General features: G+C 47.7%; 2 protein-coding genes across 6 annotated transcripts in view; both read right to left on the reverse strand.

Moving 5' to 3' along the window:
- Positions 1 to 39686: 39686 nt before the first annotated feature.
- On the reverse strand, positions 39687 to 109906 carry nadk2 (NAD kinase 2, mitochondrial). 5 transcript variants are annotated; one of them, XM_078560115.1, is made up of 12 exons: positions 109619 to 109906; positions 108642 to 108730; positions 100881 to 100969; positions 99829 to 99910; positions 96345 to 96428; positions 93729 to 93859; positions 91608 to 91695; positions 86155 to 86250; positions 61913 to 61968; positions 53223 to 53276; positions 43242 to 43365; positions 39687 to 40552 (listed from the first exon to the last, which is right to left on the reverse strand). In XM_078560115.1, the coding sequence occupies exons 1-12, from the start codon at positions 109808 to 109810 to the stop codon at positions 40414 to 40416; spliced, it is 1224 nt and encodes a 407-aa protein (XP_078416241.1). In that variant the 5' UTR covers positions 109811 to 109906; the 3' UTR covers positions 39687 to 40413. The 5 variants fall into 5 exon arrangements, with proteins under 5 accessions (XP_078416241.1, XP_078416232.1, XP_078416252.1 ...); XM_078560106.1 differs by having other exon boundaries at positions 86155 to 86298; XM_078560126.1 differs by lacking the exon at positions 86155 to 86250.
- Positions 109907 to 122982: 13076 nt separating this feature from the next.
- Positions 122983 to 129255, reverse strand: part of LOC144691737 (receptor-type tyrosine-protein phosphatase mu-like) — a 106656-nt gene continuing 100383 nt past the window's right edge. Inside the window, exons 9-10 of the mRNA XM_078560150.1 lie at positions 128638 to 128773; positions 122983 to 124355 (exon numbers count right to left, since the gene is read on the reverse strand). Of these exons, the coding sequence (XP_078416276.1) occupies positions 124266 to 124355; positions 128638 to 128773 (226 nt within the window). The 3' untranslated portion in view covers positions 122983 to 124265. The remainder of the gene's footprint in view (positions 124356 to 128637; positions 128774 to 129255) is intronic.

The raw sequence follows: 129255 nt of genomic DNA on the forward strand, positions 1-129255 counted from the left end.
GATTGAATTTTTTGAGGTAACCAGGAGTGTTGATGAGGGCAATGCATTTGATGTGGTCTACATAGACGTTAGCAAGGCTTTTAATAAGGTCCCTCATGACAGACTGGTCAAGAAAGTAAGAGCCCATGAGATCCAAGGCAAAGTGGCACATTGGATCCAAAATTGGCTGAGAGGCAGGGAACAGAGGGTAGGTTCCTGGAAAGTACTGAAGATCAGAGGGACCTTGGTGCATATCCATAGATCCCTGAAGTTAGCAGGGCAGGTAGATAAGGTGGTTAAGAAGGCATATGGGATACTTGCCTTTATTAGCCAAGGCATAGAATACAAGAGCAGAGAGGCTATGCTGGAACTGTATAAAACGCTGGTGAGGCCACAGCTGGAGTACTGCGTGCAGTTCTGGTCACCACATTATAGGAAGGATGTGATTGTACTGGAGAGGGTGTAGAGGAGATTCACCAGGATGCTGCCTGGGCTGGAGGGTCTGAGCTATGAGGGAAGATTGGATAGGCTGGGGCTGTTTTCCTTGGAGCAGCGAAGGTTGAGAGGGACCTGATAGAGATGTATAAGATTATGAGAGGCATAGATAGGGTGGATAGGAAGGTACTTTTTCCATTAGTAGAGGGGTCAATAACCAGGGGGCATAGATTTAAGGTAAGAGGTAGAAGGCTAAGTGGGGAGTTGAGGAGAGGTTTTTTCACCCAGAGGGTGGTGGGAGTCTGGAACTCACAGCCTGAAAGGGTGATTGAGTCAGAAACTCCCTTAACATTTAAGAAGTAGTTAGATATTCACTTGCGTTGCCAAAGCCTCCAGGGATATGGGCCAAGAGCTGAAAATGGGATTAGTGTAGTCAGGTCTTTGTTGACATGATGGGCCAAATGGCCTCCTTCTGTGCTGTAAACGCCTATGAGTCTATTGATAGTATGGCTGAGGGATTCAGAAAATCCTTCCAATCTCATTGTAGCATATTTTCCTGTGAAACGGCTCCTTTAAGAAATAACTGGAGCCTTGGCTTACTTTCTGAAACTGATATTCCCTCTTGAGATTCCACAGAACTGTCCAATCACACGCTCGTCTTCTGCAACTTCTGCAACTGCCTTAAATGGTTAAGATTTTGTTTTAGCCGAGTCAATGCTCCAAACTCCAGATGTGTGTTTGGAATAGAGGTTGTCAGAACAGAGCAGTGAGGGTGTCCTGCAAAGCAGGAGGGTGGACAGTGGGGTTTCATATCAAGAAGCCTGTGAAACATTTACTGAACTATCTCCCACCTTTCATACCACATACCATGGATGTGCTAAAACTATTTCTAAAAGGAGTCCCAACTCTGGCACCCAGCTCACAACACAAGATTGCTCAAGAACAATACATGCCCAGAACCACAAGCTAACCCTTAACATGCCCAGTCAGAGCCATAGAGCTATACAGCACAGAAACAGGCCCTTCGGCCCATCATGTCTGTGCTGGCCATCGAGCCCCTATCTATTCTAATCCCATTTTCCAGCACTTGGCCCGTAGCCCTGTATGCTATAGCATTTCAGGTGCTCATCTAAATACTTCTTAAATGTTGTGAGGGTTCCCGTCTCTACCACCCCCTCAGGCAGAGTGTTCCAGATTCCAACCACACCCTGGGTGGAAACATTTATCCTCAAATCCCCTCTAAACCTTCTGCCCCTTACCTTAAATCTCTACCCCCTGGTTATCGACACCTCCGCTAAGAGGAAAACTTTCTTCCCATCTACCCTATCCTGTCTACCCTATCTATGCCCATCATAATTTTGTTTACATCAATCAGGTCCCCCCTCAGCCTTCTCTGCTCTAAGTCAGTGCCTGTTAAAGTAAACTTATAGCTTTCTCTCTCTTTTTGTACTTTTCACCCCTGTCCTGAGGGGAGTGAGCACTGACAGTCCAGCAACACTTCTCTCAAGCAGTTCTCACTCAGATGAGCTAATAAATCTTGATGGGCTCAAAAACAGAAAACCTCAGCAGGTCTGACAGTGTCTGTGGAGAGAAAAAACAGAGTTAACATTTCGAGTCCATATGACTCTTCAGAACTAAAGAGTTATAAGGACTCGAAACATTAGCTTTGTTTCTCTCTCCACAGACACTGTCAGACCCGCTCAGTTTTCCCAGCATTTTCTGTTTTTGTTTCAGATTTCCAGCATCCGCAGTATTTTGCTTAAACCTTGATGTATCTCGATCTTGTTTGACTGCAGTAGGGAACACAACTGGGTCAAATTCTGACCTTATTCAATGTAGCAACCTGTAAAAAAATATGATCCTGACAAAGCAGGAGAAGAATCAATGCCCAGACAGTCACCTTTAAATGTCCCACAGGCATTCTGTTTGCACATCATGATGTACCTCAAGTTAAATAACCTGCCATCACTGCATCTGCCTCGAAATCATTACTTTTTTTTATTCATTCACGAGATGTGGGCTTCACTGGCTGGGCCAGCATTTATTGCCCATCCCTAGTTGCCCTTGAGAAGGTGGTGATGAGCTGCCTTCCTAAACTGCTGCAGTCCCTGTGGTGTGGGTATAATGCAGCTCGTGTCAATCATTCATCCTCTCAGGTAGATTCCATCAATCTCTTCATCTTTGCAAAAACTTTGTGATCTCTGCTCATTTACCGAGGGAGGTTCTCCTGCTGAACAGAGGAAGAACTGGAGAGAAGGAGCATCTCCCAACTTTGATGGGGCACCCAGGAAAACATGACAGACAGTCCATTCCATGGCAGAAACACAAAACAGCCCATAAGGAAGAAATAGCAGGACATTGAGAAAAGCTTAACACAATCAAACCGAGTCAACATGGTTTTGTGAAAGGGAAATCATGTTTGACAAATTTGCTTGAGTTCTTTGAGGATATAACAAACAGAGTTGATAAAGGGGAACCAGTAGATGTCGTGTATTTGGATTTCCAGAAGGTATTCAATAAGGTGCCACATAAAAGGTTATTGCACAAGATAGGAGCCCACAGTATTGGGCCTCATGTATTAGCATGGATTGAGGATTGGTTAACACACAGAAGATGGAGAGTCGGGATTAATGAGTCTTTTTCAGGTTGGAAAGATGTAACTAGTGGAGTGACAGAAAGATCAGTCCTAGGGCCTCAATTATTTATTATCTATATTAATGACTTGGAGGGAGGGGGCAGAGTGTAATGTATCCAAATTTGCTGACAATACAAAAATAGGTGGGAGGGCATGATGTGATGAGGACATAAGGAATCTGCAAGGGGATATAGACAGGTTGAGTGAGTGGACAAAAACCTGGCAGATGGAGTTTAATGTAGGAAAGTGTGAGGTCAGGCACTTTGGTAGGAAGAAACAAAAGGCAGAATATTATTTAAATGGAGAGAGACTCCAAACAAGTGCAGCACAGAGGGATCTGGGTGTTCTTGTGCATGAAACACAAAAAGTTAGCATGCAGGTGCAGCAAGTAATTAAGAAGGCAAATGGAATTTTGGCCTGTATTGCTAGGGGGTTGGAGTTTAAAAATAGGGAAGTCTTGTTACAACTGTACAGGGTGTTGGTGAGATAGCACCTGGAGTATTGTGTATAGTTTTGGTCCCCGTATTTAAGAAAGGATATAGTGACATTGGAGGCAGTTCAAAAGAGATTGACGAGGCTGAATCCTGGGATGAAGGGGCTAACTTATTGAGAACGGCTAAACAGGTCAGGCCTTTATTCATTAGAGTTTAGAAGAATGAGGGGTGATCTTATTGAAATGTACAAGGTTCTGAGGGGGTTTGACAGGGTAGATGTTGAGAAGATGTTTCCACTAGTGGGGGAATCTTGAACTCGGGGACATAGTTACAGAATAAGGGGACACTCATTTAAAACTGAGATGTGAAGGAACTTCTTCTCTCAGAGGGTAGTGAATGTCTGGAATTCTCTACCCCAGAGAGTTGTGGAGGCTAGATCACTGAAAGTATTTCAAGAGGAGGTAGATAGATTGTTGAAATATCGGGGAGTTGAGGGCGATGAGGAGTTGACACGAAAGAGGAGTTGAGGCCTGGGGCAGATGAGCCATGATCTTATTGAATGGTGGGGCAGGCTTGAGGGGCCGAATGGCCTACTCCTGCTCCCATTTCTTATGATCTTTTGAAACACAAAACCGTCCATCCAGAAAACACACAGACTGTACAGTCCATGGCAGAAACAAGCAATTTGGCTCAACAAGTCTCTGCCAGAGTTTCTCCCCCAAACAAGCCTCACATCACCTTTCTTCATCCGAATGGGCTGAATTATCTCAGAATTGCACTAAGTGTGGTAGAGGGCAAGTAAAATGGAGCCCTACCTGCCGATGAAAATGTCAGGTTTTCAAGCCGTATTTTCCCGAGCCTGCCTCATATATTCACTCCCGTGAACCACGCTGTTTCCATGGCAGACGGGCTCTCATTCACCTGCCATCACCCCACTTTTGCATCACGCCAGCCACCATCTTTAAAAGACAGCTGCCAGCAAAGCGCTCATCACCACCAGCTCACCACTGCTGTCTGGGAGACATGGCCTGCAAAGGGAAAAAGACTTCAGCCCCCCGCTTCAATGGTGGATCTCTCAAGCGACTGCTGGATGCTATGGAGGCCTCCCCAGGATGTGCTTGCCGCTGTTCTGGTCATAGGATGGATAGCAATGTCACCAACCCGGCTTGGGAGGCAGCGGTGGTCAGCGCGAACGCCCTGCAGAGGAGGACAGCCACCCAGTGCCACAAAAGGATGAATGATCTCCTCTGTTCCGCCAGGGTAAGTCTCTCTATTCATCACTCCCAACTCACGCACTCACAAATCCATCACACACCCACAGGGCCCTCACTCACTGCCAGTGTGAGGGACATCACCATTCACTCTTTCACACACACCTTCATTGTCCTCATCCCATCCATGGGACCACTCACCACCCACACAGGCCAAGCTTACTTATCATCTGGCCCGGCAGGAATCCCGATACACTCTCCCCACCTCTATCCATGCAGGACAAACTGGCTCACAACAGGAGGGAAAGGTCGTAAGCAGGTGGAGGGATGCCGGAGATCAAAGTTCTGACAGAATTCGAAAACAGAGGCATCCAGCTGGCCGGCGATGACCGGGGTCGGTCCTGTGCTGACGGTGAGGTCGACGCTGTTCTACCAAGTGAGGACGCAGCAGTGCAACGTCCATCAGACAACCATGCCGTGAGTGCTGTGTCCTCTTTCACAGGCCACTACCATGCACTCATTACCTCCCCTTGCTTGCGCAGGCACATCTGGGAAGCAGCTGACGGAGTCCATGACCCAGGGCCTCCAAGCAAGCTCCGAAAAAACCTCTGAAGAGGAATCTGAAGGCACCTTCCCTGAAGTCCCATCACAGCGCCCACTCAAACCCTCCACCTGCGGAGAGACACACACCTCGGTGGGACCCAGCTTTAGAGTAGCCTCGGGATCACAATCTGGTGAGCACATCGCACAGTCTGATCCACAGCAGGCGGAGGCAGAGACTTCCCAGGTCCCCGGCACTCGGAGGGCTGCTGGAGGCCAGAACATTACTGAGTCCGAGTCAGATGAGGAGCCTCTGGACTCGGTCATGTCACAGTTTCCGGAGCTGCAAAGACAAGCTCGGGAACATCAGGAAGGGATGTCCGCTGCACTCCTCAGATTGGAAGGCACGATGGAGGAGTCCGTCCGCCTTCAGGCTGAGGTGATAGCGCCGGCATTGCAACGCACCGAGGTCAACACTGGCCGGATGGCGGCCGCCATGGAGACCTTGGTCCAGGACATCGCTCCTGCACTGCTGCGCGGGCTTAACCCCATCGCTGATGCCAAAGTGTCAACCGTGTCAACGCGAGAGAGGCGTGGGGCAGCTCGATCTCACTCCAGCTACTCCTTCTCCTCACGGAGTCAGCCTGGGGCCCTCGGGCACCCGTAGGGAGGAGGGTCAGCAGGTGCACAGTCCGGGGCCATCCAACCAGGTGACTCTGGGAGTGACCGGCCCATCCGAATCCCCTCTTCCTGTGACCTCAGCAGCTCCAGTTCCACAGGCCGAGGAGGGTGACACTGCTACACAGCAGGACCCTGAAAGCAGGTCAGGACCCTCTAGGTCTCAGCCCTCCAGAGGACACCCGCCAAAGTCATCACAGACAGGGCGTCACAGTCAGCAGGCTGCCTCCACCTCCACTGTGGATGTCCCAGGAGCACCAAGATGTAGCAGCAGGGTTATGAAAGTTAGGTAATAGTAACTCTTTTCGAGTCAAAACAATTAACTAAATTAACAATAACAAGGGAGAAATTAAGCACAGCCCCTAAGTCAGGTCAGCTGTAAAATCAAGGAAAAACTTTAAAGGAACCTTACAAACATCAAACTAAGATGTGATTAAAGGGGTCAACAAAACACCCCAGACCCCGCGGTGCCCACCGAGCACGGAAGGCCTCGATGGTGCCGGCAGACACCGCGTGCTCCCTTTCCAGGGACATCCGGCCGCGAACGTAGCCGTGGAAGAGGGACAAACAATCGGGCGGGATTCCCCCGTCGATCGCCCGCTGCCTGGACCTGTTGATGGCCAACTTGGCCAGACCCAGGAGCAGGTTCACGAGGAGGTCCTCCTCCTTCCCGACCCCCTTCCGCACCGGGTGTCCGTAGATCAGGAGCGTGGGACTGAAGTGCAACCAAAACAGTAACAAAAGATTTTTTAAATAACTAAAAAGGGAGTGCAGCCTAAGACACCCTATATACACGTGGTCCACGGACTCCACAAGACCGCAAAAAGGGCAGGTGTCTTGGGAGTCCGTGAACCTACACATTTTACGATTATAGGGGACTGCTGCATGCAACACCCTCCAACCCAGGTCCCCGATAGAAAGTGGGAGAACACCTCCGTAGAGGGCCTCCCATCGGGGGCCTCCGCCGCTGGACGGCAACAAGGCACGCCAGGGCGTGTCCGGGCGGCGGACCAGGGCGAGAAAATGGAAGGTGTGCAGCAGCAGTCCGTACAGAAAACCCCTCCGCGCCGTGCCAAATGGCACGGAGGGCATGTCCCCGAGGCGGCTCATATTATTGCGGGGCACCGGCACCCGAGGGAGGGTTCGGGGCTTGGGGCCAATGTGGAATGCCGTCCGAACAGGGGAACGTTCAGCCGGAAGATCACCGCGCACCTGGGCCACCTCCAGACCTAAAATGACTTCGGGTCCGAGCACGACCGTTTTTAGGTCTTGGATGGCATCGGCTGCGACCTGGACACTCACTGACGCGCAACGCGCCAACTCCTGCGGGAGCATCCAGCCCAGTCCTCCGCCACCCAGCACGTCCCCGACCCTGGTCACCCCGGCAGCCACAGCCCTCCTCTCCGCCAGCCACTGAAAGGGACGGAGGGGCGGATTCCTGAGCAGCGGCTCTCTGACGATAGCCGCTACTCCTGACGGGGGAGAGCTGCGTCGCGTGGCGACCACGTTCCAGACTTTGATCAGGTCCTGGTAAAAGACGGGCAACACCTGGAAGGAGCCGAGGCCCCTCTGATCTACAAACAGGAGCTGCACGTCGTAATTCAGGCCGTGCACCTGGCGGAAGAAATACGTCGCCAGGGCACACCATCTCGGAGGAGGCTCGACGTAAAGGTATCGCTGCAGGGTCTGAAGACGGAAAGTCGCCACCTGCGTGCGTAGGCACACCAGCGCCTGACCGCCCTCCCTAAGCGGGAGACTCAGAACCTCAGCAGCGACCCAGTGCAATCTTTTGTCCCAGAAGAAGTCGACTAGCATTCTCTGGATTTTCACGACAAAGTCCGGGGGAGGGGTCAAAGTGACCAGCCGATACCACAACATGGCGGCGATCAGCTGGTTTATGACCAGAACTCGACCCCGGTAAGACAGCACTCGGAGCAGTCCTGTCCAGCGCCGCAGGCGAGCGGTGACTTTCGTCTCCAGTTCCTGCCAGTTGGCCGGCCAGGATTCCTCGGCAGGGCAGAGATGGACCCCCAGGTAGAGGATGCTGGTCCTGCTCCAGGTGAAAGGCCTGAGCTCCTCGGGTAGGGGATCCGTCTGCCACGGGCCGACCAGGAGTCCAGAACATTTCTCCCAGTTGATCCTGGCAGAAGAAGCGGCAGAGTAGACCTCCTGGCACTCGCGCATCCTCCGCAGGTCAGCCGGGTCATTAAACATTAGGAGCACGTCATCGGCGTATGCCGAAAGGACCACCCTGATGCCCGGCCCGCGCAGAACCAATCCCGACAACCTCCTCCGCAAGAGGCGCAGGAAAGGCTCCACGCAAATAGAATACAACTGGCCGGACAGGGGGCAGCCCTGACGTACCCCTCTCCCAAAGCGAAGGGGCGCCGTCAGGGACCCGTTAACCTTCACTAGACACTCCGCGGCGGTGTACAGAAGTCGGATCCGGGCGACAAAGTGCGTCCCGAAACCGAATGCTCGCAGAGTCCCGAGTAAATATTCGTGATCCACCCTGTCGAACGCCTTCTCCTGATCAAGGGACAGGAAGGCGCTCGACAGACCAGCCCTCTGGGAATGGTGGATTATGTCCCGGACCAGATGGACGTTGTCGTAGATCGAGCGGTCCGGGACGGTGTAGGACTGGTCAGGGTGGATCATGCGGTCCAGCACGGTGCCGAGCCGAGAAGACATGGCTCTGGCGAATATTTTATAGTCCGTGCTGAAGAGGGAGACCGGGCGCCAGTTTTTAAGTAGGCGGAGATCCCCCTTCTTCGGCAACAGGGCAATCACGGCCCTGCGCCACGAAAGGGGCATCTCCCCGGTAGCGATACTCTCCCCCAGGACCCCCGCGAAGTCGCCCCCCAGGACGTCCCAGAACACCCTGAAGAACTCCACGGTCAGCCCGTCAAGTCCCGGGGACTTTCCCCTGGAGAGACCATCGAGGGCGCCGGTCAGCTCCCCCAGACTTATAGGGGAGTCAAGCTTTCCGGCGCCCTCCGGGCCGACCTGCGGCAGGTCCTCCCACAAAACTCTGCAAGCATCCTCGCTGGACGGATCCGAAGAGAACAGGGCAGTGTAAAAGTTCCTGGTAATGGCCCTGATGCCCTCCGGATCCGAGACGAGGGATCCGTCGTCGGCCAGCAGCGTAAAGAGCTGCTGACGGACCCCGTGCCTTTTTTCCAGCGAGTAGAAGAAGGGGGAGCCACGGTCCAGGTCCTTGAGGAACCGGATCCGTGACCTCACGAACGCGCCCCGGGACCCGGCGAGTTGCAGGTCCCGCAACGCGCCCTTCTTCTCATCGTACACCGACCGCAGGGCCGGGTCCGCGTCGGGCCGACCGAGACGTGCCTCCAGGTCGAGCACCTCCTTCTCCAACTCCTCCACCCTGGATTTCCGCCTCTTTGTCGACCCCTTCGCGTACTCTTGACAGAAAACTCGGACGTGAGTCTTGCCCACGTCCCACCAGAGCCTCAAGGAGGGGAAGCCTCCCCGCTTCCTTCTCCAGCCGGCCCAGAAACGACGAAACGAGTCCAGGAACCGCTCGTCCTCCAGCAACAGGTTGTTAAAGTGCCAGTGCGCGGACCCCGTCCGAGCGCAAAACGGAGCGAGCTCCGCCCACACCAGACGGTGGTCCGTGCACGGCACCTGCTGCACGGAAGCCGCCGGAACGCAGGACACGTGCGCCTTCGAAACGTAAAGACGGTCGAGTCTGGACGCTCCGACTCCAGGTAACACAAAGGTGAAAACGCTGGAATCGGGATGGAGATTTCGCCAGACGTCCACCAAGTCGAAGGACCTTACCAAGTCCCGTAACTTACTCGCACCTCGCGTACGGTGCTGGGTACCGTGACGGTCCCGGGCCTCGAGGGTGCAATTAAAATCCCCCCCGAGGACGATGCACTCGCCCGCGTCGATGGAGCCGAGATGAGTGGACACTTCTTCGAAGAAGCTCGCTTGCTGCTGCAAGCCCAGGGGAGCGTACACATTCACAAAGTGAAGCACCGCGCCCCCCAGGCGCACAGTCAGGTGCAGCAACCGGCCTGGCACCGGCTCCTTGACCCCCAAGATCTCGGGCTGAAAATGCGGGGCCAACAAGATAGCCACCCCGCCTGAATTGGAGGCTAGGTGACTCATGCAGACCCCCTCTCGCCACTCCAGGAGCCATGTAGCTTCGTCTCCGGGAACGGTATGGGTTTCTTGCAGGAAGCACACCGCATACTTCCCGTCCCTGAGGACCGAGAGGTTCCGGAACCTGCGCTGTGCGTCCCTGCTGCCACGGATGTTGAGGCTGGCTATAGTTGTCTTCATTGTCAAAGAGTATATACACCGTCACCTTGTTTAAAAAGAAGGAGAGGACTTTTTAATCCTTCCCCTCCCTCAGGAGCCCAGCGAGAAACGTTTGGACCCTCCGCCGGGCGTTCCTGTCCAACTCGGGAGCCTTGAGGGCCTCGCGAGTGGACCAGAACACCAGCGGAAAAGAATGCCACCGGGCCAAGGCCAACTGGACTCTATTTAGGCGACCGCGATGACTCGCTAAAAAGTCCCGGAGTTCCCGTGGGGGGATGAGGGGAGAGTCAGTGGAGGGCACCAGGGTATCCATCGACTCGCTTGAGAACGAGTCGAGGTCATCCCCGGTGCTCACCACCGAAACTCCGTCCTCCTCCGGGTCGTCGCCTCCAGCTTCCAACCCCTCCCCCGTATTGAGTACGGGGGCTGGTCCGGAGCTGCCAGTAGGCTCCACCTCTACCTCGATCCCACCCCCAGGATCAAGGCCAGAGTGGTCCTCTCTGGTCTCCTCTAATAAGTCGGGGCCAGAGGGTGGCGGCGCTACGGACGCCCGCTCTCCTCCCGGCACCGGGTCGTCCGGGGAGCTCGAGACGAGCTCCTGACTTAAAACAACGACGCCCGGTGCTAGGTTCTGGGAGGGAGCGGGAAGGCCTTCCTCGCCACTACCACCCAATGACCCAGTTAAATTTTTAAAATTTTTTACAATATTAACCTCGCAGTCCCCCGACGGGCCAGAGGATACCTCGGGGGTATTGAGTTGTTCTAAATTGGGCACCCCCACAAGGGAGGTGCCCTCAGAGACCCCCGAGGGGCCCTGTTCAGGGGACTGCAGCAGGTTGGTGGGGGGATCAATGGGGGTAGGGGTATGTGATTCCCCCAGAGGGCAGGTTGAGGTCTTAATGAGTGGCGGAGACACCACCACCTCATCATCAGGGGAGGGGACACACCCAACCTCTTCAGATTGGGCGTCGCCCTCCCCCTCCTCTTCCTTCTCGGAGGGGTGGCGTCTCTTCCGAGGGAGGCTGGGGGCTAGGGAGACCTCCATCTCTGGGGCCTCCTCCGCCTTGTCCAGCCTACCCGGACGCCCCGCCCTCTGGGGTTTGGGGTATTCCTTTTCCCCCGGCTCGGGGACACGAGTCTCGCCCCCGCTAGCCCCGGGGACCCGTGCAGGGACGACGCCGGGCCCAGCACACGGCGCCTCGGCACTTACGGGCCCGGGAGCACACGCGGAGACGACGCAGGGGCCGGATGGTACTTCTTCCCCCGAGCCGGTGTCTACAGGGGTCTGGGGATCCTTGGGGGTTTGGGGAGTCTCGGGGACCACCCCCAGGTTACGGGTCTTCCTCCGCGCCTTCTTATGACGCGGGGGCTCTCCCCCCGCCTCACCGGCAACCGAGATGGCAGTGACTGCCGGCGACGCCTCCCCTTGCGGAGAGGTAGATGGAGTAGTGGCGGGGGGAGCAGGGGCGGTGCCAGCCGCGGCCGCTGGAGTGGTGCTGGCGGCCTTGAGGACGGGGCAGTTCTTTCGGACGTGCCCCGCCTCCTTGCAAGCATGGCACCGCATGCCCTCCGCGGTCCAGAAGACCCGGTAGGCGGTCCCCTCATAATCTATAGAAAGGGCCCCCTCCAGGCACTCCTCCTGGGCCAAGCGGACAAATACCTGGCGCCGGAAAGAGTACACGTGGCGGAGGGCCGCGTCCTTGAGGCCGAGCGGGATCGGCGCCACCCCCGACCTGACCTCCCCCAGTTTACAAAGGTGGGGGAGGAGGAGCTCATTTGGGAGAAAGGGCGGGACGTTGGAAATCAAAAGCCTCTGGGCGGTGGCCTCAAGAGGGTCCACCGCCAGAAAGGTCCCGCCCACAGTGAGCCCCTTTTGTAGGGCGAGGTGCACCGCCCGCTCAGACCTCAAGAAAAATATGGCCTTCCCATACATTTTAGAGGCCGCAACTATGGCCGAGGGGCCGACGACCCCAGCCATAGCCCTAACGCAGGCCTCTATAGTCATTTCAGGGTGAGCGTAGCTCTTTACCCCTAGGGCCCTCGTTAGGAGGCGGAACGGTGACAGGGCTGCGGGAGCAGCAGGAGCTGCAGAAGCAGCCACCCCCGCATAGGTCTTTTTCGAAGGCCCTGGCACCGGTGACAACACCCCCTCCACATTAGCCCCCGAGGGCCCGGCCACAGGTGATGGAAAAGTGGCCTTTGGGCCAGAGCCACACCCACCCTGGGAAGTATTGGCCATTGTACTGATGGTGTTTTTTTTTAAATATATCTATATTTTTTTTTTTCTTAATAAAGCTCCTTCCTGGGGGGAAAGGGGGAGAGAGGTTGGAATAACCTCCCCCTTTTAATGCAGGAGAGGAGAGGAGGGAGAGAGGCAGAGGACAGGGAGGCACAGGAGGGAAAGGGGGGAAAACTCTAGGTGGGTGTCTCCTGGTCTGAAAAAAGATGGATGGTGGGTGGGGGCTTGTTGGCCTTCTGGTAGGGGGAGGTGATGGCTTCGGCCAATATAGGCCACCGGAAAAAGGCTGGGTTGTGTTGGGGGGGGGGTGGGGGGTGGGGGGTGGGGGGTGGGGGGTGGCAGCAAAGATGGTTTATAACCACACACACACACACACACACCCTCCCTCCTCCCTCCCCAAGCCCTCCGGATGGTCTTCTATCCTCCCCCTACAGTACACAGTTCTCTATAGCCCCCACCTGAAAGATAAAGCACAAAGTCCAAACACCCACCTAGGATGTTGTGAATCCCAAAGTCAGGCCTCCTGGCCTTCCTGTCCTGCAGCAACCAAACAAAAGAAAGTTGTTCTTTTCTTTTTCTTCCTCTCTCTCCTCTCTGGCCCCCCAGGAACAGCAGCAGCAGCAGCAGGAACAGCAGCAGCAGCAGGAACAGCAGCAGCAGGAACAGCAGCAGCAGCAGCAGGAACAGCAGCAGGAACAGCAGCAGCAGCAGGAACAGCAGCAGCAGCAGCAGGAACAGCAGCAGCAGCAGCAGGAACAGCAGCAGCAGCAGCAGGAACAGCAGCAGCAGCAGCAGGAACAGCAGCAGCAGCAGCAGGAACAGCAGCAGCAGCAGCAGGAACAGCAGCAGCAGCAGCAGGAACAGCAGCAGCAGCAGCAGGAACAGCAGCAGCAGCAGGAACAGCAGCAGCAGGAACAGCAGCAGCAGCAGCAGGAACAGCAGCAGGAACAGCAGCAGCAGCAGGAACAGCAGCAGCAGCAGCAGGAACAGCAGCAGCAGCAGCAGGAACAGCAGCAGCAGCAGCAGGAACAGCAGCAGCAGCAGCAGGAACAGCAGCAGCAGCAGCAGGAACAGCAGCAGCAGCAGCAGGAACAGCAGCAGCAGCAGCAGGAACAGCAGCAGCAGCAGCAGGAACAGCAGCAGCAGCAGCAGGAACAGCAGCAGCAGCAGCAGGAACAGCAGCAGCAGCAGCAGGAACAGCAGCAGCAGCAGCAGGAACAGCAGCAGCAGCAGCAGGAACAGCAGCAGCAGCAGCAGGAACAGCAGCAGCAGCAGCAGGAACAGCAGCAGCAGCAGGAACAGCAGCAGCAGCAGGAACAGCAGCAGCAGCAGCAGCAGGAACAGCAACAGCAGCAGCAGCAGGAACAGCAGCAGCAGCAGCAGGAACAGCAGCAGCAGCAGCAGGAACAGCAGCAGCAGGAACAGCAGCAGCAGCAGGAACACCTCCTCTCTCCTCTGGCTCCAGCTCCAAACTGAGCAACAACGAGCTCAACGAGATCGTTAAGATGTCATTGCACAGCCTGGGCACGGGTGTTGATCACTTGTACAGACTGTTCACTATTGTCAATAAACTCCCAACAATGTCTCCCTGTCTGTGGCTCCTTGTTCTGATGAGCAGTGTTCTTGTCACTCAGATGTGAAACCTTTCTGCACAGGATAAAGGGAGATGTCTCAGTCCAGGGCCTCTTCCCTGTGTCTGTGCGGCCTTCAGACCACAGTGATGGTCTAGCCTCACACTCCCTGGAAATATTACTGATGTCTGCACCTCGACGGTGCTGGTCATTGCTGCCAGGATGTAGTGGGCAGGTGCCACAGAGTTCCCTCATACTCTCTGTGTGCTCTCAGCACCATTAAGGTGGGGCTGGCCCCCATCACACCAGCATCTGTGACCAGTGATGCTGTGCACCAGCTTCTGAAGGGCTGAGGTGCTGAAGGTGGACACAGCATCAGATGCATCTAAAATTTCATGGCTGCGTCTCTGAGATGGCCCTGATCATGGAGCGTAAGGGAGCTACCCTCGGCCAGACAGGAGTCAGACATTCTCAGAGGCTATGTGAAGATCTATGGAGTGCCCTCACTGCATGTTATCATCATCTTCCTGTGATCAAGCAACTATTAGGGCCTCCACTGCATCTCCATGACAGGAGCATTCTCACAGAGGGTATTGGCACTGCGATAAGTCAGAATGGAGCCAAACATTCATAATTGCGATGTGAGGATCTACGAGGACACTTCACTGCATGTCGTCATCGACCTCCACAATTCTGGCAGCTATGAGGGCCTCCCGAGTGCGCCTGCCTCGTCTAACTAGTGCAAGAGCCTTGTTCCCATCGTCATCACCACCGAGGACCCCCCCACCCTCATCCCCATCAGCGTCCTCCTCATCAGAGGAGACCTCCAGCTCCTCCATCTCCTCCTCAGCCAGCTCCTCTCCCTGTTGCAGCGCCAGGTTGTAAAGGGTGCAGCAGACAACGATGATGTATGATACCCTCTGTGGACTGTATTGCAGGGCCCCACCAGACTGGTCCAGGCACCGGAACGGCATCTTCAGCATCCCGATGGTCTGTTCCACCAAGCTGTGAGATGCTGTATGAGCCTCATTATAGCGTCACTCAGCTGCAGTCTAAGGCCGCCGTACGGGTGTCATCAGCCACGGCCTCTGTGGGTAGCCCTTGTCCCCAAGGAGCCAACCCTGCTGCCTCTGTGGACCCTGGAAGACTGCAGGGATCTGCGAGTGACTCAGGATGTAGGCGTCGTGCACACACCCTGGAAGCCGTGCACATACCTGTAGGATGCGTTTCTGGTGGTCACACACCAGCTGCATGTTCAGTGAGTGGAAGCCCTTGCGTTTGATGAAGTCCACTGAGTGTAGCGATGGAGACCTGAGTGCCACATGAGTGCAGTCTATCATACCCTGCACCTGTGGGAATCCCGAGATCAGGGCGAATCCAATGATCCTGGCTGTCCTGGTCCCGGGCAAAATGCACAAAGTTGTTGCCATGGAGACATCTGTGACCTCATGGATGCATTTGTGGATGGGGGATTGTGAAACCTCACAGAGGTCACCTAAACAGAGCCACTGGCATAGAAATTGAGTGCCACGGTCACTTTCACAGCCACTGCCAGTAGATGCCCTCCATGTCCCCTTGGCGCCAAGCCCTGCTGTAAGCGGTAGATGTAAGCCACCAAGTCCCTAGACATGTGCAGTCGTTGGCGACACTGGTCTCAGTCATCTGCAGGATTGGCAGGCGGCGTCTATGGACCCTGGGTGTCATCAGGCGCTGACCAGTCACGACGCGCTGTCGCTTCTGAGCAGCATGTGCGGGAGCCCCTGCTGCCCCTTCTTCATGAGGTTGCTGCTCTTGCCTTTGTGCACCAGGTGCCTCAATCGCTTTCTCCTATGGTCTCTGTAGGCCATCAGGCCTACAGTTACGTCACCAGGATCCATGATCCTGACGTGGTCCTCCTGCAGCATGAAAGAGAAAGAGACGTGGTTATCATGGCCGTACTTATCACCTTTCCTGGCCCTGTGTGACCACCTCTTAATGCTTCCCGGAGAGTTCTGGTCACCTCTCGGATGGCCAGAGCTGAGTGCGCTGCATGGCTGCCCTGTCATTCTGCGACATGGAGGACACTGGTCCAAACCAGGATGCTGAGATCACAAGGGGCTGTGAGCACCTCCGGCAGTGACTGCTACATGGCCAGGGTTGGCGAGGAGATTGTACAACGTGTGCAGTCCAACTGCTCCATGGTCCAATCAAATGATGGCGGACTTGAAGTCTGTGCTGGGCGGGGCGGGCAGGGTGGGGGTAAGTTATGGAGCGCTTGGTGGCCCTTTGGTGCCTCCACGTTGCTTGCATGGGCGGGCAGACCATGAGCCTGACCCTAATCATATCACTGTGGCTGCGCCTGATCTGTCTCAGTTACAGAGGTTTATACAGGTATCCCGAATGTGTGGCCACTTCCCTCACTTACCCTGTCCCCTGCCCACCTGTGCGTGGGATGCAGCACCAGTGCAGCACTTGACTCCACCACCCCTCAACTGTCGCCTCCAAGGTTGGCCCGCACTTACCCCTGGACAGCCCCCGCCCCTCAGCAGTCACCTGCAGGGCCAGGCGTCAGTTTCCCCTGCTCCCCGGTGCCCCTGAGGCCTGTAAACAACAGGAAAGCCATGGAGAACGCTGCTGCTCACTCACCGCAGTTCCCCCAAAGTGAAGGCTGCCAAGTGCACGTCGCCTGCGTGCTGTTGTGAAACACGTCAACGTGCTTTCCCACCGATGTGGGCAGATGATACGGCAGGGTTCCAAGAACCTAGTGGGATGGTCTTTTAATTATGTGCTAATGTATTACAATTAGCTCCACGCTGACTGATGGCGAGAAACGTGGCCTACCATCGGCGGACTGAGCGGAAGATTGCGACCTGCCTTCATGCAATTGTGAAATGGGTCCTGCCATATTTGCTACGCACGCCACCTATCATGCCTGCTACCAGTGGGCTCAGATAATTCTGCCCATAATCCTTACGCCCTGATTTAATTACTCAGTGTAGTAATTGTAACTTTATGGAATGTAGTGACTATAGCTTTAAGGCTTATTGTGTTGTATAATATCACGTGACAGTGTGAACGAATCAGCTCTTAGCATGGGGAACATTACATTGGGAGTTCTTCTCCTAGTTTTGGAGCTTGATGGAAGCCTGTAACTGCTGCTGCAGCCTGTAAATAAAGCTCGATGTTTCTACTGTGAAATCTGTCTGGAAAATCAAGTCCATTATAAACTGGTGATGAGGATAAATTGGGTCTGGTGTTGTCCCTCACCCAGTGACTGTGAGTATCTTCTTTAAACAGAAGAAAAGGAAGATATACTCACCAGACATGCCACATTTTGGCAGCACTGACCCCTTGGAACCATCCACATATCCAGGCAAACAAAATATCGGGGGAGGAAAAGAGGAGAGTAATTCTCCTAAGCATTTACGGCAGTAAAACCTATAGTTTAATCTAAAGTTTGACGGCCCTGAACACCCCCAATTCGATGACCTACGTTGAATTGGTAGACATCATTAAGGGACACTTTCAAGCCAAACCCTCAGTCACCATGCAGAGGTTTAAGTATAATTCAGAGATCATTGCTACATATGTGGCGAAATTGAAACAACTGATTTTTTTAATCATTCGTTTACAGGATGTGGGCGTCGCTGGCTGGGCCAGCATTTATTGCCCATCCCTAATTGCCCTTGAGAAGGTGGTGGTGAGCTGCCTTCTTGAACCGCTGCAGTCCATGTGATGTAGGTACACCCACAGTGCTGTTAGGGAGGGAGTTCCAGGATTTTGACCCAGCGACAGTGAAGGAACGGCGATATATTTCCAAGTCAGGATGGTGAGTGACTTGGAGGGGAACTTCCAGGTGGTGGTGTTCCCATCTGTCTGCTGCCCTCGTCCTTCTAGACTGTAGTGGCTGTGGGTTTGGAAGGTGCTATCAAAGGAGTCTTGGTGAATTCCTGCAGTGCATCTTGTCAATGGTACACACTGCTGTAACTGTGCGTCGGTGGTGGAGGGAGTGAATGTTTGTGGATGTGGTGTCAATCAAGCGGCTGCTTTGTCCTGGATGGTGTCAAGCTTCTTGAGTGTTGTGGGAGTTGCACTCATCCAGGCAAGTGGGGAGTATTCCATCACAATCCTGACTTGTGCCTTGTAGATGGTGGACAGGCTTTCGGGAGTCAGGAGGTGAGTTACTCATCGCACAATTCCCACCCTCTGACCTGCTCTTGTAGCCACAGTATTTATATGGCTAGTCCAGTTCAGTTTCTGGTCAATGGTATCCCCCAGGATGTTGATAGTGGGGGATTCAGTGATGGTAATGCCATTGAACATCAAGGGGCAATGATTGGATTCTCTCTTGTTGGAGGTGGTCATTGCCTGACACTTGTGTGGCGTGAATGTTACTTACCACTTGTCAGCCCAAGCCTGGGTTTTGTCCTGGTCTTGCTGCATTTGGACATGGACTGCTTCAGTATCTGAGGAGTCGCGAATGGAGCGGAACATTGTGCAATCACCAGCGAACATCTCCACTTCTGACCTTATGATGGAAGGAAGATCATTGATGAAGCAGCTGAAGATTGTTGGGCTGAGGACACTACCCTGAGGAACTCCTGCAGTGGTGTCCTGGAGCTGAGATGACTGACCTCCAACAACCACAACCATCTTCCTTTGTGCTAGGTATGACTCCAACCAGTGGAGAGTTTTCCCCCTGATTCCCATTGACTCCAGTTCTGCTAGGGCTCCTTGATGCCTCACTTGGTCAAATGCTGCCTTGATGTCAAGGGCAGTCACTCTCACTTCACCTTGGGAGTTCAGCTCTTTTGTCCATGGTTGAACCAAGGCTGTAATGAGGTCAGGAGCTGAGTGGCCCTGGCGGAACCCAAACTGGGCGTCAGTGAGCAGGTTATTGCTAAGCAAGTGCCGCTTGATAGCACTGTTGATGGCCCCTTCCATTACTTTACTGATGGAGAGTAGACTGATGGGGTGGTAATTGGCCGGGTTGGATTTGTCCTGCTTTTTGTGTACAGGACATACCTGGGCAATTTTCCGCATAGCCGGGTAGATGCCAGTGTTGTAGCTGTACTGGAACAGCTTGGCTAGGGGCACGGCAAGTTCTGGAGCACAAGTCTTCAGTACTATTGCCGGAATATTGTCAGGGCCCACAGCCTTTGCAGTATCCAGTGCCTTCAGCCGTTTCTTGATATCACGTGGAGTGAATTGAATTGGCTGAAGACTGGCATCTGTGATGATGGGGACCTCTGGAGTGCTCCTGAAACTTGCCGTTTTAAAGAGGTGGAGTGCTATGTTTGCCATGAAAGAGAACATTGACGCATTGTAAAGGAAGATTGAGACAGACTCCCAGGCAGCAAACTAAACTGATCAAAGTGCATAATGCAGAAGAAGCAGAAACCACCAATTCTGATGTTTACTCCCTATTTAACGTAGAGATCGGGAAGACAGAGCCGATCACTGTTACTCTGCAGTCCTTGGACTCTCCACGCTCTTTCAGAAGTACCTTGTCTTGTTCCTTTTCCAACTCAAACTCTTCCTGCTTCCTTTTCCAAGCTCACTGGCCAATCAAGGTTAATTTCCCTCAACCAATTACGACCTAGAAGGCTTGGAGGTAAATGGAAAATCTTTAATGATGGAAGTGGCCACTGGTACCTCTGTAGTGAGAGGGCACACCTTCGAATATTTAAACAATGGTACTCAACAATTGAATTTGGATCAGACTTCAGCCAAATTGAAAATTTATACTGGCAAAGCTGTCCACTGTACCTGTTTATTATCGGTACCAAACACCACAGCTCCCAGTGATGGTGGTAGAAGTCGAAGGACCAAGCCTTCTGGAGAGTCCAAGGACTGTAACTGGATGAAAAAGGAGTGTGTAGTCATTCAACCACCTAAAGAAGTGAAGACTCTGTCTTAAACAATGACATGGAAGAACAGAAGAAACTCGAAGAGATTCTGCTGAATCACAGAACTCAAGGTGAATTCTGAGGCAGTGATATTGTCACTGGGCTTGTAATCCAGAGACCCAGGGAAATGCTCTGGGAACCTGGGTTCAAATCCTGCCCTGGCCAATGGTGAAATTTAAATTCAATAAAAATCTGGAATTTGAAACCATTGTCGATTGTTGTAAAAACCCATCTGGTTCACTAATGTCCTTTAGTGAAGGAAATCTGCCATCCTTACCTGGTCTGGCCTACATGTGATTCCAGACCCTCAGCAATGTGGTTGACTCGTAAATAACCTCTGAACAAGGGCAATTAGGGATGGGCCTATGATGCCCACACCCCATGAATATTTAAAAACAAATGAAGTGAGTGAGCTTTGCGAAGGAAAAGGAAAACCTGTTGAAAGACCTTCACACACAATAAGGATCCCTCAGGTCAAAGATTGTGCCTCTGGAAAATTACAAAGAGAAGCAGAATGAATTTCACATCTCTCTGAACAAACTGAGGAACCAGTTGGCAGAGAAGATGCAGCAATGTTCAAACCTCCAGGGGGAAGCCAAAAGATACAAGATGGAGACAGATGAGCTGAAGAATCGGCTGAGTGAAACAAAAGAGGTTTTAGAAGGAAAAGTCCTGGAACTTTCCAAAATGCAAGTGGGTGATGAAGTCATGGGAGCTCAAGCCCTGAACAGAACCAAGTTGTGATTTCACCTGAGAGAAGACCATGAAGTCAAAATGAAGGACGAGACTAAACTCTGTGGTGGACAGAAGAAGACAAGATGGAAGATGGTTAAGAAAAGACAATGAACAAAGCTCCCATTCTACTGCAGGTCAACACCTTCAGGGTTACTTCTGAAGCGACGCATTTGAACGAGATTAACTCTGGTACTTCCCAATTTGGAGGGGAAGGTGGAGAAAAGTCAAGGGAACTAAAAAGTGACTCCTGATTTGCATAGTCATGGGAAAGGATTTACTGTCGGTGAAGCAGTGTACATTCGAAACTCCAATAGTGGATTGAGTTGGTGACCTGGTGTAAAGTTTCTGTGACCGGAACCTTGCCGGACCATGTGGAAGTGGGGGGCCGGATCACCCACTAACACGTGGATCATTTCAGCAGACCGGAGATCCCCCAACAAAATGATGTTCCACCTGTAACCATTGTGGGACCCGTGGTCCCTGTTGAAATTGTTCAACCAAGGATAGACATACCAGATGTCTCTGTTGGGAGTAGATAACACTGAACTGCCTGTGTCTAAAGCGGTACCTGATGTTGCTGCAGTCCCAGATAATGTAGATCCTGTAAGAGATTGGAAAGTTATGGAGCCACAGCGTTACACCTGGATCAGGAAACCACCTGAAAGACTGAAATTATAATTCCATATCCTGTGTAGATATTTGTAATGTCATGAAGGTAGATGTTCTTATAAATACAAACGGCACATAAAATTAAAAGGGGTAGAAATGTAGTGACTGTGGCTTTAAGACTTATTGTGCTGTATAGTATCATGTGACAGTGTGAACAAATCAGCTCTAAGCGTGGGGAACCTTAGAGTGGGAGCTTTTCTAGTTGTGGAGCTTGATGGAAGCCTGTAACTGCTGCTACAGTCTATAAATAAAGTTCCATGTTTGTAATGAGAAACCTGTCTGGAAAATCAAGTCCATTACACTCAGTTTCCCCTCAAAGGCACCTCCGCTATTCATCTCAATCACCACAGCTTGCTCCACATTCTCACCACGCTCTTCGGAAAGAAGTTTCTCCTGAATTCCTTATGGGATTTATTAGTGATTTCTAGGTTTAGAGACTCCGCAATATCAGTGTTGAACCCATTCAGAATTTTACATTAGATCATCTCTAAGTCTACTCTTTTCAAGAGAAAAGATTTCCAGACTTTTAAGTCTTCCCAGTACCTTCTCAGTTCTGCTACCATCGTTGGAAGTCTTTTCCCTCAAATAAAAGGTGTGGCTATGGGTACCCGCATGGGCCCCAGTTATGCCTGTCTCTTTATGGGGTATGTGGAACATTCCTTGTTCCAGTCCTACTCCGGCCCCCTCCCACAACTCTTTCTCCGGTACATCGATGATTACTTCGGTGCTGCTTCATGCTCTCGTCGGGACCTGGAAAAATGTATTAATTTTGCTTCCAATTTCCACCCCTCCAACACCTTCACATGATCCACCTCTGACACTTCCCTTCCCTTCCTTGACCTCTCTGTCTCAATTTCTGGTGATAGACTGTCCACTAATATTCATTACAAGTCTACCGACTCCCACAGCTACCTCGACTACAGCTCCTCACACCCCGCTTCTTGTAAAGACTCCATCCCATTCTCTCAGTTCCTTCGCCTCCATCGCATCTGTTCTGATGACGCTACCTTCAAAAACAGTTCCTCTGACATGTCCTCCTTCTTCCTTAACTGAGCTTTTCCACCCACCCAGTTGACAGGGCCCTCAACCGTGTCCGACCCATCTCCCGCGCATCTGCCCTCACACCTTCCTCTCCCTTTCAGAACCATGATAGGGTCCCCCTTGTCCTCACTTTTCACCCCACCAGCCTCCGCATTCAAAGCATCATCCTCCGCCATTTCCGCCAACTCCAGCATGATGCTACCACCAAACACATCTTCCCTTCAACCCCCGGCAGCATTCCGCAGTGATCGTTCCCTCCAGGACACCCTGGTCCACTCCTCTATCACCCCCTACTCCTCAACCCCCACCTAAGGCACCTTCCCATGCCCACGCAGAAGGTGTAACACCTGCCCCTTTACCTCCTCCCTCCTCACCGTCCAAGGGCCCAAACACTCTTGCACTTCCTTCAATTTAATCTACTGCATTCGCTGCTCCCAATGCGGTCTCCTCTACATTGGAGAGACCAAACGCAGACTGGGTGACCGCTTTGCAGAACACTTCGGTCTGTCCGCAAGCATTACCCAAACCTCCCTGTCGCTTGCCATTTTAACACTCCACCCTGTTCTCATGCCCACATGTCCGTCCATGGCCTGCTGCATTGTTCCAGTGAAGCTCAACGCAAACTGGAGGAACAGCACCTCATCTTCCGACTAGACTTTACAGCCTTCCAGACTGAATATTGAGTTCAACAACTTCAGATCATGAACTCTCTCCTCCATCCTCACCCCTTTTTATCCCCTTTTAAAATATTTATTTCATTTTTAAAAGTTTTATTTTTTATCCACATTTTTATTTTAATTTATTTTCATTTTTATTCATTGTTTTATCCCCACCTTTTATTCTATTTTCGATCTTCTTTCCCACCGCCGTCCCCTCACCCCCACCCCCACCCCACCCGGGTGTCTGTCACTGGTTCATGTTGTTCTTTCCACAGTGCTTACCCTTGTCCTGCTATTATCACATTCTGCTTTCTGATCTTAATGCCACCATCAGCACCTCCTTTAGGCAGTACCACAATCATTAACACCCCTTTGACCATGACATCTCTGGCAATCTCTCCTTTGCCTCCACCTATCACTGGCCTTCTATTCAGCTTCACCTGCTCCACCCCCCTTAAAACAGTATAAATTTCATTACATTTCCACTTCTCTTTAGCTCTGAAGAGTCACACGGACTTGAAATGTTAACTCTGTTTTTTTTCTCTCCACAGACACTGTTAGACCTGCTGAGTTTTTCCAGAATTTTCTGTTTGTGTTGGAAGGTCTTTTCTGGCTCTCGCTCCTTCGCCTCTTATAAATGTTTGTAATTTGGGGACCGGGACTGCGAACATGATGCCAGGTGTGCTCTAACTCTGCAACTCTCTTCAAAGCTCCAGTTCAAAACAGGAGGAAACCTCCCTGATAGTCTCAACATCGCAGGAACCTTTAGTCACAGCCTTTCTGATCTTGACCAAGAGAATGAATGGGTCTAAAAGCTTCAGAGTTTCTGTTGTTCCTGTTCTGGAGCAGTTGCAGGCTCTATTCATTTCTGCTTCAAGGAGTAATATCATCACATGATTCAGTAGCCCACAGACCCAGGGTGAGGCTGTGTGGGCCTCGGTTTGAATCCCATCATGTCAGGCAGTGAGTTCTAGACCCCCACAACCCTCTGGGTGAAAAACATTTTCCTCATCTCCCCCCTAATCCTTTTACCAATCACTGTAAATCTCTGCTTCAGTGACTCACTGACCTCTCTCTAAAGTAAATCGGCCCTTCCCATTCACTCTATCCTGGTCCCTCACAATTTTGTACATCTTGATCAAATCTCCCCTCAGCCTCCTCTGTTCCAAGGAGAACAATCCCAGCCTTTCAAATCTTTCCCCATAGCAGCAATTTTCCAGTCCTGACAACATCCTCGTAAATCTCCTCTGTATCCTCTCAAATGTTGCCAGGGTTAGAAAAGTGTAGCTATGAGGAGAGATTGGATAGGTTGGGGTTATTTTCCTTAGAACAAAGAAGACTGAGAGGTGACTTGATTGAGGTGGACAAAATTATGAGGGGAATAGAAAGAGTGGACAGGAGAAAATTGTTTCCCTTGATGGAGAATTCTAGAACCAGGGGACATAGATTCAAGATAAGTGGCAGAAGGTGTAGGGGGGACATGAGGAAGAACTTTTTTATGCAGAGGGTAGTGGGTGTCTGGAATTCACTGCCCAAGTTGTTGGTAGAGGCAGAAACTTTAAACTCTTTTAAAAAGTACCTGGATCTGCACCTTAAGTGCTGTAAGCTGCAGGGCTATGGACCGGGGGCAGGAAGGTGGGATTAGAAAGGGCACCTGGGTGTCCTCAGGCTGGCACCAACAAGATGGGCTGAATGGCCTCCTCCTGTGCTGTAACTTTTCTATGGTTCTATAGAATGCAATCACATCCTTCCTGTAATGTGGTGACTAGAACTGCACACAGTATTCTAGTTGTGACCTAACTAATGTTTTATACAGTTCCAGCATAACCTCCCTGCTCTTATATTCTATACCTCAGCTAATAAATGAAAGGATTCCATGCAGAAATCCACTAGAAACAGCCTTCCAGTCACAAATTCACCTGTCAACAATTACCCTTTGTTTCCTGCCACTGAACCAATACATCCCCTGGATCCCATTGGCTTTTAATAAATAAGATGGAGCACCTCTTTCCCCTTGTGCACTGAGTCTCGTGTCCAAGCCTCTCTTTCTCTGTCTCCATATTTTCTGTAATCTAAGGTAAACTCAAATTTCTAAGGATGAAAATAAGGTTTTTCACATCTTAAAATCTGATTGAAGAATGAGGTGGCTTGGATTTCTAGAACACCTTTCATGATCTCAGGACATCTGAAATGTGCTTTCAAGCCAATGAAATCCTTTTGAGATGGAATTGTTGTCATTTTGGGAATGGAGCAGCCAATTTATGCACAGAAGCTCCCATAAGCAGTAAAGCGGTAGCGAGCAGATAATCTGTTTTTACCTGTTGAGTGATGGATCAAAATCAGCCAAAACATGGTTAAAGTTCTTTCACGTGTTTTTGAATTTCTTTATTCACATTTTTTATGGAGATCGAAGACTCTTGCAAAAAGCCTACAACTTGTTACTTTTTTCCCTGAGCCATCAGCTTTTTGCACTGAAGATTAACTGGATCCAGGCTTCCAACTTCAGAATAAAAACCATTTTGAAACAAGAATCTGTTGTAAGTCCAGGGACCGGCAGTAATCTAGGATTTGTGAATGTCAGGATGGAGTCCTCCCTTCAGATCTGGACAGCTTACATACTGAACTCATTGTCTGCTGGAGCAGGAACAAGTCCTGTCTTTCTCTATGCAGAGATAAAGGGATCTTCCAGTCAGACAAACCTTAATGATAACAGTGAGCAAGGACAACACTGAGGGTGAACCTGCTATCAGCAGCTCCTAACCCAATGACATTGTGGGGATAGTACATTGATTACCAACGAGATGCTCATATAACAGTCTTGTTTGCTCTCACGCCTTTGGTTGCCTCTTGTGCCTTTTATTTTAATTTGTAAAAGTAAATACCCTTTATGATTTCCAGTTTGTGCAACCTCAGAGACAGGAGGCAAGAAGATTCCAATTGCAACCTCTCCCTTAAAGCTCCATGAGAGCGTGAATGAACAGGTAATGACCGTGTCTGTCTGACCAACTTCTGGTCTGCTTTGTTTTGTATTCCTTCCCCATGAATTGCTGGGTTTGTTTGCTTTCTCCACTATTCTCTCTCAAAAGGCAACCATTTTCTAGAGATCACAGCAACAGCTTTCTAAATGCTCACCCTCTTTCCATTCAGTGCTTCTCTCTAGAAAACTATTCAACAGCCCACATCCCTCAACTATTCACTGGCCCACATCTCCCTTCAGTTCAATAGACAGATATTTGAATGGAAGTAGCAGCCAACTGATTTGACCAGTCACTGTTGGATGTGGCTGGATTATAGAAAGCATGATTGGGTCCTGCTCACTAATCCAGGATCATTGTATTGCACCCATCATCTAAAGTTCCTCTCCCCTATCTCCTCCACTCTCACCTCTAAGTAAGAGGAGCTCATTGATTTCTTTATTACCAATTTTGAGATCAGCCAATCATCTGCCGCATCATTGCCTTCCCCGAGCCAATCAGCTGACCTTCCTCCAAGCTTTTCTAAGTTGGATCTTTCTCCAGGTTGACTCCTATCTGCCCTCATGTCCTCTCAAAGCACATCCTGGCAAATAGAGCCTCCTCCTACTCTCTCAACCTTATTCTAACGACAATATTGACCATCCAACTTCCCTCCCTCCATGTGTTGACCTCTTTCCTTCAAATCTGCCATTGCTACCCTGCCTTCTCAACAAAAACCTTTGCAAACTATTGTCACACGTCCAACCTCCCTTTCCTCTCTAAAGAATATGTTGTCACCTCCCAAATCCGTGCACATCTTTCCCGGAACTCCATGTTTGAATCCCTCCAATCAGGTTCTTATCAAAAACACAACGACTGTTCCAAAGATGTAAACCTTGTCCTTCCTGACCTGCCTTTGACACAGTTCACATCATCCACTCTTGTCCAGCTGGGTGGGACCTGCTCTCACCCGAATCCACTCTTACCTAATCATAGCCAGAAAATCACTTGCAATTCCTTCTCTTCCTGCTCCTGTATCATTACCTCTGGCATCCTCCAAGGGTCAACCCAGGCCCCTCCTATTTCTCATCTCCACGCTGCCCCTCAGCGACATCATCCAAAAACGCAGTGTTAGTTTTCATGTGCTGACACCCAGCTCTACCTCACCACCACCTCTCCCCACTCACAAGAACATAGGGTCAGGAGTGGATTATACAATTTGTCGATTCTGCTCTGCCTTGATTAGAGTTACCAATTCAGGCTGGATATATTCCAGGAGAGGTCAGCAGGAGTGACGGCTCAGGAAGCCAGCAGCGAGCGAGTGAAACAAGTTCCTCTGTTGGGGGAAATCAAGGAGGAGACATTATTCTTCCATGGGGTGTGGGTGCCACTGGCAAGGGCAGCATTTGTTGCCCATCCCTAATTGCCCTGAACTGAATGGCTTGCTCAGCCATTTCAAGGGGCAAGTAAGTCAACCACGTTGCTGTGGGTCTAGAGTCGGAGGTGTAATGGCAGACATTGAAAGGGATATTTCAGAATACACAGAACAGATACATTCCAATAAAAGAAATATTCCAGAGGGAGGGCCCACCATCCGTGGTTAACTAAAAAACTTAAAGATCGTGTCGAACATGCCCCTCTGCCTTCAGAAATCTATGGGGACACACGCCAAGGTCCCTTTGTTCCTCAGAACTTCCTAGTGTCATGCCATTCATTGAATACTTCCTTGTCAAATTACTCCTTCCAAAGTGTGTCACCACACACTTTTCAGGGTTAAATTCCACCTGCCACTTATCTGCCCATTTGACCATCCCATCTATATCTTCCTGTAGCCCAAGACACTCAACCTCACTGTTAACCACCCGGCCAATCTTTGTGTCATCCGCAAACTTTCTAATCCTACCCCCCACATAGTCATCTATGCCGTATTGGAATTTTCTTTTTGAATAGAGATTTAGTCTGTGTGTGTGTTAATTGGATTAAAGCCAGTTAGTCTGGGTGCTTTGATGTATAGTGGTCTTGAGATGTAAACAGAGGTAGAGGGTACATTTGCATTTTGTTGAATGGAGCATTCAAGAGTGGGAGTGAAATCTTGCACCTAGCTAGGAGACACCAAGCAATGTTTATATTACTAATTAAACTGACACTATGAAAGGGGCTCAAAGGGCCTGGTGATACAATGAAAATTTACATTCGAAGGGGATGCTGGGTATAACCTGAGAGGCTTTTGTGTGTGGAAGTCAGAGACATGTAGGTTCTAAGCCTGTAAGCCTACGACTGTCTGCAAAGGAACAAATTGAAAGGAACCTCATTTTGAATTCATAAGATGAAAAATGCTTTGCCTGATGTCTGGTTAAGTCTGTTGGTTATCTTTGCCTTAGTGGAGATTAATTTGGGAATTTGTTAAAAAAAGTTACGATAGTAGTAATTTGTAGCCATGTGTGTCTATTTAATTTGCTGTAAATTAATAAATGTTTCATTTAGTTTGATATAAAAACCTCTTGAGACTTGGTGGTCTTATTCCTGAATTTAGATCTGCAACTCAAAACATTCCAATCAAAAATATAGGTTATGAAAGTTGTTTAAAGTTTCCCTCTGGGATTTTAAATAACTCAGCCTTTACCAAACTGCTGTACCATAACAATTGGGGGCTTGTGCAGGATAATATTTCTAATTCCTTGATTGGTTTGGAATTGGTGAATCTTAAGGTTACGAGTACAAGAAACACTTTGAATTCAGGAGTTGGTGAGGTATTTTAGAAGTGGTGAGACTGCAAGATGGCTTTGGCAATTGCTCAGACTTGCCTGGGAGTAGAAGATATAACTCTGATTGGGTTGGAGAACATAACCAACAGTAAGTTAACAGAGTTGGTGGATAAGTTAAAATTGGGGTTACCTGCGGCGGTAGGAAATCAGATTTAGTTAAAAGTATAGCACAGTATCTACAGTTGGAAGTGAAACCTGACACTAGTGAGTCACAGCTGGAGGTTGTGAGACTTCAGTTACAAATGAAAAAACTTGAATTAGAAGCAAAGGAGAGAGACATGGCTTTTACAAGGGAATTAGAAATTGTGAAGATGGAGATGGAGGAAAGAGAAAAAGAGAGAGAGAGAGAGAGAGAGAATTCCAACTGAAAATGTTGGCAGTTAGAAAGGAGATGTCAGTATGTGAGGAAGGATTTATCTTTAGAGTAGAGCCCAGTGGGCGAAGTTTAAATTTGAACAAGCTCTTCCAAAGTTTGAGGAAAAAGATATTGAAGCATTCTTTATTCATTTGAGAAGCTAAACAGATGAAATGGCCACAGGAAAACTGGATGTTATTATTACAGTCTAAGTTGTTAGGTCGGGCGCATGAGGTATATGCTATCAGAAGAAATGTCGGTGAATTATGATGTGGTGAAAAAGGCTATTTTGAGTGCATATGAGTTGGTTCCTGAAGCAAACAGGCAGAAATTTAGGAATATAAGAAAACAGCCTGGGCAAACTTATATTGAGTTTGAAAGTGTAAAACAAAGTAATTTTGACTGGTGGATACGGGTGTTACAAATAGAAACAATGTATGCAGCTCTTAGGGAAGTAATTCTTTTGGGAGAATTTAAAGATTTAAACACTTTGGTAGTGAGAACATATGTGGAGGAACAGAGGGTTGATTCTGAGGCGAGCAGCAGAGATAGCTGATGATTATGACTTAGTTCATAGAGCTAAACCTTTTTTTTGTCACCCTCTCAAATTTGAAAAGGATAAAAAGTGGGAAGGTGAAAGGAAGGTAGGTAGTCAGGGAAGACAAGGTGTAGCTGGATGTTCCCAGGAAGTTTTTTCTCAGAATAAAAAGGAAGGTGCTGAAGGTGGAAGTGACATTAGAAAATTGGAGTGTTTTCATTGTAATAAAGTGGTGCACACGAGGTCAGTGTGTTGGAAATTGCAGGAAGAACCTGTAGGAATTGTTGGGGTACAGAAAAACTCTGGAAGTAAAAGTACTGTGGATTCTGAGGTTCAGGCACAGGAGAAACCAATGGTTTGTGTACAGGTGAAACAGGGAGAATTGGTGATAGGTGAAGAAGTGGGAATGTGTTCACAGTTTACCCAAGAGAATTCTGAGGAGCAGGTTGCAGAAATGTTTAAAGATTTTGTATGTGAAAGGAAAGTCTTTCCATGTGTACAGGGTGGAGCAGGTAAAGATGTTAAAATTTTAAGAGACACAGGGGCTAGTCAATCCTTAATGTTGTGGGATAGTGATATTTGTTATTCAGAAGGAGTGTTACAGGAGAAGGTATTAATAAGTGGGGTTCATGGAGATGCTAAATCTATTCCATTGTGGAAGGTGAATTTAAAGAGCAAATGGAAGAATGGTGAAGTTATATTTGGAGTGCTGGAAAAATTGCTCATTGCAGGGGTTCAGTTTATTCTGGGTAATGATATAGCTGGATCGCAAATGTGGGTGACGTCTGTGGTAGTTGAGTAGCCTGTCGAAGTGTTTTCAACAGAGGTTTTACAGAAGGAACATCCTGAATTGTTTCGTGATTGTGTTGTAACGAGATCAAAGGCCCATAGGGAAGAACAAAATAAACAAGATAAGCAGGCAGCTCAAAGGCAAGAAGAAGGTGTCGAAATCCAATTCGCTGGCACTGTATTTGATAACATTGTTCAGGAGGAAAGAATACAGAACAGTTCAGCTGAAATGTTTAATTGAAGGGGGTTAGTGGAGTTACGGAGAAATGATTTGCAATTAAAGCAGTTATACCAGAAAGCTTATTCAGAAACTGAAACTAAATGTATTCCAGTATGTTATTATCTTCAGAGAGATATTTTAATGAGAAATTGGAGGTTGGATGATATCTCAGCAAATGAAAGCTGGATGGAGGTGCATCAGATTGTTATCCCAGTTGGGTATAGAAATAAGATTCTGAGGATTGCTCATGAAATTCTAAAGGGGGGACATTGAGGAATTAGGAAAACACAGGAAAAGATAGAGGTTTTTTTTGGCCAGGATTGCATAGGGTTGTAGGCAAATTTTGTAGAACCTGTCATACATGTCAAATAACAGGAAAACCACAAGCAGTGATTAAGCTGACGCCTTTAATCCCAATACCAGCATTTGAAGAACCTTTTTACCAGTGTCATCATTAATTAGTCCCTAAGGCTCAAAGTGGAAATCAGTATTTATTAACAATAATGGATGTGTCTACCAGGTTTCCTTTAAGAAACATTACAGTTAAGAAGATTGTGAAGGAGTTAATTCCATTTTTTTTTTTACAAGATACGGTTTACCTAAAGAAATACAATCAGACCATGGTTCAAACTTCATGTCACAGCTCTTTAAGGAAATAATGAACAGTTTGGGGATAACACAGTTTAAGTCAACAACTTATCATTCGGAGTCACAAGGAACTTTGGAAAGATGGCATCAAACTTTAAAAACTATGATGAGAGCATACCGTCAGGATTATCCACAGGATTGTGCTACAGGAATTCCATTTTTGTTATTTGTTATTACAGACGCTCCTAATGCATCAACTGGCTTTAGCCCTTTTGAACTAGTTTGTGGTCATGAGGTAAGGGGACCACTGAAATTGATTCATGAGAAATTGGTGGGTCAAAATTCAGAAACTATTCTCCTGGATTACCTATCAAATTTTAGGGAAAGTTGAACAGAACATGTGAGTTGGCTAGGGAACATTTAAAGATCTCACAGCAAGTGACGAAAGTGAAAGCAGATAGGAAGGCTAAAACTCACTTTGTTTCTGGAGAGAAAGTGCTAGTTTTGTAACCAGTGCGAGGTGATTCATTAAATACAAGATTTAGTGGGCCTCAGAGGATTGAAAGGAAATTGAATGAAGTAAATTATTTAATAAATACTCCAGATAGAAGCAGAGGGTGTGTCATGTAAATATGCTTAAAAAGTACTTTGACAGGGAAGAGGAACAAAAAGAGGTGTTAGTGATGGTGGATGATGAGAAAGAGGTAGAAGTGCCAGACTCTGAAATTGATTTTCCTCTAGTCAAATTGGATAATGAGGGGGTGCTTGAAAATTTAAATGCAGTGTTGAGTTACCTTCCAAACAAGTGTCCAAGTGATTTGGAAAAGCTATTGCAGTCACACAAACCTATTTGTGGAAATAAGTGTTCACTAGATTGATTCCAGAGATGCGGGGCTTGTCTTATGAGGAAAGATTGAGCAGTTTAGGTCTATACTCGCTAGAGATTAGAAGGATGAGAGGAGATCTAATTGAGTTATATAAGATGCTAAACGGGATAGACAAAGTAGATGTGGAGTGGATGTTTCCCCTTGTGGGGCATTCTAGAACAAGGGGCCATAGTTTTAGGCTAAGGGGTGGTAGATTTAAATCAGAGATGAGGAGGAATTACTTTTCTCAAAGGGTCGTGAATCTGTGGAATTCACTACCTCAGAGTGCAGTGGATGCCGGGATGCTGAATAAATTTAAGGAGGAGATAGACAGATTTTTAATTAGTAATGGGTTGAAAGATTATGGAGAGAGGGCGGGAAATTGGAGTTGAGGCCGAAATGAGATCAGCCATGATCGTATTGAATGGTGGGGCAGGCTCGAGGGGCTGAATTGCCTATTCCTGCTCCTAGTTCTTATGTTCTTATAAGTTGGGAAAGATACATTTAGCTATACGTAATGTCTCAGTACAAATTTTATCTTCAATAAGGCAACATCCTTATAGATTAACTCCAGCAAAATTATCACAAGTGCAAAAAGAAATTGATTTCATGCTTCAAAATGATATCATTGAGCCTAGTTGCAGTAACTGGAGTTTGCCTATTGTACTGGTACCAAAACCAGATGGAACACAAAGTCTGTGTGTGGACCATTGAAAAGTGAATGCAGTGACAAAATCAGATTCATATCCCATACCACGGTTGGAGGATTGCATTGAGAAAGTGGGACAATCGAAATTTATCACAAAGATTGACTTGCTAAAAGGATATTGGCAGGTATCATTGTTGGAGAAAGCAAAGGAGATATCAGCTTTTGTAATGCCAAGTGGACTCTATCAGTTTAAAGACATGCCATTTGGTATGAAGAATGCACTGCGACATTTCAAAGACTGACAATCAAAGTAATTGTGGGTCTCAGCAAATGTGCTGTTTATATTGATGATCTAATAGTTTTCGGTCAGACGTGGGAGGAGCATTTACAGCATCTGGAAGAATTATTTACTCAACTACAAGAAGCTAATTTGGTGATGAACTTGGCTAAAAGTAAATTTGCAAAAGCGCAAGTTATGTATCTGGGCCATACCATTGGACATGGTAAGGTGGCTCCGAGAGATGTGAAAGTCAAGGCTATCGTGGATTTCCCAGGGCCTACAGCAAAATGAGAAGTTTTGAGATTTCTGGGCATGAGTGGGTTTTACCGGAAATTTGTACCAAATTTTAACCAAGCGGTTGCTCCACTGACTGAACTATTATAATAACAGGAAGTTTCAATGGACACTGGAGTGTCAGAAATGATTCGATAGTTTGAAAACTGTATTAACTACGACACCAGTGTTGGCAGTATCCAATTATGCCAAGCAATTCAAGTTGGCTGTTGACACAAGTGATATAGACAATAGGGCTGTACTGTTACTAGAAGATGACACTGGAGTTGGAAAACTGATAGGATATTTTTCATGGAAGCTGAATGTACAACAGGGAAGATATTCAATGACTGAAAAAGAGACAAAAGCAAAATACTGCGGATGCTGAAAATCTGGAACAAAAACGTAAAATGCTGGAAAAACTCAGGTCTAAGAGTGTCTGTGGAGAGAAAAAAAACAGAGTTAACGTTTTGAGTCCTTATGACTCTTCTGAAGAGCTAAAGAGAAGTGGAAATGTAATGAAATTTATACTGTTTTAAGGGGGGTGGAGCAGGTGAAGCTGAATAGAAGGCCAGTGATAGGTGGAGGCAAAGGAGAGATTGCCAGAGATGTCATGGTCAAAGGGGTGTTAATGATTGTGGTACTGCCTAAAGGAGGTGCTGATGGTGGCATTAAGATCAGAAAGCAGAATGTGATAATAGCAGGACAAGGGTAAGCACTGTGGAAAGAACAACATGAACCAGTGACAGACACCCAGGTGGGGTGGGGGTGGGGGAGGGGACGGTGGTGGGAAAGAAGATCGAAAATAGAATAAAAGGTGGGGATAAAACAATGAATAAAAATGAAAATAAATTAAAATAAAAAATAAGTGGATAAAAAATAAAAATGAAAATGAATATTAGAAAAAAGGGATAAAAAAGGGGGTGGGGCTGGAGGAGAGAGTTCATGGCCTGAAATTGTTGAACTCAATGTTAAGTCCAGAAGGCTGTGTTTGGGCCCTTGGACGGTGAGGAGCGGGGAAGTGAAGGGGCAGATGTTGCACCTTCTGCGGTTGCATGAGAAGGTGCCGTGGGAGGGGGTTGAGGTGTAGGGGGTGATGGAGCAGTGGACCAGGGTGTCCCAGAGGGAACGATCCCTACGGAATGCCGCCAGGGGGGGTGAAGGGAAGATGTGTTTGGTGGTGGCATCATGCTGGAGTTGGTGGAAATGGCGGAGGATGATCCTTTGAATGCGGAGGCTGGTGGGGTGATAAGTGAGGACAAGGGGGACCCTATCATGTTTCTGGGAGGGAGAGGAAGGTGTGAGGGCGGGTGCGCAGGAGATGGGCCGGACACGGTTGAGGGCCCTGTCAACCACCGTGGGTGGAAAACCTCGGTTAAGGAAGAAGGAGGACATGTCAGAGGAACTGTTTTTGAAAGTGGCATCATCAGAACAGATGCGACGGAGGCGAAGGAACTGAGTGAATGGGATGGAGTCCTAACAGGAAGCGGGGTGTGAGGAGCTGTAGTCGAGGTAGCTGTGGGAGTCAGTAGGCTTGTAATGAATATTGGTGGACAGTCTATCACCAGAAATTGAGACACAGAGGCCAAGGAAGGGAAGTGTCAGAGACGGACCGTGTGAAGGTGATGGAGGGGTGGAAATTGGAAGCAAAATTGATAAATTTTTCCAGGTCCAGACGAGAGTGTGAAGCGGCACCAAAACAGTTATCAATGTACCGGAGAAAGAGTTGTGGGAGGGGGCCTGAGTAGGACTGGAACATACCCCATAAAGGAACAGGCATAACTGGGGCCCATACAGGTACCCATAGCCACACCTTTTATTTGGAGGAAGTGAGAGGAGTTTAAGGAGAAATTGTTCAGTGAGAGAACAAGTTCAGCCAGACGGAGGAGAGTAGTGGTGGATGGGGATTGTTCGGGCCTCTGTTCGAGGAAGAAGCAGAGAACCCTCAGACCATCCTGGTGGGGGATGGAGGTGTAGAGGGATTGGATGTCCATGGTGAAGAGGAGGCGGTTGGGGCAAGGGAATTGGAAATTGTTGATATGATGTAGGGCATCAGCAGAATCGCGGATTCTGTTGGGGAGAGACTGGACAAGGGGAGAGAGAATGGAATCTAGATAGGAAGAAATGAGTTCCGTGGGGCAGGAACAGGCTGACATGATTGGTCTGCCGGGACAGTCCGGTTTGTGGATTTTGCGGAGGAGGTAGAAGCGGGCTGTCCGGATCGAAAAAGAAACTTGGAGTTTGGTGTTAGCATTGCAGCATTTTGAAATTCATGTTGCAACAATTCATCAGAAACAATTGTTCATACAAGGCCATAATCCTCTGGAACACATTGAGATAAAAGTGCAAGGCTTTTTAGGTGGAGTTTATTATTACAACCCTTTAATACATGGATTATACATATTGCTGGAAAAGAAAATCTGTTCACAGATGTGTTATTAAGAGTTTGAAGCCTAAAGGGGCATTGGACGTTTTTTAATGGACACTGAACTGGAGTGATTTCAGTTGATACAAGGACTTGTGTATATATATATTATGTCATGCATGCATCTGGTAATGTAATAAGGTAATAAATATAGGAGATAGTGTGAGATGGATTATTAAAAATGAAGCCATCTTTTAGAATTATGACGGTTTATTTTATGATAGGAAGGGGCATGTCAGGAATACATATTAATGTATATAATGTTATCAGAAATTATTTTTTAAAATAGATATTTAGTTTGTGTGTGTTAATAGGATTAAAGCCAGTTAGTCTGGGTGCTTTGATGTATAGTAGTTGAGATGTAAACAGAGGTAGAGGTACATTTGTATTTTGTTGAATAGAGCATTCAAGAGTGGGAGTGAAATCTTGCACCTAGCTAGGAGACACCAAGCAATGTTTATATTACTAATAAAATTGGTACCATGAAAGGGGTTCAAAGGGCCTGGTGATACAATGAGAATTTATATTCAAAAAGAAAGGCTGGGTATAAGAGAGAGCAATTGTGTCTGTGCAGGTAAGAGGCATGTAACATCAAAGCCTGTAAGTCTGCAACTGTCTGCAAAGGAACCAAATTGAAAGGAACCTCATTTTGAATTCGTAAGGTGAAAATGCTTTGCCTGGTGTCTGGCTAAGTCTGTTGGTTATTGGAGATTAATTTGGGAATTTGTTAGAGAGTTATGATAGTAACAATTTGTAGCCACGTGTGTGTGTTTAATGTGTTACAAATTAATAAATGTCTCATTTAGTTTAATATAAAAACCTCTCGAGAACTGGTGGTCTTATTCCTGAATTTAGAGCCACAACACAAAACTTTCCAGTTGAAAATATAGGTTATGACAATTGTTTAAAGTTTCCCTCTGGGATTTTAAATAACTAAGCCTTTAAAAAAAGCTGTGTCATAACACCAGAAATAGCTGTAAATCAGAAGTGGAAGGGAGGGAGGAACTCAGAAAAATTACAATCACCAGGAAAGTGGTATTGAGCAAATTGTTGGAGCTGCAGTTTGACAAGTCCCTAGGTCCTGATGAACTTCATTCTAAATTCTTGAAAGTAGCAGCTAGTGAGATAGCTGATGCATTGGTTGTAATTCTCCAAAGTTTGCTAGATTCTGGGAAGGTTCCATTAGATCAGAAAAATCGCAAATCAACTGCTTTATTCAAGAAGGGAGACAGAAAGCAGGAAACTACAGGCCAGTTAACTTAACATTTGTCACAGGGAAAATGTTAGAAGCTGTTATTATGATGTTATAGCAGGGCAGTCAGACAAAGTCAACATGGTTTTGTAAAAGGGAAATCATATTTAACCAATTTATTGGAGTTCTTTGAAGAAGAACATGTGCTGTGGATAAAGGGGAACTGGCGGATGTACTATACTTAGATTTCCAGAAGGCATTTGATAAGGTGACATATCAAAGGTTATTGTGGAAAATAAAAGCTCATGGTGTAGGGGGTAACATATTGACGTGGACAGATGATTGACTAGATAACAGGAAACAGAGAGTAGGTGTAAATGGGTCTTTTTCTGGTTGGCAGGATGTAATGAGTGGTGTGTCACAGGGATCAGTGCTGGGGCCTCAGCTTTTTACAATTTATACAAATGGCTTGGATGAAAGGACCAAAGGCTAAATTTGCTGATGACACAAAGATAGGTAGAAAAGTAAGTTGGGAATAGGTCATAAAGGGAAATAAATAGGTTAAGTAAGTGGGCAAAGATCTGGCAAAGGGGGTATAATGTTGGCAAATATGAAATTGTCCATTTTGGCAGGAAGAATAAAAAAGTTTATTATCTAAATGGTGAGAGATTGCAGAGCTCTGAGATTCAGAGGGATCTGGGTGTCCCAGTGTATGAATCACAAAAGGTTTGTATTCAGGTACAGTAGATAATTAGGAAAGCTAATAGAATGTTATAATTTATTGCGAGGGAAATTGAATAGAAAAGTAGGGAGGTTATGCTTCAGTTATACAGGACACTGGTGAGACCACATCTGGAGTATTGTGTACAGTACTGGTCTCCTTATTCTAAGAAAGATGTAAATGCATTGGAAGCAGTTCAGAGAAGGTTTACCAGACTAATACCGGGAATGGGCAGGTTGTCTTATGAGGAAAGATTGGACAGACTAGGCTTGTATCCACTGGAGTTTAGAGGTGAATGGAGACTTGGTCCTGAGAGATCTTGACAGGGTGGATGTGGAGAGGATGTTTCCTCTTGTGGGAGAATCTAGAACTAGGGGTCACTGCTTAAAAATAAGGGGTCGCTCATTTAAAACAGAGTTGAGGAGAAATTTTTTCACTCAGAGGGTCATGAGTCTTTGGAAGTTTCTTCCTGAAAAAGGAGGTGGAAGCAGAGTCTTTGAACATTTTTAAGGTAGAGAGAGATGGACTCTCCATAAATGACATGGGAGGGGTTAGCAGTGAAAGGGTATCAGGGGTGGGTTGGGGGTTACAATCAGATCAGCTATCTGAATGACTGGAACAGGCTCAAACCGCCCAGAAGCCCTACTCTTGCTCCTAATTTGTATAACTGTATGAGTCACGTCACCCAGACCGGGTAAGGATCCCCTAAAGGACATTAGTGGACCAGATGGATACTTACAACAATTGATGGTAGTTACATGGTTACCATTATTGAGACTAGCTTTATATTCCAGATTTATTGTCGCTGGACTATGTAATTGAGAGGCCCAGACTAACGCTCAGGGGATACAGGTTCAAATCCCACTACGGCAACTGGTGGAATTTAAATTCAGTTAATGAATCTGGAGTTAAAAGCTCATCTCAGTAATAGTGACCATGAAACTGTTCATTGTTGTAAAAACCCATCTGCTTTACTAATGTCCTTTAGGGAGGGAAAAACATTTGTTTTCAGCCTTGTTGTTCCAGAACCACCACCAGGCAGGGAAAAGCCTTCAGGAAGAGCTGCTTAATTGTAATAATGTTGAGTTAACACAGTGTGGTGGAGGTATGCACTCTTGAGAGTGCCCTCTTCACTCGTCTCTATTTGTTCTACTAGTTCATCTATCATATTCTGAATGCGAGAAGTATCTGGAACAGAGCCTTTTGTCTTCAGTCCCCGCTACAAACTTCTTTCCTTTCTACCAACTCCATCCATCTCCCTAGTGGGGCTGTACCAGACTGTGACACTGTACAGGATGACAGCCTGGTAAAATGGGCAGATACAGAGATTTAATGCAGTAATGTATGAAGTGATACTTTTCGAGGAGAGGTAATATAGGGTATAATTCTAAAGGGGGTGCAGGAACAGAGAGAACTGTGGGTGTCAGGTCCAGGGCAGGTGAAGAAAGCACACGGAATCTATGGCTTTATTAAGAGAGGAATAGAGCACAAAAGCAAGCAAGTTAAGTCAAACCTTTATAAAAATACTGCTCAGGGCTGAGCGGGAGGAGTGTGTCTGATTGTGGGCAGCAGTCTTTGAGGGGGTAGAGAGGGTTTACAGGAATGGGACCAGGGATTACAGTTTATGTGCAGAAGTTGGAGCAGCTGGTGGTGTTCTCATTAGAACACAGGTTAGGAAGAAATCTGAAGAGCAAATCAAGAGAAACGGTTTCCAACAGCTGGATAGGGTCAGTAACAAAAGGACAGATTTACAGTGATTGGCGGAAGAACAAGAGGTGACATGAGGAAACAATTTTTAAAACCTTTTTAAAGGTTGTTGTGACCTGGAATGTGCTGTCTGAACAGGTGGTGGAAACAGATTCAACAGGAACTTTCAAATGGGACTTGGTAAATAATTGAAGGAAAAAAATTTGCAGAGCTATGGGGAAAAGAGGAGAGAGTGGAATTAATTAATTACTAAAGAGCTGGCACTGGTACAATGGGCCAAATCACCACCCCCGTGCTGTATCATTCTGTGATTACAGCAGCTGAACATGTGCTTATCCTATACTCAACTGCAGAAGCACTGGAGGTTGTTTAAAAGTTTATTATTGGTTTTGACTTGGCTTCACATTTGATTGAATTGGCACAGCACTCACACACTCACACACGACATCCCATCACTCACCTCGGCGTGACACTCTTAGCTTCTCCCTCAATGTCGACTGGATCTCCTCACAGGAGAGGCCAGGGTTAAGGCCCAAGCCAATCAAACCCTCTGTCCACTCACCAATACACAAAGTGTAGATTTGAGCCCCATTAAACTGGGAGCTGACACAGCCAGCAAGCCTCAGTGCCACCCTCCGAGTGGAAGGGTCAGGATCCAGTTGGATCACATAGCACCTTGTTGCCCACACAGGGGCGTGTAGAGCAGGGTTACCCCATGAGAGGTGGGGGCGTTGGTGAGAGGGAGAGGCAGGCTGCAGGGATGGAACTCACCAGGGCAATGTCAGCCTGTGATAGGATGCATACCCTCAGACAGCTGGGAGGGCAGGGATCTGACTAAAGGACAACCTGGGCTCTAATCCACTGCAACTGTGACAAAAACTTCCAGGTAAAACCCTCTGGTAGGTCAACCCCTCCCTCCCATCACCACCCAACCCCAGATAAACCCAGCCCAAATCCATAAGGATCAAATTGAGTGCAGCTCAAAACCTCAGACATTTCTGCCACTCACACAGGAAAGGCAGTGAACGCAACTGCACACAGCCCACTGACATTCACTCAGTAGTATGGCACAATCCATAGGGAGGAAACCTCAATCCTCCAGGACAACTGTGCATAAGGCATCTTCCTCATCCACAGTCAGCGTGGCGATCGCACCATCATTGAACTCAAAGGAGGTCCCGCCATCCACCACCATACAGGCATCCCAGCACCTCGACCGGACACACATCCTACAGAGGAGTGAGAGACAGAGAGAAGAGTGAGAGGGAGATTAGGAACCCACACTGGAGCTCAGCTCAATTACAAAGCTGTATGACCCATCAGAACTTCCCATCCCAATGCTACCCACCAGACAGCCTGAGCTCCCCTCAGAGCTCTTGCCCATCAGAGTCTCCCCGTGCTCTCTGCGAAACCCTCTTGATGCTGACTTCCTGTTTTGAAGTCCAATATGTTCCACCTAGTTCCACTGTCTCTGAACACTGGCGGGAGGCCATTCTAAAGCACCTGACTGTTCCAGAGTGAAAATGGGTGAATGATGAGAACAGGTTGCATAGACCAGGTATGCACTCTCCAGTATAGGAGATAAAGGTGTGATCTAATTCTGTTGTTTAATGAGCTGATTGTATGAATAGAAAGAAACTGTTTCTCCTCAGAAAGGAATCCAGGATTAGGAGGCAAAACCTTAAAATTAGAGACAGACTGATCAGGGGCGATGTCAAGAAGTATTACATAAAGTGTTGTGGAAATTTGGAACTTTCCTCAAATGTCTGTGGATAATTGGGGGGCGGGTGGCAATCAGACTTCCAGGTTAGTCACGGCCATCAAAAGCTATTGAGCAAAGGCAGATAAATGGAGTTGGGATCCAGAACAGTCAGGATCTAAGTGAATGATAAAACAGGGTTGAGGAGCTGAAGAACCTCCTCCTATGTTCCTCAAGCTTGCTTTACCTTTCAATGAGATCATGACTGCTCTGCAAATCAGCTCAATTTACTCATCTTCGTTCCATATCCCTCGATAGGGACACTAACTATCAGGCTGAATCTATAACTTACTGAAAGTCATGTCAGTACACACTTCCTGTTCTCTCTCTCTCTTTATATTAATCCTTTCCCATTATCAGCTCTCCTGTGCACATTTAGAATGGGATTTTCCTATGTAAACTCATCACACTGTAACTGCAGAGGTTGACTACCGGATGGTGCTGTTTGCGCTTTCTTCAAATCACAAAATTCTGTCAAAATTCACAATCACCTGGCGGGGAGATTCCTACTGTGCTTGGGGAGGGTTTAAACTAAATCGGCAGGGTGGTGGGAATCAGCGAATAGAAGTAGAAAAGAGAAACAAGGTGCTTAAAGTGAGAGTGTTGGATAGGGATAGAGAAGGATTTGGTTCCATATTAGACAGGAGAGGACTAAGGACAATGAGGAACACAAAGACAGCATTAGAATGTATGTATGGAAACACACAAAGTGTGGTAAATAAAGTTGGTGACCTACAGGGGAAAATAGTCATGTGGGAATATGATGTAGCGACAATCACTGAAACATGGCTTCAAAATGGTGAGAACAGGGCACAGGGATATAAAGTATTCAGGAAAGATAGAGAAGGAAAAAAGGGAGGTGGAACAGCATTGCTGATTCGAGACATTGCAGTGTGAGAAAGAGGGGGTGTCCTAGAGGAGGCAAAGACAGAATCCATTTGGTTAGAGTTGAAAAGTAAAACAGGTCTGACCATGTCATTGTGGGTGTTCTATAGGCCTCCAAATAGTGAAAGGGAGGTAGGGGAACAAATCTGCAGGGAAATCACAGATGTGCAATAGTGATACGGGACATGTGAAATTATCCAAATATTGATAGGGTTAATGTTAGAGTAAGGGTAAGGAAGGGGAGGAACTCCTGAAAAGTGTTCAGGACTTCCTCGATTGGTGTGTTCTCAGCTCAACTAGAAAGGAGGCATTGCTGGATCTGGTGCTTGGAAATGAGGTGGGTCTCATGGGGGCTGAAGCGTTGGTGAGGGAACACTTGGCTGAGAGTGATCATTGTAACATAAGGTTTAGCTCAGTAATGAAGAGCAAGGAACAATCTAATACAGAACTTCTGGAATACGGCTAATTGCAGCAAGAGGAGAACGCATCTAGCCAGGGTGAAATGCAACTGGAGATAGGGACAGAGTGGGGGAATAGGACTAACTGGATTGTTCTGCAGAGAACCAGCATGGACTCAATGGACTGAATGGCCTCCTCAAGTACCATAATGACTCACTGACTCTAAACGTATCCAGTGATATGTTTTGTGTCGTTAATGCTTCATTTAAAATAACTGATCAGATAGTTGGCTGGTTAGGGGCTATGCGCTGGCTCGGAGATTGGGTAAGTAACCATCAGATAAGATTAGGGGTGGTTGAGAAGATTGGGGGTAGTTGAGGTGAATAGTATTGATGTATTTAAGGGAAAGCGAGATAGACACAATAGAGAAAGAAATAGAAGGGTACGGTGATCGGGTAAGGTGAAGACAGGGCGGGAGGAGGCTTGTGTGTATCATAAACACCAGCACGGAGCAGATGGGCCAAATGGACTGTTTCTGTGCTGTAAATACATTGTTATTTTACCAAAAACAGTAATATTTAAAAATGAAAACCACCTCAACATGAAACAAGTCAACAGGCACGGAAAATGTTTAACCTGGGCAAACCAGCCAGTGGGCAGATTCTGTCATTATACGGTGTGTTTACATAGGAAAATTCCATTGTGGACACAGGAATTTTCACTTGGAAAAGCCAGCACAAAAAAATGTGACAGAAACATAACAACAAATACACATTGTGCAGAAAGGAAGCGATGTGAGCAGACAGATTATTTTTTGTAAGACATTGACTGGTCAATAGGAGAGTAGTGGGCAGATCTCAATGAAGGACACACACTTGCTGGTGAAGCCTCGGTGCTGAGAGCTGGTGAAGACTCGGTTTACAATGGGCTCTCGGATACTGAAGAAGATCTTGGGCTCCTCAGGGCAGAATATAAGCGACTGGTTGTAGTGATCAGTGACTGCAGAGAGGAAAGGATGGGTTAACCTTACAATGTCATCCATGTCAGATCAAAGCACATTGCAGTTAAACACACAGTCAGGATTTAGGAGCCGGGCAATCGAGATATGGAATATAGACGCTGGACAAAGCAGTGAGAGACTGTGTTCCTAGATGTTTCTACAATACAAAGAGACTGAGGGCTGGAGGGATGTGGGACTGAGGGGGAGCCTCGACCCCCGAGGACATAATGGTGTGAGTAGGGTACAAGTGAGAAGGGTCCGCCTTGCATCTGATATTGTGTCAACTAGGGTAATAAACTGTGCTAATGCCAAAGATAAAAGGTTCTGGATTCAGGTTCAACTTCAGGGAAATGAGCACAAAACCTATACAGTCGTGAGGGAGCACCGCACTGTTAGTCAGGAGGGTCATAGGAACATATGAAATAGGAGAAGTAGGCCATTCGGCCCCTTGAGCCTGCTCCACCATTCAATAAGATCATGGCTGATCTTTTTGTTTCAAGTTCCACATTCCCATCTACTCCGATAACCTTAAATTCTTGTCAGGCAATCAATCTACCTCTGTCTTAAAAATATTTAGTGACCCCACATCCACCATCTTCTGAGGCAGAGTGTTCCAAAGTCGCACATCCCTCTGAAAAAATTTCTCCTCATTTCTGTCCTAAAGGGGCGACCCCTAATTTTAAAACAGTGCTCCCTAGTTCTGGACTCACCCACAAGAGGAAACATCCTTTCCACGTCCACCTTGTCAAGGCCGTTCAGGATCTTGTATAACTTCAATCAAATCACCCCTCACTCTTCTAAACTCCAGTGGAAACAAGCCCAGTCTCTCCAACCTTTCCTCATAAGACAACCCACTCATTCCAGGTGTCAATCTAGTAAACCTCCTCTGAACCACCTCCAATGCATTTACATCCTTCCTTAAATAAGGAGACCAAAACTGCACACAGTATTTGAAGTGCGGTCTCACCAATGCCTTGTAAAACTGAAGCAAAACACCCTTACTTTTATGTTCAATCCCTCTCGTAATAAAGGATAGCATTCCATTAGCCTTGATTACTTGTTGTACCTACATACTAACTTTTAGTGACTCAAGCATGAGAACACCTAGATCCTTCTGCACCTCGGAATTCTGCAGTCATTCTCCGTTTAAGTAATACTCTGCTTTTTTTATTCTTCCTGCCAAAGTGAACAACTTTACAATTTCTCACATTAAACTCCATTTGCCAGATTTTTGCCCACTCACTCAACCTATTTGTATCTGCAACCTTCTCTTCACAACGTATTTTCCTACCTATCTTTGTGTCATCTGCAAAGTTAGTTACCATGTCTTCACTCCCTCATCTGAATCATTGATGTAAATTGTAAAAGGTCGAGGCCCCAGCACAGATCCCTGTGGGACTCCGCTTGTCACATCCTGCCAATCTGAAAAAGACCCATTTATGCATACTCTCTGTTCTCTCCCAGCCAGCCAATCTTCTATCCAGGCTAATATGTTACCCCCTACACCACGACTTTTATTTTCTGCAATAATCTTTGATGTGGCATCTTATCAAATGTGTCATGAAAGTATAATAATTTTCATCATATTCTTCTGGTTTATGAAGTAGGTTTATGGGGGTAAGTATAGTTGGGTCTGTCTATGTGTGATTTATTTACATTTGGAGTCAAGTAGACTGCAGGTTTAAATCATTGAAAGAAGCTAGGTGGTTAACACGCTAATGAGTAAACATGGATCTGGGTTTAGCATGTAAGGTGTGAAGGGAATCTGCATTTTTAAATAAGTGAAGGGAGATTTGGATTTCAAAGGGATCCGAGTGTGTTTACAACTAGCCAGATAGGCAAGACTAAGGAATGTGTTCATTTTTCCCAAAGGTTACTGACAATATATAGTGACAACATGAAAGTTTTTATATTGTGAGGAAGATACAGTTTCAAAGACACATGGGACAATAGAATTTACACACTAAAAAGGGAGAAACATATATAAAGGAGAATTAAAGGCTGTGCCTCAGAAGGCCATGTGCGATCTAACAGGAGCGTGTGAAATAGCCTTAATGAAGTCTCCAGCATTTTTGCATAAGTCTGCTATATAATGGAGCTGAAGCTGGAGAAAAGCCATTTGGAATTCCTCTGTCCAGGGTATGGTGTTAACTTGCTGAGTTTGTCTTAAATCTAAAATCTATTTTTGGAGCATTGCCTTAAAGGGGGTGTAACTGGGGTGGGGTCAGGTTAATTAGGAATTTTAGAAGTTATTGTAGTAGTAATTGCAGTCTTGTGAATGTGATTGACATCTTTTCTTTTGCTAATAAATATTTTAATTTAATTTTTTTAAATCTCTGAAGGTCTCAGTGGACTTATTACTTCTGAAATCAGTGCACATATCTTCTCGTAATAAATACAAATTGCAAAGCCATGTGATAGCGTGACTAAGTTTCCCTTGTGGGTTTGGTCCACCTGGCACACATCATCTGCCACGTCATAACAAATGCCTTCTGGAAATCCCAAGTACAGCACATCTACAGATTCCCCTTTATCTACTGCACATGTTACTCCTTCAGCGAACTCTAATTAATTGGTTAAACATAATTTCCCTTTCACAAAACCATGCTAACTATTGAGTTTTTCTAAGTGCCCAGCTATAACCTCCTTAACACCTTCCCCATGACAGATGTCAGGCTAACTGGCCTATAGTTTCCTGTTTTCTGCCTCTCTCCTCTCTTGAATAGAGGGGTTATATTTGCTACTTCCAGTCTGATGGAACCTTTTCAAAATCTAAAGAATTTTCAAAAATGAACACCAGCGCATCTACTACCTCATTAGCGCCTCTTTTAAGACCCTAGGGTGTAGTCCATCAGGACCCGGAGACTCGCCAACCCACAGCTCCATCAATTTCCTCAGTACTGCTTCCCTAGTGACTGCAATTTCACCAATTTCCCCTCTCCCTTCCACCTCCTGATTTACAGCTATTACTGGAATGTTTTGTGTATCCTCTATAGTGAAGATAGAAGCAAAGTATTTGTTCATTTCATCCACCATTTCTATATTATCTACTATTAACTCCCACTGTCACTCTCTAGAGGACCAACACTCACTTTACTTACTCTTCTTTTTAAGTATCTGTAGAAACTCTTGATATCCGTTTTTACATTTCTAGCTAGCTTCCTCTAATACTCTAACCTTTCAGTCATTCTCTGTCTTTCTTTATATTCTGACCAATCACCAGTCCTGCCACTCAGCTTTGCGCAGTTATATGCTTTTCCCCCCCAAGTTTGATGCTTTCCCTAACTCCTTTAGTTAACCACAGATGGTGGGTGCTCCCTTTAGAATTTTTCTTTATCGTAGGAATATCACAATCTTCTGAGTAGGAATATGCTTATTCTGAGTATTCTGAAATATCCCCTTTTTAAGTGTCTGCCACTGCTTCATTCAGCCCATCCTGTCTGCACTGGCTCTCCGAATGAGCATTATGTCTTAGTGCCAATCTCCTGCCTTTTCCCCATAACCCTGCATATTATTTGAAGAAAAACAATCATCCAGTGCCCTCTTGAATGCCTCGATTGAACCTGCTTCCACCACACTTCCAGGCCGTGCATTCCAGACCCGAACCACTCGTTGTGTGGAAAAGTTTTTTCTCACATCACATTTGCTTCTTTTGCAAATCACTTAAAATCTGTGCCCTCTCGTTCTTGATCCTTTTACAAGCGGCAACAGTTTCTCCCTATCCAGCCCCCTCATGATTTTGAACATCCCTATCAAATCTCCTCTTAGCCGTCTCCTCTCCAAGGAGAACAGTCCCAACCTCTCCAATCTATCCTCATAGCTGAAGTTTCTCATCCCAAGAACCATTCTTGTAAACCTCTTCTGCACTCTCTCCAATGTGTTCACATCTTTCTTAAAGTGTGGCTCCCAGAACTGTACACAATATTCCAGTTGAGGTCTAACTAGTGACTTATATAAATTCAGCATAACCTCCCTGCTCTTGTACTCTATGCCCCTATTAATAAAGCCCAGGATACTATTTGCTTTATTAACTGCTCTCTCCACCTGTCCTACCACTTTCAATGATTTATGCACATATACACTCAGGTCCCTTTGCTCCTGGACAGTCTTTAGAGTTGTACCCCTTATTTTATATTGTCTGTCCATGTTCTTCCAACCAAAATGCATCACCCCACAATTCTCCACATGGAACTTCATTTGCCACTTATCTGCCCACTCCACCAACTTGTCTATGTCCTTTTGAAGTTCCACACCATCCTCCTCGCAGTTCACAACACTCCCAAGCTTCATATCATCCGCAAACTTTGAAATTGTTCCCTGCACACCAAGATCTAGATCATTTATATATATCAGGCTGCGTCCCTAGCCAAGCTGTTCCAATACAGCTACAACAGTGGCATCTACCCGGCTGTGTGGAAAATTGCCCAGGTTTGTCCTGTACACAAAAAGCAGGACAAATCCAACCCGGCCAATTACCGCCCCATCAGTCTACTCTTGATCATCACTAAAGTAATGGAATGGGTCATCAACAGTGCTATCAAGCGGCACTTGCTTAGCAATAACCTGCTCACTGACGCCCAGTTTGGATTCTGCCAGGGCCACTCAGCTCCTGACCTCATTACAGCCTTGGTTCAAACATGGACAAAAGAGCTGAACTCCCGAGGTGAGGTGAGAGTGACTGCCCTTGACATCAAGGCAGTATTTGACCGAGTGTGGCATCAAGGAGCCCTAGCAAAACTGGAGTCAATGGGAATCAGGGGGAAAACTCTCCACTGGTTGGAGTCATACCTAATACAAACGAAGATGGTTGAGGTTGTTGGAGGTCAGTCATCTCAGCTCCAGGACATCACTGCAGGAGTTCCTCAGGGTAGTGTCCTCGGTCCAACCATCTTCAGCTGCTTCAGCAATGACCTTCCTTCCATCATAAGGTCAGAAATGGGGATGTTCGCTGATGATTGCACAATGCTCAGCACCATTCGCAACTCCTCAGATGTTGAAGCAGTCCATGTCCAAATGCAGCAAGACCTGGACAATATCCAGGTTTAGGCTGACAAGTGGCAAGTAACATTCACGCCACACAAGTGTCAGGCAATGACCATCTCCAACAGGAGAGAATCTAACCATCGCCCCTTGATGTTCAATGGCATTACCATCACTGAATCCCCCACTATCAACAGCCTGGGGGTTACCATTGACTAGAAACTGAACTGGACTAGCCATATAAATACCGTGGTTACAAGAGCAGGTCAGAGGCTAGGAATCGTACGACGAGTAACTCACCTCCTGACTCCCCAAGGCCTGTCCACCATCTACAAGGCACAAGTCAGGAGTGTGATGGAATACTCCCCGCTTGCCTGGATGAGTGCAGCTCCCACAACACTCAAGAAGCTTGACACCATCCAGGACAAAGCAGCTGCTTGATTGGCACCACATCCACAAACATTCACTCCCTCCACCACCGACACACAGTAACAGCAGTGTGTACCATCTACAAGATGCACTGCAGGAATTCGTCAAGGCTCCTAAGACAGCACCTTCCAAACAAACGACCTCTACCATCTAGAAGGACAAGGGCAGCAGATAGATGGGAACACCACCACCTGGAAGTTCCCCTCCAGGTCACTCACCATCCTGACTTGGAAATATATCACCGTTCCTTCACTGTCGCTGAGTCAAAACCCTGGCACTCCCTCCCTAACAGCACTGTGGGTGTACCTACACCAGTTCAAGAAGGCAGCTCACCACCACCTTCTCAAGGGCAACTAGGGATGGGCAATAAATGCTGGGCCCAGCCAGCGAAGCCCACATCCCATGAATGAATAAAAAAACAAGCAAGGGTCCCAATACCGACCCCTGGGGAACTCCACTACAAACCTTCCTCCAGCCTGAAAAACATCCATTGACCATTACTCTCTGCTTCCTATTTTTCAGCTAATTTTGTATCCACGTTGCTACAATAACTTTTCTCACAAGTCTGTTGTGTGGCACTGTGTCCAATGCCTTTTGAAAGTCCATGTACACATCAACGGCATTACCCTCATCGGCCTTCTCTGTGACCTCTTCAAAATACTCCAGCAAGTTAGTTAACCATGATTTCCCCTTTAGAAATCCATGCTGGCTCTTCATAATCAACCCATATTTCCATGTGACTATTAATTCTATCCTGAATAATTTTCTCTAGAAGCCTCCCCACCAACGGAGTTAAAGTGACTGGTCTGTAATTGCTGGGCTTATCCTTACAACCTTTTTTGAACAAGGGTGTAATGTTTGCAATTCTCCAGTCCTCTGGCACCTCCCGAGTTGAGGGAAGGCTGAAAGATTATGGCCAGCGCTCCTGCAATTTCTACTCTCACTTCCTTCAATATTCTTGGATGCATCTCATCCGGTCCCAGTGCCTTGTCAACGTTAAGTACCGACAGCTTATCCAATACCTCCTCCTTATCCACTTATAGTGACTGAGTTTCCCCCTCTGTCACTACGGTCACGGTAACATCTGATTCCTTGGTAAAGGGAGATGGAAAGTATTCATTGAAGACCTCAGCCAGGCCCCCTACTCCTCCTTTTACCACCCCTTTACTATGTATATGCCTATAGAAGACTTTGGGATTCCCCTTTATGTTGACTGCCAGTCTTTTCTCATAATCCCTCTTTGCTTCTTTTACCTGTTTTCTCACCTCTCCTCTCAACTTCTGGATTCCTCTTGGTTCTCAATTGTATTTTCCACCTGACACCTGTCATAAGCGTGCTTTTTCTTCTTTATCTTAAGTTCTATTTCCTTTTTCATCCAGAGAGCTCTGGATTTCTTTGCCTTACCTCTATTGAACTTTCCCCTAGTGTAGTATCCCAGTTCACTTCAGCGAGTTACTTAAGCTTAAGATACTAGTCTTAGACCCACTCTTCTCCCTTTCAAACTGAATGTAAAATTCATTTGTGGTCGCTGCTATCTAGGGGTGCCTTCACTCTGAGGTCATTAATTCATTCAGTCACATTACACAATACCAAGTCTAATATAACCTGCTGTCTGGTTGGTTCCAGAACATGCTGCTCTAAGAAACTCTCTCGAAAGCATTCTATGAACTCCTCATCCAGGCTACTACTGCCAATCTGATTTTTCCAGTTTATATGTAGATTAAAGTCACGCATAATTATTGTTGTCCCTTTATCACAAGCACACAATATTTATTCTTGTATACCTTGTCCTACATTGTGGTCACTGTTAGGGGGCCTGTAGACCACTCCCACCAGTGACTTCTTTACCCTACTATTCCTCATCTCCACCCAAGCCGATTCTATATCTTGATCTCCTGAACCAAGGTTATCTCTAACTACTGCACCAATGCCATCCTTCATCAACAGTGCTTCCCCTCCACCTTTACCTAGCTTCCTATTCTTCTCAAATATCATATACCCCTCAATATTCAGGACCCAATCCATCTCATCCTGTAGCCACATCTCCATAATTGCAATCAGATCATATTTATTTACTTCAATATGTGCTATCAATTCATTTACTTTGTTATAACTGCTACATGCATTCAGATACAGAGTCTTTAGTTTTGCCGTTTTGTTATCTTTGTAACATCTAGTCTTGATTCTTGGTGCATTCTGAGGTTTTTTTCTCTCTGTCTCTTCCTGCTGTTCTCCAACCCTCATTTCCCATGTTACTATTTTCCTCTCTTACCTTGTCTCTACTCTTTGATATACCACAACTTTCCACATTTGATCCCTTGCTCCCACACTATTTAGTTTAATACCCTCTCCTTCCCTAGTTATGTGGCTTTGCTAGCACACTGGTCCCAGCACAGTTCGGGTGTGACCGTCCCAACAGCTCAACACCCACCTTCCCCAGGACTGGTGCCAGTGGCCCCATGAACCACAACCCACTTCTCCCACACTACTCTTTGAATGATGTATTCATTGCTCTAATTTTATGCACCCTATGCCAAATTGCACATGGTTCAGGTAATAAAAGCAGGTTCTGTTTTTTAATTTAGTGCTGAGCCGCTCATACTCTCTATGAAAACCTCTTTCCTAATTCTACCTATGTCACTGGTGCCTACACGGGTCAGTCGTGAGGAAGCGTCATGCAGTCAGTCAGCAGGGCCAGTACTGAGGGAGTGGCGCACTGTGGGAGGTCCGGTACTGAGGGAGCGGCGCACTGTGGGAGGTCCGGTACTGAGGGAGCGGCGCACTGTGGGAGGTCCGGTACTGAGGGAGTGGCGCACTGTGGGAGGTCCGGTACTGAGGGAGCTGCGCACTGTGGGAGGTCCGGTACCGAGGGAGCGGCGCACTGTGGGGGGTCCGGTACTGAGGGAGCGGTGCACTGTGGGGGGTCCGGTACTGAGGGAGCGGCGCACTGTGGGAGGTCTGGTACTGAGGGAGCGGCGCACTGTGGGAGGTCCGGTACTGAGGGAGCGGCGCACTGTGGGAGGTCTGGTACTGAGGGAGCGGCGCACTGTTGGAGGGCCATGACCTTCCTTCCATAACTAAGGTCAGAAGTGGGGATGTTCGCTGATGATTGCACAATGTTCAGCACCATTCATGACTCCTCAGATACTGAAGCAGTCCATGTCCAAATGCAGCAAGACCTGGACAATATCCAGGTTTAGGCTGACAAGTAGCAAGTAACATTCGCGCCACACAAGTGTCAGGCAATGACCATCTCCAACAAGAGAGAATCTAACCATCGCCCCTTGATGTTCAATGGCATTACCATCACTGAATCCCCCACTATCAACATTCTGGGGTTTACCATTGACCAGAAACTGAACTGGACCAGCCATATAAATACTGTGGCTACAAGAGCAGGTCAGAGGCTGGGAATCCTGTGGAGAGTAACTTACCTCCTGACTCCCCAAGGCCTGTCCACCATCTACAAGGCACAAGTCAGGAGTGTGATGGAATACTCCCCACTTGCCTGGATGAGTGCAGGTCCCACAACACTCAAGAAGCTCGACACCATCCAGGACAAAGTAGCCGCTTGATTGGCACCACATCCACAAACATTCACTCCCTCCACCACCGATACACAGTAGCAGCAGTGTGTACCATCTACAAGATGCACTGCAGGAATTCACCAAGGCTCCTTAGACAGCACCTTCCAAACCCCCGACCACTACCATCTAGAAGGACAAGGGCAGCAGACAGATGGGAACACCACCACCTGGAAGTTCCCCCCCAAGTCACTCACCATCCTGACTTGGAAATATATCACCGTTCTTTCACTGTTGCTGGGTCAAAATCCTGGAACTTCCTCCCTAACAGCACTGTGGGTGTACCTACACCACATGGACTGCAGCGGTTCAAGAAGGCAGCTCACCACCACCTTCTCAAGGGCAACTAGGGATGGGCAATAAATGCTGGTGTAGCCAGTGAAGCCCACATCCTGTGAATGAATTTTTAAAAAGTGCTGAGTGGTGCACCGTCGGAGGGCCAGTACTGAGGAAGCACCGGCCCGGTGGAGGGGAATATTGCGTAAGCGTTGCACAGTGGGAGGTGTTGCTTTTCAGAAAAGGCATTGAATCAACACCCTGCCTGTTCTCTCAGGTGGTGGTATAAGATTTTGTGACACTATTTTGAGGATGACAGTTAACCCACTTCCGGCAACATTTATCCCTCAACCAACATCACTCAAAACAGAAACTATTCACTGCCTCATTGCTGTTTTTAGGGGTTTGCAGTGTGCTCTGTCTTCTACATTACAACAGGAAGTACACCTTCATTGGCTGTAAAAACTTTGCACCTCCCGAGGGTGGGAAAGACACTATATAAATGCAAACTTTCTTTTTCCTGCTGTTGAGAGTAGATAGTTTGTTAGTGGGATACCTGCCATGGCTGCAATTCACCTCTCACTCACCTTGTTCCACAAGCTCTCGATTGATGGTCAGATCCACATTACTCTTCTGTTTAGCTAAAACACAGAAACATATGGTTAGTCCATGAAGGGAGGATCCCAGGTACAGCCCCCGCAGAACAAAACCCTTCCACTCAGAAACCCAAGCTCGAGTGTAGCCAGATCCAAACCCAGACCTCAGAACCACACCATCCTCCTCCAGCTCCTCTCCAATGTCGTCCAGCTGGGTGGCTCTGCTCTCTCCTGGTTCCATTATCTATCTAATCATAGCCAGAGAATCACTTGTAATGGCTTCTCTTCCTGCTCCCTTATTGTTACTTCTGGTGACCCCCCCCCACCAAGGATCTACCCTTGGTTCCCTCTTCCTCATCTACACGCTGCCCTTCAACGACATTATCTGAATGTAGAGCATTAGTTTTCACGTGTACACTGACGACATCCAGCTCTACATCACCACCACCTCTCTCAGTTCCTCGTCTTGCTAAATTGACAGACTGCTTATCTGACATCCAGTACTGGATGAGCAGAAATTTCTTCAAATTTCAGTCCAGGTCCAAACTCTGCTCCCTAGTTACTGACTCCATCCCTCTTCTGGGTAACAGTCTGAGATTAAACCAGTCAGTTCATAACCTTGGTGACCATTCAGCCCTGAGATGAGAATCTGACCTCACATCAGTGTCATCACTAAGGCTGCTTATTTCCACCTCTGGAACATTGTCCTGTTTAGGTCCTGGTTCAGCTCATCTGCCTCTGAAAGCCTCATGTACATAGAAACATAGGAGCAGCAACAGTCCTTCGACCTGTCGAGCCTGCTTTGCCATTCAGTATGATCATGGCTGATTCTCTGCTGTCACGCCATACTCCCGCTCTCTCCCCATAACTCCCGCTCTCTCCCCATAACTCCCGCTCTCTCCCCATAACTCCCGCTCTCTCCCCATAACTCCCGCTCTCTCCCCATAACTCCCGCTCTCTCCCCATAACTCCCGCTCTTTCCCCATAACTCCCGCTCTCTCCCCATAACTCCCGCTCTCTCCCCATAACTCCCGCTCTCTCCCCATAACTCCCGCTCTCTCCCCATAACTCCCGCTCTCTCCCCATAACTCCCGCTCTCTCCCCATACTCCCGCTCTCTCCCCATAACTCCCGCTCTCTCCCCATAACTCCCGCTCTCTCCCCATAACTCCCGCTCTCTCCCCATAACTCCCGCTCTCTCCCCATAACTCCCGCTCTCTCCCCATAACTCCCGCTCTCTCCCCATAACTCCCGCTCTCTCCCCATTACTCCCGCTCTCTCCCCATACTCCCGCTCTCTCCCCATACTCCCGCTCTCTCCCATTACCCCTTGATGCCTCGAGTCCAGAAATCTATTTCCTTCTTAAATATATTCAGTGACTTGGCCTCCACAGCTCTCTGTGGTAGAGAATTTCACTCTTTGAGTGAAGAGGTTTCTCCTCATCTCAGTCCTAAATGGCCTGCCCTGTATCCTCAGACTGTGACCCTTTGTTCTAGACCCCCAGCCAGAGGAAACATCACCCCTGCATCCAGGCCTAGTCAGTCCAATCTTTCCTCATACGACAATCCTGCCATCCCAAGAATCAGTCTGGTGAACCTTCGTTGCACTCCCTCTATGCCAAGTATATCCTTTCTTAGGTAAGGAGACCAAAACTGCACACAATACTCCGGGTATGGTCTCATCAAGGCCCTGTGCAGCTGCAGTAAGACATCCTTGCTCCTGTACTCAAGTCCTCTCACAATGAAGCCAATATACCATTTGCCTTCTTAACTGCTTGCTGCACCTGCATGCTTGCTTCCAGTGACTGGTGTACAAGGACACCCAGGTCCCTTTGTACATCAACATTTCACAATCTATCACCATTTAAATAATACTCTGCCATTCTGTTTTTCCTGCTGAAGTGGATAACTTCACACTTATCCACGTTATACAGAATCTGCCGTGTATTTGCCAACTCACTCAATCTTTCCAAATCACCTTGAAGCCTCTTAACATCCTCCTCACCGCTCACATTCCCACCAAGTTTTGTTTCATCAGCAAACTTGGAAATATTACATTTGGTTCCCTCATCCAAATCATTGATATATATTGTGAATAGCTGGGACCCAAGCACTGATCCTTGTGGTACCCCACTAGCCACCGCATGCGACTCCAAAAAAGACCCATTTATTCCTACTCTCTGTTTCCTGTCTGCTAACCAATTCTCAATCCATGCCAATATATCACCCACAATCCCATGTGCTTTAATTTTACACACTAACCTCTTATGTGGGACTTTATCAAAAGCTTTCTGAAAATCCAAATACACCACATCCACTGGTTCTCCCTTATCTATTCTACTAGTTACATTCTCGAAAAACTCCAGTAGGTTTGTCAAACATGATTTCCCTTTCATAAATCCATGTTGACTTTGTTTAATCCCATTGGTATTTTCTAAGTGTCCTGTTACCACATCCTTTATAATAGACTCTAGCATTTTCCCCACTACTGATGTTAGGCTAACTGGTCTGTAATTCGCTGTTTTCTCCCTCCTTTTTTAAATAGTGGGGTTACATTTGCCACCCTCCAATCTACCGGGACTGTTCCAGAATCTACAGAAATTTGGAAAATTACAACCAACGCATCCACCATTTCCATAGCCACCTCCTTTAGTTCCCTGGGATGTAGATTATCAGGCCTTGGGGATTTATCGGCTTTCAGTCCCATTAATTTCTCCAGCACTATTGTTTTAGTAATACTAATTTCCTTCAATTCCTCCTCCTCACTAGACTCTTGGTTCCCTAGTATTTCTGGGAAGTTATTTGTGTCTTCCTCCGTGAAGTCAGAACTAAAGCAGTTGTTTAATTACTCTACTATTTCCTTATTCTCAATTATAAAGTCTCCCGATTCAGACAGTAAGGGACCTGCATTTGTGTTCACTGGTCTTTTTCCTTTTAGATAGTTATAGCAGCTTCTACACTTTGCTGTTATGCTCCTCGCAAGTTTACTCTCATACTCTATTTTTTCCCTCTTAATCAATCTCTTGGTCCTCCTTTGTTGAATTCTAAACTACTCCCAATCCTGTGGCAATAGTGAGCTTGCACATGAACAGGGGAGAGACCTCATCCTGAGTGAGGCACAGCCAGAGTGAGTGTGGCTATTGGCAATTTGGTGCACAGTGGGAAATCGATGCAGAGGGGAAAAGGTGTTCCTTGCATTTTTTCCTTTGCTATCCAACTTCTTAAATCTTCAGAGAGTGGTCTTGCCCTGCTGCAGCAGTAGAGGCTACAAGGGAGAGGAATGACTGGTAAGTAGTGGGTAAGGTCGGGTAAGTATTTACTACTTTTATTGCTTATAGTTTAAGGTCTTTTTTGTGCTTTACAGTTTGTATCTTCTGTAGTAACGAGGATCAGGAAAGAAGGGCCCTAGAGTACTTGATCTAAAAGGTTAAATTTAAAGGGAAAAGTCATGGCAGGAGAGCTCAAAGCCGTGGTGTGCTCCTTGTGTTCCATGTGGGAAGCCGGGAACATTTCCAGTGCCCAGGGCCAGCATGTGTGCAGGAAGTGTGTCCAGCTGCAGCTCCGGGAAGCTCAGGTTTCAGAGCTGGAACGGGGGCTGGGGACACTGTGGAGCATCCGCGAGTCTGAGAGCATCGTGGATAGCACGTTTAGAGAGGTGGTCACACCGCAGCTGAAGGGCCTTGAGGAAGGAAGGGAATGGGTGACCACCAGGCAGTCCAAAAGAAACAGGCAGGTAGTTCAGGAGACCCCTGGGGTCCAGCTCGCAAATTGGTATTCCATTTTGGAGGCTGATGAGGGCACTGGTTCCTCCAGGGAGTGCAGACAGAGCCAAGCTTCTGGCACCACAAGCAGCCTGTCTGTACAGGAGGGGAGGAAGAGCAATAGTAATAGGGGATTCTATAGTCAGGGGAACAGATAGGCGCTACTGTGGCCATCAACGTGACTCCAGGATGGTACGTTGCGCCCTGTTGCCAGGGTTCGGGATGTCACTGAACTGCTGCAGGGCATCCTGAAGGGGGAGGGTGATAAGGCAGAGGTCATGGTACATGTTGGTACTAATGACATAGGGAGAAAGAGGGATGAGGTCTTGCATCAAGAATTCAGGGAGTTAGGCAGTAGACTGAAAAGCAAGACCTCTCGGGTTGTAATCTCTGGATTACTCCCAGTGCCATGTGCTAGCGAGCTCAGAAATAGGAGAATAGCACAGATGAATACGTGGCTTAAGAGTTGGTGCAGGAGGGAGAGTTTTAGATTCCTGGATCACTGGGACTATTTCTGGGGAAGGTGGGACCTGTACAAGCTGGACAGTCTACATCTGAACAAGAGCGGGACTAACATCCTTGCGGGCATGTTTGCTAGTGCTGTTGGGAGGAGTTTAAACTAATTCGGCAGGGGAAGGGGACACAGAATGTTAGCAGAATAGAGACACATCAAATACAGTGAAACAGTCAAGTCAGAGGGAGTACAGCTGCATTATGCTTCAAGGGAGTAAGGCAAGGCTGGATGGCCTCTACTTTAATGCCAGGAGTATTACAGGAAAAACGGATGAGTTAAGGGTGAGGATTCACACGTGGAATTGTGATATAGTAGCCATCACTGAGACGTGGTTGAGGGAGGGGCAGGATTGGCAGCTCAATTTTCCGGGATATAGAATCTTCAGGTGAGACAGGGGAGGGGGTAAAAGAGGCGGCGGCATTGCATTATTAGTTAAGGAGTCAGTTACTGCAGTAAGGAGAGATGATATCTTGGAGGGGGCATTGAATGAAGCTTTGTGGGTAGAACTTAGGAATAAAAAAGGGGAAGCCACATTGTTAGGTGTTTATTATATACCCCCAGATAGTCAGTGGGAAATTGAGGAGCAAGTATGTACAAATTTGCGGAGGTGTGTAAAAACAATAACAATAGGGTAATTATATTAGGTGATTTCAACTTTCCCAACATTAATTGGGATAGACATAGCGTTAAAGGCTTGGATGGAGTGGATTTCTTGAAATGTGTACAGGAGAACTTTTTAGATCAATATGTAGAGGGTCCAACAAAGGACAGCGCAGAAACAAAAATACCTGGAAAAACTCAGCAGGTCTGACAGCATCTGCGGAGAGGAACACAGTTAATGTTTCGAGTCCGTATGACTCTTCAACAGAACGGTTCTGTTGAAGAGTCATACGGACTCGAAACGTTAACTGTGTTCCTCTCCGCAGATGCTGTCAGACCTGCTGAGTTTTTCCAGGTATTTTTGTTTTTGTTTTGGATTTCCAGCATCCGCAGTTTTTTGCTTTTATCTAAGTGACGGTGCATTGCTGGACCTAATTCTGGGGAATGAAGCCGGACAGGTGGCTGAGGTGGTGGTGGGGGAGCATTTTAGTGTTAGCGACCACAACATGTTACAGTTTAATTTTGTTATGGACAAAGAAATCGACAAGTTGCAAAAAAATGTTTTGGATTGGGGGAGAGTGGATTTTAGTAAAATAAGGCAGGATCTGGCCAAGGTAGACTGGGAACAGCTACTTGTGGGGAAATCTACAGAGGAACAGTGGGGGATGTTCAAAAAGGAAATGGGGAGGGTATAGGCTCAACATGTTCCCTCTAGGGTGATAGGAAGGAGTAACAAGCCCAGAGAACCATGGATGACCAAAGATATTCAGGTCACGATGAGAAGGAAAAGAGGCTTATAGCAGGTACAAGGGGAGCAAATCAGTGGAGTACAGAAAGTGCAGGGTGGAGCTTAAGAAAGCAATTAGGAGAGCAAAGAGGGGATATGAGAAAGCTCTGGCTGGTAAAAGTAGGGAAAATTCCAAGATATTCCATAAGTATATCAATGGGAAGAGAATAACCAGGGAAAGAGTAGGGCCCAAAAGGGACCAAGGGGGCAATCTATGGGTGGAGTCAGAGGACATCGCTAGAGTGTTGAATGAATACTTCATATCCGTCTTCACCCAAGAGAATGAGGATGAAGGTATGGAACTCGGGGAGAGAGACTGCGAGGTTCCTGAGTAAATTGATATAGGGAGTGACAAGGTATTGGAAAAGTGGGCAAACCTCCAGGTCCGGATGATTTATGTCCCAGACTGCTGAGGGAGGCAAGGGAGGAGATTGCAGGGGCTCTGACCCAAATTTTTAATTCCTCTTTGGCCACAGGGGAGGTGCCAGAGGACTAGAGAACAGCTAATGTGGTTCCGCTATTTAAGAAGGGTTGTAGAGATAAGCCAGGGAACTACAGACCAGTGAGTCTCACATCAGTGGTAGGGAAACTATTGGAGAAAATTCTGAAGGAGAGAATCTATCTCCACTTGGAGAGGCAAGGTTTGATCAGGGATAGTCAGCATGGCTTTGTCAGAGGGAGGTCATGCCTAACAAATTTGATTGAATTTTTTGAGGAGGTGACCAGGTATGTAGATGAGGGTAGTGCAGTTGATGTAGTTTATATGGATTTCAGCAAAGCCTTGGACAAGGTCCCACATGGGAGACTTATAAAGAAGGCAAATGCACATGGGATACAGGGTAATTGGATAAGGTGGATTCAAGATTGGCTTAGTTGTTGGAGACAGAGGGTGATGACAGAAGGATGCTTTAGTGACTGGAAGCCAGTGTCCAGTGGCGTACCACAGGGATCTGTGCTGGGTCCCCTATTATTTGTCATTTATATAAACGACATAGATGACTATGTGGGGGGTAGGATTAGAAAGTTTGTGGATGACACAAAGATTGGCCGGGTGGTTAACAGTGAGGTCGAGTGTCCTGGGCTACAGAAAGATATAGAAGGGATGGTCAAATGGTCAGATAAGTGTCAGATGGAATTTAACCCTGAAAAGTGTGAGGTGATACACTCTGGAGGAGTAATTTGACAAGGAAGTATTCAATGAACGGCATGACACTAGGAAGTTCTGAGGAACAAAGGGACCTTGGCGTGTGTGTCCATAGATCTCTGAAGGCAGAGGGGCATGTTAGTGGGGTGGTGAAAAAGGCATATGGGACTCTTGCCTTTATCAATCGAGGCATAGATTACAAAAGTAGGGAGATCATGTTGGAGTTGTATAGAACCTTGCTGAGGCCACAGCTGGAGTACTGTGTGCAGTTCTGGTCACCACATTATAGGAAGGATGTGATTGCACTGGAGGGGGTGCAGAGGAGATTCACCAGGATGTTGCCTGGGATGAAACATTTAAGTTATGAAGAGAGGTTGGATAGACTTGGGTTGTTTTCGTTGGAGCAGAGAAGACTGAGGGGCGACCTGATCGAGGTGTACCAGTTGCAGCTGCTGCTTCAATTACCTAAGCCCAACTGCTCACCCCGTGGTGACCTTGTTAAAACCCTGCTTAAGGCTGGGAACTTTAGAATTTAAACTGTAGATTTCAGTTAAATGCTAACTTCAAACAAAATTAGATTTTTACAAAAAGATTTTTAAAAATTAGCACTGCGGATGCTGGAAATCTGAAATTAAAACAAAATGCTGGAAAAACTCAGCAGGTCTGGCAGCATCTGTGGAGAGGGAAACAGGGTTAACATTTCAAGTCTGTATGACTCTTCTTCAGAGCTAAAGAGGAGTAGAAATGTGATGAAATTTATACTGTTTAAAAGGGGTGGAGCAGGTGAAGCTGGATAGGAGGTCAGGGATAGGTGGGAGCTAAGGAGAGATTGACAAAGATGTCATGGACACAGGACAAAGGGAGTGTTAATGGTGAGGATTAAAGAAGGTGCTGATAGTGGCTAAAGGTAAAAGCAGAATGCGATAACAGCAGAACAAGGGTCAGCGCTTTGAGAAAGTGCAATGTAGCAACTGGTGGCAGATGGCCCTGTGTGGAAGGGTGGGTTAGGAAAAAGGATTAAAAAGAATAAATACATTTTTAAAAATGGATTTAAAAAAGAGGTAAAGATGGAAGAGAGAGTTCATGGTCTGAAGTTGTTGGAACTCAGTGTTAACTCTGGAAGGCTGTAAAGTGCTTTCAGAGCACTGACTCTTGTTCTGTTATTAATACATTCTGCTATCTTACCCTTTTGCCACTATCAGCACATTCTTTAGTCTTTAACACTGCCATTAATGCTTCCTTTGTCCTGTGTCCATGACATTTTTGTCAAATTTCTCCTTAGCTCCCACCTATCCCTGACCTTCTATCCAGCTTCACCTGCTCCACTCCTTTTAAACAGTATAAATTTCATCACATTTCTACTCCTCTTTAGCTCTAAAGAAGTCATACAGACTCAAAATGTTAACTCTGTTTCTCTCTCCAGATGCTGCCAGACCTGTTGAGTTTTTCTAGCATTTTCTGTTTTATTTTTTTAAATTAAGACTCCTTAGTCACCATCTTCCAGCGCCTGGTCTGCTGCCTTTCACCTATCACCCGTGTTCACTGACCTACACTGGCTCCTGTCAAATGATGTTTTCAAATCCCTCCTTGAAACAGCCCCTCTCCTTACTAGGGTCTGAAATGCACTGAGTGTGTGGTGGAGGCAGGTTCAGTCATGGCCATGAAAAGGGAATTGAGTAAACATCTGAACAGAAAACATGTGCAGGGTTACGGGGAATAAGACTAGCTGAGTTGTTTTTGAAGTCAGCAGGGGCATCATGGGCCAAATGGTCTCCTTCTGTGCTATAACCTTTCTGATCCTCTCTATAATCTCCTCCAGCCCTCCTGTATATGGAGAGGGTTTCTCAGACCAACTCACCATTCACTGTGCCACTCACCAATAGACAGAAGGTCTTCCACTTCCTGACAGGCCAATCTGTTAATATTGTAGGACCTGAGAGGAAAGAAATAAGAGTCATGTACTGCAGCACCCACAATCTATAATCACACCCCTTCTCTCCACATAACCCACAGGTACCAGCACACCCAGGTATACACTAATTCCTGCCTGTCAACGCTAAACAACTGTGAGAGTGGTCACATAGTGTAAATGTAAAAGTTGGCAATTTGGTCACTGTGTAGTCACTAATATGTGGTATTGGGTAAGTATATTTCAAACTGAAACTTAGTTAAATTTCTGAATTTAAATTAGGACTTTAAAAACTGTAATTTAAATTGCACTAACCTAGCTGGGAGGCGGGAGAGAGAGATAACACTAGAGTAACAAATAGTTAGGTGGCGTCAGGGTAAGAGGGAGTGCAGTAAGGTTTATAGGAAGGTTACAGTGGATGTATGTGAAGGAATGGAGGGTGTTCAGTAAAGTGAGGGAGCTGCAGGTACAGATAGCCAAGTGAATATGTGATACTGGCTACAACAGAGGCTCAAAAAAAAAGAGAGCAGGCCTGGGAACTAATTATTCCTGGATACAAGATATTCAAAAAAGATAAGGAAGGAAAGAAAGGAGAACATAAGAAACAGGAGTAGATGGTTCAGCTCGTCGAGTCTGCTCCACCATTCAATACAATCCAGCCTGATCCTGGGCTTTAGCTCCATTTATCCCCCATCCCCCAAATCCCTTAATTCCCCTAGAAAGCAAAAATCTGTCCATCCCAGCCTTCAATATATTCACCAATGGAGCATCCACAACCCTCTGGGGTAGAGAATTCCAAAGATTCACAACCTTTTGAGGGAAGTAATTTCTCTTCATCTCAGTCCTAAATAACCTGAACATAAACATGTACAAATTTCATGCTTTCCTATTCTTACGAACAAAGTGAATAACTTCACACTTCCCCACATTATACTTCATCAGCCACCTTGTTGTCTGCTCACTCAACCTGTTTATGTCTTTTTGCAGCCTCTTTGTGTCCTCCTCACAGCTTACATTCCTAATCTAGCTTTCTATCATCAGCAAGCTTAGATACAATACTCTCTGTCTCTTTGTCCAAGTCATTACTATAGATTATAAGTAGTTGAGGCCCCAACACTGACCCTTGTGGCACTCCACCAGTCACAGCCTGCTTGAAAATGCCCCATTTATCCCTACTCTCTGTCTCCTATCTGTTAATCAATCCTCTATCCATGCTAATAGATTACTCGCCAACTCCATGAGCCCTTAACCGCATGTTTTAACCTTTTGTGTGGCAGCTTATTGAATGCCTTTTGGAAATCCAAGCATACTACATCTACAAAAGTAGGGAGGTCATGTTGGAGTTGTATAGAACCTTGGTGATGCCACAGCTGGAGTACTGTGTCAGTTCTGGTCACCACATTATAGGAAGGATGTGATTGCACTGGAGGGGGTACAGAGGAGATTCACCAGGATGTTGCCTGGGATGAAACATTTAAGTTATGAAGAGAGGTTGGATAGACTTGGGTTGTTTTCGTTGGAGCAGAGAAGACTGAGGGGCGACCTGATCGAGGTGTACAAGATTATGAGGGGCATGGACAGGGTGGATAGGGAGCAGCTGTTCCCCTTAGTTGAAGGGTCAGTCACAAGTGGGCATAAGTTCAAGGTGAGGGGCAGGAGGTTTAGGGGGGTTGTGAGGAAAAACTTTTTTACCCAGAGGGTGGTGACGGTCTGGAATGCGCTGCCTGGGAGGGTGGTGGAGGGAAGTTGCCTCACATCCTTTAAAAAGTACCTGGATGACCACTTGGCACGTCATAACATTCAAGGCTATGGGCCAAGTGCTGGTAAATGGGATTAGGTAGGTAGGTCAGGTGTTTTGCACGTTTTGGTGCAGACTCGATGGGCCAAAGGGCCTCTTCTGCACTGTGAGATTCTGTGATACTGGTTCCCTTTTATCTGCCCTACTAGTTACATTTCTTTAATCTTTTATGGACGTTGCTGGCAAGGCCAGCATTTGTTGCCCATCCCTAATTGCTCTTGAACTGAGTGGCTTGCTTGGCCATTTCAGAGGGCAGATAAGAGTCAACCATATTGCTGTGGGTCTGGAATCACATATAGGCCAGAACAGATAAGGATGGCAAATTTCCTTCCCCAAAGGACATTAGTGAACCAGATGGGTTTTTACAACAATCAATGGTACTTGTCATGGTTACCGTTACTGAGGCTAACTTTCAATTGTGGATTTATTAATTGAATTTAAATTCCACCAGCTGCCTTGGTGGGGTCTGAACCTATGTCCCTAGAGCATTAGCCTGGGCTTCTCGATTATTAATCCAGTGACATTATCACTCTGTCACCATCTCCTACATCATCAAAAAAAAACATCAAACACTATTTCCCTTTTGTAAAACCACACTGACTTGTTATAATCATACTACGCTTTTTGAAGTGCATTGTTAAGACTTCCTTAATAATAGATTCCACACTTTTCTGAGGGTTGATGTCAGGTTAACTGGCCTGCAGTTCCCAGTTTCTCCCTCCCTCCTTTCTTAAATAGCAGTGTTACATTTGCTAACTTCCAATCCATTGGAAATGTTCTAAAATTGAGAGAGCTTTGGAAATCATACCCAGCACACCCACTATCTCTGCAACAATCTCTCTTAGAACAGAAGCAAAATACTGGAAATCTGAAAGGAAGACAGAAAATGCTGGAAAAACCCAGCAGGTCTGGCAGCATCTGTGACAAGAGAAAGAGAGTTAAGGTTTCGAGTCCGTATGACTCTTCTCCAGAACGGGGTACGCTCATTAAAAGCTCCCTGAAGGCACAGAGCTTCCTTAGGGAGCTGAAGATGTAAAAATTAAAAATAAAGATTAGCAAAATAAGGGAAACATGTCCCCATGTGACTCTGTCACATGAACCGAGACATGTTAAAAATGAGTTTAAACATTTTTTACTATTTTTAAGATTTGCTGTTGGAAACCTCATCGCGTCTGTGGATGAGGTTTCACATAAAATACAAAGGCCGCCTGGCCTATTCACCCACCCGCCAACCGTAAGGTTGGACGGGCAGGGCAAAGTTCAAATTAATTAATTGATTAATGGGCTTAATAACCCTCTTAATTGTCAGTGGGCGTGCTGCCGACTCTCGCGAGTGCCCGCCGACCAAAATATCCCACAATGACGTTGGGACGTGGCCGCTGCCAAGCTGAAAACACTGCCCCAACGCTGTCTCTCTCTCTCTCTCTCTCTCTCTCCACAGGTGCTGCATCCAAACCAGCAACTCCTACCATCTAGAAGGACAAGGGCAGCAGATAGATGGGAACACCACCACCTGGAAGTTCCTCTCCAAGTCACTCACCACACTGACTTGGAAATATATCACCGTTCCTTCACTGTCGCTGGGTCAAAATCCTGGAACTCCCTCCCTAACAGCACTGTGGGTGTACCTACACCACATGGACTGCAGCGGTTCAAGAAGGCAGCTCATCACCACCTTCTCAAGGGCAATTAGGGATGGGCAATAAATGCTGGCCCAGACAGCAAAGCCCACATCACATCAAAAAAAATTTAAAAACCCTCCATCGTGTTGTGTGGCACTACCACTGTGCTAAATGGGATAGATTTCGAACAGATCTAGCAGCTCAAGACTGGGCATCCATGAGGTGCTGTGGGCCATCATCAGCAGCAGAATTGTACTTGGACACAATCTGTAACCTCATGGCCCAGCATATCCCCCACTCTACCATAACCATCAAGCCAGGGGATCAACCCTGGTTCAATGAAGAGTGCAGGAGGGCATGCCAGGAGCAGCACCAGACATACCTAAAAATGAGGTGTCAACCTGGTGAAGCTATAACACAGGACTACTTGCGTGCCAAACAGCATAAGCAGCAAGTGATAGACAGAGCTAAGCGATCCCACAACCAACGGATCAGATCTAAGCTCTGCAGTCCTGCCACATCCAGTCGTGAACGGTGGTGGACAATTAAACAACTCACTGGAGGAGGAGGCTCCACAAATATTCCCATCCTCAATGGTGGCGGAGCCCAGCACATCAGTGCAAAAGATAAGGCTGAAGCATTTGCTACAATCTTCAGCCAGAAGTGCCGAGTGGATGATCCATCTCAGTCTCCTCTGGAGGTCCCCAGTATCACAGATGCCAGTCTTCAGCCAATCCAAAGATTTGTGCTCCAGAACTTGCCACGCCCCTAGCCAAGCTGTTCCAGTACAGCTACAACACTGGCATCTATCCGGCTATGTGGAAAATTGCCCAGGTATGTCCTATACACAAAAAGCAGGACAAATCCAACATGGCAAATTACCGCCCCATCAGTCTACTCTCCATCATCAGTAAAGTAATGGAAGGGGTCATCAACAGTGCTATCAAGCAGCATTTGCTTAGCAATAACCTGCTGACTGATGCCCAGTTTGGGTTTCGGCAGGGCCACTCAGCTCCTGACCTCATTACAGCCTTGGTTCAAACATGGACAAAAGAGCTGAACTCCCGAGGTGAGGTGAGTGTGAGTGCCCTTGACATCAAGGCTGCATTTGACCGAGTGTGGCATCAAGGAGCCCTAGTAAAACTGGAGTCAATGGGAATCAGAGGGAAAACTCTCCGCTGGCTGGAGTCATACCGAGCACAAAGGAAGATGGTTGTGGTTGTTGGAGGTCAGTCATCTCAGTTCCAGGACATCACTGCAGGAGTTCCTCAGGGTAGTGTCCTCGGCCCAACCATCTTCAGCTGCTTCATCAATGACCTTCCTTTCAGCATAAGGTCAGAAGTGGGGATGTTCATTGATGATTGCACAATGTTCAGCACCATTCGCAACTCCTCAGATACTGAAGCAATCCATGTCTAAGTGCAGCTACAGCTGGACAATATACTGGGCTGACAAGTGGCAAGTAACATCCACAACACACAAGTGCCAGGCAATGACCATCTCCAACAAGAGAGAATCTAACCATCTCCCCTTGACATTCAATGGCATTACCATCACTGAACCCCCCACTATCAATGTCCTGAGGGTTACCATTGACCAGAGACTGAACTGGACTAGCCATATAAATACTGTGGCTACAAGAGCAGGTCAGAGGCTGGGGTTCTCCAGAGAGTAACTCACCTCCTGACTCCCCAAAGCCTGTCCACTATCTACAAGGCACAAGTCAGGAGTGTGTTGGAATACTCGCCCCTTACCTGAATGAGTGCAGCTCTAACAACACTCAAGAAGCTCGATGCCATCCAGGGCAAAGCAACCCGCTTGATTGGCATCACAGCCACCACCGACACACATGTACTTAGATTTCCAGAAGGCGTTTCATAAAGTGCCACATCAAAAGTTATTGCAGAAAATAAAAGCTCATGGTATAGGGGGTGACATATTGGCACGGATAGAAGATTGGCTGACTAACGGGAAACAGAGGGTATCCATATATGGGTCTTTTTCTGGTTGGCAGGATGTAATGGGTGGTGTGCCACAGGGATCAGTGCTGGGCCTCAACTTTTTACAATTGTTATAAATAACTTGGATGAACGAACTGGAGGTATGGTTGCTAAATTTGCTGATGACACAAGGATAGATAGGAAAGTAAGTTGTGACTTGGGAATATATCACCGTTCCTTCACTGCCACTGGGTCAAAATCCTGGAACTCCCTCCCTAACAGCACTGTGGGTGTACCTACACCACATGGACTGCAGCGGTTCAAGAAGGCAGCTCACCACCACCTTCTCAAGGGCAATTAGGGATGGGCAATATTTGCTGGCCCAGCCAGCAAAGCCCACATCCCATGAAGAAATTAAAAAAAAAGAGGACATAAGGAGGCTACAAAGGGATATAGATAGGTTAAGTGAGTGGGCAAAGACCTGGCAAATGGAGTATAATGTGGGAAAGTATGAAATTGTCCATTTTGACAGGAAGAATAAAAGAGAAACATATTATCTAAATGGTGAGAGATTGCAGAGCTCTGAGGTGCAGAGGGATCTGGGTGTCCTGGTGCATGAATCACAAAAGGTTAGTATATGGCCACAGCGAGAAATTAAGAAAGCTAATAGAATGTTATCATTTATTGTGAGGGGAATTGATTACAAAAGCAAGGAGGTTATGCTTCAGTTGTACAGGGCATTAGTGAGACCGCATCTGGAGTATTGTGTACAGTATTGGTCTCCTTATTTAAGGAAGGATGTAAATGCATTGGAAGCAGTTTATAAGTTTACCAGACTAATACCTGGAAAGGGTGGGTTGTCTTATGAGGAAAGGCTGGATAGACTAGGCTTGTATCCGCTGGAGTTTAGAAGAGTAAGAGGCGACTTGATTGAAACCTTTAAGATCCTGAGGGGTCTTGACAGGATGAATGTGGAGAGGATGTTTCCTCTTGTGGGAGAATCTAAAACTAGGGGTCACTGCTTAAAAATAAGGGGTCGCTCATTTAGAACAGAGATGAGGAGAAATTTTTTCTCTCAGAGGGCTGAGTGTCTTTGGAATTCTTTTCTTCAAAAGACAGTGGAAGCAGAGTCTTTGAATATTTTTAAAGCAGAGCTAGATAGATTCTTGAGTAACAAGGGGGTGAAACATTATCGGGGTAGGGGGAAGGTACAATCAGATCAACCATGATCTTATTGAACGGCGGAGCAGGCTTGAAGGGCCGAGTGGCCTACTCCTGCTCTTAGTTCGTATGTTTGCATGTAGTGTGTACCATCTCTAAAGATGCACTGCAACAATTCACCAAGTCTCCTTTAACAGCGCCTAGCAGCAGGTGCATGGGAACACCACCACCTGCAAGTTCCCCTCCAAGCCACCATGCTGACTTGGAAATATATCACCGTTCCTTCACTGTCGCTGGGCCAAAATCCTGGAACTCCCTTCCTAACAGCACTATGGGTGTACCTACACCACATAGACTGCAGCGATTCAAGGCGATGGCTCACCACCACCTTCTCGAAGGGCAACTAGTGATGGGCAATAAAAAATATTGGCCTAGCCAGTGACACCCACATCCCATGAAAGAATAAAAAAAAGCAATCTCGGGATACCGGATTGAAACCCTGCGAGGTGGGTTGTCATTGATTCTGTCCGAATTGGAGCGACTTTTGGGGAGAATTTCAAGGCTAGATCTTCAACGGTGAAGACTAGAATCCATTGTGAGAAAGACAGAGTTGCAACGAGGTTGATTGACTCAGTGTTTACTGATGTCTAGGTGGGTTGTTGAGAAATCCGTGGACTCTGTCTTGTTTGCATATGCCATTTATTGTGCAATGTGGTGTGTTCAACCACAGTTTGCTTGTTAATTCACGTGTTGCTCATATTTACCCTGAATGCTACAGTAGAAGATAGATATTTGTAAATTGTTTTATCTTTCTGACCATGTATTGTAAAGTTTATTTCAGTTTGTTCAAAACCCATGGAATCTTGTGACTTTATTTTGGTAGCAGGTGTCTTGAATCTGCTTTAAAGAAAACGTTATTGGTCTCTAAACTGAATCTTAACAAAACCTTGCGGGGCCTGGCACAGGGTCATAACACAAATTGGGGGCTTTATGGGACAATGGCATAAATTGGGGGCTCTGGTGAGATTTCGAATTCACAGACAAGCATGGGTGCTGGGACTAGTTGAGGTTAAAGTTGATAAGATGTCCATGGTGAATTCGACTAGAGAGATGGTGGATGTATTGGTGGTTATCTTTCAACATTCTAGAGATTCTGGAAAGGTTGCTGCAGGCTGGACAGTCACAAATGTAACCCCACTATTTAAGGGAAGGAGAGAGAAAACAGAGAACGAGTTCTGTTAATTTGATGTCTGTGTTAGGGAAAATATTAGAATGTATTATAAAGGATATGATAACTAGACACTTGGAAAATAATGAGGAGTTTGGGCAGTCAACAAGCATTTATGAAAGGGGAATTGTGTTTGACGAACTTGTTGAGAGTTTTGCGAGGATGTTACCTGTAGCCTAGATAAAGGAGAACCAGTGGATGTGGTGTATTTGGATTTTCAGGAGGCTTTTGATAACAGGAGGTCAGTAAACCAAATTAGAGAATATGGGATTGGGGGTAATAACTGTTATGGATTGAGAATTGGTTAAAAGACAAAAACAGAGTAGGGATAAACGGGCCATTCTCAGGATGGCAGGCTGTGACTAGCAGGGTACCGCAAAGATCAGTGCAAGGTCCACAGCTGTTCACAATCTACATAAATTCACTCAGGCAGTGGTGAATCTTTGGAATTCTCTACCCCAGGGGCTGTGGAAGCTCAATCATTGAGCATGTTCAAGACAGAGATCGATAGATTTCTGGAGACTAATGACATCAAGGAAAGTGGGAAAGTGGCACTGAGGTAGATGATCAGCCATGATTTAACTGAGTGATGGAGCAGGCTCGATGGGCCGAATGGCCTACTCCTGCCCCATTGTTCCTAAGATTGAAAAGCAGAATAGCTTTGTCAGTGGCTACTATATTTCTGGAGGGGAACGATTTATCCCTGAGTGATTTGCAACAGATAACCAAGGCTAGCATAAGAGTTAGAGTTAAAAGTAGGGGTTAAGAATGCAGGCTTAATTGAGATAATACGACATTTGGAATGAGAAGAAAAGCCTGACACGGGTATAACACAGCTTGAATTAGCTAGAATTTAGTTGCAAATGAAGTAGCTCAAGATAGAAAAAGGAAAAGAAATTAAAAACTTGAACTTGAAAAAGAGAGTTGGGGGAGGTGGTGGTGTAGTGGTATTGTCGCTGGACTAGTAATCCAGAGACCCAGGACAATGCTCTGGGGACCAGGGTTCGAATCCCACTATGGCAGATGGTGAAATTTGAATCCAATAGAAATCTGGAATTAAAAGTCTGATGATGACCCTGAAACCTTTGCTGATTGTTGCAAAAAACCTATCTGGTTCCTTCAATTTAGGGAATGTGGCTCAGGTAGTGAAGGAAATTGTCTCTTGAATACTGCTAAAGTGACTCAGGGTGCTAGAGGTTTGAGAGATTTGGTCTTGAAGGGACATTGTTCTCTTACTCCTCCAACAAAACAAGTAAACAAATTTGGAGACAGGCTGAGAGAGATCAGTTATTGATGGTGCCTGATGATACAATTTGTGTTCCAGATGGTTTGATGAATGAAAATGTAATAGGAGGTTTTCATGGGATTTATGAACCTGTTCCCTTTTTTTATTCGTTTACGGGATGTGGGCTTCTCTGGCTGGGCCAGCTTTTATTGCCCATCCCAAATTGCCCTTGAGAAGTTGGTGGTGAGCTGCCTTCTTGAACCGCTACAATCCATGTGGTGTAGGTACACCCACAGTGCTGTTAGGAAGGGAGTTCCAGGATCTTGACCCAGTGACAGTGAAGGAACGGTGATATATTTCCAAGTCAGGATGGTGAGTGACTTGGAGTGGAAATTCCAGGTGGTGGTGTTCCCATCTATCTGCTGCCCCTGTCCTTCTAGATGGTAGAGGTCGTGGGTTTGGAAGGTGCTGTCAAAGGAGCCTTGGTGAATTCCTGCAGTGCATCTTGTAGATGGTACACACTGCTGCTACTGTGCGTCGGTGGTGGAGGGAGTGAATGTTTGTGGATGTGGTGCCAATCAAGCGGCTGCTTTGTCCTGGACTGTCAAGCTTCTTGAGTGTTGTGGGAGCTGCACTCATCCAGGCAAGTGGGGAGCATTCCATCACACTCCTGACTTGTGCCTTATGATGGTGGACAGGCTTTGGGAAATCAGAAGGTGAGTTACTCGCTGTAGGATTCCTAGCCTCTGGCCTGCTCTTGTAGCCACAGTATTTCTATGGCTGGTCCAGTTCAGTTTCTGGACAATGGTAATGTTGATAGTAGGGGACTCAGTGATGGTAATGCAATTGAACATCAAGGGGCGATGGTTAGATTCTCTCTTTTTGGAGATGGTCATTGTCTGGCACTTGTGTGACATAAATGTTACTTGCCACTTGTCAGCCCAAGCCTGGATATTGTCCAGGTTTTGCCGCATTTGGACATGGATTGCTTCAGTATCTGAGGAGTCGCGAATGGTGCTGATCATTGTGCAATCATCAGTGAACACCCCACTTCTGACCTTATGACGGAAGAAAGGTCATTGATGAAGCAGCTGAAGATGGTTGGGCCGAGGACACTGCCCTGGGGAACTCCTGCACTGATGTCCTGGAGCTGAGATGACTGACCTCCAACAACCGCATCCATCTTCCTTTGTGCTCGGTATGACTCCAACCAGCGGAGAATTTCCCCCCTGATTCCCATTGACTCCAGTTTTGCTAGGGCTCCTTGATGTCACACTCGGTCAAATGCTGCCTTGATGTCAAGGGCAGTCACTCTCACCTCACTTCGGGAGTTCAGCTCTTTTGTCCGTTTGAACCAAGGCTGTAATGAGGTCAGGAGCTGAGTGGCCCTGGCAGAACCCAAACTGAGTGTCAGTGAGCAGGTTATTACTAAGCAAGTGCCGCTTGATAGCACTGTTGATGATCCCTTCCATCACTTTCCTGATGATGGAGAGTAGGCTGATGAGGCTGATGGGTAATTGGCCGGGTTGGATTTGTCCTGCTTTTTGTGTACAGGACATACCTGGGCAATTTTTCACATAGCCGGGTAGATGCCAGTGTTGTAGCTGTACTGGAACAGCTTGGCTAGGGGCGTGGCAAGTTCTGGAGCACAAGTCTTCAGTACTATTGCTGGAATATTGTCAGGGCCCACAGCCTTTGCGGCATCCAGTGCCTTCAGCTGTTTCTTGCTATCACGTGGAGTGAACTGAATTGGCTGAAGACTGGCATCTGAATGCAGGGGATCTCTGGAGGAGGCCGAGATGGATCATCCACTTGGGACTTATGGCTGAAGATTGTTGCGAATGCTTCAGCCTTATCTTTTGCACTGCTCTGCTGGGCTCCTCCATCATTGAGGATGGGGATATTTGTGGAGCCTCCTCCTTCAGTGAGTTGTTTAATTGTCCACCACCATCCATGACTGGATGTAGCAGGACTGCAGAGCTTAGATCTGATTCTTTGGTTGTGGTATTGCTTAGCTCTGTCTATCACTTGCTGCTTATGCTGTTTGGAACGCAAGTAGTCCTGTGTTGTAGCTTTGCCAGGTTGACCCCTCATTTTGAGGTATGCCTGGGGCTGCTCCTGGTCTGCCCTCCTGCACTCTTCATTGAACCAGAGTTGATCCTCTGGCTTGATGGTAATGGGGGATATGCTGGGCTATGAGGTTACAGGTTGTGTTTGAGTACAATTCTGCTGCTGCTGATGGCCCACAGCACCTCATGAATGCCCAGTCTTGAGTTGCTAGATCTGTTTGGAATCTATCCCATTTAGTGCGGTGGTAGTGCCACACAACACTACCACCGTGCTAAATGTGTTAGGTTTTGAACAGATCTAATAAGGTCAGTTTATGAAGTGACTTAGTAAACAAAATTGTTACTATAGCCATTGTTCCTAGTTTGCATATTGAAGAGATAGATTTTATATTGGGTAATGATTTGGACAAGATAGATGCTAACGTGGTAACCGTTGTGCTGCCACAGTTGGCTGATTAAACTCCTAAAAATTACTGTGGCCAAACATGAGAAGCTTATTGCCAAAAACGAGCAATTGAAGGAAGGGCTGATCGGTGTAGAGAACCAAATTTCAAGCACAAAAGAGGAGTTTGCTCATGAAAATGAGAATTGGTGAGAATACCGGAGTGTTAGTCACAGGGAAACTTGTAGAAGCAAATTCAACAAAGATAGATCTTCAATTAGAACTTGGCGAACTCCCAGTATCAGAAATCTCTAGTAAAGCGAGAGAGCCGCTTTGGATAGGAAAAGGAATTGCTGATGAATCAGAACAGTTGTCTGAATGCAGAATTAAAAACCAAGACTGGTGAACAGTTGGTTGTGAAAAGAACAATGAAGGTCATGAACTCTGATGCAATCAGGAGGACGAAATGGATGAAATGTGCAGAATGGAAGCACAGGTCCAGACTTTAAAAGCAGATAAGGAAAATTTGAAGAAACAGATTGAGGGCCTAACGAATGAATTGGAAGAGTCCAAGGAGCAATTAGTAACCATGGAGGGAAGATTCCAAAATGAACAGAATGACCATGAGAAGTGGTTAAATTTGTATAAAGGTTCCAAAGATGATTCTGAAACAAAGGCAACTGAACTGACCAGAGCAGTTGCTGAGCTGAATGAAAAGATTAATAAACTTGGAAAAGAATTGGAAGATAAGAGAGTAAAGAAATATTTGGATAAAATTGTGAAAGAAGTGGAGTTGAAGCTTCCATATATATAAAAACAAAAAATTGTGGATGCTGGAAATCCAAAACAAAAACAGAAACAGAATTACCTGGAAAAACTCAGCAGGTCTGGCAGCATTGGCGGAGAAGAGCACAGTTGATGTTTCGAGTCCTCATGACCCTTCAACAGAAATAAGTAAAAATAGGAAAGGGGTGAAATATAAGCTGGTTTAATGGGGGGGTTTTGTTGGGACAAGCAGCCAGTAATAGATGGAGATAACCAGTGACAGCTTTTGGTTATCTCCTCCTATCACTGGCTGCTTGTCCCAACAAAACCGCCCCCCCCACTTAAACCAGCTTATATTTCACCCCTTTCCTAATTTTACTTAGTTCTGTTGAAGGGTCATGAGGACTCGAAACGTCAACTGTGCTCTTCTCCGCCGATGCTGCCATATTTGGAATGCCAGTGAGAAGAATATGAACGTGTGCAGAAGGATGTAGCATCTCTTGGATAAACTAGAAAATTAACTTCAGTAATGGGAGAAAAACTCCCTCGTGCAGATTTATTCATCTGATGTGGATCAAAACCATGAAACGACAAAATTTGTTATGAAGAAAGTGAGTGAAAAAGATAATTTTGAAGTTGGAGTCAATCAGACTTACACGGTTTCCATAGCAAACGTGAAGGGCCCATTGAGGACATGTCTCCATTAACAGAGGAGAGGAGTAAGAAAAACCCCAGCTTCATCTGTATTACAGTTGAGAAACTATGGGAAAGTCATTTGTATCATATTGCGTGACTAATCTGCACCCATATGTGAAAAGGAGAAGGCTGCCAGGGTATTGGTTTGTGGTTACACCAGAATGGTTCAAAGCCCCAGTACAAAATAGAAACGGTCAGGATGTTTCTAAAGAAAACTTCACTATCTTTGGTTGACCATGAAAAGATTACGGGAAAAAAACACAACTGTTGATGTCCTATTCAGAATTTAAAGGGTGGAGGAAAAAAGCAGGTTCTGAGTTATAATAATTTTATGATGCTTGAATCCTGCTAATCCTACATGTTACATTCACTGCCTTTTGTTTGGGTTAAGCCTTGCTACCTTTATAACACAATGTGTAAAATTGTGGAACAAAATTGAAAGTTTATCTGTAGAGTAGGTAGAGCTGAGGGCATGGGGCCAGTAGCCTGTGCAAAAAAAAGGGCGTGACCTGGAGTGGAGCGCCATTGCAGACAAGTGTCCCAGACAGACAACAGGGAGAGGGGACAGGGTTAGGCCCCAAAGTCAGTCCCAGGTACAGGGCAGGGAGAGGTCCCAGTTAAGAAGCAAGAGGAGCAGAGAAAGAGGCTTCAAGCAGAAAAAGGGCTGCGGTTGGCAAACATTAAGCGAAGAGGGCTCAAGAGAAGCCTTGGCCATCAAAGAGGGTTCAGGAGAAGCCTTGGCCATCAAAGAGGGCTCGGGAGAAGCCTTGGCCATCACAGAGGGCTCAGGAGAAGCCTTGGCCATCACAGAGGGCTCAGGAGAAGCCTTGGCCATCACAGAGGGCTCAGGAGAAGCCTTGGCCACCACAGAGGGCTCGGGGGATGCCCTGAAGATCCGAAATGATAACAGAAGGTTGGTGACTCCGTGCTTTGGGGCAAAGGTAGCCCTTTGGAGCAGTAGTGTTCTGTCCAGCGTGGCTGAAGAGCTAAATTTGTACTTTGAGTTGGTGTTGGAGTTCATACTCGGGAATCCAGGGAAACGGAATCTCGAGAAACATAGATACTAGGAGCAGGAGGAGGCCATTCGGCCCTTCGAGCCTGCTCCACCATTCATCATGACCATGGCTGATCATCCAACTCAATAGTCTGCTCCCCCTTTCTCCCCATATCCTTTGATCCCTTTCTCCCCAAGAGCTATATCTAACTCCTTCTTGAAAACATACAATGTTTTAGCCTCAATTACTTTCTGTGGTAGTGAATTCCACAGGCTCACCACTCTCTGGGTGAAGAAATTTCTCCTCATCTCAGTCCTAAATGGTCTACCCCATATCCTCAGACTGTGACCCCAGGTTCTGGACTCCCCCACCATCGGGAACATCCTTCCTGCATCTACCCTGTCTAGTCCTGTTAGAATTTTATAGGTTTCTATGAGATCCCCCCTCATTCTTCTGAACTCCAGCGAATATAATCCTAACCGACTTAATCTCTCATCATATGTCAGTCCTGCCATTCCAGGGATCAGTCTGGTAAACCTTGGCTGCGCTCCCTCTATAGCAAGAACATTCTTCCTCAGATAAAGAGACCAAAACTGCACACAATATTCCAAGTGTGGCCTCACCAATGCCCTGTATAATTGCAGCAAGACATCCCTGCTCCTGTACTCGAATCCTCTGGCTATGAAGGCCAACATACCATTTGCCTTCTTTACCGCCTGCTGCAGCTGCATGCCTACCTTCAGCGACTGGTGTACGAGGACACCCAGGTCTCATTGCACATTCCCCTCTCTCAATTTATAGACATTCAGATAATAATCTGCCTTCCTGTTTTTGCTACCAAAGAGGATAACCTCACATTTATCCACATTATACTGCATCTGCCATGCATTTGCCCACTCACTCAGCTTGTCTAATTCACACTGAAGCATCTCTGCATCCTCCTCACAGCTCACCCTCCCACCCAGCTTTGTGTCATCTGCAAATTTGGAAATAATACATTTAGTTCCCTCATCTAAATCATTAATATATATTGTGAATAGCTGAGGTCCCAGCACCGATCCCTGCGGTACCCCACTAGTCATTGCCTGCCATTCGGAAAAAGACCCATTTATTCCTACTCTTTGTTTCCTGTCTGCCAACCAGTTTTCTATCCATCTTAATACACTACCCCCAATCCCATGCGCTTTAATTTTACACGCTAATCTCTTATGTGGGACTATGTCGAAAGCCTTCTGAAAGTCCAAATAAACCACATCCACTGGCTCCCCCTCATCAACTCTACTAGTTACATCCTCGAAAAATTCCAGTAGATTTGTCAAGCATGATTTCCCTTCCGTAAATCCATGCTGACTCCGTCCAATTCTGCCACTGTTTTCCAAGTCCTCAGCTATTAAATCTTTTATAATGGACTCTAGAATTTTCCCCACTACCGATGTCAGACTGACTGGTCTATAATTCCCTGTTTTCTCTCTACCTCCCTTTTTAAATAGTGGGGTTACATTAGCTACCCTCCAATATGTAGGAATTGTTCCAGAGTCTATGGAATCTCGGAAGATGACCACCAATGCATCCACTGTTTCTAGGGTCACTTCCTTAAGTACTCTGGGATGTAGATTATCAGGCCCTGGGGATTTATCGGTCTTCAATCCCATCAATTTCCCCAACACCATTTCCCTACTAATACTGATTTCTTTCAGTTCCTCCCTCTCACTAAACCCTGTGTTCCCCAACATTTCTGGTGTGTTATTAGTGTCCTCCCTTGTGAAGACAGAACCAAAGTATGTATTTAGTTGGTCAGCCATTTCTTTGTTCCCCATTATAAATTCCCCTGTTTCTGACTGTAAGGGAACTACATCCTAGTCTCAGAATCAACTACGTCACTCTCCATCTTGATGAAGAATTCTATCATATTATGGTCGCTAATCCCCAAGGGGCCTCGCACAACTAGATTGCCAATTATTCCTTTCTCATTACACAATATCCAGTCTAGGATGGCCTGTTGTCTAGTTGGTTCCTCAATGTATTGGTCCAGAAAACCATCCCGTATACGCTCCAGGAATTCCTCTACGGTATTTTTACTAATTTGATTTGCCCAATCTTTATGCAGATTAAAGTCACCCATAATTACAGATGTTCCTTTATTGCATGTGTCTCTAATTTCCTGTTTAATGCCATTCCCAACATCACCACTACAGTTTGGAGGTCTATATACAACCCCCACTAATGTTTTTTGCCCCTTAGTGTTTCTCAGCTCTACTCATACAGATTCCACATCGTCGGAGCTAATATCTTTCCTCACTGTTGTGTTAATTTCCTCTTTAACCAGCAATGCAACTCCACCGCCTTTTCCTGTTAGTCTGTCCTTCCTAAATACTGAATACCCCTGGATGTTCAGTTCCTATCCCTGGTCACCCTGCAGCCATGTCTCTGTAATCCTGACTATATCATACCTGTTTACATCTATTTGCGCAGTTAATTCATCCACTTTATTGCAAATGCTCCTCGCGTTAAGGCACAAAGCCTTAAGGCTTGTCTTTTTAACATTACTTGTCCCGTTCCCACTATTTTTCACTGAGGCCCTGTTTGATTCTTGCCCTTGATTTCTCTGCCTATCGCTTTTCTTATTCCCCTTTCTGTCTTTTGTTCTTGTCCTTGATTCCCCCTCCTCTGACTCCATAGGTTCCCATCCCCCTGCCATTTTAGTTTAAACCTTCCCCAATCACTCTAGCAAATATTCCCCCCAAGGACATCAGTCCCGGTCCTACCCAGGTGTAACCCGTCCAGCTTGTACTGGTCCCACCTCCCCCAGAACCGGTCCCAATGTCCCAGGAATCTGAACCCCTCCCCCTCACACCATCTCTTCAGCCACGTATTCATCCAATATATCCTGCTATTTCTACTCTGACTAGCACGTGGCACTGGTAGTAATCCTGAGATCACTACCTTTGAGGTCCTACTTTTCAACTTACTTCCTAACTCCCTATATTCTGCTTTCAGGACCTCATCCCTTTTTTTACCTATGTTGTTTGTACCAATGTGTACCATGACCACTGGCTGTTCACCCTCCCCCTTCAGAATGTCCTGTAGCCGCTCTGAGACATCCTTGACCCTAGCACCAGGGAGGCAACATACCATACTGGAGTCTCGTTTGCAGCCACAGAAATGCCTATCTATTCCCCTTACAATGAATCCCCTATAACTATTGCATTCCCACACTTTTTACTCCTATCCTGTGCAGCAGAGCCAACCGTGGTGCAACGAATTTGGCTGTTGCTGCTTTCCCCGAGAGGCCATTCCCCCCAACAGTATCCAAAGCGGTATATCTGTTTTGCAGGGGAATAGCCACAGGAGATTCCTGCACTGCCTGCCTAGTCCTCTTGCTCTGCCTGGTGGTCACCCATTCCCTTCCTGCCTGTGGACGCTTAGCCTGAGGTGTGACCACCTCTCTATACGTGCTATCTACAATACTCTCCGCCCTGTGGGTGCTCCACAGTGTCTCCAGTCACCACTCCAGCTCCGAAACCCAGTCTTCCAGTAGCTGCAGCTGGAGACACTTCCCACACACCTGCTGGCCCCGGGCACTGGAAATGTTCCCAGCTTCCCACATAGAGCAGGAGGAGTAGACCAAGAGACTGAAGCTCTGCAAGGTGGGCCGTCATTGATGCTGTCTGAATTCCAGCGACTATCAGGGAGAATTCCAAGGTTAGATTTTCAAAGGTGAAGATCGGAATCCCTCATGCAGAGTTCCAACGATGTTGGCTGGCTCAGTGTTTACTGACGTCTGGGTGGCTGGCTCAGTGTTTACTGACGTCTGGGTGGCTGGCTCAGTGTTTACTGATGTCAGGGTGTCTGGCTCAGTGTTTACTGATGTCAGGGTGTCTGGCTCAGTGTTTACTGACGTCTGGGTGGCTGGCTCAGTGTTTACTGACGTCTGGGTGGCTGGCTCAGTGTTTACTGACGTCTGGGTGGCTGGCTCAGTGTTTACTGACGTCTGGGTGGCTGGCTCAGTGTTTACTGACGTCTGGGTGGCTGGCTCAGCGTTTACTGACGTCTGGCTCAGCGTTTACTGACGTCCGGCTCAGCGTTTACTGACGTCCGGCTCAGCGCTTACTGACGTCCGGCTCAGCGCTTACTGACGTCCGGCTCAGCGTTTACTGACGTCCGGCTCAGCGTTTACTGACGTCCGGCTCAGCGTTTACTGACGTCCGGCTCAGCGTTTACTGACGTCCGGCTCAGCGTTTACTGACGTCCGGCTCAGCGTTTACTGACGTCCGGCTCAGCGTTTACTGACGTCCGGCTCAGCGTTTACTGACGTCTGGCTCAGCGTTTACTGACGTCTGGGTGGCTGGCTGTGTTTACTGATGTCTGGGTAGCTGGCTCAGTGTTTACTGACGTCTGGCTCAGTGTTTACTGACGTCTGGGCGGCTGGCTGTGTTTACTGATGTCTGGGTGGCTGGCTCAGTGTTCACTGATGTCTGGGTGGGTTGTTGAGAATAGGTCTGAACCCTCTCTATCCCTCCCTTAAATGCCTACCGCTGATTTACCTTCAAGTAGCTGTTTCCAGGCCTAAAAACAAAAAGCTAAAAGCTACTGCGGATGCTGGAAATCCAAAACAAAAACAGAATTACCTGGAAAAACTCAGCAGGTCTGGCAGCATCGGCGGAGAAGAAATCAGTCAACGTTTCGAGCCTTCATGGCCCTTCGGCAGAACTGAAGCATACTATGCTTCAGTTCTGCCGAAGGGCCATGAAGGCTCGAAACGTTGACTGTTTCCAGGCCTCTCAGCCAAATAAAATTGGCCTGTCCCCAGTTTGAAACTTTTACTTTTGGTCTATCTTTTCTATAATTACTCTAAATCTAACCAAATTATAATCACTACCACTAAAATGCTCTCCCACTGATACCCCTTCCACCTGGCCAGATTCACCCTCAACTGCCCCTTGTCTTGTTGGTCTTGTTACATACTAGCTAAAAAAACTCTCGTAAAAAAAGGGAAAGAATTCTGCTCCCTCATAACATTTTGCATTGAATGTATCCCATTGAATGTTGGGGTAGTTGAAATCCCTCACTATTACTGCCCCATTGTTTTTGTAGTTCTCAGATTTGTCCACACATTTACTTCGCACTCTGACTGTTTGGGGATCTATCGTGCACTCCCAGTAATGATGCTCCTTTTCAGTTCAATGCACTATGGCCTCATTTGATGATCCTTCTCTGATCATCCTTCCTCTCAGGTGTGACTGCTTCTTTAACCAATATTTCAATCCCTCCACTCTCTTTAACTTCTGGTTCTGTCTGTAAACCCTGTAACCAGGAATGTTTAGCTGCCATTCCTATCCTTTAAACCACAGAATTATAGAATTGTTACAGTGCAGGAGGGGGCCATTGGCCCATTGTGTCTGCACCAGCTCTCCGAATGAGCAACTCACCGAGTGTCAGTCCTCCACCTTCTCCCCGTAACCCTGCACATTCTTCCATTACAAATAGCGTCATTTCTTTTTGAAGGCTTTGATTGAATCTAGCTCCATTACACACTCTGGCACTGCATTCCAGACCTTTATCATGTCGCTTTGATTGAATCTACCTCCATTACACACTCAGGCACTGCATTCCAGACCTTTATCATGTCGCTTTGATTGAATCTACCTCCATTACACACTCAGGCACTGCATTCCAGACCTTTATCATGTCACTTTGATTGAATCTAGCTCCATTACACACTCAGGCACTGCATTCCAGACCTTTATCATGTCGCTTTGATTGAATCTACCTCCATTACACACTCAGGCACTGCGTTCCAAACCTTTATCATGTCACTTTGATTGAATCTAGCTCCATTACACACTCAGGCACTGCATTCCAGACCTTTATCATGTCACTTTGATTGAATCTAGCTCCATTACACACTCAGGCACTGCATTCCAGACCTTTATCATGTCGCTTTGATTGAATCTAGCTCCATTACACACTCAGGCACTGCGTTCCAAACCTTTATCATGTCACTTTGATTGAATCTAGCTCCATTACACACTCAGGCACTGCATTCCAGACCTTTATCATGTCGCTTTGATTGAATCTAGCTCCATTACACACTCAGGCACTGCATTCCAGACCTTTATCATGTCGCTTTGATTGAATCTAGCTCCATTACACACTCAGGCACTACATTCCAGACCTTTATCATGTCGCTTTTGCTTTTTTTTGCTAACTTTGCCAACCATGTTTCTGTAGTAGCTGTAATATTGCACTTACAATGTCCAATTGTTCCCTCTGTTCACCTGCCTATTCACCAGGCTTCTTGGATTGACGTGTTCACCATTAAGCATTGGGGAAACTCCTTTGTTGTCTGTTTTCCAGCCCTTGTTTTCTCTGCTTTCCAAACTAACATAATTACTGGGAGTGTATGATCCCCAATATTAGGGAAAACAGGATAGGTGACATAGTCTGAATGCTACTTGAGGAACAGTGTGTCAAGCTGGAAGTGTGGTGAATGAGAGAGTTAAGAGGGGAACTATAAATAAAGAGAAATAAATTTAATTAGCAATAAAAATGGCAGGGTGGGTGATGTGTCGTGGCTGCAGAATGTGGGGTTTCCTGCATGTCACTGCAATCCATGGCATCTGGAGCAAGTGTCTGCAGCTTGAGGAGCTTTGGTTCAGAGTCATTGAGCAGCAGACATTGCAATGCATGGGTAGGGGGGAAGTTACTTGAACACTGAGAAGGCAGTCACACCTCTTAGGTTAGCATCATAGTGGTCAGGTGCAGGAGGGTGTGGCTAGCAGACAGGCAGCAAAAGGGATCGAGAAGGTGGGAATGGAGGAGGCTCAGCCCTTGCAATTAAACAACAAGTCTGAGGTTCTTGCAGCTTGTATGGACTTGAGGATCTGCAGTGTGGATGATCAGGCTGACCACGGCGCTATGGTGCAGAATGTGTGCTGCAGTGTGGATGAGCAGGCTGACCACGGCGCTATGGTGCAGAATGAGGGCTGCAGTGTGGATGAGCAGGCTGACCATGGCGCTTTGGTGCAGGGAGTCAGTCAAGTTACCGGAGGTGGGGGGGGTGGGTTGGGGGAGGTGGGGTAGTGGGTGATGCTGGTGGAAGTTAAAACAGATGTAGTGGTAGAAGGGGACAGTATAGTCAGGGGGATAGATACTGTTCTCTGCAGCCAAGAGCAAGAGTCCAGAAGGCTTTGATGCCCGCCCTGTGCCAGGGTTCGCCAGTACTGGGGAAAGTGGGGGCTGTACCATTGTGACTGACTTCATCTGAACCGTGCCGGAATGCGTGTACTAGCAAGTCAGACAACTAGGGAAGCAGAGAAGGCTTTAAACTAAATAGAGGGGGAAGGGATGATGTAGGGGAAGATTGAGTAAATTAACAGGAAATGACAAGGCAATAGATCAAGGTAGCAAGAAAGGTAACGATAATCAGAGAAAGGCAGAAAGGGACAATGATTGTAAACTTAAAAGTGCGCCAGCCAATAGGGCCAGAATTTACAGTAAATAAAAACTGAATTAAGGGCTCTGTATCTGAATGCCCGCAGCATTCACAATAAAACAGATGAATTATCAGCTCAAATAGAAATTCATATGTATAACCTGATAGTCGTTATAAATAAAAGCAAAATACTGCGGATGCTGGAAATCTAGAACAAAAACAAAAATACCTGGAAAAACTCAGCAGGTCTGACAGCATCTGCGGAGAGGAATACAGTTAATGTTTCAAGTCCGAATGACTCTTCATCATTATAGAGATGTAGCTACAAGGAAACCAAGACTGGGACCTGAATATCCAAAGGTACGTGACATTCAGGAAGGAAAGGAAGCTGGGAAAAGGTGGTGGGGTAGCTCTGTTAATTGAAGAGGGCATTAGTACTATACCGATAGATGACCTTAGTTCTAAAGATCAAGATGTGGAATCAGTTTGGGTAGAAGAAAGAACAGCAAAAGGCAGAAAACATTGGTGGGAGTTGTTCATAGGCTACCAAACAGCGGTGATAATGTAAATCACAGTATAAATCAGGAAATTAGACATGCATGTAACAAGGGTAATACAATAATCATGAGAGATTCAATCCACATATAGACTGGGTAAACCTAACTAATGTGCTAATTTTGTGGAGGATGAATTCTTGGAATGTATGCAAGATGGTTTATAAGATCAGCATGTTGAGGAACCAACAAGGGAATGGGCCGTTTTAGATCTAGTATTGTGCAATTAAAAAGGGCTAGATAATAATCTTGTTGTAAAGGAACCTTTAGGAAAGAGTGACCATAATATGACGCAATTTTACATTAAGTTCGAAAGTGATGTAGTTCACTCAGAAACTAGGATCTTAAATCTAAACAAAGGAAACTTTGAAGGTATGAGGGGCAAATTGGCTATGCTGGATTGGGAAACTACGTTAAAAGGTGTGACAGTTGACAGGCAACGCCTAACATTTATAGAACTAATACATAGTTTACAACAAAAATACATTTCTTTAATGTACAAAAGCCCAGCAAGGAAAGTGTTCCAACCATGGCTAACAAAGAAATCAAGGATTGTATTAGATCAAAGGAAGAGGCGTATAAAGTTGCCAAAAAACAAAACAAAATTGTAAGCCTGAGAATTGGGAGCATTTTACAATTCTACAAAGGAGGACCAAGAGAAAGACTAAGAAAGGGAAAATAGAATATGAGACTAAACTGGCGAGAAACGTATAAAAACGGACTGCAACAACTTCTAAGTATATAAAAAGGAAAAGATTAGCAAAAAACTAACGTGGGTCCATTACAGGAGGAGTCAGGAGAATTTATAATGGGGAATAAGGAAATGGCAGAGAAACTAAACAAATATTTTGTGTCTCACTGTCTTTAGAGGAAAATACTAAAATCCTCTCAGGAATAATGGAGAATCAAGGCACTAGTCTGAACAAAGAACTGCAAGATATTATTAGTTAAAAAAGTACTAGAGAAATTAATGAGGCTTAAAGTTGATAAATCCCCTGGATCTGATGATCTCCATCCCAGAGTGTTGAAAGAGGCGGCTGGGGAGATAGAAGATGTATTGATGGCCATCTTTCAAAACTCTACAAACTCTGGAATGGTTCCTGCACATTGGAAGGTGGCAAATGTAATGCCACTATTTAAGAAATGAGGGAAAGACAAAATGGAAAACTACAGAGCTGTTAGCCTGACATTAGTTGTCGGGAAAATGCTAGAGTCTATTACAAAGCACATGATAACTGGACACTTAGAAAATAATGGTAGGATTGGGCAGAGTCAGCATGGGTTTATGAAAGGGAAATCATGTTTGACGAACCTGTTGGAGTTTTTCGAGGATGTAGCCAGCAGAATAGATAAGGGAGAACCAGTGGATGTGGTGTATTTGGATTTTCAGAAAACTTTTGAGAATGTCCCACATAAGAGGTTAGTGAACAAAATTAGAGCACATGGGATTGGGGAGAATATACTGGCATGGATTGAGAACTGGTTAATGGACAGAAAACAGAGAGTAGGAATAAATGGGTCATTCTCAGGTTTACAGGCTGTGACTAGTGGGGTACTGCAGGGATCAGTGCTAGGGCCCCAGCTATTCACAATATAGATCAATGGTTTGGATGTGGGGATTAAAGGTAGTATTTCCAAGTTTGTAGATGAAACAAAACTAGGTGGGAATGTGAACTGAGAGGGTGCAAAGATGGTTCAAGGGAATTTGGAGAAGCTAAGTGAGATAGCAAAAATTCGGCAGATTGAATATAATATGGAGAAATGTGAGGTTATCCACTTTGGCAGGAAAAACAGAAATACAGAGTATTTCTTAATGGAGACAGGCTAGGAAGTGTTCATGTTCAAAGGGACCTGAGTGTCCTTGTTCATCAGTCACTGTTGGCCTTTATTACAAGAGGATTTGAGTGCAGGAGTAAAGATGTCTTGCTGCAATTGTACAGAGCCTTGGAGACACCGCTCTGGAGTATTGTGTGCAGTTTTGGTCCCCTTACCTAAGGAAAGACGTGCTTGCCATAGAGGGAGCGCAACAAAGGTTCACTAAACTAATTCCTGGGATGGAGGGATTGTCCTATGAGGAGAGATTAAATAGACTGGGCCTTTATTCTCTGGAGTTTAGAAGAATGAGAGGTGATCTCATTCAAACATACAAAATTCTCACAGGGCTCGACAGGGTAGACGCAGGGAGGATGTTTCCTCTGGCTGGGATGTCTAGAACCAGGGGGGACAGTCTCAGAATAAGGGGCAGATCATTTAGAGCTGAGATGAGGAGGAATTTCTTCACTCAGAGGGTGGTGAATCTCATTTGAAACCATCAGTGATCACTCTGCAGGTCTCCCTTACCAAGCCTTGGAGCCAGTCCCAGTACACATGTTGAGGCCAGAGTTCTTGTGCTTCTCCCAGGGTCCATCGTCAATAGAGATCTCATAATATGAGGCCCTATGAAGCGAGAATTTAAGACTTTGTTTGTGGGAATGATACCGGAGCCTGCACAAAACAGAACATATCCTAGGTCATGTGTGAGCACCCAAACCCTACTGGTCTAACACACCAGACCACATTCCCAAAACATGGAAAGGAGGTCTGGGAAGGGGAAGTGATAGACAGTAGCCCCAATGTTGGGCCACATCACACATGCTGGAGAGCTGACAGACTGAAGGCAGTTTGTCATCGGACAGCACCTCCTACCACAAGACAAGATGCTCACAGGACACATCAAACACATTGGGATATGGTCACCCTCGGCAGGACAATCCATGCCCCACCATCGGCAGGGGCAATTCCTTCCCCCCACTGGCTGGGCAACCCCAACCCTCTGACAGTGCAGCACTCCCTCAGTACTGACCCTCCGACAGTGCAGCACTCCCTCAGTACTGACCCACCGACAGTGCGGCACTCCCTCAGTACTGACCCACCGACAGTGCAGCACTCCCTCAGTATTGACCCACCGACTGTGCAGCACTCCCTCAGTACTGACCCTCTGACAGTGCAGCACTCCCTCAGTACTGACCCTCTGACAGTGCAGCACTCCCTCAGTACTGACCCTCCGACAGTGCAGCACTCCCTCAGGACTGACCCTCCAACAGTGCAGCACTCCCTCAGGACTGACCCACCGACAGTGCAGCGCTCCCTCAGTACTGACCCTCCGACAGTGCAGCACTCTCTCAGGACTGACCCTCCAACAGTGCAGCACTCCCTCAGGACTGACCCACCGACAGTGCAGCGCTCCCTCAGTACTGACCCTCTGACAGTGCGGCACTCCCTCAGCACTGTCCCTCTGACAGTGCAGCGCTCCCTCAGGACTGACCCACCGACAGTGCAGCGCTCCCTCAGTACTGACCCTCTGACAGTGCAGCACTCCCTCAGTACTGACCCTCTGACAGTGCAGCACTCCCTCAGTACTGACCCTCCGACAGTGCAGCACTCCCTCAGGACTGACCCTCCAACAGTGCAGCACTCCCTCAGGACTGACCCACCGACAGTGCAGCGCTCCCTCAGTACTGACCCTCCGACAGTGCAGCACTCTCTCAGGACTGACCCTCCAACAGTGCAGCACTCCCTCAGGACTGACCCACCGACAGTGCAGCGCTCCCTCAGTACTGACCCTCTGACAGTGCGGCACTCCCTCAGCACTGTCCCTCTGACAGTGCAGCGCTCCCTCAGGACTGACCCACCGACAGTGCAGCGCTCCCTCAGTACTGACCCTCTGACAGTGCAACACTCCCTGATTACTAACCCTCTGACAGTGCAGCACTCCCTCAGCACTGACCCTCTGACAGTGCAGCACTCCCTCAGTACTGACCCTCCGACAGTGCGGCACTCCCTCAGTACTGACCCTCCGACAGTGCAGCACTCTCTCAGTACCGACCCTACAACAGTACAGCACTCCCTCAGTACTGACCCTACGACAGTGCGGCACTCCCTCAGTACTGACCCTCCGACAGTGCAGCACTCCCTCAGCACTGACCCTCTGACAGTGCAGCACTCCCTCAGTACTGACCCTCCGACAGTGCGGCACTCCCTCAGTACTGACCCTACGACAGTACAGCACTCCCTCAGCACTGACCCTACGACAGTGCAGCACTCCCTCAGTTGGTGTAGATTAATTCACTCCCTCCACTACCGATGAACAGTGACAGCAGTGTGTGTACCATCTACAAGATGCACTGCAGCAACTCAAGGCTCCTTAGACAGCACCTTCCAAACCTGCAACCTCTACCACCTGGAATAGAGGTTCCCAAACTGTGGGTCGCAACCTCCACTGGGGTGTGAGACCAGATTGTGGGTTGACAAGGTCTGAGACAGCAATGGTTCCCCCGAAGCTCGGAATGTATACTAACAGCCGCGAGGTTCCTTTAAATGCTGGCATTTTTTTCTGTTGGTGGACAGACCTTCGAGGCCTGATTCCTGCTGCAGAAAAAGAACAACTGGTGAATAGAATCACGGAATTTTAATGGCACAGGAGGCCATTCCGCCCAACGTGTCTGCACCAACTTTCCAAATGAGCATTATGACCTAGTGTCATTGCCCTGCTTTTCTCCATACCCCTGCACATTGTTTCTATACAAATAATCATCTAATACCCTCTTGAATGCCTCGATTGAACCTGCCTCCACCACACTTCCAGGCCGTGCATTCCAGACCCGAACCACTCGCTGTTTGAAAAAGCTTTTTCTCACATAACATTTGCTTCTTTTGCAAATCACTTTAAATCTGTGCCCTCTCGTTCTTGATCCTTTTACGAGTGGGAACAGCTTCTCTCTATCTACTCTGTCCCCTCATGATTTTGAACATCTCTATCAAATCTCCTCTCAGCCTTCTCCTCTCCAAGGAGAACAGTCCCAACCTCTCCAATCCATCCTCATAGCTGAAGTTTCTCATCCATAGAACTGTAGAAAAGTTACAGCGCAGAAGGAGGCCATTAGGCCCATCTTGTCCATGCCAGCCTGAGGACACCCAGGTGCCCTTTCTAATCCCACCTTCCTGCACCCAACCCATAGACCTGCAGCTTACAGCACTTAAGGTGCAGATCCAGGTACTTTTTAAAAGAGTTTAGAGTTTCTGCCTCTACCACCAACTTGGGCAGCGAATTCCAGACACCCACTACCCTCTGTGTTAAAAAGTTCTTCCTCCTGTCCCCCCTACACCTTCTGCCACTTATCTTGAATCTATGTCCCCTGGTTCTAGAATTCTCCATCAAGGGAAACAATTTTATCCTGTTCACTCTATCTAGTCCCCTCATAATTTTGTCCACCTGGGACCATTCTCGTAAACCTCTTCTGCACTCTCTCCAATGTGTTCACATCCTTCCTATAATGTGGCACCCAGAACTGTACACAATACTCCAGCTGAGGTCTAACCAGTGTCTGATATAAATTCAGTATAACCTCCCTGCACTTGTACTCTATGCCCCTATTAATAAAGCCCAGGATACTATTTGCTTTATTAGCTGCTCTCTCCACCTGTCTTGCCACCTTTAATGATCTATGCACACATACACCCAGGTCTTTCTGCTCCTGCACCCCCTTCAAAATTTCACCCCTTATTTTATATTGTCTGTCCATGTTCTTCCTACCAAAATGCATCACCTCACATTTCTCCGCATTGAACTTCATCTGCCACCTATCTGCCCACTCCACAAACTTGTCTACGTCCTCCTGAAGTTCCACACCATCCTCCTCGCAGTTCACAACACTCCCAAACTTCATATCATCTGCAAACTCTGAAATTGTCACCTGCACACCAAGATCTAGATCATTAATATATATCAGGAAAAGCAAGGGCCCCAATACTGACCCCTGGGGAACTCCACTACAAACCTTCCTCCAGCCCGAAAAACATCTATTGACCATTTTACTATTTTCCAGCTAATTTTATATCCACGTTGCTACTGTCCCTTTTATTCCATGAGCAATAACTTTTCTCACGAGTCTGTTGTGTGGCACTGTGTCAAATGCCTTTTGAAAGTCCATCTACACCACATCAACAGCATTACCCTCATCGACCTTTTCTGTTACCTCTTCAAAAAACTCCAGCAAGTTAGTTAAACATGATTTCCTCTTTAGAAATCCATGCTGGTTTTCCTTATCAACCCATATTTTTCCATGTGACTACTAATTCTATCCCAAATAATTGTTTCTAGAATCTTGCCCACCATCGAAGTTAAACTGACTGGTCTGTAATTGCTGGGCTTATCCTTACAACCTTTTTTGAACAAGGGCGTAATGTTTGCAATTCTCCAGTCCTCTGGCACCTCCCCTGAGTCTAGGGGAGACTGAAAGATTATGGCCAGTGCCCCTACAATTTCTACTCTCACTTCCTTCAATATCCTTGGGTGCATCTCATCCAGTCCCAGTGCCTTGTCAACTTTAAGTACCGACAGTTTATTCAACACTTCCTCTTTATCAATTCTGAACCCTTCTAGTGACAGAGTTTCCTCGTCTGTCACTGGAGCCCCCTCCCCCCCATTCCCCCTCCCCAACTCCCACTCCACCCCCCCCAACTCCCACTCCCTCCCCAACTCCCACTCCATCCCCCCAACCCCCACTGCCCCCCCCATCGCCCACTCACCCCCCATCCCCCACTCCACCCCCCCCCAACCCCCACCATCGCCCACTCACCCCCCATCCCCCACTCCCCCCCCCATCTCCCACTCCCCCCCCCAACTCCCACTCCCCCCCCCCCCCAACTCCCACTCCCCACCCCCCCCAACTCCCACCCCCCCCCCAACTCCCACTCCCCTCCACAACTCCCACTCCCCCCCACAACTCCCACTCCCCCCCACAACTCCCACTCCCCCCCACAACTCCCACTCCCCCCAACTCCCCCACTCCCCCCAACTCCCCCACTCCCCCTACTCCCCCCTCTTGTCCCCCAGCTGTCTTTCTCCAGCCCTGTGCCTGGAACTCCCTTTGCCTCCCCTTTGTTTTTAAAACCACCCTGCAGTTTAAACACTTCTCAACACATTCAACCTCAATGACCCCACCCCCCCCAGCCCCCACTCGGCAGCTGAAGTTCCCACCCTGCACCCACTCCCCAAGCAAGGCTCTTCACCTCAAATTTTCACTCTGGCCTGATATGAAGTCTGGGGCATTAAAATGTGGTCACACCAGAAAAATGCTTGGGATGCAGCAACCTAGGAGGACAAGGGCAACAGCAGGAATTCACCAAGGCTCCTTAGACAGCACCTTCCAAACCCAGCACCACTACCATCTAGAAGGACAAGGGCAGCAGAAAGATGGGAACACCACCACCTGGAAGTTCCCCTCCAAGTCACTCACCATCCTGACTTGGAAATATATCGCCGTTCCTTCACTGTCACTGGGTCAAAATCCTGGAACTCCCTCCCTAACAGCACTGTGGGTGTACCTACACCACATGGACTGCAGCGGTTCAAGAAGGCATCTCACCACCACCTTCTCAAGGGGTAATTAGGGATGAGCAATAAATGCTGACCTGGTCATCAACTCAACTTTCCGCAGTGGGGCTAAGTTGTTGTATCTAGTAGCAGATTTATTGAACTCCATTTCACAATTTGCCCCGGAGGAGTTTAACTGCCAAAGCCCTTTGGACATGATGACCGATGAATGTGCTGAGCCCTCCCCCAGCCCGATGACCCCAGGATGACAAGGCCCCAGTGGAGCTTTAGCTCGTCACTGCTCCGAGAGTCGGGAAAGTGCCCTAACAGCCAGCTGCAGGAGCGGGACTGGGCCCAGGGCAGTTGGGGGATGCTGGGTGGTGGGGACTGGGGGGGGCCAGACAACAGCTCCTTACAGGAAGGAGTAGACATTACTCACCGAGAGGACAGTGATTCCCCCACAAACACCTCGTTCAACGCTCGGACAGGCAGCAGCCGGGGCTCACAGTTCATAGGACTGCCTGGGGCTGTAGGGAGAGACACAAACACTGAGCTCACCACAAACAAGAAAGCAGGCGCGAGGGGAGCACCTGCACATGGGGTTGGAGGAAGGGAGCAGGGGACAAGGAGTGGGGAGCAGGGGTAGGGGCAGTGGGGGAAGGGGGAGTGGGGGAGGGATGGAGAGGGGGGACCCAAAACAGGACTGGGCTGTGCCATGTGCTTTGTCCCTCTAACCGGGCTGTGCCGCGCTGTGCCCCCTCTAACCGGGCTGTGCCGCGCTGCGCCCCCTCTAACTGGGCTGTGCCGCGCTGCGGTGCGCCCCCTCTAACTGGGCTGTGCCGCGCTGCGCCCCCTCTAACCGGGCTGTGCCGCGCTGCGCCCCCTCTAACCGGGCTGTGCCGCGCTGCGCCCCCTCTAACCGGGCTGTGCCGCGCTGCGCCCCCTCTAACCGGGCTGTGCCGCGCTGCGCCCCCTCTAACCGGGCTGTGCCGCGCTGCGCCCCCTCTAACCGGGCTGTGCCGCGCTGCGCCCCCTCTAACCGGGCTGTGCCGCGCTGCGCCCCCTCTAACCGGGCTGTGCCGCGCTGCGCCCCCTCTAACCTGGCTGTGCCGCGCTGCGCCCCCTCTAACCGGGCTGTGCCTTGCTGTGCCCCCTCTAACCGGCCTGTGCCGCGCTGCGTCCCCTCTAACCGGCCTGTGCCACGCTGCGCCCCCACTAACCGGGCTGTGCCGCGCCGCGTCCCCTCTAACCGGGCTGTGCCGCGCCGCGCCCCCTCTAACCGGCCTGTGCCGCGCCGCGCCCCCTCTAACCGGGCTGTGCCGCGCTGCGCCCCCTCTAACCGGGCTGTGCCGCGCTGCGCCCCCTCTAACCGGGCTGTGCCATGCTGTGCCCCCTCTAACCGGGCTGTGCCGCGCTGCGTCCCCTCTAACCGGGCTGTGCCGCGCTGCGCCCCCTCTAACCGGGCTGTGCCGCGCTGCGCCCCCTCTAACCGGGCTGTGCCGCGCTGCGCCCCCTCTAACCGGGCTGTGCCGCACTGCGCCCCCTCTAACCGGGCTGTGCCGCGCTGCGCCCCCTCTAACTGGGCTGTGCCAGGCTGCGTCCCCTCTAACCGGGCTGTGCCACGCTGCGCTCCCTCTAACCGGGCTGTGCCGCGCTGCGCCCCCTCTAACCGGGCTGTGCCGCGCTGCGCCCCCTCTAACCGGGCTGTGCCGCGCTGCGCTCCCTCTAACCGGGCAGTGCCGCGCTGCGCTGCGCCCCCTCTAACCGGGCTGTGCTGCGCCCCCTCTAACCGGGCTGTGCTGCGCTGCGCCCCCTCTAACCGGGCTGTGCTGCGCTGCGCTCCCTCTAACCGGGCTGTGCCGCGCTGCGCTCCCTCTAACCGGGCTGTGCTGCGCTGCGCTCCCTCTAACCGGGCTGTGCCACGCTGCGCCCCCTCTAACCGGGCTGTGCCGCGCTGCGCTCCCTCTAACCGGGCTGTGCTGCGCCCCCTCTAACCGGGCTGTGCCGCGCTGCGCCCCCTCTAACCGGGCTGTGCCGCGCTGCGCTCCCTCTAACCGGGCTGTGCTGCGCTGCGCTCCCTCTAACCGGGCTGTGCCACGCTGCGCCCCCTCTAACCGGGCTGTGCCGCGCTGCGCTCCCTCTAACCGGGCTGTGCTGCGCCCCCTCTAACCGGGCTGTGCCGCGCTGCGCTCCCTCTAACCGGGCTGTGCTGCGCTCCCTCTAACCGGGCTGTGCTGCGCTGCGCTCCCTCTAACCGGGCTGTGCCACGCTGCGCCCCCTCTAACCGGGCTGTGCCGCGCTGCGCTCCCTCTAACCGGGCTGTGCTGCGCCCCCTCTAACCGGGCTGTGCCGCGCTGCGCCCCCTCTAACCGGGCTGTGCCGCGCTGCGCTCCCTCTAACCGGGCTGTGCTGCGCTGCGCTCCCTCTAACCGGGCTGTGCTGCGCTGCGCCCCCTCTAACCGGGCTGTGCCGCGCTGCGCTGCGCCCCCTCTAACTGGGCAGTGCCGCGCTGCGCTGCGCCCCCTCTAACCGGGCTGTGCCGCGCTGCGCTCCCTCTAACCGGGCTGTGCCGCGCTGCGATGTGCGATGATGTGCTGCTGCAGGCTCAGCTGCTGTTCGTGGAGATCCACAGGATGTGTCTTTATTCCTGCTCCTTCCAGGCAGATCCTGATCCGCTGGCGCCACTGCCACCTGTAGGAGGAATGGATCAGCCATGGGCCATGGGTTAGACCGGGAAATGAGAAACACCCATTAAGCAGCAGCTTCAACACAATAAAACATCCAAAAGGGCTTTTCAGGAATGTTAGGGCAAAATTTAACAGAGTTATTACCTAAGATATTAGATGGTCAAATACTTGGCAAAGTGGTAGACGTTAAGGAGCACCTTAGAGGAGGAAAGGCAGGCAGAGAGGTTTAGGGAAAGAGTTCCAGATCTCAGGGCCCAGGCAGCTCAGGGTTTGACCATTAATGGTGACGTGATTAAAATCAGGGCCTGAATTAAATGTGCACAAATATGTGAGAGTTGTGGAACTGAAGGAGATAGCAACGTAAAAATAGGAGTAGACCATTCAGCCTATCAGTCTCTGCTGCACCATTCAATAGGATCATGGCTGATCTTGGGTTTCAAATCCACTTTCCCACCCGGTCCCCATTTTCCTTGATTCCCTGAGACACCAAAAATCTGCCTTTCTCAGCTTTCAATGTATTCAACGATGCAGCATCCACAACCCTCTGGGGTAGAGAATTCCAAAGGGTCACAACCCTTCGAGTGAAGAAATTTCTCCTCATCTCAGTCCTAAATGACCGGCCCCTTATCCTGAAAACCTGCCCCTTGTGGGTGAGGATGGGAGTGCGGATTCAGCACATTTCATCTGGGGAGTGCAGCCAGAGCCAAGTCCATGACACCACGGGTAGCTCAGCTGTACAGGGAGAGACAAAGAAGGCTGGAAGAGCCAGAGTGATAGGTGATTCAATAGTTAGGGGAACAGATAGGTGTTTCTGTGGCTGCAGACATGAATCCAGGGTAGTGTGCTGCCTCCCTGGTGCCAGTATCAAGAATGTCAGGGTTCACATTATGCAGAAAGAGGGATGTGGTCATGCAGTCAGAAGTTGGGAGCTAAATAGGAAATAAGCAAGTAGGACCTCAAAAGTAGTAATCTCCAGATTACTCCCAGTGCCATGCGTGAGTATAGTAATCGGAGGTTACAGCAGATGAATGTGTAGCTCGAAAGATGGTGCAGGAGAGAGGGGGTTAAGATTAAGATAATTCGGGACAAAATTAATTGTCACTTGGGCAAATGCGGGTTAATTAAGGAAAGCCAGCATGGATTTGTTAAGGGCAAATCTTGATAACTAGCTTGCTGAAGTTTTCTGAAGAGGTAACAGAGAGGGTTGATGAGGGTAATGCTGTTGATGTGGTGTACATGGACTTCCTAAAGGTGTTTGAAATTGACTGAGTGACAGGAAATAGAGAGCAGTGGTGAACAGTCACTTTTCGGGCTGGGGGAAAGTTTGTAGTGGAGTTCCCTAGGGGTCAGTGTTGGGACCCTTGACTTTCCTGATATATATTAATGAACTAGGCCTTGTTGTACAGGGAACAATTGCAAAATTTGCAGACAACACAAAACTTGGAAGCATTGTGAACTGTTAGGAAGCTAGTATAGAACTTCTAAAGGGCAGAGGATTTGGTGGGGTGGGCAGGCAGGTGGTAGATGAAGTTCAATGCAGAGAAATGTGAGGTGATTCATTTTTATAGGAAGAACATGGGAGACAATATAAAATAAAGGTTCAGCTCTACAGGGGGGGCAGGAGCAGAGGGACCTGGGTGTATCTATGCATAAATCATTGAATGTGGCAGGACAGGTTGAGAGCGCGGTGAATAAAGCATACAGTATCCTGGGCTTTATTAATAGGGGCATAGAGCACAAGAGCAAGAAGGTTATGTTAATCTTGTATAAAATACTGGTTCAGCCTCAGCTGGAGAATTGTGTCCATTTCTGGGCATCACACTTTAGGACGGATGTGAAGGCATTGGAGAGAGGGCAGAAAAGATTCACGAGAATGGTTCCAGGGGTGAGGAACTTCAGTTATGAAGATAGATTGGAGAAATTGGGACTGTTTTCCTTGGAGAGGAGAAGGTTGAGAGGAGATTTGACAGAGGTTTTCAAAATTATGAGGGAGCTAGACAGAGTAGATAGAGAGAAACTATTCCCATTGATGGAAGGATCGAGAGCCAGAGGGCACAGATTTATATTAACTGGCAAAGAAGCAGACACGAGGAGAAACCTTTTCACACAGCGAGAGATTAGGATCTGGAATGTATGGCCTGAGATTGTGAGGGAGGCAGGTTCCATGGAGGCTTTGAAGAGTGAATTGAGTTATTATCTGAAAAGGAAGAATGTGCAGGGTTACAGGGACAAGGCAGGGGAGTGGCACTAGGTAAATGGCTCCTTCAGAGGGCAGTGGGACTGGAGTCACATGTAAGCCAGACCACATAAGGGCAGCAGATTGCCTCTGCCCCCAACACTGAGCTCAAGTGCGGGAGGAGGCCATGGTGCAGGACATTGGAGGGTGAGCTGTGCAGGTAAAACCCATCACAATAAAAGAGCCAGCAGCTTCCGAGAGGAAAGGGAGGGACCAACAGGGAAGTGGGGATGGGAAGGTATGGCTGCCTCACCTGAATTCGCCCCGGTGGAGTTTCTGCAGAGCTTCTGCGAAACACTGAGTGTATCTCACTGGGAGGCACAAGTGACCCTGAGACCTGCAAACAGAGGCAGAGTGAAATCAGCTGTGGGCAGAGGACCCCAGCACAGCAGCAGCTAATCCCTCAGCACAGAACTACCAGAAAGGCCATTCAGCCCCACCAATCCATGTTAGCGTTTACCCTCCCCCCCACACCAGCCAATCATTCCAATCACATTCACCCACCCCTGTTCCCAAAACCCTTCTTCACCTTTTCCCCCAATCACCTCTCCAATTGAATCTTGAAGGTTGACACAGTTTCTGCCAAAGTCATTAACCCAGGAAGTGAATTCCACATCTTCACAACTCTCTGAAGCTGTTTCCCCTGCTCTCTGTTCCAAATCTCTTCCATTTAATCTTCTATTGAGGTCCCCCAACCACTGGAAACACTCTGCTTCTATGTATGCTGTCCCATCCTTTCATCATTTTAAACATTTCTATGATTTTATCCTGTAAAAAGGTACCATTTTTTTATACCTTTCTTCATATTGGTATTTACTCATAACAGTCAGTCTCAGAGTGAGTCTGTGCTGAAACCTCTCTAAAGCCTCAATATCCTCCCAATAGTGTGGACCCAATACTGTTCACAATCTCTAACTGAGTCTTATTAAAGTTTCATAAAGGTTCATCTCAGCTTTTATACTGAAAACCCCATGAGGCAGAACCCAGAAGTCTACAGCTTTTCTTTAGTCAGCCTATTGTGCCATTGTGGCCAAGAGGGTGTCCCACAGCCACTGCTCTCCACAGCCCTGATGCTCCTCTCATTCAGAGTGCAATCCCAGCAGTTTGCTTCTTTCATCGATGATAACTCACTGCCACAATTTCTGCTGTGGGTGAAAAGGTTTCCTGCAATCCTAGAGTGGTACAGAAGGAGGCCATTCGGCCCATTGAGTCTGCTTACTTTATCAGCTGTGGCTCAGTGGGTATCACTCTAGAAACCCAAGCACAAAAAATGAAGACTGACACTCCAGTGCAGTAGTGAGGGAGTGCTACATGGTTGGAAGTGCCCTTCAATGGAAGGGACATTAAACCAAAGACCCGTCTGCCCTCTCAGGTGGATGTAAAAGATCCCATGACACTATTTTGAAGAAATTGTCCAGGTAACCCCCAATCAACATTACAAAACCAGGTTATCTGGTCATTATCACGCTGTTGTCTGTGGGAGCTTGCTGTGCTTCTGACATTACAACAATCCCAACTCTTCAAAAGTCCTTCATTGGCTGTAAAGCGCCAGGATTGGCTGGGAAAGGTGCTACATAAATGTCAGATTTTTTACTGTCCTGGCTCTTTGGTGGAGCTCTCCAATTAGTTCCACTCTTTCCCAATTGCTCTGTAATTTTCTCCTTTAAGCGCCACTATTCAATCTGCTTCTGCCATCCCTTCAGGCAGTGATTTTACATCCCATCAGCTCACTGTGCAGAAATAGGAGGGATTGGGAGAGGCAAGATAGACTCAATGGCATAATCCTAGTGTACGCAGGCACTGAGGCACCTAATGGTGTGTGTACATTGATCTTTGAAGGTGACAGGACATATTGAGAGTGGTTAGAAAAGCATATGGGGTCCTGGGCTTCATAAATAGAGGCATAGAGTACGAAAAGCAGGGAAATGTGCTGAAACTGTATAAAACTCTGGGTAGAGCCTAACTAGAATAGTGTCCAGTTCTGGTCGCCACACTTTAGGAAGGGTGTGAGGGTCCTTGTGACAGAGGAGATTCACCACAATAGTCCCAGGGTGAGACACTTTAGCCTCCAGAGTACATTGGAGAAGCTGGGATTGTTCTCCCTGAAGCAAGGGAGATTGAGGGGGATTTGATAGAGGTGACAACAGGTTTGGATAAGGTAGAGAAAGGAAAGCTGTTCCCATTGGCTGATGGTACAAGGGCTGGGAGACACAAATTTAAGGTTTTTGGGAAAGCAGGGGGGAATGTGAGGAAGAAGTTTTTTTTAATGCAGCGCAAGGTTATGACTTGGAACTCACTGCATACAAGGCTGGTGGAAGTAGAGACAATGAATGATTTCAAAATGGAATTGGATGGGCACTTGAAGGAAATAAACTAGCAGGATATCGAGTGGGAGAGGAGGGCTGACTGGATTGCTCCTTGGGGTTGGGGGTGGGGGGGAAGAAGGGGTGGTATGAACTCGATGAGCCGAATGGCCTCCTTCTGTGCCCCAATGACTGGTTCTCAATCACTTCTGGTTCTTTTTCCAATTGGGGGCAGATGGTGGCCGAGTGATACAGTTACTGGACTAGGAATCCCGAGGCCCAGGCTAATTACCTGGGGTCAAGGGTTCAAAACCCATCACGGCAGACAGTGGAATCTGAATTCAGTTAATAAATCTGGAGTTGTAAAGCTAATCTCAGTAATGGTGACCATGAAACTATCATCAATTGTTGTAAAAACCCATCTGGTTCACTAATGTTCTATAGGGAAGGAAATCTGCCGACCTTAACTGGTCTGGCCTACATATGACTCCAGGTCCACAGCAATGTGGTTGATTGACTCTTGACTGCCCTCTGCAATGGCTGAGTAAGTCACTCAGTTCCAGGGCAAAAACAGAAACAGAAATACCTGGAAAAACTCAGCAGGTCTGGCAGCATCGGCGGAGAGGGACACAGTTGACGTTTCGAGTCCTCATGACCCTTCTGTTGAAGGGTCATGAGGACTTGAAACGTCAACTTTGCTCTTCTCCGCCGATGCTGCCAGACCTGCTGAGTTTTTCCAGGTATTTTTATTTCTGTTTCTGTTTTGGATTTCCAGCATCTGCAGTTCTTTGCTTTTGTCTCAGTTCCAGGGCAATTAGGGATAGGCAACAAATGCTGGCCTTATCAGTGACACCCACACCCATGAATGAATTGAAAAAAGTTAATCTATGTACTCTGGTTATCAGACCTCCTGTAAACAGCTTCTCCTTATTTATTCTACCAAAACCATTCATGACTTTGAAAAGCTCCACTGAATATCCTTTTAACCTTCACTGCCTGAAGGAAAACAAGCCCATCTTCTCCAGTCTCTCCAAGTATCTCAAATCCCTCATCCTTGGCACTATTCTACCCTCTCCTGCAGCCTGCCCAAAGCCTCAATATCTTCAACATTCACTACATTGCTCACCACATTTTGGAGTTAGTCACCTTCCAACTTTGAAATTATTCCCACACCCAAAGTCCAGATCAATAATCTAATCATAAAGCAGGGCAGCTCCCAAACTGTCTTCAGCTGGAGACTTTGTCCAGTCCTGGGCAGCCAGCATTCAGACCGGTTCTAAAGCCTTGGAGGGAGCGTGGACACCACCACAAACATTTACTCCCAGAATGTGCTACCACCCCACAAACACACCTGATTCAGCCCCCAACACAACCCCGCAACAACACCCCTCCACCCCACCCCCATTACCCTCCTCCTACAGGGACCGCTCGTACCTCTCTGGGTCGGTGTTCACTCCGATGACAGGCTTGATCCGCCCAAACACTTTACTGGCTGAGAGCAGCATTGTGCCATCACCTGGACAGAATCAGATCGATCGCAGTCAGTTCAATGAGAAACATGGCCCTTTGCACCTCATGGCCTTCTGTCCTAAACTTCTCTGCCCCTCACACATTGAAATTGGCCTGTTTCTCGCAACTGAGCATCAGACTCACCCCCAGGCCCCTGTTAAAAGAGCCCTTTTCACTGGGGTGCAGTTGACAACTCGTTCTGCTCCAGGACTTTGACATATAAACTCGCCTGCAACGGTACAGCAAGATTACCATCTCTACCTCAACGCTGCCCTAGGAGCTTTCCTCGCTTTCTAACCCCGTGCTGTACCTGTCCTGGGAGTGTTTGATGGGAACAGTGTAGAGGGAGCTTTACTCTGTATCTAACCCCATGCTGTACCTGTCCTGGGAGTGTTTGATGGGGTCAGTGTAGAGGAAGGTTCACTCTGTTTCTCACTCCATGCTGTACCTGTCCTGGGAGTGTTTGATGGGGACGGTGTAGAGGGAGCTTTACTCTGTATCTAACCCCGTGCTGTCCCTGTCCTGGGAGTGTTTGATGGGGACAGTGTAAAGGGAGCTTTACTCTGTATCTAACCCCGTGCTGTACCTGTCCTGGGAGTGGTTGATGGGGACAGTGTAGAGGGAGCTTTACTCTGTATCTAACCCCGTGCTGTACCTGTCCTGGGAGTGGTTGATGGGACAGTAGAGAAAGCTTTGCTCTATATCTAGCCATTGCTGCACCTGTCCTGAGAATGAGGGGATGATAACCATTAGAACCAACAGTCCGAGTGTCGGACAATTTCTTCTGAGCTCCCAAGAAATGTGTCTTCTTGTTAAAAATCCCCATAAATAGTTAAAAGTACAGGAGGCCTGCCGACACCAGGGAAGGGAGAGCACATGCAACGTGCATTGAAACACTCACACTGAGCGATCCACACCAAACCTCATTCGGGGCCAGTTCCTATCACAGACTGGAAGCATTATATAGCTGCCATTACCTCCAGCGGATATGATGGCATCTGCCCATTGCACCGTCTCCTCAGTGTAGTCCCTGCGCTTCACCAGCCGAACCTCAATTCCTTCCTTACTGAAAAGAGAGAAGAGTGAGGATTAGTCCCTCATATCCTGGATTCATACTGCCACTGTCCCTGTAATCTTCAGTTCAATTTCAATTATCTGTTTAGCATTTCTTATGGCACTGCCAGAGGGAAACGTGAAACAGCTGCTAAAATGGTTTTTATATGGTATGAGGAGCGGTTCTGATATCAGAAAATGATTTCCCCAACTACTTGGGATGATTTTATAATAAGGTAAACATTTATTAAAAGAATAAAGGGAAAAAACAAAACACAATTACATTTAAACACAAGAATGGTTTCACACAGGAAACAGAAAGTAATTAGGGATAGTATTAGATCCAAAGAAGGGACATATAAAATTGCCAAAAAAAGCAGCAAGCCTGAGGATTGGGAGCAGTTTAGAATTCAGCAAAAGTGGACAAATCGCTTGACCAAGGAGGGGAAAATGGAGTATGAGAGTAAACTTGCAGGGAACATAAAAACTGACTGTAAAAGCTTTTATAAATATGTGAAGACAAATGTAGGTCCCTTACAGTCAGAAACAGGGGAAATTATAATGGGGAAGAATTGAACGCATATTTTGGTTCTGTCTTCACAAAAGAGGACACAAATAGTTTCCCAGAAATGTTAGGGAACCAAGGGTCTAGAGGGAGGAGTTGAAGAAAATCAGTGTTAATAAAAAAATGAGAAATTAATGAAGTTAAAGGCTGAAAATTCCCAGGGCCTGATAATCTACACCCCAGAGTACTAAAGGAAGTGGCCCTGGAAATATTGGATGCATTGGTAGTCATCTTCCAAAATTCTATAGACTCTGGAGCAGTTCCTACAGATGGGAGGGTGGCAAATGTAACCCCGCTATTTAAAAATGAGGGAGAGGAGAAAACAGAATTACAGACCAGTCAGTCTAACATCAGCAGTGGGGAAAATGCTAGAGTCTATTGTAAAAGACGGGTAACAGAACACTTGGAAAGCATTAATGGGATTAGACAAAGTCAGCATGGGTTTATGAAAGGGAAATCATGCTTAACTAATCTACTGGAGTTTTTTGAGGATGTAACTAGTAGAATAGATAAGGGAGAACCAGTGGATGTGGTATATTTGGATTTCAAGAAGGCTTTTGATAAGGTCCCACGTAAGAGGTTAGTGTGTAAAATTAAAGCACATGGGATTGGGGCTAATATACTGGCATGGATTGAGAATTGGTTTACAGACCGGAAACAGAGAGAGTGGGAATAAATGGGTCTTTTTCCGGATGGCAGGCGGTGACTAGTGGGGTACCCGCAGGGATCAGTGCTTGGGCCCCAGTTATTCACAATATATATAAATGACTTGGATGAGGGAACCAAATGCAATATTTCCAAGTTTGCTAACGACACAAAACTGGGTGGGGTTGTGAGGAGGATGCAAGGGGGCTTCAGGGCGATTTAGACAAGTTGTGTGTGTGGGCAAACATGGCAGATGCAGTATAATGTGGATAAATGTGAAGTTATACGCTTCAGTGTGAAAAACAGAAAGGCAGAGTATTTAAATGGTGATATATTGGGAAATGTGGATGTACATGAAGAGAGGTTGGATAGGCTTGGGTTGTTTTCGTTGGAGCAGAGAACACTGAGGGGCGACCTGATGGAGGTGTACAAGATTATGAGGGGCATGGACAGGGTGGATAGGGAGCAACTGTTCCCCTTAGTTGAAGAGTCAGTCACGAGGGGACTGAAGTTCAAGGTGAGGGGCAGGAGGTTTAGGGGGATGTGAGGAAAAACTTTTTACCCAGAGGGTGGTGATGGTCTGGAATGCACTGCCTGGGAGGGTGGTGGAGGCGGGTTGCCTCACATCCTTTAAAAAGTACCTGGATGAGCACTTGGCACGTCATAACATTCAAGGATATGGGCCAAGTGCTGGTAAATGGGATTAGGTAGGTAGGTCAGGTGTTTCTCACGTGTCGGTGCAGACTCGATGGGCTGAAGGGCCTCTTCTGCACTGTGTGATTCTGTGATCTGGGTGCTTTTGTACACCAGTCAATGAAAGTAAATAGGCAGGTGCAGCAAGCAATTAGGAAAGGAAATGGTATGTTGGCCTTCATTACAAGAGGATTTGAGTTCAGAAATAGGGATGTCTTACTGCAGTTATACAAGACATCAGTGAGACCGCATCTGGAGTATTGCGTGCAGTTTTGGTCTCCCTACCTAAGAAAGGATACACTTGCCATAGAGGGAGTGCAGCGAAGGTTCACTAGGCTGATACCAGGGATGGAAAGACTGTTGTATGAGGAGGGATTGGTTCGACTGGGCCACTATTCACTAGGGTTTAGGAGAATGAGAGGGGATCAGATTGAAATGTATAAAATTCTAACAGGGCTGGACAGACTGGATGCAGGGAGGATGTTTCCCCTGGTTGGGGAGTCTAGAACCAGGGGCCACAGTCTCAGGATACGGGGCAGGCCATTTAGGACTGAGGTGAGGAAAGATTTCTTCACTCAGAGGGTTCTCTACCACAGAAGCTGTGGAGGCCGAGTCACTGAGTGTATTCAAGAAATAAATTGATAATTTTTTGGATATTTGGGGCATCAAGGGGTATGGAGAGAAAGTGGGAATGTGGCATTGAGATAGAGGATCAGCCATGATCATATTGAATGGCGGAGAAGGCTTGAAGGGCCGAATGGCCTACTCTTGCTCCTAGTTTCTATGTTTCTAGTACTTTAAAACAGTCCCACAAATCTTAACTACTCTCAGAGCTAACCTTTCTCTTTTCTGTTCAGCAATATCCTTATAGATTTTAAAATCTATAGAAGTCCAGTAATTTTTACCACACAGTACTTTTTCCTTGGGGTGTCCTCTGAGGCTGACAGCAACTGGGTCTTCAGGTCTGGCCTTGTTCACACTGTCTTCTGAAAGCTCTGATCAGCTATCCTGCTGTCTTCTGGGAGATCTAAGCAGCTACCCCCTCACATAGGCTTCAGTATTTCTTTAAATGCATTCCTTCCCTTTGATCTCTCTATTGTTTCAACCAGTCTCTTCAGAAATGCTTTCCTCCAAGAATTGATTAAATCATTCTTTACTTTAGCTCTTAAACTTGTAAAAACAAACTTACACTATCTTTACCTTGCTTTCTTATATGTTTTTACAACCTGCACATACCCCCCTTTGAAATAAAGCAACCCAATTCAAAATATTTCTGAAATATAAAACTCTGAAGTTCCTCCTGGAATTCAATAAATATCTGGAATTAAAAGTCTAACGATGACCATCAAACCATTGTCGACTGTCGTAAAAACCCATCTGGTTCACTAATGCCCTTTAGAGAAGGAAATCTGCTGTCCTTACCTAGTCTGCCCTACATGTGACTCCAGACCCACAGCAATGTGGTTGACTCTTAAAAAAAGTGCCCTTTGAACAAGGGCAATTAGGGTTGGGCAATAAATGCTGGCCTAGCCAGCAATGCCCACATCCCACAAACGAATAAAACACTTCTAACTGCTCACTTTAGACCCTTGCCGCCACTCTAGCTCTTGATCCGATTACAGCCTGATTTCCAGTACATAAGAGTTATTCACCTCCTGACTCCCCAAAGCCTGTCCACCATCTACAAGGCACAAGTCAGGAGTGTGATGAAATACTCCCCACTTACCTGGATGAGTGCAGCTCCCACAATCAAGAAGCTTGACACCATCCAGGATAAAGCAGCCCGCTTGATTGGCACCACATCCACAAACATTCACTCCCTCCACCACCGATGCACAGGAGCAGCAGTGTGTACCATCTACAAGATGCACTGCAGGAATTCACCAAGGTTCCTTAGACAGCACCTTCCAAACCCACAACCACTACCATCTAGAAGGACAAGGGCAGCAGATAGATGGGAACACCATCACCTGGAAGTTCCCCTCCAAGCCACTCACCATCCTGACTTGGAAATATATCACCGTTCCTTCACTGTCGCTGGGTCAAAATCGTGGAACTCCCTTCCTAACAGCACTGTGGGTGTACCTACACCACATGGACTGCAGCGGTTCAAGAAGGCAGCTCATCACCATCTTCTCAAGGGCAATGAGAGACAAGCAAGACTTGTGCCTTGTAGATGGTGGACAGGCTTTGGGAAGTCAGGAGGTGAGTTACTCCCCACAGGATTCCTAGCCTTTGACCTGCTCTTGTAGCCACAGTATTTATATGGCTAGTCCAGTTCAGTTTCTGGTCAATGGTAACCCCCAGAATGTTGATAGTGGGAGATTCAGTGATGATAATGCCATTGAACATCAAGGGGCGATGGTTGGATTCTCTCTTGTTGGAGATGGTCATTGCCTGACACTTGTGTGGCACAATTGTTACTTCCCACTTGTCAGCCCAAGCCTGGATATTGTCCAGGTCTTGCTGCATTTGGATACGGACTGCTTCAGTATTGAGGAGTCGCGAATGGTGCTGAACATTGTGCAATCATCAGTAAACATCCCCACTTCTGACCTTATGATGGAAGGAAGGTCATTGATGAAGCAGCTGAAGATGGTTGGGCCTAGGACACTACCCTGAGGAACTCCTGCAGTGATGTCCTGGAGCTGAGCTGACTGACCTCCAACAACCACAACCATCTTCCTTTGTGCTAGGTATGACTCCAACCAGCAGAGCATTTTCCCCCTGATTCCCATTGACTCCAGTTTTGCTAGGGCTCCTTGATGCCACACTCGGTCAAATGCTGCCTTGATGTCAATGGCAGTCACACTCACCTCACCTTGGGAGTTCAGCTCTTTTGTCCATGTTTGAACCAAGGCTGTAATGAGGTCAGGAGCTGAGTGGCCCTGGAGGAACCCAAACTGGGCATCAGTGAGCAGACTGTTGCTGAGAAAGTGCCACTTGTTAGCACTGTTGATGACCCCTTCCATTACTTTACTGATGATGGAGAGTAGACTGATGGGGCGGTAATTGGCCGGGTTGGATTTGTCCTGCTTTTTGTGTACAGGACATACCTGGGCAAATTTCCAAATAGCCGGGTAGATGCCAGTGTTGTAGCTGTACTGGAACAGCTTGGCTAGGGACACGGCAAGATCTGGAGCACAAGTCTTCAGTACTATTGCTGGAATGTTGTCAGGTCCCATAGCCTTTGCAGTATCCAGTGCTTTCAGCCGTTTCTTGATATCATGTGCAGTGAATCGAATTGGCTGAAGACTGGCATCTGTGATGCTGGGGACCTCCGGAGGAGGCCGAGATGGATCATCTACTCGGCACTTCTGGCTGAAGATTGTAGCAAATGCTTCAGCCTTGTCTTTTGCACTGATGTGCTGGGCTCCTCCATCATTGAGAATGTGGAGCCTCTTCCTCCAGTGAGTTGTTTAATTGTCCACCGGCATTCACAGCTGGATGTGGCAGGGCTGCAGAGCTTAATCTGATTCCTTGGTTGTGGGATCGCTTAGCCCTGTCTATCACTTGCTGCTTATGCTGTTTGGCACGCAAGTTGTCCTGTGTTATAACTTCACCTGGTTGACACGTCATATTTAGGTATGCCGGGTGCTGTTCCTGGCATGCCCTCCTGCACTCTTCATTGAGCCAAGGTTGATCCCCTGGCTTGGTGGTAATGGTAGAGTGGAGGATATACCGGGCCACGAGGTTACAGATAGTAGCTGAGCATTGCTGAAAAGAGACAAATGCAGCCGTAGCTTTTTGTCTTGCACTCATCATGACAATTCACAAGAATACTAAATTGTAAAGCAAACAACAATTTATACTGCATGAAAAGAGAGTGCTGATTGGTTGGCAAGCGGAATCTGATTCATAGAGGTTTGCCATGGAGAATGCATCAGTTAAGTGATAATTGACAGTTAACTGCCAAACTTTGTTTAAATTCAAATCAGGCCGGTTGACTTTGATTGGTCACAGTATAGGGAATGAACCATTTTATATTTTATTTAGTTGAAAAAGGCACAATGTGTGTACATGTTGTTTCTGTCTCCAAAGGACAGGCGTCTATGTAGTACTATATCAAGCTTCTAGCATACGTAATCGAGCCACACAGTGAGCCTGACTGATAATGTTAAGTTGGTTGCCAGTGTCATTCTTAGCCCTTTTCCTGCATATTAACGTTTTGTGTGGCACCTTATTCAAATGCTTTTGGAAACCCAAGTATATGATATCTACTGGTTCATCTTTACCCACCCTATTTGTTACATGGTGAAAGAGCTCCAATAAATGTGTCATTCTTGTGATGAATATATCTAGTTCATGGCTTATGTTTAGGGTAATGTTTAGTTCTGTGAAGATTAAAGTAGAAAATAGGGTAAATGCAACTGAAGCAACTTTGAGTCTATTACACCCAAAGGGTTGGAACCATGTTGACCTAAGTGGTTAACGGCTTGAAAGGCAAGATCTTAAAACAGCAGGTGGGCTTACATAGCTGGAGAAATTATAAAGAACAGATAATTAGCTCAGAGGTCAGTTTGAGGAAAGACCAGAGACAGCTACATCATCATGGAGATGGGTGGAGTTTAAGAAAGTTCTCTGGTTTCAACTTATCTGTGTGTTTGCTGAGAGAGCGTGTGTTCTGCAACAGGGAAAGAGGTGATACTGAAAAGGTGCTGTTGTTAGCAGGCTCCATGCAGTTAGGGCTCAGCAAAGTTCTGGGCAGCTGAGAAGGTGGTGGAAGGTCACAGATTCCATACCAAGCAGTTGGGGCTCAGAGAAGCCCGGGAGTCATTAATAGCTTGGTGCAGCCAGGAGGCTGGAGCTCAAAGAAAACCCAGGGGCAGTGCCAGCTTAGTGAAGCGTGCAGTCTGTGAAAGAGCTGGAAATGTGCCAGTAATTAGAGGCAGGAGTGCAGCTTTGGGAATCCCGTGCAATGCAGTCTCAAGAGTAGAGATTGAACTATTGGGAAGTAAGGAGTAGTTGAAGCAGTCTGAGTAGCAGCAGCTTTTGAAGGCATTCCGAGGCGAGATCTTCAAATGTAAAGAAAAAGTTTAATAAACGTTTTATTCTTTTGTTAAAAGTTCATCAGCTGACTCCTGTGACTCTGTTCAGTAGCCGCCCTCCGCGTTGTTATACAAACAATAGTTAGGATCTATCAAGCCGGTTTCCACTCTGGGATCTGGCTTGTCCAGTAGTAACATCAGCTGGGATCATAACACTATCCCTTCTGTCAAACTGCACCGCCTCATGCTAGTCTAGAATAAATTCCACTTGTCACTTGTAATCTAATACTATCCTCAACTTCCTAGTAAGACACGGGTTTAATCTTTCTTGGCGAGTTTTGGTTTATTTAATGGAATGTATTTTTCTCTCCCACTGGTTATTTAGCACCATACCTTTTAGCCGATTTACCCAACCAACCTTTATCCATTTAGGGCTCAGGTATGTCACTCTCAAATATCATAAATTCCTGCATTATAAACACTTCGTCAAGTGGCTTTTAAAGTTAGTCAAACACCATTTTCCTTCAGTAGATTCACACTGACTTTCAACTCATAAGAGTGAACTTTTCCAAACGCCGGCTAATATTCTCCTGGATTATTGTCGCTAAAGGATCCCCCACCGTTGATGTTCGGCTGACTTATCTGCAAGGGTCAGGTTTATTCCCCTCCCTTTTGTTGAAGGAGGTGTAATTTTTGCAGCCCTCCAATACCCGAGCACCATTCCATATCCTGGGTTTGGAAGGTAGTGGCCAGGGTTTATGTCATTTTGATGGGAGAAGGAATTTTCCCCTTACCGTAGCGTGTCCACCACGTGCTGCACGTTGGTGATGTGAATGTGGTGCCGGTCCAGTAATCCACTGTAACTGGATCCCTTTGTAGCGAGCTGCAAACACACAATGTGGCTGCATTAGGCTGGGCTCTCAGGTGGCAAATACAGTTCAACAAAGACAAATGTGAAACAGGACAAAAAAGTGTACGTGGAAAATGGGGGGCGGTGTAGAGACACAGGGCAAAGGGGGTCCCAAGGTGAACAGGGGCATCAACATTCATTCCCACTTCCTACTTCAGAGAAAGACTATGGGCGGGGTTCAGGGAGGGTGAAGGGCAAAGGGGGGGGGAGGGTGAAGGGCAAAGGGGGGGAAGGGTGAAGGGCAAAGGGGGGGAAGGGTGAAGGGCAAAGGGGGGGGAGGGTGAAGGGCAAAGGGGGGGGAGGGTGAAGGGCAAAGGGGGGGAAGGGTGAAGGGCAAAGGGGGGGAGGGGGAAGGGCAAAGGGGGGGGAGGGGGAAGGGCAAAGGGGGGGGAGGGGGAAGGGCAAAGGGGGGGGAGGGGGAAGGGCAAAGGGGGGGGAGGGGGAAGGGCAAAGGGGGGGGAGGGGGAAGGGCAAATGGGGGGGAGGGGGAAGGGCAAATGGGGGGGAGGGGGAAGGGCAAATGGGGGGGAGGGGGAAGGGCAAATGGGGGGGAGGGGGAAGGGCAAATGGGGGGGAGGGGGAAGGGCAAATGGGGGGGAGGGGGAAGGGCAAATGGGGGGGAGGGGGAAGGGCAAATGGGGGGGAGGGGGAAGGGCAAATGGGGGGGAGGGGGAAGGGCAAATGGGGGGGAGGGGGAAGGGCAAATGGGGGGGAGGGGGAAGGGCAAATGGGGGGGAGGGGGAAGGGCAAATGGGGGGGAGGGGGAAGGGGGGGGAGGGCGAAGTGGGGGCGGTGGGGGGCGAAGGGGGGGGGGGGGGGCGCCCCCAGCCCCCGGCCCCCGGCCCCCGGCCCCCGGCTCACCCGCTCCTCCAGCTCCCTCTCCCGCTCCCCCTCCAGGCGGCTCCGCTCCCTCTCGAACTCGAAGCGGGTGGTTTTACTCAGCACCGCCACCCGGGCCGGCTGGAAAGGCCCAGGAGCCCGGGACAGGGCCCGGCATCTCCCCCCCGACAAGAGCGAGGCCGCCGGGCCCCAGCGGAGCCGAGTCAGCGCCATAGGCCGGGCCCGAGCCCCCCGGATCCTCCCGCTCGCTCCTCCGGCTGAAAATCACAAAGAGAAACCGCGGCCTCCACAACTAGGCCGCAAACCGGCAGTGCGCATGCGCGGGGTGGGTAAGCATTTAAAGGGACAGGCCACCCAAACTGACCTATTAAAGGGACAGGCCACCCAAACTGACCTATTAAAGGGACAGGCCACCCAAACTGACCTATTAAAGGGACAGGCCACCCAAACTGACCTATTAAAGGGACAGGCCACCCAAACTGACCTATTAAAGGGACAGGCCACCCAAACTGACCTATTAAAGGGACAGGCCACCCAAACTGACCTATTAAAGGGACAGGCCACCCAAACTGACCCGTTACAGGGACCGGCCACCCAGACTGACCCGTTACAGGGACCGGCCACCCAGACTGACCCGCTAAAGGGACCGGCCACCCAAACTGACTCGTTAATGGGACAGGCCACCCAGACTGACCCGTTAAAGGGACAGGCCACCCAAACTGACCCGTTAAAGGGACAGGCCACCCAAACTGACCCGTTACAGGGACCGGCCACCCAAACTGACCCGTTACAGGGACCGGCCACCCAAACTGACCCGTTAAAGGGACCGGCCACCCAAACTGACTCGTTAATGGGACAGGCCACCCAGACTGACCCGCTATAGGGACCGCCCCTTACACTGCCCTGTTAAATGGACAGGCCCCAATACTGACCCATTGAAGGGACTGGCCTCCACACTGACCTCACAGAGTCATAATGTCATAGATTTATACAGCACAGAAACAGGCACTCCGACCCATCGTGTCAGTGCCAGCCTTTACACACCTACCTACTCTAATAGGGGCAAGTGATGGCGTACTGGTATTGTCATTGGACTAATAATCCTGAGATCCCAGTTAACACTCTGGGGACCCAGGTTCAAATCCCACCACAGCAGATGATGAAATTTGAATTCAATAAAAGTCTAATGATGACCATGAAACCATTGTTGATTGTTGTAAAAACCCATCTGGTTCACTAATGTCCTTTAGGGAAGGAAATCTGCTGTCCTTACCTGGTCTGGCCTACATGTGACTCCAGACCCACAGCCATGTGGTTGACTCTTAAATGCCCTCTGATAAAGGGCAATAAATGCTGGCCTAGTTAGCAATGCCCTCATCCTGTTAATGAATTTTTAAAAATCCTATTTCCCAGCACTTGGCCCGTAGCCCTGTATGCTATGGCGTTTCAAGTGCTCATCTAAATACTTCTTAAATGTTGTGAGGGTTCCTGCCTCTACCACCCCCTCAGGCAATGTGTTCTGGATTCCAAACACCCTCTGAGTGAAAAAATCTTTCCTCAAATCCCCTCTAAACCTCCTGCCCCTTACCTTAAGTCTCTGCCCGCTGGTTATTGACACCTCCGCTAAGGGGAAATGTTTCTTCCTATCTACCCTATCTATGCCCCTCATAATTTTGTTTACCTCAATCAGGTCCCCGCCTCAGCCTTCTCTGCTCTAAGGAAAACAACCCAAGCCTATCCCAGTCTCTCTTCATAACTGAAACGCTCCAGACCAGACAACATCCTGGTGAATCTCCTCTGCACCCCCTCCAGTGCAATCAAATCCTTCCTATAATGTGGCGACCAGAGCTGTACACAGTACTCCAGCTGTGGACTAACCAGTGTTTTATACAGCTCCAACATAACCTCCCTGCTCTTATATTCTATGCTTCAGCTAATAAAGACAAGTATCCCATATGCCTTCTTAAAGGGACAGGCCTTCACACTACACTGTTAAAGAGGCAGGCTCCACACTGACCCACTAAAGGGACAGGCCTCCCACAATGACCAGTTAAAGGCATAGACACCCCACACTAAACTGTTAAAGGAACAGGTCCCCACGTTGACCTATTAAAGGGACAGGTACCCCACAATGACCGATTAAAGGGACAGCCCCTTCTCCCCACACTATCCCGTTAAAGGTACAGGCCTCCAAAGAGAGAAGGACCCTGGGACAGGCAGTCAGCAGCACCTAGAAGATCTAGTCTATCTAGGGGATCGAGCATCTAGTCTGTAGTCAAGTAGGAGTAAGGGTAAAATAAAAGGAAGGGACCATATTCTATTTAGTTAAGATATGTCTGGGGAGCTCAGTCCCGTGATTTGCACATCCTGCGCTATGTGGGAAATCCTAGACGCTCCCGGCGGTCTGGGTGACCATGTGTGTGGGAGGTGCCTTTGACAGGAGCAACTTGAGCTCCGGGATTTGGAGTTTGAGTGGCAGCTGGGGGCACCACGGTGCATTCACGAGGCTGAGGGGTTCGTGGGTAACACGTTTCAGGATGTGGTCACCCCGCAGCTTAAGGAAGTGCAAGCAGGGAGGTAATGAGTGTTCGCCAGACAGAAGATGAGGACAAGGCAGGTAGCGAGGGAATCCCCCGAGTGCATCTCGCTCGCAAACCGCTTTTGGAAAATGGTGAGAGTGACGGTTCCTCTGTGGAGGCCAACCAGAGGCAAAGCCATGGCACTGTGGGTGGTCCAGCTACTCAGGGGGAGAGGAAGAAGTGTGGAAGGGCAATAGTGGTAGGGGATTCATTAGTGAGGGGAGGAGACAGGCATTTCTGCGGCAATAGACATGACTCCAGGATGCCCGGGTACCAGGGTCAAGGATGTCACGGGATGGCTGCAGGGCATTCTGAAGGAGGAGGGGGAACAGCCAGAGGTCGTGGTCCATGTTGGGACCAATGACATAGGAAGAAATAGAAATGAGGTCCTGCAAGCAGACTTTTGGGAGTTAGGTAGGAAATTGAAAATCAGGACTTCAAAGGCAGTCACCTCCGGATTACTCCCGGTGCCACGCTGTAGTAAGTATAAAAACAAAAGGATAGAGCAGATGAATGTGTGGCAGGAGAGATGGTGCAGGAGGGAGGGCTTTAGATTCCTGGGACATTGGAACCATTTCTGGGGGAAGGTGAGACCTGTACAAGTTGGACGGGTTACAACTGTCATGTATATAATAATTTGGAAAATATTTTTCTTTTAAAATAAAGTTTTAGTCTGCGGGTGTGTCTTAATTGGATTAAAGCCAGCTAGTCTGGGTGTTTTGATATGTACTAGTTTTGATATGTAAGGGAGATAGCGTGCATTTGTATGTTTTGAATAGAGCATTCAAGAAGTGGGGTGAAAATTGATGCCTTTCTAACAGATACCAAGCAATATGTTTATATTACTAATAAAATTGGTACAATAAATGGGGATTCATTGTTAAAAGGTGAAGTTCAAGTAGGTTGGTGAGACAATGAGAATTTGAATTCAATCAGTGCTGGTAGGTATAACTTCAGTAGTTTTCGGGTGTGCAGGGCAGAGGCAATGTGAGATCAAAAGGCAGCTGCAAACCTCCAACTGGCTCCACAGTGAAAAGAACCTCATTCTGAATTTGTCAGGTGAAAATGCTTTGCTTGGTGCCTGGTTAAGTCTATGGGTTGCTGTTGCCTTAATGGAGATTAGTTTGGGAATTTGTTATAAGTTCTGATAGTAGTAATTTGTAGCCATGTGTATATATATTTTAACCTGTGTAAATTAATAAAATGTTTCAATTAGTTTAATGTAAAACCTCAGGAACTGATGGTCTGATTCCTGAATTTAGAGTCGCTTCTCAACCGTAACACTAAAAATTATTGGTTATGACAGTTGTTTAAAGTTTCCCTCTGGGATTTTTAAATAACTCCACTTTACCAACTGCATCGGTCATAACAATATCTTAACAGGAATGGGACCAACATCCTCACAGGGAGGTTTGCTAATGCTGTTGGGGTGGATTTAAACTAAATTGGCAGGGGAATGGGATCCTGAAAAGTAGATTAGAAGGGGGAGAAGCGGAGATGGAATTAGTAGTTAATTCCAGGGGAAACATAGGCTAGATAAGAAAGAAGTGAGTTTAACAAGGCTAAATGGAATATAAAGCGACCCATTAAAGGGACAGGCACCCACGCTGACCTATTAAAGTGACAGGTTTACACCCTGACCCATTAAGGTGACAGTGCCCACATTGATCCCTTAAAGAGACAGGCACCCACACTGACCCATTAAAGGGACAGGGCCTAACTTTGACTTGTAAAAGGGTCAGGACTCCCCATACTGACCCATTAAACGGACGGGCCTCCCAAGTGACCTGTCAATGGTACAGGGTCCCACTTTGACCCATTAAAGGGATAGGCACCCACACTGACCTGTTATAGGTATTGGCACCCCACACTAACTTGTTAAATGGACAGGATCCCACATTGACATATTAAAGGGACAGGCACCCCACAGTAGCCTGTTAAAGGCCCCGCCTGACCCATTGAAAGAGACAACCTTGCACCCCCAATACTGGTGCACAGTGGGAATTCGGTGCAGAGGGGGAGAGGTGCTCTTTGCATTTTTTCTTTGCTAACCAACTTCTTAAATCTTCAGAGCGTGATCTTGCCCTGCTGCAGCAGTAGAGGCTACAAGGGAAAAGAATGACTGGTAAGTAATGGGTAAGGTCGGGTAAGTATTTACTACTTTTATTGCTTATAGTTTAAGGTCTTTTTGTGTTTATAGTTTGTATATTCTGTAGCAACGAGGATCAGGAAAGAAGGGCCCTAGAGTAATTGATTTAAAAGGTTTAATTTAAAGGGATAAGTCATGGCAGGAGAGCTCAAAGCCGTGGTGTGCTCCTCGTGCTCCATGTGGGAAGCCATGGCCCGGGACCAGCATGTGTGCAGGAAGTGTGCCCAGCTGCAGCTCCTGGGTTTCAGAGCTGGAATGGCGGCTGGGGACACTGTGGAGCATCCACGAGTCTGAGAGCATCGTGGATAGCATGTTTAGAGAGGTGGTCACAACACAGCTGAAGGGACTTGAGGAAGGAAGGGAATGGGTGACCACCAGGCAGTCCAAGAGAAACAGGCAGGTAGTTCAGGAGTCCCCTGGGGTCCCGCTCACAAATCGGTATTCCATTTTGGAGGCTGATGAGGGCGCTGGTTCCTCCAGGGAGTGCAGACAGAGCCAAGCTTCTGGCACCACAAGTACCCTGTCTGTACAGGAGGGGAGGAAGGGAGGAAGAGCAATAGTAATAGGGGATTCTATAGTCAGGGGAACAGATAGGTGCTACTGTGGCCATCAACGTGACTCCAGGATGGTGTGTTTCCTCCCTGGTGCCAGGGTCTGGGATGTCACTGAACGGCTGCAGGGCATCCTGAAGGGGGAGGGTGATAAGGCAGAGGTCATGGTACATGTTGGTACCAATGACATAGGGAGAAAGAGGGATGAGGTCTTGCATCAAGAATTCAGGGAGTTAGGCAGTAGACTGAAAAGCAAGACCTCTCGGGTTGTAATCTCTGGATTAATCCCAGTGTCACGTGCTAGTGAGCTCAGAAATAGGAGAATAGCACAGATGAATACGTGGCTTAAGAGTTGGTGCAGGAGGGAGGGTTTTAGATTCCTGGATCACTGGGACCGTTTCTGGGGAAGGTGGGACCTGAACAAACGGGATGGTCTACATCTGAACCAGAGCGGGACGAACATCCTTGTGGGCGGGTTTGCTAGTGCTATTGGGAGGAGTTTAAACTAATTTGGCAGGGGGAGGGGACACAGAATGTTAGCAGAATAGGGACACATCATAATACTGTAAAACAATCAAGTCAGAGGGAGTACAGCTGCAATAAGCTTCAAGGGAGTAAGGCAAGGCTGAATGGCTTCTACTTTAATGCCAGGAGTATTACAAATAAAATGGATGAGTTAAGGGTGAGGATTGACATGTGGAATTGTGATATAGTAGCCATCACTGAGACATGGTTGAGGGAAGGGCAGGATTGGCAGCTCAACATTCCGGGATATAGAATCTTCAGGCGAGACAGGGGAGGGGGTAAAAGAGGAGGAGGTGTTGCATCATTAGTTAAGGAGTCAGTTACTGCAGTAAGGAGAGATGATATCTTGGAGGGGGCATTGAATGAAGTTTTGTGGGTAGAGCTTAGGAATAAAAAAGGGGCAGCCACATTGTTAGGTGTTTATTATAAACCCCCAGATAGTCAGCGGGAAATTGAGGAGTAAATATGTGCACAATTTGTGGAGGTGTGTAAAAACAATAAGAATAGGGTAATTATATTAGGTGATTTCAACTTTCCCAACATTAATTGGGATAGACATAGTGTTAAGGGCTTGGATGGAGTGGATTTCTTGAAATGTGTACAAGAGAACTTTTTAGATCAATATGTAGAGGGTCCAACAAGGGACGGTGCAGTGCTGGACATAATTCTGGGGAATGATACCGGACAGGTGGCTGAGGTGGTGGTGGGGGAGCATTTTAGTGTTAGCGACCACAACATGGTACAGTTTAAATTTGTTATGGACAAAGAAATGGACAATGTGCAAAAAAATGTTTTGGATAGGGGGAGAGTGGATTTTAGTAAAATAAGGCAGGATCTGGCCAAGGTAGACTGGGAACAGTTACTTGTGGGGAAATCTACAGAGGAATAGTGGGGGGTGTTCAAAAAGGAAATGGGGAGGGTATAGGCTCAACATGTTCCTTCTAGGGTGATAGGAAGGAGTAACAAGCCCAGAGAACCATGGATGACCAGAGATATTCAGGTTACGGTGAGAAGGAAAAGAAAGGCTTTTAGCAGGTACAGGGGAAGCAAATTAGTGGAGGCATTAGTGGGGTACAACCATGGCTGACAAGGGAAGTCAGGGACAGCATAAAAGCTAAAGAGAAAGCATACAATGCGGCGAAGAGCAGTGGGAAACCAGGGGATTGGGAAGCCTACAAAGACCAACAGAGGACAACTAAAAAAGAAATAAGGAGGGAGAAGATTAAATATGAGGGTAAACTAGCCAGTAATATAAAAGAAGATTGCAAGAGTTTTTTTAGATATATAAAGGGTAAGAGAGAGGCAAAAGTGGACATTGGGCCGCTAGAAAATGACGCTGGAGAAGTAGTAGTGGGGAACAAAGAAATGGCGGAGGAACTGAATAGGTACTTTGCGTCAGTCTTCACGGTGGAAGACATGAGTGACATCCCCAAAGTTCAAGAGAGTCGGGGGGCAGAGGTGAGTATGGTGGCCATTACCAAGGAGAACGTGCTAGGAAAACTGAAAGGTCTGAAGGTGGATAAATCACCTGGACCAAATGGATTACACCCCAGAGTTCTGAAGGAGATAGCTGAAGAGATAGTGGAGGCGTTAGTGGTGATGTTTCAGGAATCACTGGAGTCAGGGAGGGTCCCAAAGGACTGGAAAATTGCTAATGTAACCCCCCTGTTTAAGAAGGGAGTGAGGCAAAAGATGGGAAATTACAGGCTGATTAGCCTGACCTCGGTCGTTGGTAAGATTTTAGAGTCCATTATTAAGGATGAGATTTCAGAATACTTGGAAGTGCATGGTAAAATCAGGCAAAGTCAGCATGGTTTCATCAAGGGGAGGTCATGCCTGACAAATCTGTTAGAATTCTTTGAGGAGGTAACGAGTTGTTAGACAAAGGAGAGCCAATGGATGTTATCTACTTGGACTTCCAGAAGGCCTTTGACAAGGTGCTGCACAGGAGGCTGCTCAGTAAGATAAGAGCCCACGGTGTTAGAGGCAAGGTACTAGCATGGATAGAAGATTGGCTGTCTGGCAGGAGGCAGAGAGTGGGGATAAGGGGGGTCCTTCTCAGGATGGTGGCCGGTGACTAGTGGAGTTCCGCAGGGGTCAGTGTTGGGACCACAACTTTTCACTTTATACATTAATGATCCAGATGAAGGAACTGAGGGCATCCTGGCTAAGTTTGCAGATGATACAAAGATAGGTGGAGGGACAGGTAGTATTGAGGAGGCGGGGAGGCTGCAGAAGGATTTGGACAGGTTAGGAGAATGGGCAAAGAAGTGGCAGATGGAATACAACGTGGGGAAGTGTGAGGTCATGCACTTTGGTAGGAAGAATAGAGGCATAGACTATTTTCTAAATGGGGAGAGAATTCAGAAATCTGGAGTGCAAAGGGACTAGGGAGTCCTAGTCCAGGATTCTCTTAAGGTTAACTTGCAGGTTGAGTCAGTAGTTAGGAAGGCAAATGCAATGTTGGCATTTATTTCGAGAGGACTAGAATATAAAAGCAGGGATGTGCTGCTGAGGCTTTATAAGGCTCTGGTCAGACCACATTTAGAATATTGTGAGCAATTTTGGGCCCCGTATCTCAGGAAGGATGTGCTGGCCCTGGAGAGGGTCCAGAGGAGGTTCACAAGAACGATCCCAGGAATGAAAGGCTTAACATATGAGGAACATTTGAGGACTCTGGGTCTATACTCGATGGAGTTTAGAAGGATGAGGGGGGATCTGATTGAAACTTACAGAAAACTGAAAGGCCTGGATAGAGTGTATGTGGGGAAGATGTTTCCATTAGTAGGAGAGACTAGGACCCGAGGGCACAGCCTCAGAGTAAAGGGAAGACCTTTTAGAACAGAGATGAGGAGAAACTTCTTTAGCCAGAGAGTGGTGAATCTATGGAATTCATTGCCACAGAAGGCTGTGGAGGCCAGGTCATTGAATGTATTTAAGACCGAGATGGATAGGTTCTTGATTGGTAAGGGGATCAAAGGTTACGGGGAGAAGGCGGGAGAATGGTTTTATGGTACAGAAAGTGCAGGGTGGAGCTTAAGAAAGCAATTAGGAGAGCCAAGAGGGGATATGAGAAAGCTCTGGCTGGTAAAAGTAGGGAAAATCCCAAGATATTCTATAAGTATATCAATGGGAAGAGGATAACCAGGGAAAGAGTAGGGCCCATTAGGGACCAAGGGGGCAATCTATGGGTGGAGCCAGAGGACATCAGTGGAGGGTTGAACGAATACTTCACATCTGTCTTCACCCAAGAGAATGAGGATGAAGGTATTGAACTCAGGGGGTGAGACTACGAGATTCTTGAGCAAATTGATATAGGGAGTGACAAGGTATTGGAGGTGTTGGCAGGCTTAAAAGTGGACAAATCTCCAGTTCCGGATGATTTGTGTCCCAGACTGCTGAGGGAGGCAAGGGAGGAGATCGCAGGGGCTCTGACCTGAATTTTTAATTCCTCTCTGGCCACGGGGGAGGTGCCAGAGGACTGGAGAATAGCTAATGTGGTTCCACTATTTAAGAAGGGTTGTAGAGATAAGCCAGGGAACTACAGGCCAGTGAGTCTCACGTCAGTGGTAGGGAAACTATTGGAGAAAATTCTGAAGGAGAGAATCTATCTCCACTTGGAGAGGCAAGGTTTGATCAGGGATAGTCAGCATGGCTTTGTCAGAGGGAGGTCATGCCTAACAAATTTGATTGAATCTTTTGAGGAGATGACCAGGTGTGTAGATGAGGGTAGTGCAGTTGATGCAGTTTATATGGATTTCAGCAAAGCCTTGGACAAGGTCCCACATGGGAGACTTATAAAGAAGGCAAAGGCACATGGGATACAGGGTAAATGATAAGGTGAATTCAAAATTGGCTTTGTTGTTGGAGACAGAGAGTGATGACAGAAGGCTGCTTTAGTGACTGGAAGACAGTGTCCAGTGGCGTACCACAGGGATCTGTGCTGGGTCCCCTATTATTTGTCATTTATCTCAACGACTTAGATGACTATGTTGGGGGTAGGATTAGTAAGTTTGCAGATGACACAAAGATTGGCCGGGTGGTTAACAGTGGGGTTGAGTGTCTTGAGCTACAGGAAGATATAGACGAGATGGTCAAATAGGCAGATAAGCGGCAGATGGAATTTAACCCTGAAAAGTGTGAGGTGATACACTTTGGAAGGAGTAATTTGACAAGGAAGTATTCAATGAACAGCATGACACTAGGAAGTTCTGAGGAACAAAGGGACCTTGGCGTGTGTGTCCATAGATCTCTGAAGGCAGAGGGGCATGTTAGTGGGGTGGTGAAAAAGGCATATGGGACACTTGCCTTTATCAATCGAGGCATAGATTACAAAAGTAGGGAGGTCATGTTGGAGTTGTATAGAACCTTGGTGAGGCCACAGCTGGAGTACTGTGTGCAGTTCTGGTCACCACATTATAGGAAGGATGTGATTGCACTGGAGGGGGTGCAGAGGAGATTCACCAGGATGTTGCCTGGGATGAAACATTTAAGTTATGAAGAGAGGTTGGATAGACTTGGGTTGTTTTTGTTGGAGCAGAGAAGACTGAGGGGTGACCTGATGGAGTTGTACAAGATTATGAGGGGCATGGATAGGGTGGATAGGGAGCAGCTGTTCCCTTTAGTTGAAGGGTCAGTCACGAGGGGACATAAGTTCAAGGTGAGGGGCAGGAGCTTTAGGGGGGATGTGAGGAAAAGCTTTTTTACCCAGAGGGTGGTGAAAGTCTGGAATGCGCTGCCTGGGAGGGTGGTGGAGGCGGGTTGCCTCACATCCTTTAAAAAGTACCTGGATGAGCACTTGGCACGTCATAACATTCAAGGCTATGGGCCAAGTGCTGGTAAATGGGGTTAGGTAGGTAGGTCAGGTGTTTCTCACGTGTCAGCGCAGACTCGATGGGCCGAAGGGCCTCTTCTGCACTGTGATTCTGTGATTCTGTGAACTACCACAGGGAGTGGCTCAGTGAAGCTGAGGGAGAAGGTGAGGGAACATTATTTTGATGGGTGAGATGTGGAGGGACTGTTACTTGTAGTTTGATGATGACTCCTGTATATCCCAGAAATATTGAGGAAGGTCACATACCAATTAAATTCAAGTATCAGATAAAACAGGAGAAAAATTTCAAAACCATTTATTTACAGAGATGACATCTCACTGAGAGAGATAGGTTTCTAAACATTCACTGTAAAACATGCGGTAAAATATAAAGGACATTATGTACTGATGTAAATGGTTCAGAGTTCATTCACACATTCAATTTAATATCTAAACACACATTGGCTGTTTGGTTGCTACTTTACAACAGTGATTACATTTCAAAAGTACTTCATCGGCTGTGAAATTCGTTAGGAATTCTTTGGCTATGAAAGGTGCTATATAAATGCGATGCTTTCTTTATCCATGCCCCACTCTGCCTGCTCCCTCTTCTCTATGCACCACCAACCACTGACAGGTTACATTGGAAAATTACCTGTGAAGACCCCACTACATAGGGAGGGTCTCTGGATGTGGACTCAGAGTCGGGACAAGGGGGTCCGGTTGTACAGATATTAACCTTTATATTTTCTAACAGAAATGATCTCGTTCTCTGACATTTCCTCTAATAGGATCTGGCTGAGGCCCTGAGAGTCGAGTGGAATATAAAGAGCAGCGTTGACTGCTTGGACCCAATGGCCTTTTTGTGTGCCTGACATCTGGTCAAATATAAATCCCTTTAACAGAAGCAGGTAGGTTCATGTTAGTTCCTTTAACAGGAGCTGATATAACAGCAGAAAGAGAATAGGTCCGTGAGGTGGTTAACAGGCAATGATTCATTCCTGTCTTTCCGAAATGTCCAGTGCTGTGTGTGTCTCAGTGTCAGCTCCTGTACTGTCCGTGTGTGTGTCTCAGTGTCAGCTCCTGTACAGTCCGTGTGTGTGTCTCAGTGTCAGCTCCTGTACAGTCCGTGTGTGTGTCTCAGTGTCAGCTCCTGTACAGTCCGTGTGTGTGTGTGTCTCAGTGTCAGCTCCTGTACAGTCCGTGTGTGTGTCTCAGTGTCAGCTCCTGTACAGTCCGTGTGTGTGTCTCAGTGTCAGCTCCTGTACGGTCCATGTGTGTGTCTCAGTATCAGCTCCTGTACTGTCCGTGTGCGTGTCTCAGTGTCAGCTCCTGTATGGTCTGTGTGTGTGTGTCTCAGTATCAGCTCCTGTACAGTCCGTGTGTGTGTGTGTCTCAGTGTCAGCTCCTGTACAGTCCGTGTGTGTCTCAGTGTCAGCTCCTGTACAGTCCGTGTGTGTGTCTCAGTGTCAGCTCCTGTACAGTCCGTGTGTGTGTCTCAGTGTCAGCTCCTGTACAGTCCGTGTGTGTGTCTCAGTGTCAGCTCCTGTACAGTCCGTGTGTGTGTCTCAGTGTCAGCTCCTGTACAGTCCGTGTGTGTGTCTCAGTGTCAGCTCCTGTACAGTCCGTGTGTGTGTCTCAGTGTCAGCTCCTGTACAGTCCGTGTGTGTGTCTCAGTGTCAGCTCCTGTACAGTCCGTGTGTGTGTCTCAGTGTCAGCTCCTGTACAGTCCGTGTGTGTGTCTCAGTGTCAGCTCCTGTACAGTCCGTGTGTGTGTCTCAGTGTCAGCTCCTGTACAGTCCGTGTGTGTGTCTCAGTGTCAGCTCCTGTACAGTCCGTGTGTGTGTCTCAGTGTCAGCTCCTGTACAGTCCGTGTGTGTGTCCCAGGGTCAGCTCCTGTATGGTCCGTGTGTGTGTGTGTCTCAGTGTCAGCTCCTGTACAGTCCGTGTGTGTCTCAGTGTCAGCTCCTGTACAGTCCGTGTGTGTGTCCCAGGGTCAGCTCCTGTATGGTCCGTGTGTGTGTGTGTGTCTCAGTGTCAGCTCCTGTACAGTCCGTGTGTGTGTCTCAGTATCAGCTCCTGTACTGTCCGTGTGTGTGTCCCAGGGTCAGCTCCTGTGCGGTCCGTCTGTGTGTGTGTCTCAGTGTCAGCTCCTGTACAGTCCGTGTGTGTGTCTCAGTGTCAGCTCCTGTACGGTCCGTGTGTGTGTGTCTCAGTGTCAGCTCCTGTACGGTCCGTGTGTGTGTGTCTCAGTGTCAGCTCCTGTACAGTCCGTGTGTGTGTCTCAGTGTCAGCTCCTGTACAGTCCGTGTGTGTGTGTGTCTCAGTGTCAGCTCCTGTACGGTCCGTGTGTGTGTGTCTCAGTGTCAGCTCCTGTACTGTCCGTGTGTGTGTCTCAGTGTCAGCTCCTGTACGGTCCTTGTGTGTGTCTCAGTGTCAGCTCCTGTACAGTCCGTGTGTGTGTGTGTCTCAGTGTCAGCTCCTGTACTGTCCGTGTGTGTGTCTCAGTGTCAGCTCCTGTACAGTCTGTGTGTCTGTGTGTGTGTGTCTCAGTGTCAGCTCCTGTACTGTCCGTGTGTGTGTGTCTCAGTATCAGCTCCTGTACAGTCCGTGTGTGTGTGTGTCTCAGTGTCAGCTCCTGTACTGTCCGTGTGTGTGTGTGTCTCAGTGTCAGCTCCTGTACTGTCCGTGTGTGTGTCTCAGTGTCAGCTCCTGTACTGTCCGTGTGTGTGTCTCAGTGTCAGCTCCTGTACTGTCCGTGTGTGTGTCTCAGTGTCAGCTCCTGTACATTTACAGCTGAACAAAGGAATTGATTCACTCCCATCTGGTCCTGTAAGATCCTTGTGCTTATTTAGGTCTGTGGTGTAACACCGTCCAGCTAAAGCGAGCTCTGAAGAAGGGTCTCTGGACTCGAAACATCATCTCTGTTTCTCTCTCCACAAATGCTATCAGTGCTGCTGAGATTTTGCAGCATTTTCTGTTCCTGTTGCTGACAGTAGTGGTTGGATCTGAGTGACATGAATTCTGCAAGTGGTCTCCTCAGGTGACCAGGCGACCAGAACTCTCCGGCACTGGCTGAGACCACGAAACAGATTGTCTCAGTATTGTAACTGCAACATTTTCCATTTCTATAGCTCCACTAACATTGTCAAATAATGTACAGGCGCAATTTCAAACAAAACTTGATGCTAAGAATGAGACGGAGATATTAGGGAAGATGAGGAAAATGTGGAGGGAGATAAATGTTGTTTAAGGTGGAAAGTGAGGTAGGAAAGTGGGGAGGGTAACGGGGGGAATTCCACAGCTTCAGGTTGAGGCAGCTGAAGGCACAGCCCCCAGGGATGGGGCTATCGCAATCGGGGATACCAGGATGCCCGAGGAGCAGAATTCGAGGAGAGCAGATGACGCAGAGAGTTGTGGGACTGGAGGAGATTTCAGCAGTAAAGAGGTGCAAAACCATGGAGGGGTTTAAAAACAAGAGTGAACATTTAAAAATCAAAATGCTGCTTAACTGGGAGCCAGTGTGGGTCAGTGAGCATGGGGCTGATAGGGGAACAGCACTGGCTGTGCAATAAGACAAAGGCAGCAGAGTTACACATGAGCCCCAGTTTACAGCGGGTGGAACGCAGGTGATCAGTCAGGAGTGCATTGGAATGGTTCAGTCCAGAGGTAATGAAGGGGTGGATGAAGGTTTCAGCAGTCGATGAGCTGAGACAGGGGTGAGCTCAGCTGATGCTGTAGAGGTGGAAATAGGCAGCAAATATATGGCCAGAAGCTCATCTCGGTATCACATGTTGAGCGAGGTGCTGGTGAAGTAGGGCTGGGTGCCATCAGCTGGAATATCCTGAGCTAGGCCACAAAGCAGAGCTCAGCACTAGACAAAGGGGTTCAATATAAAGCACCCACTCTCTGGCTCTCACTTCATTAAATATGGACAAAAGATACAAACCGGTCCTGTGGAACAAGCACAGGAAACATTCAGAGCAGACAGAGATTCCCTCTTTAATGGGACAGTTCACTGGGTGTCAGGTCATTGGTGTCGTTCAGCCTCCTAATGGGGTTGTTCAATGTTCTCACGTTTATTGTATGTCCTTGTGTCATGATAAGCCTGTGCCACCTGATAACAGAAGGTGTACTGGGCCTAGGGAGAAAAAGAGACAGGGTCAGCAAACCTCAGAAATCACAGCAAGAGGATGAAGAAACCTTGGTGAAGGGCCAGAATGTATTTGTAAAGGGGCCTTGAGGAAGAGTGTGCAAGGAATTTAATGACAAGGGAAGATGCTTATGGTGGTTGGAGGTCAGTCATCTCAGCTCCAGGACATCACTGCAGGAGTTCCTCAGGGTAGTGTCCTCAGCCCAACCATCTTCAGCTGCTTCATCAATGACCTTCCTTCCATCATAAGGTCAGAAGTGGGGATGTTCGCTGATGATTGCACAATGTTCAGCACCATTCGCAACTCCTCAGACACTGAAGCAGCCCATGTCCAAATGCAGCAAGACCTGGACAATATCCAGGTTTGGGCTGACAAGTGGGAAGTAACAATTGTGCCACACAAGTGTCAGGCAATGACCATCTCCAACAAGAGAGAATCCATCTATCGCCCCTTGATGTCCAATGACATTACCATCACTGAATCCCCCACCATCAACATTCTGGGGTTTACCATTGACCAGAAACTGAACTGGACTAGCCATATAAATACTGTGGCTACAAGAGCTGGTCAGAGGCTGGGAATCCTGTGGGGAGTAACTCACCTCCTGACTCCCCAAAGCCTGTCCACCAACAGATCAGATCTAAGCTCTGCAGTCCTGTCACATCCAGTCGTGAATGGTGGTGGACGATTAAACAACTCACTGGAGGAGGAGGCTCCACAAATATCCCCACCCTCAATGATGGAGGAGCCCAGCACATCAGTGTAAAAGATAAGGCTGAAGCATTCGCAACAATCTTCAGCCAGAAGTGCCGAGTGGATGATCCATCTCAGTCTCCTCCAGAGGTCCCCAGCATCACAGATGCCAGTCTTCAGCCAATTCAATTCACTTCACGTGATATCAAGAAACGGCTGAAGGCACTGGATACTGCAAAGGCTATGGACCCTGACAACATTCTGGCAATAGTACTGAAGCCTTGTGCTCCAGATCTTGCCGTGTCCCTAGCCAAGCTGTTCCAGTACAGCTACAACACTGGTATCTACCTGGCTATGTGGAAAATTGCCCAGGTATGTCCTGTACACAAAAAGCAGGACAAATCCAACCCGGCCAATTACCGCCCCATCAGTCTACTCTCGATCATCAGTAAAGTAATGGAAGGGATCATCAACAGTGCTATCAAGCGGCATTGTTCTGGAATTGAGTTGGAGATGTGAAGATTTTCCAGACTGGTCATGAGCTGCACTTGGAATTCCTCCCTTTGGTTGGGCTGCTTCGGAGATGAGACGTTGATCATGTTCCTCTTGGACTTTTGGGCCTTAGGATATTGGTACTCGGTGGATGTTCATCAAGCAATCAAACAAGTCAGTGATCTGTCAAGCAGGCATCAGCCCCCACCGCCTCATGGATCGTGTAATGCAGACATCACTTGGACCTTTGATTCAAACAGTGACATAATCCAAGATTTAACAGTGCTTTGATAGAGGCTGCCTCCTTGTGCTAGATTGCCAGCTGGATGTGGTTGAGGGGCCTGTGCAACCAATAATCCCTTGAACAAAGCCGAGGGGAGGGCCTAGCTCCTGCGAAGGCCACATACGGTGGCAAACTGGGGTGAAAGGATGTAACTATTCATTTTTATTTACTCATTCATGGGATGTGGGCTTCACTGGCTGAGCCAGCATTTATTGCCCATCCCTAATTGCCCTTGAGAAGGCGGTGGTGAGCTGCCTTCTTGAACCGCTGCAGTCCATGTGGTGTAGGTACACCCACAGTGCTGTTAGGGAGGGAGTTCCAGGATTTTGACCCAGCGACAGTGGAGGAACGGCGATATATTTCCAAGTCAGGATGGTGAATGACTTGGAGGGGAACTTCCAGGTGATGGTGTTCCCATGTATCTGCTGCCCTTATCCTTCTAGATGGTAGTGGTCGTAGGTTTGGAAGGCACTGTTGAAGGAGCCTTGGTGAAGTCTTGCAGTGCATCTTGTAGATGGTACACACTGCTGCTACTGTGCGTCGGTGGTGGAGGGAGTGAATGTTTGTGGATGTGGTGCCGATCAAGCGGCAGCTTTGTCCTGGATGGTGTTGTGGGAGCTGCACTCATCCAGGCAAGTGGGGAGTATTCCATCACACTCCTGACTTGTGCCTTGTAGATGGGGGACAAGCTTTGGGGAGTCATGAGGTGAGTTACTCCCTACAGGATTCCTAGCCTTTGACCTGCTCTTGTAGCCACAGTATTTATATGGCTAGTCCAGTTCAGTTTCTGGTCAATGGTAACCCCCAGGATGTTGATAGTTGGGGATTCAGTGATGGTAATGCCATTATAAGCTAAGGGGAGATGGTTAGATTCCCTCTTGATGGAGATGGTCATTGCCTGGCACATGTGTGGCGCGAATGTTACTTGCCACTTGTCAGCCCAAGCCTGGATATTGTCCAGGTCTTGATGCATTTGGACATGAACTGCTTCAGTATCTGAGGAGTCGCGAATGGTGCTGAACATTGTGCAATCATCAGCGAACATCCCCACTTCTGACCTTATGATGGAAGGAAGGTCATTGATGAAGCAGCTGAAGATGGTTGGGCCGAGGACACTACCCTGAGGAACTCCTGGAGTGATGTCCTGGAGCTGAGATAACTGACCTCCAACAACCACAACCATCTTCCTTTGTGCTAGGTATGACTCCAACCAGCGGAGCGTTTTCCCCCTGATTCTCATTGACTCCAGTTTTACTAGGGCTCCTTGATGCCACACTTGGTCAAATGCTGCCTTAGTGTCAAGGGCAGTCACTCTCACCTCACCTCGGGAGTTCAGTTCTTTTGTCCATGTTTGAACCAAGGCTGTAATGAGGTCAGGAGCTGAGTGGCCCTGGCGGAACCCAAACTGGGCATCAGTGAGCAGGTTATTGCTAAGCAAGTGCCGCTTGATAGCACTGTTGATGGCCCCTTCCATCACTTTACTGATGATGGAGAGTAGACTGATGGGGCGGTAATTGTCCGGGTTGGATTTGTCCTGCTTTTTGTGGATAGGACAAACCTGGGCAATTTTCCACATGGCCGGGTAGATGCCAGTGTTGTAGCTGTACTGGAACAGCTTGGCTAGGGACGCGGCAAGTTCTGGGGCACAAGTCTTCAGTACTATTGCCGGAATATTGTCAGGGCCCATAGCCTTTGCAGTATCCAGTGCCTTCAGCTATTTCTTGATATCACATGGAGTGAATCGAATTGGCTGAAGACTGGCATCTGTGATGCTGGGGACCCCCGGAGGAGACCGAGATGGATCATCCACTCGGCACTTCTGGCTGAAGATTGTAGCAAATGGTTCAGCCTTATCTTTTGCACTGATGTGCTGGGCTCCTCCATCATTGAGGATGGGGATATTTGTGGAGCCTCCTCCTCCAGTGAGTTGTTTAATCGTCCACCACCATTCACGACTGGATGTGGCAGGACTGCAGAGCTTAGATCTGATCCATTGGTTGCAGAATTGCTTAGCTCTGTCTAGCACTTGCTGCTTATGCTGTTTGGCAAGTTGTCCTGTGTTATAGCTTCACCAGGTTGATACCTATAAATGAGGTATGCCTGGTGCTGCTCCTGGCATGCCCTCCTGCACTCTTCATTGAACCAGGGTTGATCCCCTGGCTTGATGGTGATGGTAGAGTGGGGGATATGCTGGGCCATGAGGTTACAGATTGTGTTCGAGTACAATTCTGCTGCTGCTGATGGCCCACCCCACCCTCCCTCAGCTGATGAATCCATGTTGAACACCACTTGGAGGAAGCACTGAGGGTGGCGAGGGTACAGAAAGTACTCTGGGTGGGGGACTTCAATGTCCATCACCAAGAGTGGCTCGGTAGCACCACTACTGACTGAGCTGGCCGAGTCAAACAGATCTAGCAACTCAAGACTGGGCATCCATGAGGCACTGTGGCAGCAGCAGAATTGTACTCGGACACAATCTGTAACCTCATGGGCCTGGCATATCCCCCACTCTACCATCACCATCAAGCCAGGGGATCAACCCTGGATTACCTTCCAGTAACAATACCACAACACCACAGTCTTTCCCTGGGATAAGTGATCCAGTGATCGATTTACCGTGGTGCTGATGAACCGGGATCAGTGATCCACTTACCGTGGTGCTGATGAACCAGGGTCAGTGATCCACTTACCGTGGTGCCGCCGAACCGGGGTCAGTGATCCACTTACCGTGGTGCCGCCGAACCGGGGTCAGTGATCCACTTACCGTGGTGCCGCCGAACCGGGGTCAGTGATCCACTTACCGTGGTGCCGATGGCCTGCGGCCGGCTGCTGCGTATGGTTTTTGCCGCCTGGAACACATCCACTGATCCCTCCAATCGGATTTGTTGACAGATGAAGCTGGCAGCACAGAAGAGTCCACAGCGACTTGCTCCGTCCCTACAGAGAATGCACCAATCAGACCGCGTGTTCCCTCAATCCCGATTGGCTGTTCCAGCTGTAGAAACATTCTGTCCCCTCCCCAAATCCCCCTCCCCACTCCCACCACCATCATTCCTTTCAAACCTTTCCCATCCCCACCTCACCCCCTCCCCATCACCCCATCCCCACATCCCCACCTCCCCAACTCCCCACTCCCCCATCCCCACCTCCCCACCTCCCCATTACCCCATCCCCACCTCCCCATTACCCCATCCCCACCTCCCCACTACCCCATCCCCACCTCCCCACAACCCCATCCCCAACTCCCCATTACCCCATCCCCACCTCCCCACCTCCCCATTACCCCATCCCCACATCCCCATCCCCACATCCCCACTCCCCCATCTCCACCTCCCCACTACCCCATCCCCACCTCCCCATCACCCCATCCCCACATCCCCACCTCCCCAACTCCCCACTCCCCCATCCCCACCTCCCCA

Source organism: Cetorhinus maximus, chromosome 2 (assembly GCF_964194155.1).
Source record: "Cetorhinus maximus chromosome 2, sCetMax3.hap1.1, whole genome shotgun sequence".
NCBI classification, from domain to species: domain Eukaryota; kingdom Metazoa; phylum Chordata; class Chondrichthyes; order Lamniformes; family Cetorhinidae; genus Cetorhinus; species Cetorhinus maximus.

What these genes read in the sequence shown, in the direction of transcription:
- nadk2 (XM_078560106.1), bottom strand. Translation starts at nt 109,810, where the DNA reads ATGGCGCTGACTCGGCTCCGCTGGGGCCCGGCGGCCTCGCTCTTGTCG. An exon ending in CACGTGGTGGACACGCTACG is followed by an intron (nt 100,970 to 108,641) that starts GTAAGGGGAAAA and finishes CTCTCTTTTCAG; the next exon opens with TAAGGAAGGAATTGAGGTTC. An exon ending in GTGAACACCGACCCAGAGAG is followed by an intron (nt 96,429 to 99,828) that starts GTACGAGCGGTC and finishes CTCTGTTTGCAG; the next exon opens with GTCTCAGGGTCACTTGTGCC.